Raw genomic sequence first — 144,179 nt, 5'->3', positions numbered from 1 at the left:
ACTATGCGTTTTTCAAAAATCGCACTCCTTCACCGTCAAAAAACGCCCTACTTTCAAAACTTTGTAAATTTCTCTCAAATTTTTAACGGTTTTCACTATTTTTTCATACCTAAATACTGTAATTATTTTCCCCAAATCCAACGGAAGTCACAAAGAATATTTTTAGTTTAATGTAAAAAAAACTTGAAGTGTTTTCCTTTAAAACAACACCAAAACCAGCTATGTACCTTGTTTAATAAGATTTATATGAATTTTCAAAGTTGTAAAGTCCTTTTTGAATCACCCTGTATATATGTGCCCGTTAGCACGATAACTCGAGCAAATATGGTCAGATTTTGATGAAATTTGATACAAACGTGTAAACCTACGTTTATTCGAACGAGTTCGCGATCCAGCATAATCGGACCATGGGAACCGGGGTTTATGTGGGGTTTTATGGGGTAAAAATGGAGTTTTCCCATTTTCACACTAAAAACAAAAAAATTAGCAATTTCTTTTCAAACAGTTTTGTAGAGCTTAAAAAAAGGAATAATTTAGTATATTGAAGCGCTGTTGTATGCCTAACGGTCACGGAGAAAATTGAAAAATAGTGTAATTTAAAATTCCCATGTTATTCTTATGGAGAAAATGAAAATTGTTATAGTTTACTTGTTTATGGATATATATTGATAAAATTTGGCAAATTTATTTATTTCATCCTATACTATTGGCGTATGGCCAAAAAAACTTTTTACCTTCCCCGTAGCAGCAAACCTAAGCACTTGTTAAATCTAATGAGATATTTAAATAGGGAATAAATATGTCTTACTTATGGAAATATTTTAGCAAAAAAGTAATCAGACAAGTTGAAGTTCGCTTAGTCTGCAGGTTTGCTGCGGCGGGGGTATTTTTATCTCAGCTACACAAATGAAACAGTACCTGAATAGTTCCTTTTGTTAGTGGCTGAATACAACGAATTGTTAATACTGACTGCATCCAATTAAATCAATGGTTAAAGAATCCAAACTATGATAGATGTTACCAATATTTTTAAGAACTACTATTGAAGTTATTTTTTCCATTTTATCTCTCTTAATATTGTAAAATGAATGGTGTATGGATTTATGAAAATTCAACCTAGTATACCTTTAATCCTAAACGCATTTGCTGGTGTGGATAATGTCAAGTATTAAAGACATTTTATTTGCTTAAATAGCTTTGAAGCCAGTGAGATAGCAATAAATTATAACTTAAAAACGAACTTATAATTTATATCAATTTACAGCAAAGTTGTCTTTGTATGATCTAAAAGGACGATAAATTGTAAGATAGTATTTTTAATCCACACTATAATCCATGAGTATAATTTTAATATAAATTTCTATATGACGATAGTATATCTTGCTAGATAAATAACACATGTGTATATCAAGTTTCATGAATATATCATAAAACCTATGAAGATTTTCCGTCTATTTTCAATTAAGAACACAGGCAAATGAAATGCAGCATTTTCCTCTGCTAAGAGAGTACCTCTGCCTTCTGAAGCTGAAAATATTCTGGAACTGATTTTTGATTTACAACTCGAGACAGGCAGTGATATACAGCTTACATGGCAATCAAGACGAACACATCTATTGTCGAGGATACAAGAAAGGCAACAATGGTTAGAGGTGGAATAGGTAGAAATATAATGGAATTGGCTGGAATTGGTACTTCTCTGATATAACATGGAAATTGGTAGAAAGAGTGATTTAGTAACCAATCAATATTGTCTGATAGCTTGGGTAGCAAAGTGGGTTTATGGGTATGATGCTATGTACCAAAAGAAAAACGTTAAATAGTAGTAAGAACAGGATTTTAAACGTTCCCATGTCAGAAAAATAAACAAAACAATAGGGGTTAAGATACTCAAAAATTTAAATTAAACAGTAAATAACCCACAAAAATTTCCCTAAAAGTGTTTATACATGAAATCTATTGACTTTCGATACCACCACAGAATGGTAAATAATCGACAGCTATTCCTACCGTAAATTCTTATGTCAGTTTGATGTTTTGGTTAAGTTTGGGTGTACCAATGCAGAATAGACGTATTTCTTTTATTTCAGAAGCAAAGCAATGTTTTGTTTTAATCTTTAGCCATTACACTAAATGACAAACACCAGTTTGTAAATGGATAGTTAATTTGTTTACAGTTAGTGAAATAATAAGAGATACATTGTAAACATCAAAACACATTTCCCATTCACAGGTCAAAAACATACTATTGTCATCTTCTGATCCATAAGGATGAGAAATCTATTAGGAGGTTTGATGATCGAAGTTTACTCACCCAAATGAAAATAAAATACTGACTACGATCATACTAACACTAAGTAGACTAAAGTACTTTATACTTCTTGAGAACAACGTGAAGTAAAGTACGAAGCAATGACCGTTATAAGGGTTACAACGTACTTGGCTTCAGATCAAGGGAACGACCAGGTAGAGGATAAGTGGGCAATTAATTTGGGATAACCATCTATTACGGGGGAAGGTGGGAACTAGGGGTAGAAACTCCGAAGGGACGTGACAAAATTAAATCTCCCTCTATTACAACAATTTTTTAAATAAAATAAAATGGTTTCTATGTCAAATTATCCTATTAAATGGACTGCGCAAGATGACTGTGTTGTATAATTGGCAACAATACTGACCAATGTTACGAAAAATCAATAATAAAACCTTTTAATCAAGTCTAAAACATTATTTGCGAGGATTTAATGTAAAAAGAAATGACTGACTTATCAGATTATGGAACAAAGTGTCTGACGAGATAACCATCCATTGTTTCTACAAACAATGCGCCTTTTTGGCTGAAAAATAACACCGCCTAAACAACAAAGCGCCCGAATGATACAGTCAATCAAAGCCCGGCCGATTGTCTGTCTGTCTGTCTGTTTGTCTGTTTGGACGTTTTGATCGCAAACGAGAACCGAGGGAGGAAAACAACTGTATCAATCTCATTTTATTTGGTTGCTCACTTCTTTCTTTGGACAAAGTTGCTACTGCGAGTAATTTCAATATCTTGACCTAGTAGTTGTTCATGTTGTATTTAGAAACAAGTTGATATTACTTTTACAATTTGCTGTGTTTGATTACTCAAGTTTTCCCATCATCGAAAGCTAGTCTTTCCTCCTAAATTGGTAGCATTTTTAATTGAGTTACAACCCAAGTAGCAAGTTTATATTTCACTAGTGTACATGTTGCTCGAAATCGAGCAATCGGAAAGAAGTAAAGGAGTATTTTAAAAACAAATAAGTTATTTAAGAACAAATATAAGTAAATAATTCCGATGAGTTTAAATAAAAGAGTCAATTCAAAGATTACGTAACTAATGATAATACTCACAATATACTTAACAGTTCAATATAATCAAAATTTCTTGTAAATATTTTAACATTTTTTCAAAAGCTGATCTGGTTTTTAGTGTATTGTAGGCCTACAGATGTTTCCCACTTATAGCCGCATTAGGTTGTCCATGTTGGTCTTTGTCAATGATAATGTAGTCTGCATGGTATCACCCATTGTCGCCAGTACGTTTACACATTTCAGTCTTTATTTTAATAGCACCAAATAACCATTAACTACCTAAATTTTCTGCATAACCTCTCTGTCACAATTTTACAATTAACATATGTTTTTCTTCTCACTTTTAATTTCTGACAACAGCTGGAGTTTCATAACAATTTTTGTTTCCCATGTTAATCTTATGGAGAAATACGAAACTTATAAGGGTCCCAGGGCCTCACTCTCTAATTATTTCCCTAAAAAGAAAGTTTCCTGCACAACTTCACGTTACGCTTTTTCCAATGACACCAAAAACATGTCAATCGTTTCAGTAGTTTCAGAGGAGTAATTGTCACAAAAAACCTGCTAGCGTATTAAATAAGTACGAGAGTACGCCCCGTGGTCGAAAAATCGACCAAAAGTATGTTTTGTGCAAACTTCTCTATTTTCACCCCACACTGTAAATAAAACATGTGATTGAAATGTCTTCCATTTGTTTTGATTTTCTGTTTATATTTTGTTGTTGTTTTGTCATCACCATAGCAACCCATATGACCCATGTTAATTTTTTTAAATTTCAAATTCATTTTTTGTGCTTATTTTTGAGCCTATTTTAATTTATAAAGGGATTCTGCACACCTACAGGAAAATAGCTTTCTAACGGTATGCGTAGATTTTCCCTACGATACACACGAGCTGAGAAAAAAGGTTTTAAAGAAACATGCTTGCCTATTAATATATAGATAGATAGATAAAGGTTCTATGAATTAAAACTAGGTAAAATTACAGGTTGACATTATTATGTCCATGTCCATTCTTTGTTGTAGCAAATACACGGATAAGATCGTTTATTTCAAAATCGAATTGAATCTAGTGGATGTATTTTAGGATTAAACAAACAGGGTGAATTTGAATAACCGTAGTTTACCATGAATTTTTCTTAAATCTATATAATCTATATATTTTTCTATTATCTAAATAAATATCCGCGTATCAACTTCTGGCTGGTTTAAATCCGTCAGTTTCATTAACAAACTGTTTATAAACAAAGTTTAATTATTCGTTTCATGTTTCATAGAACTTTTCAATTGCAATAGATTGTTTGAAGTATGCAGTATTGTATTGCATAAATTGTGTATTAATTTAATATCATGAAACGACATTTAAATACATAAATACATGAACATAAAATAAATGAATACAAAGAAATAAATCAATTTAGTTATAACGTATAATTTTTCAAAATTATACCAAATATATGATCATCCAATCATCTAAATTTATATTTAGTGTTTAAAGAACTGAATTACAACTTTTTGAAGTTCTAGTATTGATACTGAACATTCAAATCACACACTGCACATTTCCCTGAGGCATCTTTCTTATCAATTCACTCCACATATTCTTTGTCCATCAAAGGAAGAGGATGGTAAGTCTGATCACGTTCATCTTATCAGCTATCTTATCACATACTCTACCAGCTTCAAACAGTGAATTTGTCCTTGGTGTGACTCTTATCAATCATCATATACATTGCTAGGAAAGTAAAGCATTTTTGTAAGTTTATTCATGGTTTCCTTATCAGTTGTGCTATTACATGATCTACAAAATCAAACTCAATATATCCATGATATATCATTCTTATCTGGTCGCTCCACTTATTCTTTGTGGAATCATTTACCTTTACATATTCTTTGTCAGTCTGTGGAAGCAGTTGGATCTGATCACCCTTATCAGTTGTCTTATCAAACACGCTTCAGCTGCGCAATATGCCAGTGGAACGTGACATACGCATTTACACGCATGTATTAACGACAGAATAAACTCGTGCAACACGTCAACTGATAAGAAAGATAAGACGACCTACTGATGGAGAGAGTGGAACCGATTGATAAGACACGCGTGTACCAAAAACAAAATAAACAATCAGGTCTGTTGTGGCGCTCATTTGCATTACTAATAGATGAAGTTCAGACCGACACGTGGTCAAAAGGTTAAAGAGGTTACTACGTCAGTAGGCCCGAATGTTGAAATGTGTATAATTTGTTAGTAGTCTATTGTGGGTTTTATTCCTGTGGTATAGTTTGGTAAAGAAAACTCTAATATATTAATCCTCACCTGAGTTACCTATTCCATTTTTTTCAAAAATGGGTCCCGAACCACCAGGTAAAGTTATTATTAGGAGTCTAAAGGTTGTTGGTTGGCAATGAACATGGGTTTTAAATACTTTAACCTACGGCCGTTTTTCAAAGTAGCCGTTTCAGTTCAGTTCTTAGATATAAAAATGATTCCCATAACATCATTGGTTCCAACTAGGCCCTGAGAGAAATGCTTCAAATGAACTACTCAAAAAGCTACTACTCTATTAGAGACGATAAATAAAATCATGTAAGTAAAAATACAGTGTATCAGTCTCTATGTGATTCTACCAATGTGAAGCAAAGCTCTGAAGCGCATTTCGTATTCAGACTGCACAAAGGGTTGAACCGAGAGTGATTCTTTTTTCTTCTGCTCCCATAAGATAAGTAGATAACATATTTCACACATCAAGATTCAGCAGGCGCCCGACCCATGAATGTTTCAAAACGAGTCTCTGACGAATGAGAACAGTTTTTCAAATTTACCCCAAAACTAGGAAGTTTTGCAGTCAGTGTGTCGTGATAACAGAAAGATTTATTATTTTTCATCTATTGAATAATGTGGTTTATTAAAGGACCAAAATATAAATTGTTAGGGCGAGCATAGATTGATATTTGTACTTAATTAATAGAGATGGATTAGCTAAGATAAATTAAATGTATATTTTTTCTATTTTGGCCGATAGAGAGCGTTTTGTTGTTTTCTATTGTTTTCTTGTTATTATTTATGTACATATTATGTAAAACCCTTTAAAAATTTGTCTACCGGTTTGTAGGTAGTTTTTTTTTTGTTTCTCGAAGACAAAAAAAAATGCAGAAACAACTGGGTTTGTCCTTTGAACCTAGACTACATATCATAAAACAATTTAAAAACTACAGTGGAAATTTCTAATCTCATAGTATACTATTTATTTAAATTATAATCCCTTTAGTGTTTGAAAAACTATTGTTGGATGATAACTTTGACTATTGGATATGATAATTAACTCTTCAACAGCTGTTTTAAAATATCCAAGATGGCCGTTAGCCTCCAAGGACTCTTAAAATATACGAAAAGATTACACAATTTGTTTTTACTTTTTGTTTTTAATTGATTAAGCTCACATCTTCAACCAAACACTTAATATTGTTTATTACACTTAAACTGTTTTTAAAATTGAACTGTAAGGGCAATTCATGATAGATAACAAAGATATACTTGTTTACGGCTTACTTTATATATCTTATCAAGCTCTCAATGGAAATCTTGAGTTATTTTTGGAGCTTTAAGTGTATCTTGTTAAGTGGATTGCATGATTAAATCATATTATTTTACCGCACTCCTATTTGGTAGCAAACACATTTTTTATATTACATATGCAATAGTTTAGTAGTAGTTGTCCCTTCAGATTTGTGTGTGTTTCTTTTGAGTATACAGAACTTATTTTTTCTATGTTAATGGATTAATCCTTTTTTTTGTTACAATCTTAGGTTGTCCTTTGTTAGAATCATTTATCTAAAGCCAAAAGACAAAAATGACAAATGGGTGCAGAATATACTTCAGAACAGATTCGTTAACAAGTACGCTCCGATAATATTTTTACCGATTTATTAAGTTTTTGAAAAATCCGACGTGTACCACCGGTGGTACAAGTAGTGGCCCCCAAAACTCCGAAGTGTACCACCGGTGGTACAAGTAGTGGCCCCCAAAACTCCGAAGTGTACCACCGGTGGTACAAGTAGTGGCCCCCAAAACTCCGAAGTGTACCACCGGTGGTACAAGTAGTGGCCCCCAAAACTCCTAAGTGTACCACCGGTGGTACAAGTAGTGGCCCCCAAAACTCCGAAGTGTACCACCGGTGGTACAAGTAGTGGCCCACAAAACTCTGACGTGTACCACCGGTGGTACAAGTAGTGGCCCCCAAAACTCCGACGTGTACCACCGGTGGTACCAGTAGTGGCCCCCAAAACTCCGACGTGTCCCACCGATGGTACAAGTAGTGACCCCCAAAACTCTGACGTGTACCACCGGTGGTACAAGAAGTGGCCCCAAAACTCTGACGTGTACTACCGGTGGTACAAGTAGTGGCCCCCAAAACTCCGACGTGTACCACCGGTGGTACAAGAAGTGGCCCCAAAACTCCGACGTGTACCACCGGTGGTACAAGTAGTGACCCCAAAACTCTGACGTGTACCACCGGTGGTACAAGTAGTGACCCCCAAAACTCCGACGTGTACCACCGGTGGTACAAGAAGTGGCCCCAAAACTCCGACGTGTACCACCGGTGGTACAAGTAGTGGCCCCCAAAACTCCGACGTGTACCACCGGTGGTACAAGAAGTGGCCCCAAAACTCTGACGTGTACCACCGGTGGTACAAGTAGTGGCCCCCAAAACTCCGACGTGTACCACCGGTGGTACAAGAAGTGGCCCCAAAACTCCGACGTGTACCACCGGTGGTACAAGTAGTGACCCCCAAAACTCCGACGTGTACCACCGGTGGTACAAGTAGTGACCCCCAAACCTCCGACGTGTACCACCGGTGGTACAAGAAGTGGCCCCAAAACTCCGACGTGTACCACCGGTGGTACAAGTAGTGGCCCCCAAAACTCCGACGTGTACCACCGGTGGTACAAGAAGTGGCCCCAAAACTCCGACGTGTACCACCGGTGGTACAAGAAGTGGCCCCAAAACTCCGACGTGTACCACCGGTGGTACAAGAAGTGGCCCCAAAACTCCGACGTGTACCACCGGTGGTACAAGAAGTGGCCCCAAAACTCCGACGTGTACCACCGGTGGTACAAGAAGTGGCCCCAAAACTCCGACGTGTACCACCGGTGGTACAAGTAGTGACCCCCAAAACTCCGACGTGCGCTCCGGTGGACACCGTTACTATGGTGATTGTGCGCATCAAAGTGACATTTCGGAGTCTTTGTGAGTGTTCCAAAGTGTACTAAACGTATTCGTGTTTGTAGAAGCCACATGAAACGTGTCCTAGGGTGGTACACTAACCAAAATCAGGTTACATTAAAAATAAAACATCAAGTTAAAAAACAGTTTTTTTATTTTAACAAAGACATTTTTTTTACTATAAAAATTGAATTAAAAGGTAATTTTTTACTGCTCAAAGTCTGTTTTTAAGTTGATGAAATGTACTTGTTTCAACATTATGATAGGTCGTCGTGTACCACGGTTGATACATGGCTTAAGCAAAATTAATATCTTATTTTGTTATTGAAACTGTACAAGCCGTAAATAATTATATCTAATTATTCTTATAACCACACTTTTGTTTTTTAAGTAGCCTATGGTAATTTGTACACAAATTTAATTTTGACTGAAATTGTATTCGTGCGCCATCGGTGGCCACGTCGGAGCGAACGTGGAATTCGGTTGGTTTATTCTGTATACGACAGAAATCAGTAATATATAGTAATACACTTTGTCGGGATACAATAATTTTTCATTCTAGGGGATGGAATGTCGTATACCCTCCGATATCAACAGTTTACATACAAACTTTTGGTTTTACTTGGAGAGCAAAACTTTATTTGTTATGTTTGGGATACTCGTGCTTAGGAGAGTGGGGGAGGTAGAGAAGAGAGAAAGAGTAATGTTGGAGAAGAATTATAGGAGGGCAGCGATTACCTATCAATAATTATGACAAGATCAAGGTTGATCATGTCTCGCTCTCTCTCTATCTCTCTCCCACACTCATGCAAATGTGCGATTATGTCATTTCTAATTTTAGACATTACGCTATTTCGTCCATATGGTGAACCAATTGTTTAATTGATCGTTGGATTGGAATTTTTATATAATTAAGGCCAGGAATTCGATGAGTTTGCAAATCGTATTTGCCAAATAATAATTTTGTTATAGTGTAATAATATAATGTAGTAGTTTGTTGGTGTAATCGATAAAGACTATTTTATATAATTATATTATCTAAACTGTTATATGTGCAATAAACAGTTCTAGTAAACAGTTTGTGGGCTTATTTGCTTAACAAAATGTTTGCAATAACGTGGATCGCTGAAGAAAGGAATGCAACTTAATTAAAAATATAAAGAAAAATTAAAATAATCCTATAATTTATTTATTTAAATCAAAATTAAAAAATCAAATTTATCGATAAAATAAATTTTTATAAAGGTAGTACATGATAATTTATTGAATTTGCCCATTTTTGTAGTTTTAATTTAAAAAAATAAATTTTCTCCATTATTTGTGTTATCGCCCTACATAAATTGTATATTTATGTAAAGTGAATTAAATTTTCATCCTTTTTGTAATTTGTAACTTTTTACAAATCCCATGGTTTTTGAGTTGTTAAGATTTGAAAAATAAAAATGACCGCCATTTTGAAATTATATAAAGAAGAAACCTGACGCTTTGCAAAAGAATAGTTCCTATTACTGTAGTCATCCCATGTACCCAGTTTGTAGTTGGTACCTTTTCCAAAGTTATGGAAAGCTGTGTAAAAAATACATACATACTAACAGACGGAAAACGAAACTAGATAGGACATGTGTTTATATGATATTTTTTGTTTGTTTTGACCTAAAGAACATGCCTACGGAGTTTTGGGAGAGAGTTTCGAAACACCCTGTATAAATGGCTTGGAAGAAGGTTTATCCAAACTAGTTATGGAGCAAAACTACTGTTAAATGGCGTTTACTGTTAAGTAATGATGGTACTGTATACTCGTTCGTTTACCAAGTTAAGTACAACCGTAAATACCAATCAAAACTCACACACACGCAAATTGTATCTATATACATAAAATGCAAAGCCCTCACAGACTGACTCACTCACTCATCACAAATTCTCTTACTTCCCATTTACATAGGAGGCTGAAATTTGCTTCACTGATTTTTAGGCATCAAATAGGAAAACTAAGCTGTTTTTATTATGATCGGACTCTCGGGCTCCGCCCCAGTGGCTCTGGAGTTTCCCATGTTATCCTTGAGTACTCATATTTAAATGGAATTAATAAATCTTAACAGCAGTTTTTAAACAAATTGGTTCTGTTCTATGATGTTCAATAGCATTAAAGTTACAAGGATTACCAACAGGGTGCAGCACTATTATTTCTTTTACATTTATGACAACAGCTAATTTGCAACCAAAAAGTGAATGAGCGAAGCGAACGAACTTCCACCTGGAGGTGAGTTAGCGTAGCGAACGAGCTCCAACCTAAAAGTGAGTGAGCGTAGTGAACGAACTTCAACCTGGACGTGATTGAGCCATGCGAACGAGCTCACTTATAAAGTTAAACGGGACAAAGCCCGCGGGTACAGCTAGTAGATATATAAAACTTGCTTCTTTTTTCAAAGTGTCGTCCAAGATAATTCAAGGAACCCATAAATTGTGTGAAAATGCAGCTTTGTGAAGTTGATACTGTACAAATAAGCCTCTCAAAATAAATCATTTGCCTCCTTATTGCCAAGACATACCATTGATGTATATGAAAAAATCAAGACGAAATAGTCTATCAATCAATAGTAAACCAATCTAAACTTGGGTGGTCCCCATCCATCTCTTGAACTCACCTCCCCTGCACTTCAGATTGTGATTGTGTAATGCAATCTGTGATAACTGTAATCCTTTGAGCAATCACAAGTGATAACACTTAGATTTTAACAGTGACTAAATCGACCAGCTTAAATAACTGAGTCAAAATAAATATTGTCTAAATAGCCAATGTTTGAATTCTGACAAAATCTAATATCTTCCGGAAGTTGGTTGAAATATTTGGGACAATGACACTGATTTCTGTAGAATGACCTGTATACTAATTTACTCTAGGTATAGTGTGCGCTCTAAGTAACTGGAAAACTCCTTGATTGTTTCGTCTAATATTGTACAAAACAATGATATTATACAAAATATAAAACAATCATATTATACAAATCGATGATATTATACAACAATCATATAGAAATCTGAAGTAAGCCAACCAAATCTTTTGTTTACTCAAATGTCTATACCTCTTTTATCTTTGCTCGTTTAGAAAATTATGTTTCTAAAGATCTGGCAAATATTCCTATTTCTACTGTATTTTGAACCAGCATCCGCCTTCAGAATTAAATTGAATTGATGTGTCTTTTATTACAGACCCGGAAATTTAGTTTTCTAGATATTTTGACAATATAAATGAATAAAAAGCATCATTTTGAACACTTCAAAGTGCCATCTAAATCATTCTTTATCTCCCGTATCAAGTAACATCCGGCGGCAAGTAGATTTGTCATTGTCGATTGTAACATCAGCTGATTTAGATAGAAATATGATTGTTTACAAAAAAACAATGAAAATGTCTTATTATTAATTTTAAGTAAAAAGATAATAAACAATTAATACTATTGTACTTGAAAATAAGGACAAGAATGAATATAATTCATGACAACCGTTTTATGATTACTGTAACTGGTATTATAAACAAAAATATCAATAATTTTATGAGAATTTAAAATTATTACAACGAAATTCAGTTTGATTTTAATTTTGAGAAATTAAAATAACATTGGTAAAATGACATTATTTTTTTATTTATTGCACAGTATGATGTTAAGTTCCTGACTATTTTACCGAAATTATGTACCAATTACCATTGATATGAATAGCTAACCTGTTTATAAACATTTATACAAAGAACCTTTCGTCCGTACCAAATCCATTAATTAAATTGTCAAGAACCAGATGGAAGAATAATTTTACAGGAAGGGAACCAGTTGTACCGGCATTGAAACTTCCTCTTAACAGCAATAACGTCGCGAATAACATTGCAAAAAGAGGAATTTTGTGTCAAGGAGAATAACAAGATAGTTTGCGAAGTTCCTAAACTTTATGAGTTTGTTTACAGAACTAAACAAATGAAAATCGGATCCGAGGTTTACGCGGCCAAGGCAATCGAGGAGTTGTCACCAAGGCTGATGTCGGTAGTCAACTATGTTTGTTGGATTGTCGGACTATTTGATGATTTACAAAATTGTCTTTTGATCAAATTTGTCAACATCCTCCTGGTAGGCTGCAGTATATTAAACTGTTTGTCTAATTGTCTAATAGATTGTTTGCCTGAAGTGTATTCTGAGAAGGTCATAAATAAATGTATTTTACCACAGGTCAAGTCAGTTTGATATGGACTATTACCAACTTATATCTACTGACAACCTGTTCTAATTACATGACAAATCTAAATAAATTACCAACTGTCAATCGTACATCTCCGTATGAGTTTACGAAAAAATGTGTAAATGACACAGCTAAGATTGTGGGACTGCTGGTTTTTCGTAGCTGTTGCAGTCTAAAGATCCATCGCATTTTAGTGACAAGTAAATGTAAGACATGTATTATGTGACATGTAAGACTAGCTGTTACCCACGGGCTTCACCCCGTTTGACTTCATAAGTAATTAAACTATTGATTGGTTAAGTTAAGCTGGAATAAACAAAACAGGGTACATTAATACAAACAAATAATCACACCTGATTTTATAATAAGGTACTGTAATACATTGAAAGAATAACAAGTACAGCTGAGGTATTTTTAACATTAGGTATATGGAAATTTTACTATAGAAAGGAATTATGACCTTCAAGAGCAATTTATGAAATAATGGATAGTTTTGTGCAAGGTTTCTCGCCATGACGAACATTTTAAGTATATGGTTTATGGGTGTGTGACTTGTAGTTTTATCAAAAGTTCGTGGGTACTTTGGGATTCGTAAATGGAAATTTGGACTACTGACTTATCAATCTATTGGTCCAAAGGATATATTTCGTACTGAAGAATAAAGAGTCAATATTTCGTAGCATATTCTATTTAAACCGACCGTTTACATATTACAGTTCTTTAGGATTGCCAGACTACGTGTTTGTCGATCTGGTCCCAAGATTGCCGTTGGTTGGATGACATTTCAATTCGAAGTAGCTGTTTGTTATAAGGAAAACTGTTTGTATCTACACTACAAGTTTTATTGCACTGATCAATGTATTATAGAAATATGATAATTCAATATTCTTTACTAATCAATTAACCTATTGGACCTGTATTAGAGATATTGACCTTATCATTAAATGAATTTTCTGCGACTAAGAATTTAATTTTCTTTTGATTTTTTTTCAATTCTTTAACTCACTTTTGGTGTTTGTGTTTTAGTCAACTTTAAGTACTAATTTTAGTTTGATCTTCAATCTGTCAATCTATCCTATGAGGTTGTCCGTGCGAAGGCCTGTGATTCGTCCATTCCCCCTTCAGTAGTTAACTCAGAATGGAGTTTAAACAAACATTGATTAACCAGCTGGGAACGTTAGGGTGCACAAAGTGGTTTATTTCGGTAGCTGGTGCTATAGATTGTTTAATCTTCCTGAGATTTATGGATCATCTGAACAACATTTTGGTTGTTTTTTTCAATTTGTAATCAATAGATTTTGTTGATTATTATTTTGTTACTATTAAAAACAATTTTAATTCTTTAATATTGCAGTCCTCTGTCAACTGTTATTGTCCTCTGGTATTATTTATAATGATTGAAGCACACAAATTTATTGTAAACACAGAAAACCAGCGTATTCTTCATCCAAGACCATTGTAAGTCCAATCACTGAACCGTCTCGTGTCCAGTAGAAGATGGAAAAGGGCGTTTTCTTTATTTACTTCTCAGAAATACAACAAACTGCCAGAAAAAGTAAAATAATAGTCATAGAGCTGACTGAATAAAAACAATTGTTTGAAAATGTAAGTTAAAGTGTAGTTAGTTAATAAGTCAATTACTTATTGTAGTACAGCATTTTTTTTTATATTGACTTGAGTAGTTTTGAAAAACAGTAATGTTACTGAAACCCGCTTTAGATAAAAGACGTTTTTATTACTAATATCAAAGACAGCTAGGTTTAGTTTCCAACTATCAAATAACTACTGACTAAATTTGCAACTCAGCAAAACATGCTTGTTTATTCAAAAACAATTCATTAACAACCAAATGTTTTTCAACAAGGTCAACATACCCAATTCACATTTGCAACATCGAAAGTATTGTAAAACAATATTTACTTGGTCTGTTTTTGTAAAGAGCTCAGATAAACAAGGGAACAGTTGCCTGCACGGGATTGGTCGAGAATATCACGCCATTTGCCACATACATGTATGACTCATCAGCGGTGTTGTGTTGGCACAACTGATAGCGGCAAGTACTTAACACAATAACATAAGCTTGTTGAGTAAAACTATGATGGAAACTTGAAACTCATTGTAAACTCGCAAATATTCACAAGGGAAGCTTGTGTAAAACTGTGCAACTGTGGAAATCATCGTAAATTCATAAATTCTTGAATACAAAAGTTTTTTGTGTAAAGTAGATGTTTTAGTGGATAAGAAATGTGGGTTGTCTATTATAAATTTAAACCCTAAGCAAATTGATTGACTTAAAAAAAATTAGCCCGACAGAGAAATATGGTAGTTATAGACAGAAAAAAGTGTATTTTAGCGAATTTCCCATATAGGGAATAAGCTATTACCGTAGTACTCATGGTAAGACCTGGACGCGGGACCGATTTTTTTTCGTTTTGAGGTCCCTAGAGGCCAAAAACACCATCCGTTCAAATTCATATATATATATATATATATATTTATATATTTTCTCTCTCTCTATATATATATATGTGTGTGTGTGTGTGTGTGTCCGTTAGCACGATAACTCGAGCAAAAATGATCCGATTTTGATGAAATTTGGTACAAACGTGTAAACCTACGTTTATTCGAACGAGTTCGCGATCCAGCATCATCGGACCATGGGAACGGTGGTTTACGGGGGGTTTTATGGGGTAAAAATAGGTTTTTCCCATTTTGACCAAAAAAAACATAAAATTTAGCAACTTCTTTCCAAACCATGTTGTAGAGCTTAAAAAAACAAATAATTTAGTATATTGAAGCGTTGTTATGCGCCTAATGGTTACGGAGAAAATTCCAAAAAATTGTAAATTTAAAATTCCCATGTTATTCTTATGGAGAATAAGTAAACTGTTGTAGTTTGCTTGTTTATAAACATATTTTGATCAAATTTGGAAAATGTTTTTATTTTTTACTAACTATTAGCATTTTACAAAAAAAGTTTTACCCTCCCTGATGCAGCAAACCTAAGTACTTGTTAAACTAATTCTATTTAAACCGAGGATAAATGTTATATTTTAAGTAGACATTTCATGTAAATCCATTCAGTCAAATGGAAATTCGCTTAGTCTGCAGGTTTGCTGTGGCGGGGGTATTTTTTGTTATTATTGTGTAATGTTTGTCATAAGTAGCTTCATGGTAACTGCACACAAGAATTGCTTTGCAAGGGCCTAATTTTGGAGTTGTGTTCCATATACAATTGTATTTAGCTTTATTCATAAATATGATTACATACTTTGTAGCCCATTGCAAATTTACAAACGTTTCATAATCATACAATGCAGTAAAGCTTACTGTGCAGCCATGCAAAAGGCAGATCACAAAATTCTACACTCTTTATTCGAATCTAGTTTAAAATTCACTCCGTTGCGTCCCTAAATTAACCGGTAAATACAATATTTTATTGCTTGCAGACTTGAAACTTCTGCACCCATCGTGAATTGTTCCTTATAAACGAGCCATGGTTATTATTAAATTCACTTTTTGGGAACATAGGCATTCGACGTAGTGCAGAGTAAGTCAATGAGATCACACCAATTAATAAATACAAATGTAATACTATTTACCCTATACATTGAAATAGCCTATCCTAACAAACAAAGCTCATCTAAAATGCAGTTTTAACTCAATGGAGTCATTTATTTCTCCTTCAAGTGACGTTATTGTCCTCCTTGAAATTCCTTTAGTCGCTTGAAGAATACTCGTTCCAGAATGTTTTTCAATTATCGCTTGAACCTATTGGGCGATGGTTAGCTTCAGTTCAAGCAAATCTTTTGAGCAAATTTAAAAACCATAAATTCTAAGTAACTGATAGGGAGAAACTTAAAGGAAATAAAAGATCCTATGGATAGCTTCCAAACCAACAACGAAATGCTTCCTGACAGTCCTCTTTGGGCTTATCCAACTTCTACCCACACTCTTTCCCAATTTGCCGATGTACGAAATGCTTTGCGGCTTGTACTGTACTTTTAAATATTGGAGCTGTTATTATAAATCATTTTCCCCAGTTCCCAATAGGATTCCGATCTTCAACAGTGCTATGACTAATGTGGTCCAAATTATCTCTAAGTGTTTGCAGAAGAATCACTATTCATTAATCAAGAATCACTATTCATTGGAGCGCTCTTATGCCTCACCCTGTATAAACATTACAAAAGAGGGGCACGTGCTTTATTTACGTATTACTACATGAGTGCAACCTCAACCCCAACAAAGAAGCAGGGCTCCTGCCAAGCCTAGGCAGATGTTTGGATTTTGACGCCGTTGGGGCTTTTGGGAATTCTCAACCGAACCTGAGGGGCGGAAATTGCCGAAGCAGCTGTTTGCAAATATCGTGACGTTATTTTGAAAACACTCCGACCTTCTAAGAAATGCTGAGTCATGTTTTGGTTTCATTCCTTAAGATTCGAACTCTATAGATAGGAATAGCGATGACCTCGAACAAGTTGTAACATGCAAACTAGCTTGTTGGAACGTGATTTTGAGTGCTCTATTTTCATTACTTGGAGGTTATAGCATAATTGTTGGAATCAATATGTTATTAGATAAATGTAATATAAGCAGCATTTCCTTAAAGAATTTAGATACCACTGTGGTCTCTTTTTATATACACGAATTAGTGTCACCGCTATCAGTTAAGTTGGTCAGTTGGTCCATGAAGGACTTTGAGTTGGAGTTTTTTGGGTGGAAAGTGTTAAGCATTTTCATACAATTTTTATTAAGAAACCATAACTCTATTCAACTCTAACTTACATTCTAACCTTTATGTTTTGGAAGATTATACCATATGTGCTATTTACCGTTTGTAATAATTTACCAGACAATAATAATTAGAGATGTATTTATTTTTGTATTACTGTATTTGAATTCAAATCAAACCACGAGTAGCTAGACTAATAATTTAATTTGTACTATAATGTTTTTGGTACAAAATACGTCTTCAAACACTTTCCTACAGTTTAAGACTCATACCATAAACATTTACATGATAGTATATATGCAAGTAATAATATGTTACAATGGCAATCGAGTTTGACTGTCACACCGGCCAACAGTTCTATCTACTAATGAGGCTTATGTTACATTTTGTAATTATTTACCAAATTTTAAATGTATCTAAATATATAAGCCCTCACTGACTGACTGACTCACTCACTCACTCACTCACTCATCACTAATTCTCCCACTTCCCATTTACCTAGGAGGCTGAAATTTGGTACACTGATTCTTTAGGCATTGAATAGGAAAACTAAGTTGTTTTTATTCTGATCGGACTCTCGGGCTCCGCCCCAGTGGCTCTGGAGTTTCCCATGTTAACCTTATGAGTACTCATATTTAAATAGAATTAATGAATCTTAACAGCTGTTTCAATTAAACAAGTTGGTTCTGTTCTATGATGTTCAATAGCATTACAGTTACAAGGATTACCATTAGGGTGCAGCACTATTATTTGTTTTACATTTATGACAACAGCTAATTTGCAACCAAAAGGTGAGTGAGCGTAGCGAACAAACTTCAACCTGGAGCCAAGTTAGCGTAGTGAACAAGCTAACCTGAAGGCAAGTGAGCGCAGCGAACGAGCTAACCTGAAGACAAGTGAGCGCAGCGAACGAGCTCCAACGTAAAGGTGAGTGAGCGTAGCGAACGAACTTCAACCAGGACGTGATTGAGCCATGCGAACAAGCTCACTTATGAAGTTAAACGGAGCGAAGCCCGCGGGTACAGCTAGTACAATATAAGTGAAAATGTATCGGAAGTGTTAAAAGACATATTGTCTGCTGATTATAGCATCGAAGCCTAAATTCTAATTTAAGAAGTGCTACGCAAAATTGCACATTTTATTTAATTATCATAAAATGCAATGACATAGCCATTCCAACCTAAACCGACCAGAAAAATAGTCAAAGCCAGAACTAAATTATTTGGAGTTACTGTAAATAGATTTTTTACTGAAGCTTTGATCATACAAGAATACCACGACTTCCTGTTAACCCACGACCTGGACCGTGGGACTGAGAGTCAGTGACTCCAGAGGTGGCGTGTTCTCGGACCGTGATGACACCCGATACTCCGCAGCGCAGACCCAGGGGCACTAGGAGTGTCGGGTGTTGCTCACTGGGCATTCAACACGACTGTATCCGGGCAACGGGCAATGCTCGTGTCACTGGCTGCATTGGATGTACAATGTAGTCAAACCACGATAAAATATTAAAAAGACCCTCAAAAACAAGTGTAATAGGTTGAATTTTCCAATAATCACACGTTATATCAAACCTTCACAAGAAGTCTTATAATACCCAATTTGGGTCTTGCTATCGAGGTTCTTCACTGTAGGAGATAAAGTTATCACGTCAGCGAAGAATTATTAGCCAAAATGTGCTTATAAGAATGGCATGCGAATGTCCAGTTGTATCTTAGGCGTTTGCAAATATGTACTGAAGTTTCCATAGCTTTGCAGCGATCCAACTTTCGGAGAACGCTACAAGCAAGGACTTGGTGCTTGACTTTCTTGTGCGACTAAATAGAATGTTTTAACGCATCCGAAGCGTCTGCTGGTAATTCATCCAGTTCCACCACAGAATAAATAGCCTTAACTTTTGATTCTTCTGTTAGCTGTTTTCTGCAATTAAGCATAAGATTTTTCACTGATCCAGTTTACGTTCATAGCTGTACACAAAATCCTTGGCTTTCCAAATGTTAATCCAACATGCTTTTGTTCTTCCCCAAGTAGATATACTTTCGAATGAGATCCCCTTCTAATGAAATGACCGCCTCAATCAATTGGCAAAGACTGTAAATTAGCAAAGTTTGTCAAGTTCTCTGTTGCTTGCTCCAAAGACTACCAACACGTGGGGAAATTAAACCTTTTTTATACTAAACCTGGATAAAATTCGCTACAACTGACTAAAAATCCCACATCTGGCTTGGATTGCTACTACAAAGGTATTTTTCAATTGCTGTGCAGATAAATAATATAAACAAAAGACCTATAAAATGTATCTTTCTGATCATATTTGTTACATAATAACATTTTTCTTTTGTATTTTTGTCTAACATAGCTGTTATACTCAATGACTTATCGATAATCTTCGGTGATATAACCTGTACATGATGAACAGGTCTTTGTTAGACCTGAGAACGACTTTGGTGAGGTTGAATGGTTCAATATCTACGACAATGGTCCATCATTAGACCAGCAGGATTTGTTTGGGGGAGGGGAAAGAGGGGATATGTTGAATTGTGCGAAATATCAGCTGTTGTTGCAGGGCTGTAGCGCTGTAGTGTCAAGATGATATTGAGTTAACGGTTGATCTTCAGATGCATTTCATACAACACGTGTATTGTAAATACACGGAGTAATATTATACAATAGATAATTATATTATTTGGTTGTCTATGATTAATTGCAATAGCTATTATTTGAATTGCGGCTAGTGTCTTATTTAAAAAGAGTATTCAATTCTTTGCGATTGCAAGAATACAAACAAAAATTTCACAGTACTAATAACATTCTATGTCAAGCACAAAATAGAATCTCCTTAAAAATAAATATGAATGCTACGGTTGGTAAAGGCTTCCATCATAAAGACACTATTAGATAATAACGTGATGTACTCGTAGTCGTAATATTCCAAAAAAGAAGGCTATAAGGAACATACTTGAAAAATAATATATAATGAACAATATAATGTTTCTTATTATATTAAAAAAAATCCCATAACGTATCTCTTTGAAAAAGAGAAGTAAATAATAATCAAGAATAACAATGATATGTTACTATTCAACAAAGATCGTTAAAAAAATTAATAATCGTAATTAATAATGCGAAACATCTGATAATATTCAACCTGTATGGAAATTGGGGGAGCAAGCTGGTCTAGTGGTAGAGCTCGGGACTTTGGTCAGTGAGGTCCTGGGTTCAAATCCCGCCAACGGATTTGAATAAGTTGAGTAATTCAAATTACCAATGGATTTTAGATATTGCCGCAACCCCTAGGTCTAGCATTAAGTAATGTGAAAACAATCCAGGGCTCGTGCCTAGCGTCATAGGACAAACAAACGTTTATGAAAATCCTCTAAAATAAAAGGGATAAGGGACACATTCAGATAAAGTGAAGACAAAAGAAGAAATGAGATAATTTATAAACCTAGCCGAAGGCCGAGCAGGAGTGAAAGTCGCTTGGCTCAGTGGTGTATTTTACATTTTATACTGTTGAGTCTAGCAATAAAAAAACTACAACATTACCTAAAGCTGGCTTTCTAGCGTCAACTTCAGAGTTTATTATGTTTATCAAGTTAAAAAAGTCCAATAGTCTCTTTTATTAGTCTTGCACAATCTGTGTTTCATGTTCTTGTATATTTGTGGTCCATAATGTTTGCAACTGATATTGATCTTTATTAGAGATTGGAAAAACAAGTAGATATTGTATGTCTGTGATTTTAATATCTAATAATTTAATTATTTAAACTACGTCATGTTAAACTTTACGAGTATATACCTTGAATACAAATTTTACAATTGAATTATCAGTGCTTATCAATTCATGGGAAAACGAACTTTCGGTAATAATCAGCGCCGAGTTGCAGAATCGAACAAGTGTGACATTTAATAATGGACATAAAAAAATTTACTCACTAAGATCGATGTTACCATAGAAAAGGAACAATACTAGTAAAACTTTGTCGTCTCATAAAAATAAAAAAAAATTTATTCGGAGTTAAGTTGGGAAGTTACAGTAAAAATATGGTTAAATTATATAATTTTTATGAAATTATTGTGTCTTATTTCAAATTTGAAGAAGAAAATGCCGCTAGCGAAAACGTTGTATTTGCTTGATAGATGGGTGACATAATTTCAAATTTGATCAGAATTCACACACAATTACTAGAAACTATTAACACCCTAAAATAATTGCTAGTATTAGGGTGCTTTAGCTTAGTTTGGCATAGTTTTTTAAGTTATAGGGATATTTTTTGAAATAGAAATAAGTGCTCATCCCATTCTACTGTATCTTCCCAGGTACTTGGGTTTTAGCGTTAATTTCCATTCAAATTGCATTTGAATATGTTTATTTTTTTATACTTGATAAATTGTGTACGAAACAACCTTTACACTGGTTACTATTCTTAAGTTATTCAATTAACACAACCTCTTAAAAATTATCTTTCAACTCTCCTTTACACGAACCAATCTTTGAATCCTTATTGTTTTTCCACGTCTACAATCTTTGACGATAAAACACATCTAACGCATTTACGTCAGCAAAATCATAAACGAGATAAAACACGACTGAATTAATCACAAACGCGAGCGTGAGGCATAAAATGACGTAATAAGATAACCTAGCAATCACCAAGGTGATACGAAACTGTAATTATCTAGCGTTAATTACTGTGTGTGTCAGTAGATACGATCTGAAGAAGAGGGGGGAGGGGGAGAGAGAGAGGACGATAGAGAAAGGGAGAAGAGATGAGGTAACCGACAAGAATATCAATAGGCTTTGTCCAATAGAACCTGTCCTCTGACCTTGAAACAGCTGATTGTTTATAACGCTGTCGTGCGATTGTTGTGGTGGTAACACTGATATGCCGCCTTGATTAATACGGCGCCCTGAACATGGGTTACGGCTGTTACGGCTTACTTGATCGTTGTACAGGCACGTTCTCTGCTAATCAAGATGGCAGTGGACGTCATTTAGGATACAAAATATACTTGACCTTGAAACGGTTTTTACGTGTCGAACATAACACCTGCGATGGTAACGCTAGAAACGTTAATTTAAAAGGTATCTTGAGCGTAAGCTGCATAGGCTCCGACAATTAATTGAAATTGATTGATAAACAATAAACTAACACTAACAGTTCCTCATGATTTATATGATTTCTAAAGAAAGAAAATATTTGTAAGAATTTTTATTTAGTAATCTATCTTTATACTTAATACAGTAAAGCCTTTTCTCTGTTACATCGCTGTTTCAACAGTCCTCCTTGAAAGTTTTTTTACGAAAGGTGTCATTTTAGAGTTTATGAATGATCCAGCGCGCCTGCGTATCTCAACGAAAAAGGCAATGCCACAGAAAACATACTACTATAACCATAGTAGTAGTAGGTTATAGTAGTATGTTTTCTGTGGCAATGCCCTCTTGCGTTTCAATTACTGTATTTCTAGGGTTTACTTTCAAAAAATCGTTTAAAAATTAACTGTAATCAAACAGCTGATGCTTCAGTTGAATGTTAAACCACAGTCAGATTGTAAACAAAAGATGGACACAGTTTATTTCCATTATATTTATTTTCAGTTATATATAAAATATATATAAATAGGCTACTTTTTTGATAATAGCAACCTGATAAAGTGTGCAAATCACTCTTAGGCTTAATGGTGTAGGTCTTTGAAAAGCAAAAGAGAATTGTTTTATCTTTGCCTTGAAATCTAGCATTGAACCCTATTAAAATGTGCAAATTTGCGCATTCCCCTAGTAGTTTCTGGTTTATTGCGTTTCACATTATCACATGTGTAATTAAACAAACTTAATTCTTTCTGAAGTGTCATACAGCATTGTAAATAAGGCCTAATCACCACGTAAACAAATTATTTGTAAATGTAACCATCAATATATACTGTACTCCCCGAAATAACTAGTGTCTGTTCTAGCATTCAGAAAATGTAGGTTTTTTTCTAACTGAACCTGTGTGATGTTGAATGGATATAAAATACTGTAAGCGTATCATGCTTGTTAATAGACCCTGTTACATTGAATTATCAGTTCTCATCAAATAATTTATACTCCTACTGGACCATCAAAGTTACAGTAATAAGGTGCCTGTATATCTTTTCATCGGGTGCAAAATCTACAACACAAATTTATTCTATACACTATTAAAAAAAGACAGCCAGTGTACCGAAAATATTATAAAGGCATAATGCCGTTTTAGTACAGTATTTCGATTTTGAGCTGTGCCCCCCAAAATCCAAAATGGGACTATGATGCGTGAACTGATTGGTCACCATGGCAACGATCAATATTATTTACTTTTACATCTATTTACATCAGCTCTGTCCACGCTGTCCATGCATTTTACGTATTTGTGTTATTCGCAAAGAACTGTTCTAAACAAAAGAGGATGTGATACAACGTAGTGATGCGGTTGAATTTTCATAATCAATTTTGGGATTGGGTCACTGTTTTTTTAAGTTGAATAACAAACATTTTTCTCATTCGTGTTTTCACCTCGTTAAGAAGTTAAGGTAAATCTTGAAGCCTACTAATAGTCTATCAATTACAGTCAAATTACAGAATATACGTAGTTGATTAGCTGAGTGACTATCACAGCTTCGCCAGTTATCATTGAGTTCAATCCTTAAAAAAGTTAGTAGTTTTTAATGGTTTGAAACTGGACCCAGCTGTTCTTGATTAGGTTTTTAATAAAGAGCGACTAATCAGCTATTATTATTCAGTAATCAAGCTGTACGAGGCATTTGCCATCCGATCTTAGATTAAGCTTGGTCCCTTATATTATGGTACATGTAGATTGTTTTGTTGTTTGCCATTTATGACTTCTATTCAACCGACTATTAAAATAAAATACGATTTCTTTTTAAGCTAATGCTTGTCTTCTAGTAACATACAGAAAGGGTAAGCAAAATCTATAATATCTAGAATACAATCTGAAATAGCACTCAATTATTTTTACCATATACTATTCCAATCCACTGAAAATCTCAACCTCCGACATAGAAAGGCTTTGGACTTTTCATGGTTACATGTAGAAACATGGCACTACAGGCTCACGACTATTCAAATTGCTAGGGCTAGAACGATGTCAGCACTAATAGGCTACATGGACATTGCCAAGAGGTCAAAGAGTGAAGACCAGATCTCCTTGGGCTAGGGGCTAGTGGACAGGGGACAGAGGAACAGCCAAGGAGACGGGGAAACACTGGAAATGCAACTAATGATAGTAATCTGTAAGGCTATTCATGATCCTTTTCAACACGCCTTGTTAGAATGTAAGGTTGGACTTGTTTAAGTTGGAGGCATTGTCGTATTGTAAAATCTAAAGCGAATTTTGGGTATGTCCCAACTCTCGATACTGCGTCCAATATTTCCAAATATTTTGTTCGTACTACGATTACTAGAAAAATACCGGTATGGATCATAAACATAAACAAATGACGTTTTTGGCCCGAAAATAAACATAATTTAACATTGCTTAAATGGAACTGCCAAAACATACGTTCAATGCTATTAGTATAGGATTCGGGCCAACAACGTCATTTGTTAATGTTTATGATCCATACCGGTATTTTTCTAGTATTCGTGGTTCTTACTATTACAACACTCTGTACCCTATAACGTGTTTAATCAGTACTATACCAAATTTAGATAGGCCACTGGGCATCCTGTAAACACCATGTTTATATTTTAATTAGTTATGTGAACATTTACATTTTATTAGATGTTTTGTCAATTTTTAGAACTTTTGTTTATTTATTATACATAAAGTTAAATAAAATATAAATATGTCTCAAAGTCACAAAATGTTAATGTTGGGTGTGACTGGTAAAGCAGAACTTTTGGCATGGAAGCCCGTGATTGGAAATCCTCAAACCATCAATAGGTTGTCCCAATTTTATGTCGTAAGCATTGATATAACATAGAACCAGCATCAGCAACTAGCCCGGGTTAGAATACAGCCAATTACCAATACGATAATGTCTTGGCCAGCCGTAGGGCCTCTTTTTCAAAACATACGAAAAAATAAAAGTTGCACGCCATTTTATGACTTTCAGACCTAGACAGCCAGACAAAATCCCATGTATTTTACTTAAGGTAGATTCACACATATCAGCTCAGTCACAGTTCCGTTACAGTCCAGTCTCAGTTACATCCGCAATTTCTCAGTCAATTGTCCGTCAGTTGGTTTCAGTCAGTCTTCCGTCTCTAAACTTTACAGTAATTTACAGTGAAAATGTTTAAGTTATAAACCTATATTCTATCAAATTATCATTGTCCATCTTGTTAATTGTTACAAACAGTGCTCAAAATGTAAACTCAACCATTTAAATAACAATAACACTATTTTCTAACCTCTAACAGTTCCGTCAGGCGTCCGAACAATCAAAAAGTACTGTTGGAAAGAAATCTGAAATTGACTGAAGGATGCCAGCAGAGTGACTGACGGGACTGCAACGGATGAGTATAGATAGCGCTATAGAAAATCCATTAAAGCATATTTTTGTTAACTGTGACGTGCCTGAAGGGACTGGACTGCAACGTGCCGTAACTGATGTGTGTGAATCGACCTTTATGTGATAACGCCATGAGCCTGTTGTTCGAAACGTACCTAGAAACACTCCCCCCACTGAAAGCCAGACAATAATTTTACCACGCTATTTTGCCACAATTCAGCATCGTTTATACGTTGTACTCCTATTTACGACTAAGCTTGAATAGCCATTTCGCTGTTGCTAGGCGCGATTATCAAAGGTGCGCCCGCCGAATGCATAATGCCTGTGGCCATTGACCTGGCATCCAGAGACGGTAAATTCAACCCGCGCTGATCTAGGTTGGTAAATAGACGCTGCTTGTAGCCTAACGAGGCCTTATTTTATCAACTTGCTCGTTACCATAGTAACCTATGTTCGCTTGTGTGTTTGTGTGCGCAAATCCCGTCAATGCAAACCCTAATGAGCGTGATTTCTTCTGATTGTGAGTCACAGGTAATTGTGATGGCTTGTGTTGACGTTGAGGTTCTATTTGTGGATTTTTTATTGTATGTGAGGACGAATTGGGTCATTTTGCAGGATGAAGTTAGTTTCTGAAATTGTTAATGAATGAAATAAATGCAATGGAGATGGTCGGTAACTTTATCGTGAGAACAAAATGCTTCTTTGATTATTGGCGTTTAAGAAAAGCTCTTGCTAAAAAAATATTATCGATCACAGCCAGTTACAAAGATATACTGGTTAAATCACTCCAATCACATTGCATTCATAATCAGGTTAAAATACTCACATCTTGAAATATGTGGAGTTTGCCTCCCAGATCATCATGGTTACCGTATTAAGCTTAGAAAGTAACCAGTTAAGAATCAATAAATGAAAGAAGGATAAGAGATATTCGCACTAAACTTTGGGAAGGCCTTGAATATAATGTTTTATATCCTGTAATTGTTGAAATACAGTACTATCAAATTTAAATAGAGGTAGGCCTATGCCTGTACCTACAATACAATTAGGATGGTTGGTTTTCTGTTTTTCTTCAGGAAAAAAAAAACTGTTGGCCGTAGAGAATCAAATGATTTAGATTTTTAGATAGTCTACAATACTTTACCTTACCCTCTGGCGCTACAGCCCACGATGAGCCGGCCTCCTTCACAATTTGTCTAAATCTTCTCTGTTTCTTTCTCTCTGTCTCCAATAATTCCCAATTCTCAGAATTGTTAAATCCTCTTCAACATCCAGCAACCATCTTCTCTTTGGACCACCTCTCTTTCTTGTTCCGTACCTTTGACCATCTAGTAGTTTTAGAGGCATTATTTCAATCCCCATTCTCACTACGTGACCGATCCATAACCTCATTGATATTTTGCAATGATTGCTGTAAATAATGCTAAACATGGGTTGAATATAAAGCTAGTGGGATGCTCCCTGGAAACGCCAGATTATAATGATAATAATGATAATCTTATATATATTTAAAAATGGATTTTATTTTCCGAGTTCGTTTGGATCTTCTACCCGACGAATTTCCATGATTGAGGTCTCAAATTAAAGGTATCACGCTAAGACTTCACATCAAATATCGGCATATTTATCTGCTCTATTACTCAACCACAAAACATATATTTGATTTATTTTCAAATTCTTACTTTAATTTATGATGTATTTAACAGGTTATACATAATCCTATATATTTTGGTCTATGAACCTTCATAATACCTGCTTTCATTTAAGCCATTGGTAATTCAAATCGGACTACTTACAAGCAAACACAAGTTGAACAACCAACATACAAATGATATTTATGAGTTTTTTTCTATGATTAAAAATCAATAGTTCCAATATGTTTTTTTATACGTGTTAGACTTAAATAATCAGTAGCCTAAATTATAGGCTTTAATTTGAGCTATTGATCGTTTGCATAAGCTAAGTTCAAGATATACTATATTTCCCAATCAAAAATCATAAGTTTGATTATTTTTGGGATAATATTTATTTAAACGCTGCAGAGCATCATGGGTCCTCTAGTGGATATTATTTTCAAATTTGTATAATTTAGAGGCTATTTGGCAATGGTGACGAAGTCCTATATTAGTAATTATAAGTTTCTGTGTCCACAGCTGTAACTGCTGATAACCTGCAGTACACTTCTACGTGTTGGTTACATGTAAATAATTATTGGTTGCAAGGTGTATTATCACGCCTTCTGCTAACTTTCTACTGGATAAACCTGTTGGAACCCTGTATTTGCAATCTTAACAAGTGTGTAATGAGTTATTTAGATAACTATAATGGAACTGAAGAAACTTTCTACTAAGTATATTATACATATTCTATTAATAACGGGATATTATGCCAATTTATTGAGTATTGCTCTAGTATGCAACCATTATCGTTAAAGCTATCATAATTGCAACGTTACAACTTGACTATTTTTTATTTAATACAATAAAAAAGTGGTTGATTTTAAACACACCTGAATTATTGGAAAGAAGTTTTACTGACATCTTGATGAGAAATCTTAACCGCATGATGTTAAAACATCCAACTTGTACCTGCAATTTAAAGAATGTTTTTTTTATCGTTTTAACATTTTTATGATGGCATGCTTCTTTAGATATGTCTACTACACCGTTATTTTTAATAATTCAACTCACTAAGTAGAAAGCAAGGTGTCAAACAAAATAGAAAAATGGCATCGACAACATGCTCAAATTACAAATCCTCTCTTCTGTCTGTCTATATACTCAATACAATACGGCTTTACTCTGTAACATACCTTTTTCAGCGGTCCTACTTAAACAATTTTCACGAATGAGGTTTCATTTGAAAGTTTATGATAAAGCGCACCTGCGAATGGCAACGAAAAACGTAATTTCCCAAGTGCTCCACATCAGTTGAGTTTAAACTATTTCCAGACTTCACTTTCAAATATTAAGTGCTGCTGGCCAACTTTCTTTGTAACGGTTTAAATATGAATTGTAATCTAACAGCTGACCCTTCAGTAGAATGTATAATTACAGTAAGAAGGTAAACAAGAGACAGACTAAAAAGTTTATGAAAAAATCATTTTAAATTAGCTACTTTTTTGATAATTGAAACCTAATTGAGGTAGGTAAACTCCTCTTAATCCTTTATGGTGTAGATCTAGATCGTTGAAAACTAAAAGGACACTGAATTATTATGTTAACTTTTGAATTAAGTTAGAACCCTATTAAAATGCGCATTGTGCACATACCCCCCTTATTTATTAAATAATGGTAAAATTTTACGAGTATTCTGTTCCAACAAAACCTATTATTTTAATAAAAAGTACAACAAAAATCTTATGGCTGTCAAAAGGAGAACAAAGTCCGCTACTGAGGTGTAAGTATCCAAGTCGGATTACCATTTAATGGATCCTATTGGGTTCTCCCATGTCAAATAAGGTAGAGAAATGAATCCCTTTCGACACCTAGCAGCATCGGTCCTCCCGTGAACAGTGTTCGGCTGCCCCGTATATATGCTGACGCGACTCTACAACTTTCCTGCGAGAACCAACTCCTGTTGACTACCGTTTTCAACAATTCTGTCCATAAATAATATAAGACTGTAGAGTAAATGTTTAAGAAAAGTAATTCGTACCAATGTTTTACTACATTTAATAATACAACTTAAAAAAAATTAAAAATACAAAATGAAATCAAATTACCCAAGGGTAAAATTGTAAAAACCAAAAATTAAAGGAAAATCATGATAATGTAATCAATTAAAATTAATGTTAACCAACAAACATTAGTTTTAAACCATTTTTGTAGAATCTTGCGATAGTTAGTGTTGAATTTATGAGCAGTAAAACAGTCTAACAGTCTGTTTACAATACAAGTTCAGACGACTGATAAGACTCATCATCATTTGAATCATTCATCAGTGAGTCACTTGCATACGAGCTCATTGACGATACAGTCTTATCAATGCAAGGTCAAGGTAGACATTCTTAGGCTAATGAACAGACTGTCGAATAGTGATTGCCAACACCAGTAAGTAGATTTGGACTGTTTATAGGTATATTCATTGTTGTACGTAAACAAGACGCACCATGAACGCTGTGGGGAAACTATAACTGACATAATTATTTTTGGTTCTAAAAATTATACATTTTCTTATTATTTCAAGTTATAAGTAAGGTAATGACCATACCAGAACAAAATTGGAGAATTTATTAATTTATGTTTACTAAATAAAAAACAAGAAACAAAAAGAAATAAGAATAAAGATTATTTATTTGTATGAAAAATCGAATATACAAATAACAAGTTACAAATACCAACTATAATACAATCATAAAACACTTTTGTTTGTATATTTTTTAAATGAACTTGATGCTTATAAAGTAGAGAGTGTATTTTATAATTTGAGAAATTTGTCACTTAAAAGTTTTGTTTTCTTTATTGAGTGTTGGTAAAAGTCAGATTACAAACACAGTACTACATACAGCATAAGTTTGTACAGTATATCCTTTATGCGATAACACACCGAAAAGCCCAAGACCAAAATTGCTGAATTTTAAACAAAAATAATATTGAAAATATGCCTTAATAAGTATCAGTTGCAAGTTCATTTACCTGGTTTTAATGTCCAGGTTTTGAGGTGGGACTTTTAAGGTGGGAAGAAGAAAACTGAGTCTTTTTTATCTTACTTGGTTTACATTTATCAAATTATTTTTATTGTACAGCGGATACAAAAATTAACATTCAGTATACAGTGAAACTATTGAAAAATACTGTCATTTAATACAAGTTTAGTGGATTTATTTGTAAAATTCTACTGTATATAAACGAAACCTAAAATTTAATGAACATCACTCATTTATGATATTTAAATTATTCAATATTTAAGTGGAGTAAAAACAAAAACAGCCCAAACCTGGCACATCGCCATTAGTTATCTGGCAGATCTAATTAGCATAGTTTTTCAACTCTGAAACCAGTTTCAAACCTGTTTTGCCCAATCTCAGATCCATAAACATCCATAGTCCATGTCTTGCGCTAGTTTTAGAAACCCAACATTTGAAGCGGATTTCACCATGATATAACATTGGGTTTATTATTGGTGAACTATAAACATGACATCAAACTTATTCGTATAATTACTATCATGGAATATTTATTTACTAGTAGAATGAGCTGACAGAGATTCCGATAGATAATAAATTAAATTACGTACTTTAAAACGTAAATACTCACTTGTTTTAGGTGTATCGTTTTAGAAATTGCATCATCGTTTACCGTAGCCTTAATTGTAAGTTTGTTTTTTTATAGTAGTTTACGCAATCAAGGCAGTCAAGGTACCTAAAATTTTCTACTCGTGTTGTTAACAATTTTACGCGAGTTGCGTACACTACTTTACCTATGACAGTGTTTTAATTACAAAAAATCGCTAGGCCTACTCATAGCTTATAAGAGAGGTTATGTTTTCGTTTATAACCTATCATTGCCACTGACAGTGATGCAACGAAACATTGTACAAAAAACTAATTGCACCACTCAACAATTAAATTGGCCTGAACAGCTGATTAGTTGAAGTTCGAATCATTACATTTTTACTTCTTCTCTCTAAATCTTTGAACCTCATTGGCCTGTTACCCATGTTGTTATGAGTAGGCCCTACGGTATTGATTATTTACAATAAAATTCCTTCAACTAGATCAGGATTCTATTCAGGAACAGTTTTATCAGGAACTATTCAGGCACGTCAGGTTTCTATTCAGGAACAGTTCTATCAGGAACTATTCAGGTACAGGTTTCTATTCAGGAACAGTTCTATCAGGAACTATTCAGGTACGTCAGGTTTCTATTCAGGAACAGTTCTATCAGGAACTATTCAGGTACGTCAGGTTTCTATTCAGGAACAGTTTTATCGGGAACTATTCAGGTACGTCAGGTTTCTATTCAGGAACAGTTCTATCAGGAACTATTCAGGTACAGGTTTCTATTCAGGAACAGTTCTATCAGGAACTATTCAGGTACACCAGGTTAGACCTGCGAGCGCCGCGAAGCCGTAACACCATAAGATGTAGAAGAAATAGCAAAAGTGACTAACTTCTCCGTGTTGGCTTGTGCCAAGATCCTGTAATCGTCTCTAGTTGACCAATAATGATTGCAGATTTATGAGGAAGAATGAGAATACAAGACGAAACTTAACCATGCTAATATTTAAGAAATACAATTGACCACTTCTGAAATACAATTGACTATTCTGAAATACAATTGATCGATTCTGAAATACAAATGACTATTCTGAAATAAAAGTGATACTTTCTGAAATACAATTGGAAAAGGTGTAGAGAAACCAAAATATAAAAATGAAAACAAACAAAACAATCAGCTGTGACGAATGTAAATGCAATTACTCGGCGGTGTTCACAGCCAATGACTGCGACCTCTACTGTCAGCCAATGAGTAATGGTGCGACAATATGCTAATGGCATTGTACACACACACACACACACACACATTAACATGGTCACGTGACCGGCCTGTTACGTAACCGAATACTAATTGGACTGCTTGTATCAAAACAAGGCAAAAATGAGCCAACAGCGAGTGTTGGTCAATGATATGTTAGGTTTTATATGCTTGTCTGTGGTTTTGCATACTTAAGCTTTGGGCAAACGTAATTCAAGTTACAATAAACTACAGATTTTTGTAGGGTTTGTAATACTTAAATACTTCATAAATGACTGAAAATATTACATTTCGAGTGTTTGATTTTTAAAGTAGTTTTATTGTACTTATTCTTGATTTTATTTTGATTCTTTTAATTTGTATTCTGTTTTAAATGGAATAAAACAGATTTTATAATTTTAAAAAGTTTGGGATAACCTCAATTTCATGTTTACACTCGTCTAAAGACCTTTTGATGATATATTTTAATAATTGAAAAAAGTCATACTGTTGGGCTTATATTAATTATATCACGTAGTTCGTCCGGTATTCTTGAATATTAGATACAAAAGTAAAAGAAACGTCTCATACATAAGTATTACGATACAATAACTGAGTTTTCCGATATAAAGCTGGACTCTGCTCTTAGATATAATTATTGTATTAATTTATTGGTTCATTGCTTTAAAAATCATACACTTGGATTTTTACTGATTATATGAAGTAGTTTGTTGGTTATTCTTGAATATTAGCTCGAAAGGCACCATGACTATCACGGTACATATACTATCATGACTGGGACGGGTGGCGTCGTCCTGTAATCCAGCTACTAGGAGGTCACTAATTGTGGATATTTATAGGGATGCACTGTGGATGCGATGCTCCCTGGTGTGGAATAACGTCCGCACTAGTCTACGACTATCCGCAGTACTATCCCGATACTGTTAGACCAATTCGTAAATTACAAGGAAAAAATGTGGTTCGGATTCCACTATAAACTGTAGGTCCCTTAGTTGCCATTAGCTGTATGGGCTATTAATTAACATCTGTGTCTAAGGAACATGTCGGCCTTAGTCACTAACAAGACTACAAGATCGCGCCACTCATCCTACACTCATCCTTCACTCATATTTGGGTTAAAATACGCACATAGTGGCGTCCCCATCTTAAATAATTGAATTGAATATCTCTGATATAAAGCTAGACTGCTCGTTCATAGTCCATGGCTTACAGAATCCAACACGATTTAAATATGCTGTAAAATATATGTTATTCTTGTATCCCTGTAAAAGTTGTTAAACACTGTGAAATAGTGCATATCCATTTCGGAAATAAAATTGTTGGTAAGTTATCGCAATAATAATAGTCAACAAAAACTATGAGGTTGTGATGTTTTCAAAATCTTGCTCCAAATGGGACCTCGATATTTTCCAGACAAAACCATTAAGTGCTCTTCAATTTTCGACAAAACAAATTTTTTCTTCGTTTCCGTTTATGAAAAGTACTATACTGGATGCGTTTTGGCTTGTTTTCTGTTGAGTTTTGTGATGTTTTCAACTCTTCACGCCCACCAAGCGTGACCCCGGACCCGGACCGGTTTGTTGAGACGATCACAACTCACTCGACCGGGTTTTGGGCCAAAACAAGAAACGGAACGATAAAAAAGCTTGTCGGAAGCCAAAAATAAAACAAAAACCAGTTGTACCTCTGTAAAGAACCCCAAGAGAAATATGCGACGTAGAGTTAAAAAAAAGAAAGGAAGATTTTTTGAATTAATTAAATTTAAAAAGCTAGCTTTCTCTTTACAAAATTCATTATATTTACACACAAGTAGGCCTACTCACAATTACCCTAAACAACCAAAATAAAGGTAAAAAAGTAAGAGTTTTTTTTTCTTTTGAACATGTATGAATAATTATTCTCCCAAATCTATAAGTATAAAAGAGGATGTTTGTATATATGTTACACTCAACCTCCGAATTCGGACAATGTCCGAAATTTCTACCCACTTCGCGATGTGGACGGCGTGTAATACCCACGTCGCGGAGTGAGCATTTTATTCGGACATTGGCCGAAGTGAAATGCCCAGACCGCGTTGTGGGTAAATTGATTTACTCAAATGCCGAAGTCATAACGTTCTTCGGCGATTGAGCAAATCCAAAATACCCACAACGTGATGTGAGCAAGAGGGATTGCCCACGTCGGGTTGTGGGTATTTCTAGTTTGTGCAAACGCCGAATTAAGTTTAGACATGTCACCCCCACCATTTCCACTATCTGCGATTAGGATGGACGGACCTGTACCTGTATTGTATTTTCTTTACTGTTGCTATCCTGTAGTGATACGCACGTGATCAAGTGAATATAATATGTTCAGTGATTACCTCTTGTGAGATATTGTTTTGGTCTGTCGAACGAGTTAATTAAGACGTAAGGGATAGTCTTGTTGCTTGGATGGCTGACAACTCCTCTGGCTGGGCAAATGGCCTCCAGATCATACAAAATACTCAGAACAACAGTTAACACAGTGTTGTTAAGAGAAACCCGTTCAGCGCACCTCAGAGAAATGGACTAATAGATTCTCCTTTGTCATCAGAAGTCGTGAATATAATAACATCCGAGGAAGAACTTGAATATGAGCTCTCTAAGCTAGAATACACTTTGACTGAAGTAGAGAACGAAAAGGGAACTCCTATGGATGACTACACCAGAAGTCTGACCAACGATTGTAAACAAAAACAAACATGGAGAACAAGAATCTACGTCAATCGAAATAATTTCGCAATGTGACAATGATTGCGACAAAGGAAGCAACTTTTTTGAATGTGGCCTGAACATCCATAATGAAGACGTATATAGAGAGCAATGAGACTTGTATTTTTTCCTAATCGGTAATTTGCTGTGTTCTTGTATTTTCTAAAATTATATTTATACATTAAATAATTATAACCACAAACATAAATTTTATTGATTTTACCTAGTGATTGTGGATTTTATGTAGGTTTTGGGTATACGGTAGTTTATAAACTACTAGTCGGCGTTTGTGCAAACTAGAAATACCCACAATCCGACGTGGGCAATCACTTTTGCTCACATCGCGTTGTGGGTATTTTGAATTTGCTCAATCGCCGAAGAAGGTTTTGACTTCGGCGTTTGAGTAAATCAGTTTACCCACAACGCGGTCTGGGCATTTCGTTTCGGCCAATGTCCGAAATAAAATGCTCACTCCGCGACGTGGTTATTTTGCATTATCCACATCGCGGAGTGGGTAGAAATTTCGGACATTGTCCGAATTCGGAGATTGAGTGTAACATATATATATATTTAGCAGTGATAAACTCAGACACCGCTGAACCGATTGCCACGAAACTTGGTACATACGTGTAGAATGTCATGGAATAGGTTTATACACCATCAATTTCGTGATCCGTCCAATCGGCTCCGCCCCAGTGGCTCTGGAGTTTCCCATGTTAAACTTATGAGAAATGGAATTAATGAATCTTAACAGCTGTTTCAATTAAACAAGTTGGTTCTGTTCTATGATGTTCAATAGCATTTAAGTTACAAGGATTACCAACAGGGTGCAGCACTATTATTTCTTTTACATTTATGACAACAGCTAATTTGCAACCAAAAGGTGAGTGAGCGTAGCGAACGAACTTCAACCTGGAGGCGAGTTAGCGTAGCGAACGAGCTAATTACTTATATAAACTGAGCTGAGACATTTTGGCTAAGTTAATTTGTAGAAAAAAGCATAACCTTGTCTTTAGACATATAAAAGCATCAAGGCTTCTTTAGATACAGTAATAAACTACGAAATGAAATGTCCTAAGACTTGGTTAGCGTTTTGTGAATACTCCGAAGGTTGGCTCAAAAAGTTTATTTTATTGGTACGTATAAAATATGGCGAGGACGAAATTTTGACCCCTTTCTTTTACCTCTTAAGCACTTTAAGGTTTTGAAACAAAATTGGCCTTAAAGAAAATACGTACTGGCGAAAGACAATACGTTGTCCTCATGGTAATTTAACATGCTATAAGCATGTTCCCATTTATTTTATTTGCAAGGTTTTTTCCTTATTCTCATTTAGGTTGGTAGAATCCTGCATAAGTGCATGCAAATTGCTGATGTGTACTAACATGATTCCCACATTTACACTTTTGTCCTTTTCCCATTTTTTTCTCCCTCCTTTTATGCCAGGGATTTTTGTTAACTTTGTCAACATCCGGCATGCGTGTTTTAACTTAACAAGAAAACCTTTTTACATGAAAACATTAAAAATTAAAAGATTAATATCACTTGTCACTTTTTTGTTTTCATGATGATGAAATACATAATCCTGTACATCAATTTATTTACTAAACACCACCAACAAAAACATATATAGATAAACTAGTTTTAATAAAAGACCAAACTATTAGTATTGACTATTGGATACAGAATTATTAATAGTAAAAGCTATTAGGTTCTGGAAGACGTGAGAACAAACAAAGAAAATTATTACAACTATATAATACATCTGATCTCGTAAAGATTCCATATACTGTACAACTAAATTAATAGGTAACAAAAATATCTATTTCAATATAGGGAAATTCACTAAAACTTACCGTAATTAATCTGTCTAGGAGGCCGATTGGTTATTGTGCTCGCCTTCAGATTAGAAGCTCGCTAGTTCAATCCCTAGCGATCTATTCTGGAACAAGATGACATTCACATATAAATTAAAAAGTGCTATCCAACAAAAGGTCGATGTTAGAATAACAAGCTCAGGGTTTTTGACAATTTCCTTACGAAAACTGAATAAAATGCCAATTGAGCAAATTAAATGCAAACATTCATTGTTTTTCCCACGTGTAGTTTGGTGTTATGTCGAGTTAATGGCAGAACAGTGCCAGACTCGTGTCAGCTGCCAGCGTTCTGTTTCTTCTCTCTGCCAATATAACACACGTGTAGTGACAACAACATTTGACGTAAATAACAAACATATGTTTTATTGATGATGGTAATCGTGAAAATGTCCAACTAAAGCGACCACGAATACCCAAAAGGCTAAGATTGTACATCACAGAATGGATATAGTATATTGTATATTTAATATTGCATTTGAATTATACCACTCTATATTTCAGTTACCTTTTTACAACACAAGTAAAGCTAAGAACAACATTTTCGTATAACTAGGTATGTGCTGCCATCGACTTTGATTGCTACTAGCAAACTTGTCTTTTCATTGTAACATCGGAAGCCGGTCAAATTGTGCCTTTCACGTCCGTTGAAGATTGAGTGCGCTGAAGTCAACTAAATGTTTTATTTTTATCTTTGTACTCTTTAATCTACGGTTGAAATATCAGAGGACGCCCAATAATTCAATTTTACTATATTTAGTTTTAGAAAGTATCTATCACATCGAACTCTGTGATGAACAAAAACATATCTTAGTTTTTCTTCACCTAATATGTATTAAACGCAAATCTATAAGGAAGAGTGTTTAATCATAGATAAAACATACTCATCTATGAACACATTATTAAAAATAGATACCAACCAATTCAAAATTCGATAATAGTGTTCAGATGTAAGTAATGGAACCCTAACTCACTGAGAACCCAAATTACAACAAGCTCTTACACACAACAGATGAAGCGGGAACAATGCTGAAGCTTAAGAGCTCCTTTCAGGCGAAAACTTTTAAATGAAATACGTCACTCTAACATCAGTCCTGGCTGGTGCTGGTGTGTAATTTGTATTTAAACATTGTATAGAAGCTTCAGGCTTCAGAGTTCTGTCTTTGCTGCTTAACTCAGCTCTTGTTTGTTGTTTTGGAAGTAATGATTGTATATGGAAATAAAATACTACACTAATGATAAATAGACATACATATGAATAAATACTAGGTATAATTGAATACATCACATAAAATCAAAATGTTTTACATTTGAGTGAATTTCCCATATAGGGAATAAGCTATCACCGTAGGTCTAATGGTAAGACCTAGACCCGGGACCGATTTATTTTTTCGTTTTAATGTTCCCAGAGGCCAAAAACACAATCCGTTCAAAATTATATATATATAATTTTCCAGTTATACTCTTAATCGGCCTAGAATAATAGAAGCTATGATTGGCGGATTGATAATTAATTATTCATGTCGTTGAGCCGATGTCTGTATCTATAAAATGTACAGCTAGGTACATAGCTACCTAACAATTTATACATTTGTTGAAAGTTAACTGCATTTTTAGTTTTGATATCTCTGTTTTATGTGCGATTAGAACTAATTCAGGCTGATTTGGAATCTGAACACTTTTAGTAATTTATTCACATAACGTACATTGTACTGCAACTTTTTTACAGCTTTAATCCACTTTTCTGAACCAGTGCACACGCTTAACAAATTTTAAGCACATTTAAGCCCTTGGACGCGCAACGATTTATATTCGTGATGAACATATTTTTATTTTTGTTTTCAATAAGTGTAAGTCAAGCATACGCTATAACACACACTTTAAAAATTAAGAGTCAATATATTCAAAAGTACAATGATTCACATACTAAAACTCTCATAGTGTAGCAGATACAAGGTATGTAATCCAGGATCCTGAAAGCAGCTGAATAATTACCCTTAGCAAATCAGCTGATTCATAAATGATCCTGGGGTCAATCACCTCACCAGCTGATACCTTACAGTTATGTAAACTGCACACGGACTGAGATTATGTAAAATCCATCAGACTTAATTTAACTAGTTTCTGTTATGCAAGGTTCTTGTCCTAGCGTGGCGAATCGTTTGTCGTGGTTTCATGATATAATGGTAGAGAACAGCTTCATTGTCGTCGTTGGTCGTTTGTGTTAAGAATAGTTGGTAATATTGACGTTTCTATCGGTTTGGAAACTTTGATCGATTGTGTTGCTAGTTGTAAAGGATATTCCATGCGTTTAACAATCAAGGACAAAGGTCAGTGTGGGGTCTGATCAACTAGCTTTGCCTACTTGAATCAATTTTTTACTAACATAATATATTTGGATAGTATGAATTGTATTTAAACTATCGTACGAGTGTAAATGGAGAGAAGGCTCCAATTCATGGAAAATTCACCTCATGAGAGTTGGAGATAGTGGAAATCTTACTCACCATGTTATGGTGTTATCACATGGACTTTCGGGAATCGAACCAAAGCCTCCATGTCGGAAGTTCATAAACTTAATTTAGAGGTAGCAAACGGCTTAGAACGGATAGAAATATACAGCCATAAGAATCTTTAGACTCAAAGGTTTATTTGTAGACAACTTAATTAAATGTTTCTTTCTTCATACCCTTCAGCTGTAGACACACTTGCCAATCTTATCAATCTACCAATACCTATTCCATCATGATGCAGTTCTTCACCTCTGAACCTCGTTGTGATTCCCCATGCTTCAGGCGGAGCGTGCAACACTTGCCCAGAAGACATGTCAGGACATGCTAAGGTGAAGGCGTATGAGACAGCAATTTGTTCTTGGAGAAATCTGGCAGATCTTCCAGATAGAGACAGAAAGACAGACTCGCGTGGTAGATAGTATCTGGTCGTGACTGGGTGTCAGAGTCTGAGTGTCTGAGGCAGACACAAGTACAGGAACTGCGGGAGACGAAGGTGATGAAGGAAGTAGTGAGGGAATGGAGGAAGAGGGTGAATTGGAAGGTCAGCAATGTTGAAGAATACTCACAGATTTATAAAACATATGGCGATTCATGTTTACCTTATAAAAACCATTGATAGAACGATTACGAAAGGGACTACTGACAAATTTGGATTTTATGTTCTCCCTTGGTTCAATATGTTGGGCCAAATAGAATGATTTAGTTGAGGCACAAGATTTTTTTTTAAGAACACAATTTCTGAAGGCACCGATTGAACTTTAACCGTTTATTGTAATTGATTAAATGCGATTATGTAATTATAAATTACATCACAAATAGGCAAACAGTTGTTAAATCTAAATAAGTCAAGCTTCGCTGAATCTATAAAGACTTTTAAACCCACCAGTGAAATAGTACTAAAGTGCAATAATCTACTTTGAACAAAAAGTGACCAGAACAACATATAAAGTTGGATATATTTTTAACATGTTTTTCCTGAGACGCCTGAAAGTCAAACTAGCCGAGACTACTTAATATTTCCCAATTTCCATTCTCAGAGAAAACCAATACAAAAATTAATTTACACTAATAATTTACAGAAATGGATTTGAATGGGACAATCTCATATAGTGTAATACTTCAGAAGTTCCCTTTTCTCTTTTATTTTCTCAATCTAAACTGGTCGATGGACCCAAAACAATATGTCAGTTAAATGTTGTCCTTTTCAGTTGAGGATGTTAACATTTTGAGCATAAAACAAAGTTGTTATATGTGTCGGCGGCTCAACTATCCAACATCGTCTACGTGTTTAAGTAATAAAACCATAGATCTTGGCGTTGAAATACACCAAAGAAGTTTTAAGTTATTGTTTACTATATTAATCTGGCAATAAACCATTTTAACTTTGCAATGAAATAGCTACACTAAGCGTATTTGTAGCAAAAAATTAAATATATCGGCCATAGCTAAATTTAGAATCACACTAATATATTTTTTCCTACAGTTACCTAACAATGTACATGTTCTCTCACTGATTTGAGAGAGTAAAGTGGCCAATTCGCTCATCAGTGAGACAATGTTAACATTGTCTCACTCTAATTACAGTACTTTGTCTCACTCCAGATTTGCAACGTGAAGGCACGAAATAGTGAGCGCGTAACATGCAGGCAACGTCGTATGCGCGCGAAATACGTTGGCAGCACTGGCTGTAAATCAGCTGGTCAGCTGTTGTACTGTTGTATTTGTCACTTCACATTAAATGTTATATTAAAAGTTCGCTTCTGTGTAAAAATAGGTTATGTTTCTTCACAAATTTATTTGTTTTATGGTAACTGTAGGAAAAGTATAATGTGCAACTCGAGTTCAAAGTACAATTGCCTCACTCGAGAAACCATTCCTCACTCGCCTACGGCTCGTGAGTAAGGATTTCTCTCGAGTGAGTCAATTGCTCACTTTTCTCACTAGTTGCACAAATAACTATTGTATTGCTCTTTTCCAAAACTACCCATAAGAAAGTATTTGTAAAATAAATGGTTGGTTAAAAACGTTTACTTTCTTAGATATTTCTTGGTTGTTTACTAATTAGCTAAGTAACTCAAGATCATATTATCCCGAGCACTTTGAACATCTCACATATGTATGAGCTTGACAGGTGTCAGAGCTTGAGTTTCCTGAAATGTTCTTGGAAGGTTTAACGTTCCTTAATTAATCTCGTTCAAACAACACTCCAAAAAGGAGGTTTATTATAACTCCATTCATTTAAATAAGGTGGTCGAAGAATACGGTGGTATAAATTTGACATTCCAATTATACCGTGACTTAAGTACTTAAATATTATCGAACTACTTTTATTGGTGACGGTTGTCCATTGACAGAGTATATATTCCTACACTTAAAAAACCTCTAAGCAACTAGCTGTTGTGCCCATGCTTTGCAACGGGAAGAGGACACAAAATAGAAACATTTTAATCTTTACATCTGTTGCATATAATAGTTACACATACGCCAACGCTTTTAGAAACAAAATTCTACTTTTATAGCCTTAATAGAAACGTTTAAGTTATATGACTTTTAAATCTGGTAAGTAGTGGATACCACCATTTTGGTTTTGATTAATTTTAAATCTTGTGTAGGCTGATATGAGAAAAACTTACCAAATCTTCGAATAAAACATTGACATACATGATTTACCTTCATCTTACATATCTTTTAATTTATTATTGACATTTTAATGTATATCAGCTGATCGGCAACGAAGTAAAAGAAAATAGGGATGCCAAAACACGCTGGTTTGTCGTCAAAAGTAGTTGTAATTATTGGGGTTGCGTTAAAAACACCATGTATAACGAATTAATTAATGTAAAGAACAACCTTTTGTACATTAATACTGAGAGATTTTAAATACTATATGACTTTAACATAATACGATTAATTACTGAAGGTTTAAGTACTGTATTATCTTCTATACTGTATTTTAATAGGCAAGCCTGTTTCTTTAAAGATGTTTTCCTGTAGATGTGCAGAATCTCTTTAAAAATTAAAATAGGCTCAAATATAAGCACAAAAAATGAATTTGAAAATGTGGAAAGATTAACATGGACCTTATCGGTTGCCATGCTGGTGACGAAAAAACAACAAAATATAAACAGAAAATCTGAACAAATGGAAGAAATTAACCTATGTTTTATTTACAGTGTGGGGTGAAAATAGAGAAGCACATTACATATTTTTGGTCGAGTTTTCGACCACACTAAATGACCACTAGTATAAAGTACTGTGAGGGTTAAAATACTGTGAGGGTTGAAGTCCTATGAGGGCTTATACACCTACAACAAATAATTTATCTGTTACCGTGTCTACTTCATTTCCAGCACTAAAAACTGCGGGTAAACTAGTAGCTTCATGTGGCAACCATTCACGTTCTAGTATGGTCTGGCACTAACCAGTAATAGTGGCTTTACCGTTACCACTACCGCTGGCCAGTCACCACTAGTGGTAACTCAACTCCTCCACTCAGCTGGTGAAACTCATTTATTACCGGTAATTTACGATGATTACCGTAGTAAAACTCGTTTTTATACCATTGCAAATCGTATTGCACACGTAACCTGTGTTTGCTTTAGTACTTTTTATGGGGAAAGTCAGAGTGTTATATGAGTAATTAAATGGGTTTTGCGATTTTAATCTGGAAATGGTTTTGCTCTAAAGAAGTAATATGCATATTTTTCTTCGAAAAGTGTTTACTGATAATGGAGGTGTGTTCCTAAAAGAAATGTCTTTATCTTAATTTGTTTGAATTTCGTAAATACTTATCGCAGTAAATTTTCAATATAAGGACGATTCCAAACGATATCAACGAAATATTCTGTTAAACAATTTGTGACTAAAATGTTGACACCGGACCCACAATTAGGGGAGGTAAAAAATTATGGATAATCTCATAAAACCTGGAGGATTCATGAAGAAAGGAACGAAAAAATCTATAAAATGGACTCTATTTCATTTCCCTAATTCAAAAGACACTAACCTCGTAGCGTAAACATACGAGGGAGAGGGACCGGGTTCAAATCCCATCTATCTGTAGATACAGTTTGAGGAAACGAAAAGTAGAGGCCCTTGAAGCGTTGTGAACCTTTTATGTATTGGTAAACTCCCTATTGCACGCTAAATATTCTATATATTAATTTGAAACTGTTTTTCTTTGTGACAGCTAATTTGAGAGAACGACTGGGCGTAGAAACTCGGTAGGGGTGTCTAAAGAAAGTTCTTGGTTTGTAGATGAGCCATCAAAAGAGAAACATGGTGAATTCCCTTGGGGCTATGCACCAGTGGCCTTTAAATTCCCATCCCATGTTATTCTTATGGGGGAAAACGGGGTTTTTGTCATAGCTAATTTGAGAGAACGGCTGGGCGTAGAAACTTGGTTGGGGTCTCCAAAGAAAGGTCTTGGTCTGTAGATGAGCCATCAAAAGATAAACGAGGTAAATTCCCTTAGGGCTCTGCCCCAGATGCCTTTAAAGTTCCCTCAGCAGATTTGTTTACTATGACCATATGTATAATTTTTCACTACTTTAATGAACCAGCTGTTATGAGCATTTACTGAATCTGTCAAAATGAAATGTTTACATTATTATTTATTTATTATTATTTATTAAATACATTGGTCGATGTGGCAAGAGAAGGAATCAAAATTGTTTGGACCCCCATCGAACTAAGAATGTTACAGCTTTCTGGACAACAGATATTTTTATCAAATAAAAAAAAACACAGATTTAATATGCACCCCGTTGATAAAATTCTGTATTTTTATGACCAAAGATGGTGATTCACTTATACCATGCAAATACAATCTGAATGATTTTCTTAAAGCAGATGGAACCAGTTATTTTAGTAATATTCACTCTTTCCGTCAGATGACAGACCAATTATATGAACTCCTTTCCCCATATAGTGAAAGAGGTTTTAACATGAACAAAAGTCATGAACAAGAAACAATTGTAAGACTCCTGAAAAGCCTTTTGGGTAACCTAAAGCCGTTGAAAGGACGGAAAATATTGATTTCAACGAATTCATTAACCACGTTTTTAAGGTACGCAATCCTCTCACTCAATAATTATGTTCATCCTCCCTTCATTTTACTAAGATTTTAATAACTTCACTCTATCCATCGCAGTTAGCTGAATTTACCTAAAAACTCAAGAGTAGCCGTCGATTTCGACGGGATTGACCTAGTACCTATTATTTTCAAACATGAACAGAAGGCTAACAGAATGTATTCAAAAGACATATAAATAAAACAGTTTCTAAATTTACCCTAACCATAAATTAGTTAACGTTTTCAGAGCTAAATAGGTTGTCCACGTACACAGATACTGTATTTGAACTGTGTCGGAAATAGTGACAAATCGGGAATTAAGAGGGCAAGCAAACCGTGAAATACTCCACAAAAAGTCATTTGGTAAGTTTTAATAGCACAACCAGCTCAGAAAAAATATTGTCTGCTAATATTTGGCCTTAAAACACAGTACACAATGAACCTTAACACTAGCAGCACTTGAATCGAGCAATAAACAACAGTAAATGAGGGGTTTTCTCATTGTTCAGACCCAGACGCAAGAAATCTGAGTTGGGACGGTGAAGCGATGGCAGTCAACATTATGCATTATACGAGCACTGCCCAGGTGTTGGTCGTACGGCGGTGTACAGTGTACAGTAGCCAATAAAAAGCGACGAGCTGGCTGCTGTAGTTAACGCCCGCACTCGCGCACACAAACGCACTCGCACGCGAGAAAACACACAGACACAAGAACCAAATGTTCTAAAATGCTTTACAATAGGTACATACACGAATGTTAATGTAAGTACAAACATTGCAATCACAGTTAAAAAATGTAAACTCAATGGATATTGATTAACATTTAAGTAATCGTTTTAACATTAATTATTTTACCATAATTATTCATTAGTCTACTTTTAAGGCTACACCTAGGTGCATATTTGTTGCTGAATGTAATTGAGACACTCTTCCTTGGTGAGGTATATTGTTACCTTCGAGATAATGTTAGTGCGTTTATGAAACGCATGTATTTTATCATCAATTTAAAGATTTACTTCATCTATGATGACACATAATTTAGCTAGAACAAGATCTTTGTAAAGCTAGAAGTTGAGGGTTTGACAAAGTTACAATTGCTTTCTGTGAAGAAGAGGCCCAAAGTGGCTAACACTTGTCTTAATTCCAACATAGAATAAAGATTTTTTTCTGATTCTGTAGTTTTCTAAACGTTTTTATCTTTCATTATAACGGTTTTGGGGAAAGTGTGTAAGGTTGTAGAATTGTTTGATTGCATAGTAACAACAATATGAATCGTTGATACCAAAATTAAAACTTGTTTAGGAGTAAAAGAAAATTCAAGCAAAATATTACAAAATATGGTTTGGTAACAAAACATTGCGTTGGAAAACAACTAGATAATGTTTCTGGTAATAAAGTAACTTCGTTGAAACAGCTAGTCTTCAAAGATACACATGGTACACGACATTATACACTCATTCTCTACTTTGGGTTAAAATACTTGTCCCCATCTTATAAATACATAAAATTATCACATAGCATTTATTTCGGCCGATAGAAATTATTTTACTTCACACCTTTGCGCAAGAAGAGGGCCTATAACCAATGGCCGAGCATACTAGATACAGACAGACAGACAGACAGACAGAAAATCTTTAATCGAAATCTTAGAGATTTGAAAGGCGTCAATACAATATTACACAAAAATTTGATAAATTGTCAAATACAATCAAAGTTCTGCCAGTCCATAAATTCTCTTATGCTGTAGAATGGCATCTTGCAGAACCAACGGGTGAGTTGAGCTTTTAAGGTTTTAGGATTGTCATCTTTCAGCTCTCCAGGCAGCATGTTGAAGAATTTTGAAAATTACAATTTGAATACAATAATAATAATACAATAATTTGAATACAAAAATACAATTTGAGGGATAGTTATTGCTGGAAGTTTCTACCATGATTAGTAAAAACAAGATTTCAACAAACTTCGAAAAAAGGGCAGAGTTGTGGGGTCAATGTCGAATTTAATACTAGGCATGTTCCTTATTATATATTCTTTCAGATAAATTCACCCAGTAACTTCTTATCTCAAATCTTAATAAACTAAACACTGTTTGACCACTGATCCATCTTGAGAACTAATTAATTCTTTTGTTCTCCAGGCACATCGCACCGGTTGTCCAAGGACTTGGCCTAATGCACGTCCCCTGTAGGCAGGATGAGCCCGCAGTCGCAGGAAATGTCCTGATACAAGGACACGCCCCTGTCATAGCCAGGATAATTAGAGACACTTCACCGTCCTACAATCAAGTCCTTTGTTTGAAAACTTCAAGTTTTAATTACCACTTTGGCACGGTCAGTTGTTTTGTAACATTATTTATGACGTAATGGATTAGAATTTAGGTGACAGATAGTGTACAGTGATTGAATTTGTAAAGTGTATAACACATTTAGTCTAGAAACAGCTGTAGCGACATGACACCAACATTTAAATTCAAAGGGAACATAGTAATATTACCAATAATAACAAGTAATAATATTTCACACTAATGCAATATACAGCAATATACACACTACAAATATTTGTAATCTTAGGTATTTCACAAACAATAAAAGCAATAATCATTCATACAATACAATTTCTAGCAATTTGTCCTGATTCTAGCAAATTTCCCAAATAGGCAATAAGTTGATCATATCTGACGATACAAGTGAAGCGAATTTCTAAGATTATTTCAAATCGAATTCTCACAAACAAGGTTGTGATCTTTTGATCTTGACAGTTAGTGTTAATCAGTTTCTGATAACGGGACAAGTCTCACTAAGATCAGCGGCAGAGCGAACCTTTGGCCGTTATCACGCTGTTATCAGCAACCTGACCTTGATATCGTTATCAGGCTCGTGCTGTCAACGATGGGTTGTCACTTCTGAGAGTGAGGTCAATTTATGTCCGAAAAGTTGGATTGGGTTGAATGGATGCAATTCATAACACACTTGAAGTTCGAAATAAAATGTTAATAGATAAATCTAATTTCCTATGAATAATGAATCTTGCCAATGGAATACGAAAGCGAAACAGATTGATCATTATGTTTACTATCCCTCAATCACTATTCATCATTAAACTGTATTCATATTCATATATTCATTGGTATCTTAAATCTAGAATGAAAATTGAAACTACTCGTAGGATGGATCTTGATCAAATCTTACTTATACCATTATGACTATAAAACTATAAAAAGTCAATGATTATACTGATAATGATCATCCTACTTTACATTGCAATCTATCAAAAAGTAATTCAAATTTAGTAATCTAAATGCTATTTTGAATCCGTAAATGAGTTTGAAAACACTAAAATTAAGAAGATAACGAACCTGATATAAGGTAGTGTAAGTCGGTGTTTTTATTTTATTTCTTATAGGCTTAGCGTCAATTTATATTTACTAAGGGGGCAATTTCGTTTGTTGGAAAAGTGAGTCATTATACTTTGTTTAACATATCTACAAATACTCACAAATGTTTTCAACAAGTCAGAAAAGTTGGTACCTTAAAAAATCTGATAAACATTACGTACACATTTTTCCTTATACCGTCCCAAAGATTATACAGTTCTGAGAACACAATTGAAGTGAAGTGTATTGAACTTTGAAAATAATTTAGTCTAGAAAAGATTTGCAATATTCATTTAATCTATTTCTATGGTAAACAAGTTCATTGCTTTCAGATGAGGCAGTTTTCATATTTTGTCATAGTTTATGAAACCGGCATTTGCAAGTTTTTCTTATTGAAATAAAATAAAGGTGTATGACACTATCATGGAGTGTGCAACTACAGTAATGTAGTTTTATACAGCAGTTTTTATTCCATTTAGTTGATTAGGACACAAGGTACGTATACAGTTTACAGTTATTCAAATAAAACAGAATTTAAGATAAGAGAAAATAGTAGTCTATTTTCCAATAATCATTTTCCATTCTTTTAACCTATTTTTTCTAAATTCGGGTTACCACTTTGACATGATAACTAACTACTTGATGGTCTATAATTAAACCTTGATAAAACAAACCTCTTTATAAAGAATACCTAGATAGTACGAATATTCCCCTACTCCTTGAAATTCATATTATAAAGACACTTTTTGTAAATTGTACTATAATTGAATCCTAGACATTATGAAGGTTTAACTACTACTGATCATTCTTTACAAACGGGTTTCAATGAATTCTTTCTTCCATTCATTTTCTCCATCTACTTTAATTGAATTGCGTAACTTATATATTTTAAACCTTCGCCATTATGTTTTACACACCTCACGTTTACAAAATACAGTATACACACTAATGGACATGTGTTTACAAAACTAACAAATCATTAGTGACGATACGGATTTCCCACTTTATTACACCCTGTGTTTTGGCCACGTGTTCGAGAGGCTTCAAAACAATTCCAATCAACGAGTCGAACGCAGCCAGCGTGGATGTTATTGCATCCTCTACTCAAATAAAAAAGTTAATTTCGCTAAAAGTTTGATTTAGGTTTGTTGTGTGCGTGTGTGCCATTGTTTGATTTGACCAACCAGACTGCGCGTTTCGCTCAAAGGCCCCAACGTGTGTTACCTTTATTAACAAATTTCCCTTTGTTGGCTCCAGTTGATTTGGAAAATGCAAATTGCTGTCGAATTTTGCGCTCGTTTGATGAAAATTGACAAAAGGCAAAACTGTTTAGTTTATTAACATGTATAAATGGAAACAATTCAATGGTTTAAGAATTAAAGTACTATAGTACATTCGTTAAATTGAAGAGGTTAGGTCGAGTTAACCACCTTTAGATGAGTGGTGAATAAGGTTAATTGGGTTGGGTTTTTTGTCCTGGAAAGCTAGGCTAGGGGTTGCGGAATCATCACTTAGATCAAAATATCAAATCCATTGATGAGTATAGCGGGATTTGAGCACTCAGGGAGTCAGGGACCGAAGTCCCGCGCTCTACCACTAGCCCAGCTCGCTCCTCAGGTTCGGTTGGACTAGAAGAAGGTTTAGAGGTTAGGTGTCGCTACACCATAATACTATTTCGTGGATATAATCTTTTGCTGAACAAAATTTCTTCGAAGAGATTATTCAGCCTTATCCATCAAGTTGCATTATTTTGATCAAATTTTAAAATTCTGTTCACCATGTAGCCTACCTATAATAGTCAATATTTGCAAATTGATCTTTACTAGTCCGTTTATTGCCTGCAGTACAGGCTACAGTTGGTCTATGTTTATAAAAAAGAGGTGATTATAGATGTATTGAAAATTAAAGGGGTTAAAATATATGTAAAGTAAACGGATGATGTGTTTTTTCTTATAAAGGTTTTCGATAAAGGATTAGACCAGTTTATGAATTAAAATTTTAACCGAACTGTTAAACGAACATGGCTGACTGGTTATCATAGTGTTCACCTAATGAAGAACACGAAAAACGATAAACTAACAGTCGAGATAATCCCGTTATCCAAGCCTATAATCAATTTTGTATCTAGGGATATTTCCTGCGGTGATGTTGGCAACCCTACATTACCACGACACGGCATCAGCTGATCTCGTGTTGCTACGATTACACTTAACAGCTGATGGGAATGACCTATAATCGTATACAGTGAGTTTCAGTAACTCATACCAGCGCCTAAAGAAGTTCAGTACTGTATATTATATCAGTAGCTATTTTGAACTAATTTATGTGTAATCTGGAGCAATATAATAAATTGTTTGTCTTTGGCTGAGATATTTGTACTTCTATAAGCACAAAGACCTGTAAATTGTTGGATAATGATGTGGAAATAAACCATACATAACCGATTTAAACTTATCAAAAGTAAAACTGTTGATCAATTGATAAATTTAGCTTTAAAGCAGTTTTAGTGGCTCCTACCCGTATGTGTTTTAATTTTTATTTAAAACTCGTTTTAGTTTGTTCGGGCATTCTTGTAAAAAATTATAATTGTTTGGCCTATTGCTGAATATTCTCCCATTTCTAAAAATGCCTGTACACTTGGAGACACCCTTTACAATATTGTACAACGATGTTAGTTAAAGAAAATAAACCATACGTAGCCTATTTTCCCTATGTTAAAGGTTTCGTGGAATATTGTCAACGAATTCAAATATTCAATATGAATACATATTTGACTACTCGCACACTCACAAGTCCATCTAGGGTACGTCAAAATGTACCGAATGCAACGAAATGTAAGAAATTGTAACGATGTTTACACAGAAGAGAAACATAAAATGAGGTGAAACATAACGCTAGTTCTGGTGTTTTTTGTGCAAACATACAGTGCAGGAAGACGATAAAATGGAGGTGTTCTTATAATGAGGGTTCGGGTCGGGTTTATACGAAAGCTTCATAAAATCCCCTGCTTTATAAAAGAGCTCGTAAAATATCTTTCCGCTGCAAGAAACTGACATTTCAGTGTTAATACTTTCACTTTCTCGCTCTTTCCTGCAGCATTAGTGTTTGGAAGTCTGTAAAAAGCACAGTAATGACTTGCACTTGTGAGATAGCAGTTAATTAAACAAAGTAGTGTTGGACCCTACGTTTTGAGTAGGGGGAGTTTGAATTCATCAACTCGATTTTTAATGACTTTTAAGCTTGTATGATAGTTACTTTTTTCAATTTACAATATTAATAGCCCAAATATTTTTCTTGCCACTTCTTGGTTTCTCGATTTTTATCATGCAATTTTTCTAAAATGACGTAAATCCAATAAAAATGTTGTTAGTGATTTTTAAACTACCTTATAAATATAAGTACAGCGAACAATTTACGAAAATAAGCAATTCGTATTCAAAAACTTTTCAGAATACCCACTCGTATTCCGTGAATATTGACGATGTAGAAAATTTAAAATACATTGCTATACAACGTCATACATTGAAATTGTTGACATTATAGATAATCTATAATTTCAATAGTAAATAAGTGTTGACGTTGCATATAGAAGTAACCCTGAAAATGAGACCATTCCATGCAAGTAAAACGTAAAAAACTATGAATTAATTAAAGTGTAAAGTAGCAAATAATAAATGTGATGGAACCTATTTAAAAGATTAATCGAAGAACTTAGATATAAACGTTGCAGGACTTATATTGAATAACTAAAAATATAATGACAGTTTAAAATTATCCTATGGAATGAAGAATGAAGAAAACCATAGAGAACTGCACAATGACAGCGTGATATTTAAATGTAGGGACAAAAACTATTAGGCGCACTCTGTATGATACTACGTGACCCAGATATGAACGTTTTGTGCGGCTCAAGCGACAAGAAGGCTTCAGCAAACGTGACTTGTTTAGCAATGTCGGGACTTGCATAACTTCGTCCTGATATGAACTTTGTCGCCGTACGTGACGGAGCGAGTATAATTCCAAAATTTATTTTAAGATCCAGAACAAATCCTTTCTCTTTGAATAGCTCTGTTATTTTTGCATGGAGAAAACATACTGCACCTGCAACTTGTTTTGATCTACTTTGAGTTATAGCTGTTGAAAAATTATGGATGAATAGTTTGTGTGTTAAACACGTATGAGTAATGTTGGGACAACAATGGTCTAAGGAAGGTGGAACTAGTGGAGACTAAACCTTCGTATTTTCAATATATCTTATCTACAGGTTGTCCCACCGGTTACCTCCCGCTATCTCCGCGTCCCGCCACCTCCGTGTACCGCTACCTCCGAATTTCAGAGTGACACCTATAATCCTCGGTTACTTCCTGCGTTAAGACTTTCCGTCCAAACCTAACCTAACCTAACTTAACCTAACCTAACCTAACCTGACCTAACCTAACCTAACTTAACCTAACCTAACTTAACCTAACCTAACTTAACCTAACCTGACCTAACCTGACCTTACCTAACCTAACCCACGCGTTAAATTTTCATTAAATCTTCCATCCACGGGGCTTTGCAGCCGTGGATGCAATGACAGCTAACAACGCAGGCAGGGACGGGATTATAAGGGTCACTCAAGATTTCGGAAGTAACGGGACAGATTTGGGTTCGGAGATGGCGGAACGCGGAGATAGCGGGAGCACACGGTCCCACCGGAAGGTGTCTCAAATTGATTAAGGAAAAACGGCTTAACGTACAAGGATGAAATAAATTTTTTCCTGCTAAATCGACCCCAAGGAATAACATAAAAAAATATTTTAACTTTTTTCCGATACAGGGTGTGCCAAAAACTGAGGGTCACTAGTTTGAATCTCTGAATTTTCAAATGTAAACATCATTTTAAAGGTATTTAATAGACAAACGTTTTGGCGAAAACAGAAATGAATTATCTTTTTCTGTTTCAAAATGGCGGCAGTTTTATTTTATTTTTTTGTTTGTATCAATATGTTTTTAAGGCTCTGTGTTTCCTATGCCAATGCACTTTGGTAATAGTAGTATGTTTTCTGTGGTTATGTGTTCAAAAGGCCCTACCTTTCTTGACTTTCAACACAAATCTGACGTTATACCTTAATTAAAACCAAAGGAATCTTGTAAAAAAAATTAAATCCCATGAATTCAAAGGGCGGAATGAACCAAGTTAAAAGATTTACCTTAATTTAAAAACGTAATCTCGTGCTGTGAATCATCTTTAACTCGGGAAGAATTAATTCCAGAGATTACTCACCCCACGCAAATTGCACAAAAGAGAAACGACCCTTATAAAACCGGGCTGAGAAAAGTGGGTTGGCCAAATTAAATCTAAAATTCAATTCTTTGATAAAGTGAGGCTATATCTCAGCTCACATGGCGCATGCAGATGAACGCCGCATGTATAATACATCCAATGTGCCACACATCATGGTAAACTCACTATAGACTATAGAGGTTTTATTGTAACTTTGGGCAACACTTGTAGGCACTTGTATTTCATCAGCTCAAATATCATTAAATAAAAAAATCTACTGATTCAGCATACAACTTCAGGCATAGTACACAATATGTATCTTATCAAACAATATACTATTACTACTACTATAAAAAATCTCACTAGATAAACACAGTTTTATTTGAAATAATGAGTTTCCATTGTATTTGCTCTGTATTTTCCGCACATATTATATTTTTCACAATATTCTTTTCCATTTTTTAGCGAATTTCCCTATAGGGAAGTAGCTATTACCGTAGGTGGCACGGTAAGACCTAGACCCAGGACCGATTTACTTTTTCATTTTGATGTCCCCAGAGGCCAAAAACACTATTCGTTCAAATTTTTATATATGTTTATATATATATATATAGACTTATATATATATATATATATATATATATATATATATACGTCCGTGAACGCGATAACTTGAGTAATTTTTGTCCGATTTTGATGAAATTTGGTTTAAAGGTGTAAAGCGTGATAAACTTGAATGAGTTCGCGAACCAGCACGATCGGACCATGGGAACGGGGCTTTACGGGGGGTTTTATGGGGTAAAAATTGGGTTTTCTCACTTTTGACCCTCAAAAGACAAAATTTCCCAATTTTTCTTTAGACCTTTTTAAAGAGCTTAAAAAAACCAAATAATTTAGTATATAAAAGTATTTTTGTTCAATTATTAGTAACGGAGAAAATTAAAAAAATTTTAAATTTAAAATTCCCATGTTATTCTTATGGAGAATATTGTCAAATGTTGTAGTTTGCTTGTTTATGAATATATTTTGATCAAACTTGGCAAATTTATTTATTTTGTACTAAGCTATCAATATTTTACTCAAAAACACACTTTATTAGTTTCCTTGTAGCAGCAAACCTAGGTACTCGTTAAACCTAATGTTATTAAAATATATTTAACTGAAAATCAATTAATTCAGACAAATGGAAATTCGCTTAGTCGGCAGGTTTGCTGCGGCGGGGGTATATTTTAACTTACATAGATCTAAGTGAAGAAAGTCAACAAAAATATTTAGTATAATTAAAGTTCAACTAGTAGAAATTACCCAAGTAATTGATTAAACTCAATAAAATAATGTCATTGGCGACAGAAAATAGTTACATAATGAAATGATTTAATACAGGTGCCATCTATTTTTGTTGGAGTTTTTTACTACTATTCTTTAAGACCGCCCTTGCAAAGTACGGTTAAAAATACTAGGAATCTAATAAAGCTCGAATATTCAAAGTACTATTTTTGTTACTAAACAGTTAGAGGCAGAATACAGCAATAACATTGATAACCACGGGGGTTGAAACAGTAGGGGGGGGGGGGGGGGGGGGTAAACAGTAGGGCGGATATCGGTATTGGCGTCCCTTACTGAGACATTCTTTATAGATATTGCTTGTAAACAGACCGTTTGAGTACACTTCGCGATGAAATGTACTGTGATTCTGCGTATCTACATGTTTTTCAAGTCTCCGACTGAATTTGTATTTTTATTGGTGCTTGTGGAGTAGGGTAGGGAGTAATCTATATGACAACTTATTCAAGTGAAAATACAAGAAAAAATTATCTTGGTTTTATTTTTTTGTACTTGTGAATTTTTAAAATTACTCAGTCTGCAACCACAGTTCAAGTCTATGAAGCATTTTTAATACAAGCCTGAGATTTCACAATTGTATATTGTATATTGTATATGTGACTTATTGTATATTAAACTGTACCGGTAACTTATGTTTACTTGCAGCTAGAGATGTGGTGTAGTAATTAGAGAGTGGGAGGCTTGGAGTCATGAGATCAAATCTTGGCAATCACCAATGGAATTTAGCTACAATAATTCCGGACCTGATGTTTTTTTGATCTCAATGTAAGATCTATGTCCCCCATCTAAAAAAAAACAGTTCTCTTTGTCGAGGAGTTCATAATCTTTTTGGAGAATTACAAACACAAAAAGCCATACAATAAAGTATTTTTCTTATGGCTTTTATCTCATTTAAAATTTTGTCAAACATAAGGTTATAATAAAAGGATAATGCAAGAAAACATAAAAAATTAAGAAATAATTAGTTTTGTATATTTTAGACCAAAGATAAACATATTATGATTGGTATATCTCTTTATTTTGTGATTTAGATGTATAGATTTATTTGTAGCTACTGATATTCATTTATAGTTTATCTGTGGGTTTAGTCAGTATGAAAATACTATCTTAAGTTACAATAATAAGTGTTGTAAGGTTGTAGGTATTGTAAGATTGGTGCGGTATGTTTTCTTCTTAAAAACTCAAAATTTAATTTAAATATTACTTAAAACACGTTCTGAGTACTAAGATAACATTGTAATCAAGTACACGCCTTATGTTTTACAATGCATCGTATTTAAACTACATAATTATATTTGTTTACTACCTAACAATTTTCCTGCATTATCTTGCGAGGTAAATTTCTCGTGGTTCGGTTGGCAGCACCGCATTATAAAACATATGATTCACCTGCATCAGCTGATCTCGGATTAGCATGATTGCCAGCTGATGGAATCGAACGCGAGATTGTAGCCTAGAGCAAAAAGTAATGGCCCTTCTGCAAGTGGCTATTTTACCGTGATACCGTCCGAGTTACATTCAATATCCGGTTATCATGCTATTAGAGATGGTTAGGAGAAATGAAAAGGCAATAAACATTATAATTAAGTTGCTTCTGAGCTAACGACACCATTGATACATCACTGAATTGCTAAGTTAATGAATGAAGACATCACGGAAACATTGGAGTGATGTCTGAGATTTTCGTGAAAAGCCTGCGTTGGGTAAAATAAAAACACTGTATGGATGCATTTTTTTAAATGGTGGCACTTTTTCTATTTGTCATTGGCTATGAAATCTATATTTTTTATTTATAGGTCAACATTTAGCTCTAAACCATTGGTATAAGCACATATGTGGTCATTGACTATTATCGGGATTTAACCATAGGCACCATAACAGAAGTCCTACGTTCTCATTATCAATAGACCAATCGCGCTCTAATACTTTAGAAAATACTATGCATTAGTACATTCTAAGCCTCTTACTAGGAATATTTATGTATTCCTAAATAATGAAAATCCTATTATTTGTTTTCATTTTTAAACATAAATAAAATTTGCCTAAACACGGGAAAAACTTTAAAACGTTTTTGCATTGTTATATGAGCTAATTATTTTTGTTGATTAGTAATGTATTAATCTTTTATTTCCTTTTAGTTATTCAAATTCAAATTCTTTATTAAGCATGTAGACATAGTTACAATGTATATGCCAAGTCAAAATTACAAAATGGCAACTAAATAAAACAATCCCTCTAAAAACTAATTATACATTTTCAAACTTATCAGTTAAAAAGGCATTTACTGAATTCCTAACCTTTTGTAAGATATTAAATAATAATAGACAAACACTTTATGGTGAATGGGCCAAATCAAAAATAAACGTCATTTAATACAAATACAGTATCAACGTTACCACTATAAGTTTACAATATCAAAATTCTATCACTCACACAAATGTACACTGTGAAATAAATACTATCGAGACATACGTCAGAATTTTACAAAAGAAAGTTAACAAAAGAAACATCCACGTTTAACAATTGTATAAACCCATTGTTTCCCCCGGGCGTATTCAGTCCAAGCCGTGACATGTTATTAAAATATTCTCTTTCCAATGTTATTAAAATATTCTCTCTTCCAATATTGTTTCACCGTTTCACCGGATGGGGGAGGAAGGGGAGGAACCCCGTAAATAAATAATTCCCTCGCAAACCCTCCCCCTGTCAAAAACAGAGTGTAAACACACGTATCTCTTTCACATTTGTTTATTTGATAGGAGTATTGTTAATGATATAAAGGTTTTTACGGGTGTTTCATGTATGCCAGTTTACAATACTCCGATTTGTTTTTAATTTAGAAATTCACGATCTTTTGCAAAAGAGTATTGTAATATTTAAATTCCTAAGTAAACATTGTAAAATGATGTAGGATAAACCTATACAAATTTGTAATTGATACTTAAGCTCTTTTTGTTTTACTTATTGACACTGCTGTACATTAGTAATCTACCAACTACTTTACAATTGATTTTAAAGGTTACCTTCTAGTAGACAATTTAGTTTCGAAAATCTGTATCTCAGCATTGCATTATACTGTTTAATGCAAAAAATTATTTTAAGTGGAGGGTTTCAAACAGATTTTTCAAAGCTAGCTGATAACTTCTTGATTAGAATCGTTCATGTTGATGGTTTGATAGGGAGTTAATCAAATACTGTTTCTAACACTATCCACATATCCGATTAAGGCTAATGACCAGTCTTGCAAAGGTTTACAATAAATGGTCAAATAGATAAAGTAGTGTCGGAAGATATTTTATATCCCGTTAACTGTATTGGAAATATCTGCGGATATTAGTACTGATATCGGTGGAAATACAAATAATATTCGAGAGATATATTTTACGAGACAAAACAATCAGAAACGCAATTTTGTACCTTGGAACAAATACATCTCTTTGTTCCATAGAAAATCCCAACAAATGTTTCTATGTACGCCATATTTGATCTGCAATACCCCGTCTGAAATTGTACACAATATACACAATGTACACAATAGTTCGACGAATTAAAATTACCAAATTTAGTTTAAATTGTAACTACTCAAAGTTGTGTTAAACATAACGATCGTTGGCATTAGACGTTAACGATAACGTTAAGGTTAGACGTTAACGAGAATTAAACCGTATCTGCTGGCCATTAAGATGTCAGATAGTATTGAGGCATGGGACTGCCACACAATGAGCATTGTTTCTGCTGGAGATTAATCTACACTTCTCAGTTTCTGGAGATGTATCTATGATTTACTATCAATGTATTTGCAAGAGATTGGTTTGGCAGAAAATATTGCCGTCGATGTTATCTTGATAGTTAATCAATTAAGATGTAATGGCTTTATTGTATAAAACAAATTACAACATATACATAGAAACTACGAAGTTCGCCACAACGATGTAAAGAACTTCAATAATTATTTAGCCTTTCTTTATTCTTTATGAGTTGTTTACATCGTTGGTTCACCACAACACCCAGGAAATATGGAAAGATTACAAAGACATATTATAACAGATATGAGTTTTATTGTATACTCTTTCCAAGAGTTAAAACACATTATGAAAAAATACTGTTCCTTCAAAATAAAGATTTTTGCAATTGCATGTTAGTTTTGCAATGTCGTTTTTACATTAGTCAATTTGGCAACCAAAGCCGTAAAGGATGCTATGTCAATTATAGAATTGTATCCTACTTAGTTCGATAAATAGTAAATAAATAATTTGTTTTCCATTTTATTTCCTGTTTAAGTTTTGCCTAATTCACAGCATTTTGAAGTTCATTACAACCCAACCTTCGTAATATAACTTGAGTAAACTATTAACATTTTTAAAACTTATCATTTTAATTTACACGTGAGACCTATTCAGAGGTTTTTAAAGCTATCGATAAACAAATTTATAAGAAGTAAAAAAACAAATTCTGTATATATTTTTAACAGCGTAACTTTTCATTTTGAAATCAACACGTCTCCAACAAACTTAGCATTTGACCTACTTTGACCTACTTGCCTTAATGACCTACTTTGTATAATATTAGAGAATTAATAGACAATACATAACAAATCCAAATAATTACTTTTTGTAATACTACTACACAATCTTTTTTGCCATATTGTATCAAAAGTGTTTAGATTTTAAGTATATGGTGCCTGTCAGAAGCTTGGCAGTTCATCAAACTTCTTGCACCCGTGACACTTAACAGTGTTACTGATCCTCTATGTAGTCCAAGTCCAAGTCCATTCTTTCTCCACAACCACATCTTGCGGGTGTTTCTCACTCCCGGCAATCCATGCTGGGAACGAACTGGTTCTCCCCCGTTCCCCTCGTTCCCCGAGGCCTCTCCGGGATAATTTACGTCCCGAGACCAGAGTTGAGCCAAGGGGGCGAAGCCCGGGAAGGTTTGATTACAGACGCTCGCGGGCGAACGTTGAGGCAGGCAACCGTCAGGGAGATGATATCAGCTAATTAAAAAACAATAGCTACTTAATAATGGCCTGTGTGGGCATCTGTAATTTGATGTTTATGAGAACTACTCTCAGGGGGGACTGGCTTGAAACGGTTATTAAATTACGAGTTAGTTTTGATTATACTACAACTAAATGTAAAGTCTACTTGAGGGTGTCCAGGAGACACTAATTAATTAGAGAAAGGGAAAAATTTCTTGTATATCCGTAAGCGAGATTGAGATGGACAAGTTGTCGAGCTATAAGCAAGGTAGGATATGCATATCTCAATATTAAACAAAATATTATAATTAGATAAATTAGATAATTAGAGTGAACAATTAGTACAGTAGTGTATTTGGGTCAAGAATTTTATACTGTACTAGCTAGCCCGACAGACGTCGTCATGTCCTAATGTGGTTTTATGTAAAATGCTCGTTCATTTTTAAGATGAGCTCGTTCGCATGGCTCAATCACGTCCTGGTTGAATTTCGTTCGCTACGCTCACTCACCTTTAGGTTGGAGCTCGTTCGCTGCGCTCACTTGCCTTCTGGTTAGCTCGTTCGCTACGCTAACTCGCCTCCAGGTTGAAGTTCGTTCGCTACGCTCACTCACCTTTTTGGTTGCAAATTAGCTGTTGTCATAAATAAAAAATAAAAAATAGTGCTGCACCCTGTTGTTAAACCTATTAACTTTTTAATACTATTGAACATCACAGATTGAAATTGATTAGTTGAACCAGCTGTTAAGATTCAATTCCATTTATATATGAGTACTCATAAGGTTAATATGGGAAACTCCAGAGTCACTGGGGCAGAGCCCTTTTGACGGATGTGCACCAAACTTCACACAAACCATCCTTGAATAATGCTTAATAATGCCTGAAAGTTTCATTACAATCTGTTGAGCGGTTTCGGATTCCATAAAGGACAAACAAACAAACAAACATACATACATTGGATTTTATATATATTGATTTATAATGTACTAGTCTCAGAAACAAAATTTAGTAGTCATAATATGCAGGAAAACTTTCAAACCCGTTGAAACTTTAAACTTTAATTCTGCAACTACATGCAATGTTCAAAGGACGGAGGGTGATATTTTCAAAGATTTCCACGTATTTTTTTAAATTAAACATATTATTTGAAACCTTTAAAAACTGTACAGTAATTAGAAAAAGGCATCCAAAATTAATAACTTGGATGCAGCAACATTCAATTACTGATCGTGTAAATATTTTATGATGCACACGAGAGCAATAATCCAGGATCACACAATGCACCGGACGTACCGAAAGTAATTATTAACCAGGAAACTGTACTTTATCCTACATTACTAGTAATGCAGATACTACAACAATACCGGTAATTACTTGCAGCTTAACTGCAGGAAAACATTAACTTGTTCTCAAATATAGTATTTCTAAAAAAACATTAATAAAATGAGCTCGCATACGCTCAGATGACAATTTATCTACATTGATTTCGAGTGTTTTACATTTGCAATTTATAAGAGCTTACTAAGGGAAATGGGTTTTTACTAAGTTCAAAAGTATAGTAAAACCTTAGCAGAAGAAATGTATCTTTATCAATTATAATTTTGTATGTACTGGTGTACCGTAGTTACTTTCACTAGCCTTAAAGACCATTTTCGATGTGCTTTGAGATCGTTCGTAGAGCGTTATCTGTCAAAATAATTTATTTTATACCAACGAAATTCTGCTAACCCAACTTTAACTTGACAAATTACTATCTGAAATAAAAATAAATTGTAATATAGCATCCAATGTAAACAATCTAATAATAACCAAACGATCAAATGTATAAAAACACAAAATTGTAAACGATCAAAAGAGTATCCATAGTGTAAAGAGGGAAATTTTGATCACATATTGTACTAAGAAACGGACAAAGAGGACAATTAAATAACATCTGATAGGATAATCTGATAACAGTCTTAATAATTACACGATCAAATAGGACAACGATCCAATGTAACAATTTTTTGAGTAAACGAGTCATTATACTGTGCAAACTATAATTCAAGACGAAACTCAACTCATGATCATGCACATTCATTTACATGTTATTATAAAATAACCAATAAAACTTAAAACTGATTTCTATCAATTATTTCGTAGTCTTACATGAATAAACGTCCAAACAAAATAGCCAAACTAATTACCACATTCTTTTGTATCACATACTTAGGGGACCCCATAATTGGAAATCAATATACTCCACGTATAAACGGCAATTCACTCCCAGGTTTCACCTAACATGTAAATTCGTAATCGCGTTAAACATCAAAGAGCAGGCGGCCAGTCACGCAACATTATCAGATCGTAGTTCCATCAGAATTCAACATTCAACGTACGGTGTTCGTTCAGGGCGCTGCGTTCCAAAATGGGGCGAACATTTACATTTACACGCGCACCACAACACCGGCATACATTTCACGCTCAAATATATCTAAACAAGGAGATCTGTATCGCTGGAAACAGGACGTGAGATAAAATGTAAATTCAGCGCAACAATACAGGTAAATATTGAAACAGCTGGTACTCGTGATTGGTGTTTCGTCCTGTGATTGGTCGTTAATGATGTCATTCATCCGGTTGATTAAAGAAATGATTGGTTAAGTTTCCTGCGATCACAGCTGTAATTAGGGACGTGTCATGTGATACATCACAGTAATGAAGTAGTTTGGTGTTTGAGGAAGGATACATCTTGTTGGATGATGATTGTGAAAGTCTTGTTAAGTACACAAGGAAAATATCTTCATTTTTCTTTATTACAGTAGTTGTTTGAGACAATTTGATTTATGTTGTACGAAGACTTTGAGAATCATTGGCTATCCTTTGGTGTAAAAAACCCTCAAATAAACGGAGAACATATACAGTATGTTATGCTACTGGATATAAACTAACTAAACCATATTTATTCTATAATGCCATCCATGATGGTAATAAAAAAACCAAACTAAACAAAGTAATATAATTATCTGCTTACATGAGTAGCTCATTAAAACACAGATAATGAATTGAATACAATATTCACAATACTATAAACTTATTAAAATTAAGAACATTTGAATCATTACTATTGGGCAAACAGGACTGGTGCTCTACTTATTTTCCTCGAGCAAAGCTCGGCCTCCAGGTACTTTCATCAAAAAGGAGAACAAAGTCCGCTGCTGAAGTGTAAGTATCCATAGAGGTAACCATTTGATGGGCCTGTATGGGCTTTACCGACTTTTCAGAGTAGAGAAATGAATCTCTTTCGACACCTAGCAGCATCGGTCCTCCTGCTAGCAATCTCCGCGGCGCTGTATATATGGCGACGCGCTTCCACCACATTCCTGCGAGAACCAAATTGATATTATGCGTTTTTGCTGTTATGCATTAAATTTACACTGTTATTTTTTTGTCTTCTTCGTATCTATTTTGCAAGACAATTTAGAACTGAAAATGCATTGTAACTGAAATCACTGTTTTGGAAACTAATTACAAATACTGTATACAATTTATTAATTTAAATATGATGACTAAACTATAGCACTCAATCATCTCAATTAGGCCTACCAAGCAATGATTAAATTTACATTTATAAAATAAGTTAAAGGTGGCCGTGTCTTAACTCTGTGCCGCTCTGTTTTAATCCCAACGATTGAGTGCTAAGTTAAGTTATAGCTAATGTTAAATCAAGTTGAAACAATAATTACGCACAATCAAACTAAAATACACTGATATATTTTATGTGATAAATTTATGTCAATTCGAATCATTCAAAAAACAGAAAACAAAACAATGGGAAAGTTAAATAAAACTTATTGAACTTTAATCTCAACTTATTTAACTTTAAGTTTGTTAAAACTTGTTGATATTTGGTTTGATTTTCTTAATTTAGATTTATTATACCATCTTCTATACAGCTGCTTCAATACATTATTCTGTAATAACTTTTTAATTTATATTCTAGTTTGGCATTGATTATATAAACGATTATGTTCTGCAACGAAACTATATCATTTGTTGTGCAAAAGCCCTTTTGTAAAATACTTTCAAACCTAGTAGTGGATATTCAAAAACGAATATCCTGTTAAGAGATAACCCAGAATACAAAACAGCCTTGAATTAGGAGCCTGTATTGTTGGGGCACTGCCGCACCTGAAAGTCAACACCTATTATGCAGAACAACACAGCTGTATTATGCAGGTGCTGATAATACTTCAACAGCTGACTACAAGAGGTTGTTAACAAACAACGCTGACACCTAGTGTGCTGATGTGGTACAGACAGCAGCTTTATGGATACTTGGCTTAAAGTGCTGACGCTTTAGTTATGGTGTACGGTCTAGTGGAGACTGTACATTCATGTATGGTTTTTAAATTTTACGATTTTTAAGTAATATTTTCTTTATACAGTATTTGTCATAAAATAGTGTTTACTGTGTCTTTGAAAAGATTAAAATTATTATGTTTGATATTGAGTGAAATGTTTTATTTAAATTATTCGTCCTGTATCTTCACTTGTTATTTGTTATGTAGCTTACGTGTATTTTTTTACTAAATGAACGATAGTAGTCTATTTTTGAAAGACATGTTTTTAGGAGAGGTTTATTATACTGTATTGATCAGCTTGTGGGCTTCACTCATCTTAATTTGTTAATCCAGGACTCGTCAAATGTAACACAACGAAGACACACAGCACACACATACACGCACATAAAAGTATAGTAGTCTAGTGGTTGTATAGTCTTCTCCAAAAACACTTCGTAAATATAGTAACACTGTGATTGACTTGGAATCTACATCTTAATACTCTACACTACATGCTATGTGTATAAACACTGGCCTTGAATTTGGATAGTTTGCATCTTTGTACGTCCACGGAATAGCCCAGGGAATTTTAAGGACATGCTAAATAGGCCGTGTTGGCTTCGTTCGTGATCCGTCGATTAGTATATACGACTATATTTTAACCCTGTCAGCTCATTAGTTTAACGCTAACCCAGAATGAACACAATGGCAGGACCCAGTTTTTCTGGAATGACTAAAATCTCACTGTTCTTGTACGTACAAAACTTCCGTAACATCCTATTTTACTTAACAACAAGGAACAGTTACATCCACTCCCCCACTTCACCCCACGTCAAAGAACCCCATCTTCCGCCTTGGCTGCCAAGAATAGCCGCCCCTCATCCCCTTATACACCTGTAGTGCGAGGGTGACTCCCTTCAAGCCCCTTGGACAGGTGTCCCCACCTGCAGGATTACAACCAGAAGGAATTACCATCAGAAAGGATCGAACCCGCGAGGGTATCGCTAGAGCCACTTTTTGTCCGTGGCCGCCCGGCCGTGAAGGGCGATCCGCAAGAAAAGGATCTAAACTGACTCCATTATCACAATGTTGCCGTTCTGATTATAATTGCAAATTATATTCTTTCCCTGCGGCAAGGTGGCATTCGTGATAACATCAATGATGTATTGTGTTAATTTGTTAAATGTGTTTTATCGTTTGAATGATTGATTGTTTATTATGTTGTTAATTAGAGGTAGAACGAGGAAATTTATGCTAATGAAAATTCTGATTTTGGCCATACAAATGGGTTGAGTCAAACATTAGCTCTTAATTTAACATACCAACGTTACATTATATTTTTTCAAAGTATTCTTTTAGTATTTGTTCAAAATTTGTTTAATTTGTATGGGCTATTTTTGTTGGACCTATGTCAGTTATCGAAATGCGTAGTTTTGGTGTACTTAATTGTAGACCAGAATGTGTAGGATTATGAGTCTTTTTTCAGAAATGACGCCTAAAATTTGAAAAATTTCATAGTTTGTTTATATTATGTTGTCACTAATATTTAAAATGTGCTTAACCAATAGAAAATCATTACCAAGAAGTACATTGGATTGATAAAAGAACAAAATATGATCCCGAGATAATACTATACTTTGGCAAAACATTACAGTAATCTCTATATCAGGCTCTATATCTGGGCATTTGAAGGCAACATGCTTTGGTTATGAGAATAGACAGCTTATACTGATTATAATGCATCAATTAAAAATACTCCTATTTAATATCGGCCACCACAGGTTTCCTCTAATGGTGTTCAAAGATTTTTAAATTCTACTGAATAAAGGTGACAAAACAAAGCAAGGCTACTAAAATATGTAACACTATGAATCATATGTAGCCTAATTGCCTTAATATCTGCAAACAGCAGACGTAAATATAACGCCTCCGTAAAAGTGTCTCATCAAGGCCTCCCAGTGGAATGAAACTCAAAGAGAAAGTTTCAAAGAGTTTTTAAACAGCGAAAGTTGACGGTGGCGATGATCTTCAAACTCTAAATTCGGCTTTGGGCACAAACAACCACGAGTAAAAACCAATTTCCATACTGATGAAATAATAAACGTTAACATTGGGTAATCTGCAAGTCAAATCTAGGCTCGGCCCAAGTTGGGGAATGATCAAACTTTTAGTTTGTTAATATCGGGCCACCAACTCCAAGATAATTGTTATTGTTTCAGAGTTAATCAAGTTCCATTGTTATGACATCGTTAAATAGACTTCACAGGGAAACTTTCATCATTCAGGCATACTAATGGAGAAGTAGGCTAATTATGTTGATTTTATGCAATTTTATGCTAAGTTTCCTCCTAAGAGATGTTCTTGGGAGTTAAATGTGTGAGTAAAGTTTCAACTATAAGTTCTGTATTGTATAGAACGCTTCACCATATTGTTAACACACAATTTGCTTCCTTACAAAGTCTCTTTATATATCCATCTTCAAATAATAACCGAATAATAAACTTACGACATAAAGGTTCCACACTATTCAATACGTAAAATAAAATACTCATCCAAACAAAATCCCAAACACTACACCAACAACAAATTAGTTGCACACTTATAAAATGCTAGCCTATACAAAATACTCGTATTGTATAAATCCCTAAATATTATTATTTAAATAATAATATTTAATATTTATAATAATATTTAATATTTGGAAATTTTCTAATGTTCGGATATTATAGATTAGGCAGTTCTTTGCCTAATCAAACACTTCACCCAAGACACAAAAGATAATCTCATATACATTATCTACATATAAATCACCCACTATTTAAAATATCCTCAACTCTAACTTCACGCCGAACACCCCATTAAAGCCACTAACAGCTTAAACCATTAGTGATTCATTTCGAGGGTTGTTTGAGGAGGAGGTTTGAGGATTGGACAGGATAATTGGCGAGGTCTCTGGTGAGTGTTTTACATAAGAATGAAACCCGAGTCCGGCCCGAGGCAGGGCTCTTAGCATTGCAAATGCATCTCGACACACCTGGGCGTAGTTGGGCTGTCTGTCTAGGGACATGCAGGGAGGTACGTGGATGTCTAGGAGAATGGATGATGAGGCGGTGAGGTAGATGAGGAGAGTGTGTGAAAAACTGACCAAGAGTACATGTCTTACACTATAAATACTAACAAGAAATGTGTGGAACAGTGTGAGAAAAGATAATTTATAGAGATGATGAAAATGGTTGACGGTGAAAATGGACGGAAACCCTAGAAGAATATAGATGGATGAGGGGGTAAGGGGGATTCTCATGGAATAAATTGGATGACGATAAGAGGGAAAGAGGACCTGGAAGAAGGTAGAAAGATGGTCAAGAATTAATAGACTATGGACTCAGGAATAATATGGTGATGAAGTTAAGTTAGACCTAAGAAGAAGTTAAATATATGAGACTAGGAAATGGAGTTGATGGTGATAATCGCCAGGGCTTGGACCCTACCCTATCAAAACGTTAAGAAATGCAATTGGCGTAGATGTACACAACATAAAAAATAATTTAAATTAAAGGCTGAAAGAAAGTGGATGGATGATGTACAATTAATTATAATTAATTATTAATTATCATTAATTATTAATTATCATTAATTATTAATTATTATTAATTAATTTAATTATTATTATTAATTATTAATATAATTTGATACATCTTAACTGGTTAATGATTAATACTAATTGAACCCACTTATGAAGATGGGGAGGGGTAAAATTAATAATTTAGTGTATTATAATTATTTACTAGTGGAAAACAAATTCTAGTTTTTTCCAATGTCTAGACAAAACTGCGTTTTATATTTTAATTGTATTGGTTTAAATGAATTTTATTTTAACAAATTATCAAACAATGCACGTTGCAATATTCTATTGTTGAATTATCTAGCAACGATCAGATGGAATGTTATCTACGTTTTTGGTGTAAAATGTTATATTTAATTTCTTTGGATCAGCTGACTGAAATAAGTTGTGTAATAAACAATTTGGCAGTTCTACTTGTTTACATTGAAATGTGTGTTGTGTTACTTTTTGCGCAAAGGTAAACATTGGGAATTTTCTCATGCTTCCATGGAGACCAATAATAATATACTTTTGAAAACCTCACTCCAAAAACTTTAGACATCCAAGGGGCGTATCCCGAGAGGAACTCAGGGAAGTGAATAGGGCTATGACATTCCTACATATGTGGACCAACTTTGTGCTTAACTTTTGCTTTGTCAGTTTAGTATTTTAGTCGTCATAGCTGCCCAGACAGACCAACAGACAGACACCAGCTCAATTTTATAATAAAAGACCATTTGGATTATTACTATTGAGCAAGCAGGACTGGCGCTTATAATAGACGATTGCTATTTATTTTCCTCGAACAAAGCTCGGCCTCCAGTTACTTTCATCAAAAAGGAGAACAAAGTCCGCTGCTGAGGTGTAAGTATCCATAGAGGTAACCATTTGATGGGCCTGTATGGGATTTACCTTCTTATCAGAGTAGAGAAGTGAATCTCTTTCGACACCTAGTAGCATCGGTCCTCCTGCTAGGAATCTCCGCGGCGCTGTATATATGTCGACGCGCTTCCACCACATTCCTGCGAGAACCAAATAGAGAGTATGCGTTTTTGCTGTTATGCATTAAATTTACACTGTTGCATTTTTGGAATTCTATTTTCTACTCCACTTTTCTACCATCATGATGATAAGACCATTGCATCTGATGGAATACATCATAGTGACGTCTGTTGTATGTCTTGTCACGTCAGTCATCAAACACACGTATTCACCATTCCACAATTCTCAACATTTCACGTCTGTTGCGACGGTTGCAACAAAACACGTTGAAGTTTTGAGTTGTAAATGCTGTTCACCACACGCAGCACGTAGCGGCGTCGATTTGCACGTCGCACGTCGTTGTCGTTAGTTTTGTCCCATCCAGTCCCTCCTTCGCCATTGTCTCAGAATGTCCCATTGTGCCCGGCGACTGCGACAATGGTCATAATAATCACAAGATGATGTTGACGGCGATGATGATGGCAGTGGTTGTCCAAGAGGTGTCATTACAGGCTGCATAGAAATCACCCTCTCTGTGAGACAATATGGTGACAGTTAGCAAACCAAATGGTTACATTAGGTGACTTTATGTCACTCAAGCCTGGAAACTAAGTGAATATTTTTTGCTGAATGTAAGAAAACATGTGTGATATATACAATTCTTATTCATGTTACTAGAGCCCCTAGATATTATAAGGGCCCAGATATTAATGCTTTGGTCATTTTTAGCTTTGACTTGATTTTATATTTAACTTTTTTTTCTATGAGTAGCGTTTTACTTTTTCCGTAATTTCTTTTAAGTTTTTCTTTCTTCTTCAGTGAGGTTAAGGTTTACTTACTTCGTTTTTAAAAGTAAATGCTGCGTCAATATACTTTCTACTTGAGATTTTATAGTTTTTTAACATAGAATAGTTTCTTGCGTCATTCCTTACTTACAATTCTCATACTGTAAGTTTGATATAAAATGACAACAATTTTGTTAGAATAGTTATTTGTGTAACTAGTGGGCGAAGTGCTACTTTGCTGCACACTAGAGAAATGTCTACGGACGAGCCATAGGCGAGTGTGGAAAGTTTCTCGAGTGCATCAAAGGCGGTTTGCACTCGTGTTACACATTATATTTTTCCTACAGTTACTATAAAGCATAGAAATAATTAGTCTTTCAAACACTATACAATATGTTTTTTTCAATTATGTGGTCGCTGGTTTTAAGGTTAGATTAAATCCAAACATTGAACGCAATGGGAAACGCTGCACCAGTTGATCGTGGTCGTAATATCGTGTTGCCAACTTATTTTCAAGCGTACATGGATTACGTGCATAATAAAAGCATTATCTTTTGTGTTGTTTGGTTGGAATACTGTTGTGCGCCAAAGTAAGGATTTATATACTATTATCTGTGCAAGGAAGCCCATTTTGTCGGGTGACTATAGGAAAAATATTTTTTTTCATAAATGACACATATAGCCGTATGGTTTCAACTAGTTTTAACGTTTATATTGACCTCACAACTGTTTTCAAGGTTTGGGTTCTACTGAGTATTATCTAAATAATCAGATGAAACAGTGCACAATCATGTCTTGAATTCTAAGCAATCCTGAATAATAAATTTCATGAATTATAAAAAAGCTTCATTAGTAATCAATAATCAATAACTTGCGAATTGCAGCTTTCTGTGAAAAACAGACTTGTTCGATCGCTCCTTACAACCAAATTTAATAACGTTTACAAAGACAAATCATTAATACGTCAAGAGGAGGACACAGAGGAAATATTTGAAGATTTAACGAGCCGCCGAAATCGCCGCTTATCAGTCCGATAAGACGGCAGACGCGGCGGCACGGCGTGAACGACTTATCTCTTATCATCTCGAGGCGATACACAATTACATCATAATAAATGCTCAACTTTAGTCTTATCTTTATCGTTTTATTTCGTCAAAGTCAATATTTGGCTGATAAGATATGCACTCATGTGTACACTCAATCTACCCTCCCTGTTGGCTTACAAGCGGGAATAAGTTGAGTAAAGTAGTTTTATTAAGATTATTTCTAATTTTTATTAAAATTTACCTACATTGATAAAATAGGCTTCGAACTAAAAGCTGTGTCTCCAGGACAGAAGTTCTGATCTCTTTATAGCCTACTGTACTCTAACCGTGTATAGCAACCAGCTGAAATTAACAGATTTAGTAGATTAGAAATTACATCGTTGAATAACTGCTAGAACTAGATTACTATTTACCACGGTTTTCTCATGCATTCAGCTAAAATGCGGTTCTTTAGTATATAATGAGTTGTTATACACTATCGTATAGCACGTCCTGCATATGAGTTCAAAATATTTTTTGAAGTTGTTGGTCATTAAATAAATTTAAGAAAAAAGTGTCTATTTTTACTACAACCCATCTCTTCTTTAGCTTAGCATCGTGATTCTGAAGTAAATATACATATGCCAAAGCTAAGATATGCACCAAGAAAACACTTACACAATTATTCTGTTATCAATACACAATTGATAACAAACAAACCTAAAGTAACAGCTTTCATTTGAAGAAACACAGCAAGCAATGCTTAATTTAAGTCTAAACGTTTTCAAGGAGTTTACGAAAAAGCAATTTCCGACAAGGGAAGGAGCCCGCCCCCCTCCCGGAAGTTTTTCTGCCCCAGAAGATCCAAAGTGTCAATTCTACAGATTTCCAAGTCTGTCTTACGTCCCACAGCAATATCCAAGTCCCAGGCAGCTTAGGCTGAATATGAGTTTGCCTAACTCCAGTTTCGAGGGTAGGCACAGTTGCGAAATCACTTTCGACCGTTCGTCAAAAAGTCAATGATTGCACTTTCATGGCTCTTCCATGTATATATAGATTATTCAGTTTTTTTAAGTTTTTAGTTTTTTTTAGTTATGAGGAAAATCGTAAACTTCTTCTTCTTAATGACACATGATTGGCTTTATGAAGAAGAAATACTTTTTCATTTCTTTAAAGATTAACTAATTTAAGTACATGCACTCAAGGATTACGACTAGAATTATCTCTAGCCACTAGCTGAAGTAGCCATTCAATATATCCTGAGTACTTTCGAGGTAAGTGCTGCTATTTTAGGCTACTTAACCTTAGATTTGTAAGTGTAGGGAACGTTTGGCTCTTTACTTTCCATTACAATGTACAAACAGTGTGAAGAGGCTAAGCAAATACAGGCAGCACTCCCCTCTATAATGGAACATTAGGTGTATCTACCTTAGTGCTTAAACTGTCCCGATAGCTTAACTTGAGCCTAAATATCTTAGGGTTATAATGATATTATTTGTATTTGCAATGAACTCAGGTTCGTCTTATGTGTAGAACAACTTCGGAATCGAGTATGTTTTTTGTAAGGGAATTGTTACTAACTAACGTTCACCATTTGTTATTTAGCGTAATTTATTTGTACTGACAAATGGCATATGGGTCTAATTGAACTGTATAAGGGCTAGAGATAATTGTAAAAGCTAATTGTCAACAGGGAGTACAGTACTTAGTTTTACACCCAAGTCCTTATTAGTCAGACTCTTTAGAGTTCCATAAGGAAAAACTATGAGATAAAACATAGGGCTGTTAAAGCAACTAAAGTGTTGAGAAAAGAACATAAAATATATTTGCAACGTATCTCAATGTTATTTATAATGTATCACTGAACACCTTTTATAAGTATTTGCAATATATCTATATATCTATATCTATAAAAGAGGAACTATGTATGTATGTATGTATGTGTGTGTGTATATACGTTATGGACTCCGAAACCGCTCGACAGATTGTAATGAAACTTTCAGGCATTATTAAGCATCTTTCAAGGATGGTTCGAGTAAAGTTTGGTGCAGATCCGTCAAAAGGGCTCTACCCCAGAGGGTTTTAAGTGGACCAATGTCAGACTTTTTTATCTACAATGTTTACAAATAAATATAATTCAAAAGCAGATGTTTACTTTCACCATCTGTTTTGTAGGTTAGGTTTGAATAATCACAACATTCTGTATTAGCAATAGTCATCATTTGAAATAGTGCCACAGTGTTTCTACAGAGTGCAGCACAGAAGCTATTTTACTTTTGAATAAGTCCAAATGTATTAAACCCCAATCGCAGCACACCTTTGCACTTAAAAACGTTTAAATTCTCCAATTTTAAATATTAAAACATAAAAACCTTTATCAAAGTATTATAAAAAATAAAAGGGATGACTTCTTTAAATTTATGACAACAGCTAATTTGCAACCTAAAGGTGAGTGAGCGTAGCGAACGAACATCAACCTAGAGGCGAGTAAGCGTAGCGAACGTGCTAACCTGAAAACAAGTGAGCGCAGCGAACGATTTCCAACCTGAAGGTGAGTGAGCGTAGCGAACGAACTTCAACCAGGACGTGATTGGGCCATGCGAATACTTATGAAGTTAAGCAGGGCAAAGCCCGCGGGTACAGCTAGGCTTCAAAAAGACTTCAAAGGCAGACAGATCATCTTCCATGTGTCTACCATGTTGCCGTATACAGACAACGACCCCCAGCAGTTGCAAAGGAAAAGGCATATTGGTAAGTAATTTCGGTATAGACTCTACATCCATCTGGTCGTGACGCTTCACCCCTAAAGTTACCATTTTTACCCTAGTATAGGATATTTGTGAAATGTAATAACAATATGTAACGTGTGCAATTTGTGTATTGTCTCTCTCGCTTACGAACACCCATCGTGATGATAAAATTCATCAATTGCCACATACATGCTACCACAATATTCAATAATGTGTACTTATCTAATATTTTGACAGACACAAAGTAAACAATGTAAAAGGTCTCCGACTTTTACAATATGAGTAAGAAGGGTAAAAAAGTATCAGTACACCTAATGTGTATCTGGGATGTCTAAATTTGCAAAAGTCAGTATTGTTACTATAATTTATTCTTATTTATCTAATATTCGTCTGCAAGGTATCTGCTATTTATTTGTACCGTTTGTGTATTGTTATTTTTCTTTTACATGCATCCATCGTGCAAAGAAATATAGGTCATTTCCGCGAGGTAAAAAAATCTCCGAACATAGGAAATGCGGGTGCTAGAATTGTTGAGAAACTGCACACTGGCCCTACTGCATAGGGGTGATTACCATATGGGGGAATGGTGCAGGTCTGGAATTAATGCAACATCATGAAAATTCACCTTGAATGTTAACAAGCAACAATAAATCCCTCGGAGAGGTTTGCAGAATTACTATGCAGGAGCACCTGACAAAAATACGCCGTTTCAGTGTTTCAAAGTACAAGACGAAATACTGCTTTGGAAGTGTTAATCAATTTAAATAAATGAATACCATACAAAAATGTTCATTAGTTTTCAGATTAAATATTTCTGGTTTCTCTTTTAGTGTTGCTCCAAAATTTAATGTATCTTGGAAATACAGTATCTGCATGTCTGAGCTAACTTTCATACCAATTATCTTTATGATAACGAAACACAGCGTAGTTGGAATTATGATAACGTGGAAAATAAGATAGGATTTAATAGAGGCACTACTTCGTGAAATCCTATGTATAACGCATTACATTAACACTTTTTTAGTTTGATTTATAAAGTAAATACATATAATATATGTTAAAAATAAAATTCAGAATGGGAAACCCCAACGATTGTATATGCTGAATTTCACTCTTGATAACCGAGCTGACAAATAAACTAAATGTATTTATGTTTACGTATTTTATACGGTAATTCATTGAAAAAATTAGTACTTACGAATTCGTGAAATAACTGAAGATAGGGAGCACATGCATTTATGACATTTTTCCTCCTGGCTGTAAACAGAGTTTAAAACTATTCAAAAATGTAATTTCAACGACGTTTTATTTTTGCACAATCGTGCACCTTTGTAAGTGAGTCAAAAAGTATATTCTAAGCATACAACAGTCTACATAAGCTTTGCTGTTTCTAAATAGGCGTTATGAAATATTGAACAAACAAACCTCAATTATTCTAATAAATAACGGGAATCGAACTCATCAACCTGCGTCATGAGGCAGGAAAAACCACGAAAGTCAGATCGCCGTGACGTGAACCGTCATACATCGTTGTGATATATCGCTGGGTATTGTACAAGTAAATCTTGTTGTTACAACTCATATTGGACTTGTCAGTTTGAAATATGTCCCATTCTCATAACTCTTTTCATCATGAACGCGTTGAGCGCTGGCAGACAATAAAATGTGAGGGCTTCCCGAGTAGCTTCTCTTAGTTTATCTTAAAATAAAATTCTGTTTTAAAATAAGGCCACAAACATAGTACTTGTGTTTATAATGTTATGATGCATCTTACTTGTTAATTTTAATCTAATAGATGGCGTAATTTAACTAAAAATTGTATTTTCTACACCGTGCCCCCCCCCCAAAAAAAAAAAACTGAACCACTTATAAAACGTTTATTAACAACTACTGTAGCTGTAACCCGCGGGCTTTGCCCCGTTTAACTTCTTAATTTTCAAGATGATCTCGTTCGCATGGCTCAATCACGTCCTGGTTGAAGTTAGTTCGCTACGCTCACTCACCTTCAGGTTAGCTCGTTCGCTACGCTAACTCGCCTCCAGGTTGAAGTTCGTTCGCTATGCTCACTCACCTTTTAGTTGCAAATTAGCTGTTGTCATAAATGTAAAAGAAATAATAGTGCTGCGCCCTGTTGGTAATCCTTGTAACTTTAATGCTATTGAACATCATAGAACAGAACCAACTTGTTTAATTGAAACAGCTGTTAAGATTCATTAATTCCATTTCTCATAAGGTTAACATGGGAAACTCTAGAGCCACTGGGGCGGAGCCGATTGGACGGATCACGAAATTGATGGTGTATAAACCTATTCCATGAAATTCTACACGTATGTACCAAGTTTCGTGGCAATCGGTTTAGTGGTGTCTGAGTTTATCACTGCCAAACAGATACACAAACATCCTCTTTTATACTTATAGATCACAAGATGAACTAATTATATTTTAACTGACACAAATATTCTTAAGTTTTGTTTGATATCATATGTGTTAGTGATTTTCAACATTGCCATTGTTGGCAAAAAGATAGTCAATACGGCCAATTCAGCCTACACTCTATGGCGCATTTCGTCAGTAATGTTAGTAAAGGCTGCATTTATTCTTTGCCTCAATTCTCGGACATCGAAGACTTCTGTCTTATAAACTTGGTCCTTGATGAAGAAACCTTGGAACTACCATTACCATCGATGTATAATAACCATTACCTTTTAAATGTTGTAAGCTTCCAGTTAACATACATTTGTCATACCAAGCTCGAATGCTGTTCCGTGATGGAGGACGTGTTAACATAAATGTTAAAGTACAAAATGACGAACAATAGTGAACATTGAATCGTTTTTCTCTAATAAAAAACTAGCAAAATGTAGTCTTCAGCTATAAAACTTACAAAAAAAAACCTACATAAAACTACAATTCCCCCTCTGCCATACGAAAAGCACTACCTCCAAAAAAGATACAATATTTATTTTTTTACACAATTAGGCCACCAATATACAGTAGTCGTTTTTTATGTATTTATGTTTCACTAATCGGGTTTTTCCCATCTGATTAGATGATAACGGGAGTTGTTCGTCACCTCTATGTTTACTATGCTCCACTACACATACACTTACACTCTTTTCAATATTTTTTTTTCACAACCACCAACAGAGTCCATTCATGTGTCAGATATCAATGGCACTCACGCCATGTTCCAGATGATTTCCTGGTCTCTAAACTCTAGAGATTAGACACTAGAGTAGTGGCGAACTACCGGTTTAAAGGCACTTGGGGCACGTTTTCCCATAAGAAATAACATGGGATCATTTTTTGGCCACCAAATCCAAAAATCCTGATCTTTGCCTAAATATCCCTATATAATTGTTAAACCTTATTTCTTACTTATTCCCCATAAATATATTCGATATTAAGCTAAAAAGCTATTTCTTATATTTATTGACCCTTACAAGTGTAAATGTAGAGTAGAGGCAATAGGGCAAAGAGACGCCACTTTAGGCACGTTTTCCCCATAAGAATAACATGGTGAGCTTTTTTTGACCACTTTTTTAAAAATCCAGCTCTCGGCCAATACAAGCCTATATAAATGTTCAATACCATTGTATAACTCCATTACTATTTCAAATCCACATACATTCACATGTATATTCTCAAAATCATCAACTTGACAGTGCGAGGTTTGTACGCGAACTCGGCTCATGGCGTGTGCGCGCTCCCGACACATGGTCCTGCTCCTGACCCATGGTCGGTCTTCTTGTCTCTAGTGGTCTAGTCCTAGTTGGGAGACCTCCTGTTGAAGTAATTTTTAGTTAAATTGTTTGAATTTTTTTAATTTCTAGTAAAAAATTTAGAAAATTTCACAATTTCTGGTAAAAAATTTTGCAAATTTCAAAAAGTCTATAAATAGAGGTGGCATCGGCCCAAGACCTCATTCTCGTGCATGATGCCGACCTGTCAACACTGCTCCGTGTCACTCTCCACCAAAAGTAACCTGATTCGCCACTACAAGGTAATTCATAAAATGAAGGTGAAACTGTGCAAAGTTTGCAATTTAATCTGTGATAATAATGTGGCTCTAAAATCACATATATTACAAAGTCACAAGACTTGTAATTTATGTAAAATGAATGTTGTTGGACATTTTAGAAGACATGTCAATTCCTGTAACAAATGTCCATACACAATGATTAAATTTGTTGGTGAATCGATTAGAGCTGAACTTGAAAATACTCTTAAGTCTTGTCCTATGCCAATAAAATGGACTTTAGTTAGGAGAATTAAATTTATAAAATATTCAATGGATAAAAATGGAAAATTAGTTAATGAAAAAGAATGTATAGCGGATTTTAGAAGTCTTACTACCTTAACTATTGAGAAGCAGGATTTAAAGCCTCAAATTAAAAATGCACTTTTAAAGATTGATGCATCCATTCACAAATATCAAGCCCAAGGCAGTGGTTGGATATATGACCATACTAAGTATTGGCAGCTGCATGTTTACAAGTATAAGCCCCTAACTCCAAAGTCATATATACCCACACCAAAAAGTATTCAATCAAAACATGCAGTTTTAAATATAAAAAATTCAGATAATAAATGCTTCCTTTGGTCAATTTTAGCAGCTTTATATCCAAGGAATTGTATCAATGAAAGTGCTAATAGAGTCTCTAATTATGTACCCTATGAAAGTCAGTTGAATATGACAAACATAAAATATCCTGTGAAAATATCTGATATAGATAAATTTAAAATACAAAATAACATAAGTGTTAATGTATTTGGGGTTGAATATGATAAATGTATATATCCATTAAGAACAACCAAACTAAATAGTAGTACTCATATAGATCTATTGTTATTACAACAAGGTCGTAAATCACATTACTGTTTAATTCGTGATTTTGATAAGTTAATGTTCCACTCTACAAAAGATGACCATAAGAAGCATTTTTGCAAGTTGTGTTTGCAACATTTTTATACTAATGATATATTAGAACGTCACACAACATATTGTAAAAACTTTGACGCCCAACGAGTGGAAATGTCTAAACAAGATACATTACAATTTAAAAATTATAAATATCAACTTAAAGCTCCATATGTGATTTATGCAGATTTTGAATGCTTTATAAACTCTAATATACATACTCCATCGGGATTTGCATTTGTCGTAGTAAAAGATTCAAAAATTATTTCTGAAGAGTTGTACAGTGGTACAAATGTTATGGATGTGTTTTTTGAAAAATTATTTCAGACTTATGATTATATTAAAAATCAAATGGCAATATATATTCCCCTAGTAATGACTCCTGAGCAAGAGGTATCTTTCCAAAACTCAACACACTGTTATATTTGTGAAAAGCCCTTATATTTTGATAGGGTGAGAGTTCATTGTCATTCAAATGGCCAATACCGTGGAGCTGCCCACAATGATTGTAATTTAAACTATAAAGCAACAAAGAAAATCCCAGTATTCTTCCATAACTTGAAAAATTAAGATGGACATTTAATAATGCAACATTTGGGAAAGTTTAATAAATGTAAATTAAATTGTATAGCTAAAGATATGGAAAAATATATATCATTCTCTGTAGACAATTTAGTATTTTTAGATTCATACAACTTTCTGTCCCTTCCATTGTATAAATTGGCTTCCAATTTAAACACATTTAGATTCATACAAAATCCACTACTACAACGTAAAGGTGTATTTCCCTATGAATATATGACGGGACCAGATAAGTTTGCAGAGTCTCTACCCCCAATTGAGGCATTTTATAGTACTCTAACTAAAGAACATATCTCTCCCAATGAATATGAACATGCTAAAAATGTATGGTCCCATTTTAATATAAATAATTTACAAGAATATCATGATTTATATCTTAAAACAGATGTATTGCTACTGGCTGATGTCTTTGAGACTTTTAGAGACCTGTGCTTAAAAGATTACAAACTTGACCCCGTACATATGTATTCACTTCCTGGACTTACATGGGAGGCCTGTCTTAGAATGACTGGTATAAAATTACAATTATTTCAAGATATTGACATGCATTTGTTCATAGAAAGTGCGATTAGAGGAGGAGTCAGTATGATTTCTACACGTTACGCTAAAGCAAATAATAGATATATGGGTGAACACTATGATCCCAATCAAGAGAGTGTCTATTTAATATATTTAGACTGTAACTCACTATACTCTACAGCTATGTGCGAGCCACTGCCTGTGGATGGATTCCGTTGGACTAATGAGATAGACTACAAATACAATCAAAATGATGAGTTTGGATACATTTTAGAAGTTGATTTAAAATATGATAAAAGCTTACATGATTTACATAATGACTATCCATTAGCACCTGAGAAAATGAATGGCAAATTAATACCAAATTTAAATGACAAAACTAAATATATTTTACATTATAAAGCATTACAAAAATATGAGGAATTGGGTTTGATTGTTACAAAATACCATAGAATTTTAAAATTTAGACAGTCTAAATGGCTTGCGCCCTATATTAATTTTAATATTGAAAAACGCAAATGTGCTAAAACTGATTTCGAAAAAGACTTTTACAAATTGTTAAATAATAGTCTCTTTGGTCGAACAATTATGAATCAACGAAAGTTTCGTGACATATATCTCAAGGATGAGTCACTATTAACAAAATATGTCACTAATCCAAGGTTTGATTGTAGCAAAAAGTTTGATAACAATTTACATGCTATACATTTAAATAAATTAGTTGTAAAGTTTAATAAGCCGATATATTTGGGAATGACCATTTTGGATATTAGTAAAGTAATAATGTATGATTTCCACTATAATTATATGTCAAAATTTAAGAACAAAAGATTTCTTATGACTGATACAGATTCTTTAATGTATTCTATAGTTACAGAGGACTTTTACAAGGAAATAGAATGTGACTTGCACTATTTTGATACCTCTGGATATAGTAAAGACCATTTCTTATACTCTGATAAAAATAAAAAAGTCACAGGCAAGTTTAAAGACGAATTAGATGGTCATATTATGTATGAATATTGTGGTTTAAGACCAAAGTTATATTCTTATATTCCTCTAAAATGGTTATATGAAGAAGACAAGCAAGCTTTAGAGGTGAAGAAAGCTAAAGGAGCTGATGGTGCTACAGTTAAACATCTCCTTAGACATCAACATTATTTGAACTGTCTTGCAACTGGGCAAGATTACTATGAGAATGTGACAAGAATTAAATCTACAAATCATCATCTTCAAACCTTGACCATGAACAAGAAAGTACTATCCTTTGACGATGACAAGAGGTTTATTCTTGAAGATGGCATCAATACTCTTGCGCTTGGTCATTATAAAATTGATCAAACATGAATTGTATGTGTAGATATATTTAATGTTGCAAAATAAAATGCAAATGTTAAAAAACTTCAGTCTTTCATTTATTTGCCCTTACCATCCTCTTGATAGAATTGGTCAAACATAAATCTATATTTGCCATTATTCTTTGGCCTTTCTTTGTCTATTACGAGAAAGCCGTATTTAGTTTTATCCCAACATTGATGACAGAGATTTTTAAATTGGTCAAATGAAAAGTCATTACCAACATGATTGTGATATACATGTTTTAAATTTAAATCATCTTGTTTAAATAATATTAGGAAATTTACATTATCACGTAAATGTTTGTGTACTTTGCTGTAAGATTGACACAAGTAAAAACAGTTAATATTTTTATGTCGACCCATTGAGAAAAATTGTGTAATATTTGGACTATTTATGTCATCAAATACAACAACTGACTGTGATTTTACATCATTTGGTGTGATTTCACAGTCAGTAAATGTGTGTAATTTCACTTCATCACACAAACTAAATATTTCAATTATTTGTTTATATTTTTCTTGTTCCAAAGATTTAGATATTAAATATAAGTTTGTAAATTTTAATCCTTCCTTTCTTACAATTAAGTTATAAATTACAACCGTCTTCCCACTTCCACTTGGACCACAAATAACACATCGAATATTGGTAGGAAATAGACCCAACTTCTTTGGTATATACTCCTTAGTATGTGATATTTTAAATTTATGTTTTTGTTGAATAAAAGACATTTTTTATATAATAAAAATGGTAAAAAATGATAATAAGAAAACATGTAAAAAGGGCAAAGGTTTATTCCTAAAGCCTTACAGGGGTCGAGGGTTATTGAATACTCTTATAAATAACCTTCCATTCCCACTTCACATACCATCATATCGGTACTGTGGACCTGGAACGAATATACGTGAGAATCTAGCTAAAAATGTACCTCCAAAAAATAAACTAGACTCTTATTGTAAAGAGCATGACATATTCTACATGAATAATCCCGATACCGCTGCTCGGAACAAAGCAGACATGAGATTAGCAGACTTAGCTTGGACTAGAGTAACGGCCAAGGACGCAAGTCTTGCTGAAAGAGCAGCTGCTTATGCTGTGACAAATTTGATGAAGGCAAAAGCAAAAATGGGAATGGGATTAAAATTTAATAAAAAAGATGGACAACTACCAGCTGTTAGAGGCTGCAAAAGACGTGCCTCACTTCAGGGGAGTGTACCTAAAAAGCGAGCTAAAAAATCTAACACCAAGAGTAAAAGAGTGCGGAATAGTTAATTTAGATAGCTCATCTGGCACACATTGGACAGCATATCGTAAAAATAAAGATATTGTAATTTATTTTGACCCATTTGGAATCCAACCTCCAAAAGAAGTAATTAAATATTTTGAGGGATATAAAATCTACTATACAACTGATCAAATACAAGATTTAAATAGTTCTATTTGTGGAATTTTATGTTTATCATTCATAAAAAATATTTCTTTATAAAAATGCATTCATTTACTATAACATTTTCGGGTACAGAGTCAGAGCTAAAGTCAGTGTTCTTTCCTCCCATAGAATTAAATGATGATTATGTAATTGGATTAGTAGATTTTCAAAGTTATAATTCTATATTTAATGTTAAAAAACCCCTAAATACTTTAACATATTACAAAGTAGAGAAAATGACATTACCAAAGGGAGAGATCTCAGTTGATGATTTAAACCAGTTATTAAATGGTAAACTTAAAGTTATAATAGATAAAAATGGAGAAGCATTAATTAATACTAAATCCAAACTTTTATTTAAAGGGCTTATTCCAAAATTAAATCAACTTAAAGGCAACAAATTAACCATTGGAGAAGGTGATGATGTTTTCTATTATGACCATAATGCTCCAGTTACAATAGAAATTTCTAAAGGAACATATGAGGTGGTTGAGCTTGCAAAGGAAATTCAAAAGCAAATCCCAGACTTTTTCCTTACAGCTAATAATAAAACTATGAAAGCGACACTACTTTCTAGCCACGTGTTTGATTTTACAAAACCATGTTTAGGGTCTGTTTTATTGGGATTTAAAGGTGTTTCTACTCCTGGTGTTCAGTTTGAATCTACAAATAAAATAAATATTAATAATGTAAATGTGATTAGAGTAAAATGTAATATTGCAAACGGGTCCTATTTAAATGGCAACAAATCACACACCATACATAGCTTTTATCCAGAAGCTCCTCCTGGCTACAAAATTATTGAAGTTCCAAGAAATATTATATATTTTCCTGTAAATAAGAAAAGTTTAGATGTTGTCAGTATTACATTTGCCGATCAGCATGACAAGGCAATTGACTTTATCGGAGAAGAAACTACAATTACTTGTCATATAAAAAAGATATGAGAATTTATAAGAATTTATCTATAAGTGTACAAAATGCTAGGTTCCTAAAATCAATAGGACTAAAGTTAAAATTTTCTATTAATAAAAATGGAAGATTTTCTAGACGTTACAGGGAAATCCCAATTCGACGATAGTGTGGTTAAAATTACAAATCACTCCTATGTTCCACATAACACTTTGGCAATAAATAATTCTGATGAAATTCGAATATGTATTAATAATCAAGATTTGCTAACTCTGCCATGTAGGAGTTATCTCTATATTAAGGGAGAAATTGAAAATCATGATAAAGGTCATTTTATAAATAATGCATTTGCGTTCTTATTTGATGAAATTAGATATGAAGTCGCAGGTAAAGAAATAGACATTGTAAGAAACCCAGGAATATCTAGTCTTATGAAAATATTGAGCTCTTACAATAAAACAACTAAATTGTCAAATGTAGCATTTGATTCTGACACGAATTTAAAAGAGTTCCATAAAGGTGGCAAGTTTAGTACTTGTTTGCCATTAGAGCTGTTAATGGGCGTATTTGAGGATTTTAATAAGGTATTAGTAAATGTCAAACAAGAATTGGTGTTGAAAAGATCCAAAAATGATTTGAATTGTATATTAACAACCACTAGTGCTCCAGCCAGTGGCACTGCTGATACGATTCCCAAAATTACACTTAACTCAATTCAATGGGTAATGCCACACGTGATACCATCAGATGGAGAGAAGTTACAATTACAAAAGATGTTATTGCAAAATAAAAATTTGCAAATTGCATTTAGAAGTTTAGAGTTACATGAACTTCCATCATATCCCAATACCACAAGACATACATGGTCAGTAAAGACGTCTTCAAGTTTAGAGAAGCCTAGGTATATTATATTCGGTTTCCAAACAGCTAGGGATAATAGTGCACGAAAAAGAACTGATGAATTTGATCACTGTAAATTAAAAAATCTCAAAGTATTTTTAAACTCTGAATATTATCCTTATAGTGATTTAAATCTCGACTTTGAAAATGGAGATGTCTCTAAAGCTTATGAGATGTTTATGAGGTTTAGAGAGACTTACTATAATACTATCCCAGATCCTATGATTAGTAGGGCTGAGTTTATGAAGAAATATCCACTAATTGTAATAGACTGTTCTAGACAGAACGAAACTGTGAAGGAAGGAATTGTTGATATTAAATTAGAGATTGAAACTGCAGAAAATGTACCAGCAAATACATCTGCATATTGTTTGATAATACATGATAAAGTGTTTGAGTACAATCCTTTGTCAAATGAGATAAATAAAATGTAAATAAAAGATGAAAAACATTCAACAAGAATTAGTTGACTCTGCAAATCAAATACGAGAGAAATATAGAGCTTTAAAACGTGGCAAGTTTCTAGAGGCTGAAGAGAGGTTCCAAACATTCCAACCTTTAATAGAGCCATTACAAGAATTAAAGAAAATCACATCTATTGGCAAAACAGAGAGTCCTCGAATGGAGATACTCCCAATGACTCCATCTAGAATATCAATGATACCAAGATTACAACCATTACAACCATTACAACAATCCACTCCACAGAAATTAGATTTTGGTCTTTTAGCATCAGACTATTTAGGAAATTACCTCAGTAAAAGTAGTATGACAGACACTACATATGGTATTAGACGAGAAGCAAATAAATTTTTTATTGGAAATAAGGAAGTTGATATTGCCAATGATGATGTTACAGTTGCAAATAAAACCTACAAGGGGACAAAAGGTTTGTGGCAGTTGTTAACTTTAAAAGAACCTGAGGATTATACTCAGGCTGATTTGCAAAATTATAAAGAGATTTTGGAAGCTACAAATGGACATTTAAAGAGTTACAAAGATGGTGCACCAATTTCAAGTAATAGACATACTAAATATCTTAATATAATTAAACCTCTTTTTAAATCTGTTGGTGAAGGTTTGAGACAAGTGACTGGTAATAAAATAGACTATATTTATTGGGATGATCCTAATGAGCTTGTAGATAGGTTAAGACTTCTTTGGCTAAGTCGCCAAGCCGGTAACTCAGGAGTGGATAATGAAATAGATTCCATTATTGAGGAATTGAGAGAAAGTGGAATTATTTATTAAATAAAAATATGTTTATAGATAAATTTTATCGTTTATATAATCCATATAATAAGCCTGCAGAACCCAGGGCTAGTAATGAACCTACTTTAAATTTACAAGACGATAGTTGGAATTGTTTAAACCGTAAAATTGGTAATGTTAAAGATGGGGAGTTTGTAGATGATGTATCAACTTTGGGTCAGACATTAACTAGAAAAGGTGATGTATTTTTACAAGGTAAAACTAAATATGAGTTTTTAGAATCTAAAAATAAAAATTGGAATGCTAAAAAACAGAAAATTACTAATGTGGAAAAGGGTGAAAGTTTAGATGATGTGCCCACTTTACAACAGACTTTAATACGTAAAGATGGCAAATTTGTACAAGACAATAATAATTTTGAATTTTTAGAATCAGAAAATGGTGTTTGGAATGCTAAGAAACGGAAAATTACTAATGTGGAAAAGGGTGAAAGTTTAGATGATGTGCCCACTTTACAACAGACTTTAATACGAAAAGAAAATGGTAAATTTGTACAAGACGATAATAATTATGAATTTTTAGAATCAGAGAATGGTGTTTGGAATGCTAAGAAACAGAAACTTAGCAATTTGATAGAAGGTACAGATAGTAAGGATGCTGTGAATGTTTCACAAGTTCCAAAAATGGAAGCAGGCTATTGGGATTTTAATAATAAAAGGTTAGTACGTGTTAAACCTGCCGTTGATGACACTGATTGTGTTACAAAAGAACAGACTATAACTTTTGATAAAAAAGAAAAATGTTGGGATGCCAAAAAACAATATATAAGAAATCTGCCAATGGGGGAATATTTAGATGATATTTGTTTAATGTCACAAGCTATGTATTATGATGGATCAAAATTTGTATATGGAGGAAGAAAATTTAATTTGATGGAATACAATCCTGATTTATTAGTTGCCGACCCCACATCTTTGAGTGGATTTAAGTATATAGATAATAGACCATATATACCAGAAAACTATGTATTTAAAAGAATGGAAGATAATCTATTGATTGGGGCTAATGGTAATATATTTACAGTACAAGGAAAGAGTGATGTTATAAAAAATGAATGAAATTGCATACGAACTTCATAAGCCTGCAAGAAAGAATTTCATTAGAAGGTCTTTTAAAGTATTAGGTATAAACGAAACTGTACAAATAGATTTAATTGATATGCAAAACTATGCTAGAGAGAATTCTGGCAATAAATATATTTTAACTTTAATAGATACATTTTCTAAAAAAGCTTATGCTGCTCCACTAAAGAATAAGACAGGGCTGGTGGTTACAGAAGCCATTAAAACCATTCTACCAAAGGGGGTTAAAAACATTCAATCTGACAATGGAAAAGGATTTTTTAATCAATATTTTAGCAAACTAATGAAACAATTAAATATTAATCACTATCACACATTTTCTACAACTAAGGCTGCAATTGTGGAGAGGTTTCAGAGAACTTTAAAGAATTGGTTATATAGGGAATTTAGTGCTCAGGGGAGTTATAAATGGTTGGATTTACTTCCAAAGTTAATTCGAAAATATAATAATAAGGTGCATAGATCTATAGGAATGAAGCCTAACCAAGTGAATATTAAGAACAGTAAATATGTGCATGAGAGGTTGACTTCTAAAGTAGTGCAAGTTAAAAAGCCAAGATATAAGGTAGGTGATAGTGTGAGAATTTCCAAGTATAAACATGTTTTTAGTAAAGGATATACCCCGAATTGGACAGGGGAGCTATTTACAATAGCAGAAGTAAAGAATACAAAGCCTGTGACTTATATCTTGAAAGATGAAAATGGTAATATAATCAGGGGAGGCTTCTATACAGAGGAATTGTTAAAGACCAAATATAAAGACATGTATTTGATAGAAAAGGTTATTAGGAGAAAAGGTGATTTATTATATGTCAAATGGCTTGGGTTCCCAAGTAGCCAGAATTCATGGATTTCCACTAAGGATGTCCAAGGGAGCACGCCATGAGCTGGGAGCACGCACGAGTTCGCGTACAAACCTCGCACTGTCAAGTTGATGATTTTGAGAATATACATGTGAATGTATGTGGATTTGAAATAGTAATGGAGTTATACAATGGTATTGAACATTTATATAGGCTTGTATTGGCCGAGAGCTGGATTTTTAAAAAAGTGGTCAAAAAAAGCTCACCATGTTATTCTTATGGGGAAAACGTGCCTAAAGTGGCGTCTCTTTGCCCTATTGCCTCTACTCTACATTTACACTTGTAAGGGTCAATAAATATAAGAAATAGCTTTTTAGCTTAATATCGAATATATTTATGGGGAATAAGTAAGAAATAAGGTTTAACAATTATATAGGGATATTTAGGCAAAGATCAGGATTTTTGGATTTGGTGGCCAAAAAATGATCCCATGTTATTTCTTATGGGAAAACGTGCCCCAAGTGCCTTTAAACCGGTAGTTCGCCACTACTCACTAGAGACTAATCTCTTCTCATTTAGAGACAGGAGCGACACACAGCCATGTCGACTAGCAATTTCTCACTTCCCGCTTTTATATGTAACACTTCGGTGCGTAGTTTTAACAACCCTGAGTCAGCCAAATTTGTTCATCATTTTCGGGGAAGTTTCCAACTTAAAGTGACGAACGTTGTTTGCACCTGTGGATGACGTTGTCAAATCGTCCAAGGGACTTGCCATGGCTTATAAATTATGTACAAGTTTTATGGTCAACTTTGTGGAAGGATTGGATTGAATAAAAAAAAAATAAAAAATAAGTGTGTGTGTTTAAAATAAGTGTAAAATATTCACTTCAAATCCATGGTAAATTTGATGGTACACACTAAGAAAACGTATATTATTAATTTTTTATTGCTAGTTAGTGTATTTAATTTGTTCCTATTGACACAGAGAAATGGATCCCTCTTACTCCAATGGCCTCAACTTCCTACGGCATCCACTTTACCCTAATCTCTAAAGCATCAGATTTTGCAGGGATGTTTTATGAGACAAAACTAAGGCGATTGAGTTGGACGAAGCATGTGACATGGTAGGTAAATAAGGGCATGATAAAACTAATGGAAAGAAACTCCGGGATAAATAAGTCCTGCTAGATGCCAAAAGAAGGATATGAAAATATTTCAGTAGCTTGATTCATAACGCTGTTAAATAAAACTAATATTAAATTGCTCCATACTACGCATGTACAACAAATTTTAGGCTATTTTTTTTAGCTTAATGAAAATGATTTTCTTCTATACCTTGTCAAGGGGTATAGAATATGTTTCCAGTACTCTTGTACTGGGGGGTGTTTCATTACCCCGAAGAAGTAGGCGGGGACATTTGGCGTTTTGGCGTTTTAAAAGTAGTTCGGCAACTTTTTAAAGCCTTTTTTCAATGTCTATAACTGCATTCAAAAACCTTCGTTACGTTTTTAGAACGAAATTTATGTTAACATTTATTTTTCCACGGCCCAAGGAAAGTTTTAGTCACTTCAGTTCCTTGGAACCACCATAGGCGTGGAGGAAAATAAAACTGTTTAAATGGCCTACTATTTAACTACAGTACTCTGGGCCTACTATTTGGTCAACAGTAATCTTGTTGTCTTAAATCGTAATCAATTTTGACTGGTCAGTGTAAAATTTACTTTTGATATTTACATTGGTACTAATTGCATACCGCGTTCAAATACAATCTTTAATCCCTGATTTAATTGTATATGGAAATTCAATATTTACGCCATAATACCAACCCAAAACCAAAACCATCTCTCCCCGTTTAACCAGAACAAAAAATAGCTCCAATATAAAAACTAGATAATAAATTGACCCAAAGAACAGCGTTCGAAATGTAAAAGGTTGTAGTGAGATTGTATCAGAAGTTGTGGAGCGTTAGTTACGACTTTCGACGGTAATAAATCCAGCCAATAAATCTATAGAAAGCCGGACACAATGATGTATACGGCCCGATACGAGCTTGGAAACGTGGCAACACTGCTTCACTGTGGTAGAACTGGCAACACTGCAACGCCGTGAGTCTTGATTATAGCTGGTCCCGGCTGTCTATTGGTGATAAAGGAATAAATGATGTCTATAGTTATCCAGCAAACTAGGATATACTGCATTGCTCTGGAAAGGTTTTTGATGAAAAGACGCAACAGTAGGTAGGCTATAATGGAAAAGTTGACTTTTTCGAGATTGTTACTAGAAAAAAAGGACTTCTTTTGTTTATAAATTTTTCGATAAGCATTGCTCTTGCATACATATACGAGTATATTTTCATTCAAGAAATATGGGAGCATCTTTGCATACGCTGCCTAATTAGAGGTACCACAACCTAACCTATGTGGCACATTGTAAGTAGTTTATGCAATACTGTAACCTATACCGCTATATATGATAGAAATGATTTCAGAAACCGCCTTCAGCCTTGCTTTACAAACTACATGTACCGGTAGTTTTTATTTCAAAATTAATTAAACATTTTAACCAATTTTTTTGTTAATATTTTTGAAGATTATGCATCTAATTTTCTATTATTTTTGGAAAAGAATGAAATAATAGTTAATATTTTGTGGAATAGGACCTATCCTTATGATAAAAAGTGTTAATTTTATCATTATTATAGTATAATAATAATAGTAGTAAACTAACGTCAACGTTATAATAGTGATAACGTTATAGTATTACAATTCAGTGTATTCATCATATCTGCGATCGCTGTCATAGAAGAAGGTTAGAGGTTAGGAATAGAATCTTTTCATCCTATTAAGTGAAGGAAGAAATATACATGTTTGTAGGTTGGATTCGATATTGCGAATTAATTAGTTTCCCATTACATTTCACTTGGTATAGACTGAATTACAATGTATGAATAACATTACACATAGGTCCAAATTTAGTAATTTTCACTTTCGTACCTTTTTAGTACAAGGAGTGGTACTAAAACCAAACTCCTAACGTGTTCAACAAAGTAATATAGATTTACCCTGATTTCCCTTTGGCCTTTTGAATAAAGGATTTGCTGCTAACAGGGCTGTCGGATTATTTAGACAGCTTGGTAAACAGCTTTTGTTGACAATTCCCTACCTTGCTGGTTCCCAGTTGTGCCAAGTTGATTAGCCTAAAAGCCTGCGTGTGTTATGTAGGCCTATGTGTTGGCATAATCAACTATTACTCCACTAATTAGAAGCCAGTGCCTGTCTGTCTGTTGACAACTTTGTATCAAAGTTTTCAATGTCACCTTGACAAAGTCAGTGTAATCATATGACAGCAAAGATAACTGTAATTGGATTTGTTTTGTGAAAATTGCAAAAGAATTACCATCGGCGATAGTGTCCCTACTGTGCAGTAGAGAAGTACTGCAAGGATTTACAGTCAGCGGTACTGCTTAGTAAATGAAAATGACATTTTTAACGGGTAAGTTGTATGGCGTCCTATTTAGGGGTGTCTGAAAACTAGGAATAGAAAACTTACTTGTTACTGATCATCAAACATTTCATTTAGTGTTCATAGGTTATACTTTTGGAATAATCTTTCTGTTGTTGTGCATGGAAATGTACATGATGAAGTCAAAAAATTTGGTTTAGCTTTTGAATGTTAACTCTAAATTCTTAAATGTAGTCACATGGATTTTGTTTTAACAAACTTTTAAGAGAAGCAAAAAAGTTCCTTAAGAACACATCTGTATTGGAGATCTCCGATGTTAAAAATCAATACGATACGTCATTATCTAAATTCTAAGAACAATGCATAGATTATTAATATAAAGTAGTATAAATAATTTAAATCAATATAAATGAGAAATCACAAAGTTCAGCCTGTGTAACCAACCCAATCTGAGTTGTGGTTTCAAACTTTGGAGCCGTGTTTATTCTCAGTCCAAAGTCGGGATGGAATATTTTATGCAGATTCGCTCTTAGCAAACAGAGGTCCTTCTTTTGAGTGTTTAATGTTCCCTAGACCAACATTATGCCTAGCTTGCGTCACCTACATCAACAAATAGACACGTTACGAGTTCTTATGACTTATTTGAAAGGCATTATGGCAAATCATTTGAGTATGTCATGCTAAAGAACGGAGAAAGTACGTCGTTTACCCTCCGAAAAATAAGTTTCTTTCTCGCCAAATTACAACTTTATTAATAGTTTTAAAATAAGTGCAGATTCATTATCTAAAGACTCGACAGATTTTTTTTGATCGGTTTTTACGGGACAGTGAGTAACGTTTGTGGGTTTACTATCAACTAAAAGCTGGGTAGACTAGTGCTTGCCTGATACCATTGACTATATATACCTACAGCTGATACTCAGAATAGTCAGAATGTAACCGGGTTGATCCTTAAAAAAGTCACAAATTCTTTTATTGTTCTAAAAAACAGGACCCAGCTGTACCAGATCATTGGGCTTTTGATTGATGTTCCTGGCTAACGGGACAGCTGATCCTATTCGGGAACAAAACTTATAGATCGTCATTTCGGTCGTTTGAGGGCAATTTCCCTTCCACTCTTTCTTGCTTGATGTTTGTCGCAGCTGATTGACGTTTTGGCAAACCTCAACTTTTGTTTGAAGGGGATAGATTTATTTCCCTAAAACCGCCTACATTTTGTGAATGGATTCCCTAAATGCTATATGTTCCAAAAATAATCATTTCAAAATATTCCTCACATATTTTTGTTGTCCAACTCTAGTGTCAAACTCCAGTAAAGTCCTAGACCCAGTACACCCACGGTCTAGCTCTACGGGTAGGAGGCCCACGCAGCGACTGACTTGACTAGGGACATCAGCTGATTGCCACAACAATAGCCACCTGACCGAGCTGCCTCGGGTGTCCTCGGCATCCTTCGGCAATCTCCGTAAATTCGAGGTCACAGCTGCCTAGCAACAGCCGAACAGCGTCCTCAAAAACGCATCAGTCCTTTACTCTTCTGGTCTTCAGCTGGTCGTCAAGAGAAGAAGCAGTGTTGGGGATGTAATAAAAAACAAAATGGTAGATTTAGAAAGACATTTAGAACACCATCAATCGGAAAAAAATCGAAAGAGAGATTTACCTTGGGTTATTTTTATTCGGCGTACTAGTAAAATTTTAGTTGTTGTAACAGCTGTGTTTGTATATGAATATTATTGTGTTTCTCAAAATAAGTTATGGTTTGTATTTATTATATCTAGGAATAAAACAAAGCTCATATATCTTATAAATTTCAAATATGAAATATAAAAACCTACCCATATATATAGTTTGCTTACTATAGGCCTATATACACTGATTAATTTTAGTAACTTCAGATCTTAATAACAATCCACTTAGATATTGAGAAGTATAAATGTAGAAAAGATACATAAACTGTGTGTTGATTACTTGCTATTCACTGGGTCCGTAATTACTAATTACTATTATTACGGTCTCAGTGTAAATTCACAAACAATAATACACATAACAGATTTGGGTTCCATTCCATATACAGTACTGTGCGGAGAATCCAGGAATAATAAGCACTCTAGCATAGGAATAATTAAGAATGGCGTAATTGTGTTGTCGGTTGTGAGAAACTTACGGCCAAAAACACATGGGGAGGATACGACAAAGAAAAAAATTCGTTAGGCTAAGAAAAAGTTGACAAAACAAAGGTTTGTTTGCATTTCAGCCGTTGACGTCATTTGTTATTGTTTATGTTTACAAATTTACAATAGATAGGTGTGGCTGTAGGTTGAGTAAGTGGCGCATGTACTAATAGTATTTTGCACAGTATATCGTAGAGAAAAAGGGTTTGCCAAGAAAATATTACAACTTAATCCTTGAGAGAAAACTTATAATTGGTCCCAAAAGTAATTTAGAGGAGTTATTTTGTGATAAACTTCCCTGGAAATTCTATTGAACATCGAATTACTGTAATTAGAAGTGAGAGCTTCTGATAACTTTTTGTGAAGAATAACTTTAGTTGGAAATTAGTTTAATTTATTACTTTCAATGAAGATATATTGTGTTGGATATACTGTTTAGCACAATGATTAAACGCAGTGTTTTTATTTATAAGACTTTTAATATCAAGAACTAGTGTAATTTTTGTAATAAGTTTCTTAAACAATAGTTTTTAATTATTTTTTTTAGTTGGCTCAACCTTAGCTTATTTTAAGGTTTTTACCCTACATTTAAGTAGAGACAAATATAAATTAGTAAAAGTGTATTGAACTTAAAACTTCTTTTGAATCCAGGTTTGCACGTGAACTATAGTAATTCATATTCATCATAATCAGCCTGTACCACCGCATAAATAATAGTGATCTTTGTTTTATTGGACAGTTTCTGCTGCCAATCTTTCAGGTTTAATACTTTTGTCGTTGAAATATACTATATACTGTAGCTGCTGTTAATTGTACAAAATCCATTTCCTAATAATTTCTGACAACTGAAGCTACAAAACATTTTTTTATAACCCCGACAGACTTGTACAATTGCTTCAATCCAAACCGGTTCGGAGAGGTCAAATCAGCTGATCGCCACAACAATAGCTTCGGGCGTGCTCGGCCGACTTCGTGACCGCTCGGTGAGGTCAGCTGATCCTTCGGGCGTGTTCGGCTCTCCTCGGCCGTGCTCGGTGATGCCCCACTTGCGAGACTGCTGTTCTGGAAGCCTGTAAGGTGTAATTATGTCGCCAAGACAACCTCTCATTATTACCTAGTGGAAATTTCCAGCCACCAACCAATGGCAGAGCTGTTTGTGGAGGTGTGTCTCTAGTTGCTCATTCACCGTCGTCATTATCATCTTGTTTACAATCATTTCCAGTTCCGGGCAGTAAACTGTAGGCGGTAATATGTTGGTAACAATCACTGACACCTGTCATTCTGTCAATAGATATGATTTTTTTGCGTGCTTCATCTTTGACCAATTTGCTTACTTTACGATTGTAATGAGTTGTAGTTGAATCATTTGCCTTTGATTTGCAACCATTATAGGTACTTATATTCCGTAAATTCACCACCGGTTCGGTCCCATCATTAGGTAAGATAAAAAGATATATAATCTAAAATGTATTGATGGACACGTTTTGAAAACAAAGATTGCTGTGGAAACACCTACGATTTATAACTTTCATACAAAATACTCACTCCTGTGGTTATTTGAGCAAAGCGATAAGTAGGCAGTAACGATCTAGGTACAAGAAATCGTATGTGTGAGAAAAATGTGTGCATTAATCTTACTCATAAAGTCTCCATCACCTCCGAAGGATTGGTAACTTCCGTCGATTTTGTATCTCTTCTACCTTACCTAATAACGTTACCTACACAATAAGTTCCAGTTTAAAGATACATTGGACAGCTAATCATGGCCATTCTCTGTATCAGTGCGAGGCTGCAAGTCCATCTCCATCAGATCTATTCTGCAACGCCGATGGATGAGATAAAAATGTCTCCCAGCTGTCTTGGCTTTCTCCTCTGCACGCACGCCGTGCAAATCTTCGTCGAATCGGAGAACCTGTAGGAAACATGGATCTAGCATTTTCTCAGTGGAAAAACGTGTACAGTAGTTGGGTTTTGTGCAGTAGATTGCATGTTTAAAGCGATACTTACAGTGTGAGTTCGAACTACCGAGTTGTGCTATCACAAAATAAAAATTGATTGGTCGGATTTGAGCCCAGATCTTCAGAATTAACGTTTCAAGCTCTATCCACTAAATTCCGCACCATTATGCTTTCCACATAAGTCAACACATTACTTCAACATTTAAAGTTTATGTCCAAGATTTGATAAGTGTTCTCTTTGAGTACAAATTTGTGAAAAAACCATTTGATTTTAAAAACTTGGTAGAGGTACCTGCTCTAGGCCTTTATAATGTGAAACTACCAAAGTCACTGATTTTACTTGTATTTTACTTATATCTCTTATATGGATTATAGTACTGCAGAACACTTCTGAGCTAATTGTTATGAAAGACACTTAAGTCCACCAAATCCACTATAACTCACGTACATACTCAGAAATTCAAATCTCCTTAGCCGAACCATCATCCCGAGTCTGGGGGCTTAGCCCCTACTCGGCTGTTCAATGCCTTAACTCTTATTTATTGGCAGTTTCTCAAAGACGGATTCAGATATTCGGGTGTGGGGGAACTAGTGTCGCAGAGGACACCATATTGGCCAGTAACGATCCAGTGTCCTACATTGAAGTTTATTATCAAAATAAAATAATCTATTATCCTAACTGTGTCAAGGTTAGAATACAAAAGGACATCGAGGTCTATAGTCGAATGGACATTGAAGATGCATGAAAAAAGTTATAAAGTATTTGCGTACTATAGTTCGGCCGCTTAGAAAACGACCTGCGCGCTAATGCTAAACCAATGCTGGAGGAGGTCGTTTTCTAAGCGGCCGACCTATAGTCTTTTTGTGGATGACTGCGACTCTATTGTAATGAAAACAACGTGATGAGTTTACGTTTTTGGAATATTTCAAATATAAATTAAAGGGTAACGGGGATGGGTGGAAAAATGGGACAGATTTATTTTTAATCAGAAATTAAGTTGAATGAAAATGACCTTATTTGATAGACTAGCAAGTCCTGCCTACCACTTTAGTTAGTGATCTACCAGTTAGTTACTTACCCACTTAACTGTAGTTTTTGTTAAAAATATTTACAAGTACATATTACATAGTTGAGAACTAAATTTTGGATTTTTATTTTTACCACCTATTTAAATAAATTCATTATCCGCATTATGGCAAGGTTCAGTTACAAAAGAACAGTTAGTTTTATATTAAATTAGAGGACATTGCAAAGACATGATAAAAACTCACTGAGTGTATTTTTTAGACTCTTTTTGAATAACTTCGATGGGTAACAAATATATATTATAGTATTTTGTGGTTGAAATAGTTTTCTTTTGCGTTTATTTGTAAGGTAAAAAGGACATGTAAGCTATGGTTTTGTCAAACAGGTTGTATGTATAAAATATTGTGGCATGTTATAAATTATTGCAGTTTTGGGAATTACACTTTCGCGAATAACATTGATGTTAGTATTGAACAAATCGTTATTCTTATTTTGTCAAGGTTCAACCACCATTAGTTATTAAATTCGTCTTAAACGTTTATATAGTAAAATCAACAGTTAATCGCTAATCAGGAGTATTATATCCCTGGGTGTAGTAATATAGGTACTAAAATATTCAGCTGAATGAAGACTATTGTATGAAATAGTATATTTCCTACTTAGGGCCGAAAATTAGGATTTGCTGGCTCGAGATAGTTCCAAAACCATTTCGGTCTGTGGTACGAACGCTATTTTAACCACACTAAACCCTATTACCACTATCCACCACAATAATAATGCACACTAACAGTCAACACAACTACAACTTTAAGGTTATGTGAAGAAATAATTTGAGGAATCGGCAAAAATAAAAATAAATCGATTGCAATGCTATGGATTCTGATAGTGTTTTTAATATACATAAATAAGTAATCGAACAGCTGATTTTCGGCCCTAGGGATGTAAAAACCCGCTCGGTCACCAAATGACGATGACAGCTGGCATAGACACGTAGCTTATGGATAAAAACATCATAGTGTCAATTAATTTCAAAGCATTTCCTAATTTACTACTATTGGGAAAAAGAAAAAAAATCTTATTATTAATTAAGCAACTGGCTATCCTTTTGGTGTGAGCATTTATTAATTAAATATCGTTAAATAGAAAAACATATAGTTATTATTAATTACAGAACCGTTTATATTTTGTATACACTTGCCATACTGTTTAGTAAAATTTTGTATTAATGTGTAACAACAGCGTAAAGTAAAAATCCATTTAAATTTAAGAAATGTTAATACATTGAATTCCACCAATTTAACTTAAATAACTGTTTAAATGAAAACCAATCAATCAAATAATATAACAAGTTTAACATGCTCTGGAGTCTGGCAGTGTTTACGTCGATATAAAAACGGGAATCAAACCACAGTAGTTTTTCACAGAAATATGTATACCATTTTCCCATGTTCACGACGATCGGATCTGGAGGTACGTTAATGCCTACGACATGCGAGTATTTCATAAATCAAAAATAAATCAAATTAGTTCTATCAGTATGTACCTTATATGTACCAGACATAATCAAATTAAAAATTAACCAACACTGCTGGTTTACTTATACAGGGTGTTTTATTTAAACTTGCATCTTTATTTATGTAAAAACCTCAATAGATAGAAATATGCAGTTTGCGGGAATCATCTATTGATGTAGGGGGCCCAATTGCTTTGAATTAAACGTTACCGGTACATTTACATTCCCCCCTCTCCCCCTGCCACCAACTTAATTTTTTTTAAATAGCAAGGTACCCCTTGTGACATATTTTAAATGAAAGAGCATGAAAAAAGAAAATGTTTGGTGAAATTCATTTTTCATTTGATATGTCACAAGGGGTACCTTGCTATTATAAAAAAACGTTATCGGAGTGGGAAAGGGGGGGGATTATCTCACAAATTCATGAGCCGATTTTCAATTTTTTTCACCAAACATTTTCTTTTTTCATGCTCTTTCATTTTATATGTCACAAGGGGTACCTTGCTATTAAAAAAAATAAGTTACGGGGAGGGGGGGGCATATCTCACAAATTTATGAGCCAATTTAAAAATGTTTTTCACTATACATTTTATTTTTTCATGCTCTTTAATTTGATATATCACAAGGGGTACCTTACTATTTAAAAAAAAATAAGTTGGTGGCAGGGGGGGAAAGGGGGGGGAATGTGAATGTAACGTTGAATTCAAAACAATTGGGCCCCCTACGTCAATAGATGATTCCCGCAGACTGCATATTTCTATCTATTGCGATTTTCACATAAATAAAGATGCAAGTTTTTAAAAAACACCCTGTATAGTATAACATTTCAAAGATTTACATCTTCCTGGTTTCTCGTGTTGAGCTTATTTCGCGTATCAAATCACATAACCAACAATTTCGTTCAATCACTAATTTCCGATGACTCGCTTTCACATGACGTGCTGATTTACTAACCAGTTCACACACACGCAGACACACATACGGCGCAGAGAGGGACAGGGGAGCGCGCGCACACATACAGCAGTATACATACACAACTCACACATACGTGCAACCCCCCACCACAGCCAATGGGTATAAATACAGGTTCGCTTGGCCAGCGCTCCAGCAGTCACTCTGCTGCTACTCTTGCTCGCTTTAGTCACACTCAAAACACTGCTAACTTCTACTACTTGCAATTTGCAATGGCTTCTGCTCCATACAAGCCATCTGCTACAACTGGAAAAGTGTTGGAAACTTCATACGCTTTGGACTCCAACATATCCAGCACTCCTGGTTGTAACAAAACTTCACCACAACGTCCACAACTAACACCATTTGGCATCACTCCACTTCTGGCTTCAACTTCAACTTCTCGAACTTTCGCTCCGAGTGCTTCGTCCTCTACTGCTCGGCCTCGTCCATTCTATTGTAACTCTCCTTCAAAGAAGTGCAAAGAGCTGATTCGAGTAAGAAAACTGTGTTTTGCTCTCCCTTTGTGTCGCCAATGTTCTAACGAGGGAGCAAACGATGGAGAACGAAGTGACGAGACTTGTGATTTAAACGAGGAGGTGTTGGTGTACTCTCCTGTTGTAAGTCCCGAGCCCAGCACATCGTCCTCCATCGAAGTTAAAGTAGAAGATCCTAAACCAATCCGGATAAGAAAAATGAAAAGGTGTACGAAGTACTTCTTTGTCGAGTGGTTGGGGTTCAATAGGATAATCATAAGACGAGATGATACAAAATACCTCTTGCGTTTGCCTAGGGATAAGGCGAACCCCGAACACTATACAAAGGGACACTATCTTATCCGGGATGCTAAGGGATCTTTATCTTGGAAATATTTAAAAAAGACACGGTAAATTCACTTTTCAAAATTTTGGTAAAAAAGGGTGTGGGCAATCTGTTTAATCTGGTATGACATGTCAACACGTGTTGCAGAATTAAACGGGTTGTCCACACCTTTTTTTACGAAGCTATACTAACCTTGACCTAGTTCTCGGACTTGAACAATTTTCGTTTTGACAGGTACGCAGAGTTAAAGAAGTAACTAAAAGGCCTTTTCACACCGGCGTACTGGACGTACTGTACGTTTGGTACGTTTTTTTTTCAACAAATCGCTGTCCATGTTATCATATGGGCTCGTTCACACCGCGCGTACAGAACGTACTGTACGTACAGTACGTACGCGATGGTTTTGTGAGAATCGCTCGGAGAGCGATTTTTCTAAATCGTACGAGGCGTACGCGAGCTCGCGCATGCGCAGTGGTCACACCAAAACCACGTGCTCAGCCAGTGTTACTTGTCTGACTGCAAACGAACAAGTGTACGTTTTGGAAGTTTCTGTGCGGTGTGAAAGGACCGCGTACTGTACGAACTGGCCGTACCAAACGTACAGTACGTCCAGTACGCCGGTGTGAAAAGGCCTTAAGGTGATACTGCCGTGAAATGCCGGTGGCAAGCAAACTGAAAATGTTATAGGGCTTTGGTCCTCTAACAAACACATTTGTTAATAGAATATTGCAACATTTTAGCTCGTATTAGCGTTGAGCATATAAAACATGTTACTGGTTTCATGGGAAGTTTAATTTTAAATCAATTATAGTAAATTTCGAGAATTTTGCACTAACTCACAAAGAGTATGTACTAGCCAAATTGAAAAAAAAAACAGCAACAACGAATAAACGGAAACTTCTTTGGTTGCTGCTTATAATATACATTTAGTTTTATAGTTTACATTTTGAAAAAAAAACCACATAGCACGACACAGCAAGAAACAGGCTTACCTTCTTAATATTAAGTATCCAATAGTTTAAATGGCAAATGATTCCATTTCAGATTACAAAAATGACGAACAATGAGGAAAATTCTTATCCATTACAGTTTTATTATTTGAAAATGTAAAATAAAATTATAACCTAAAAAAAAATTGGATACTTAAAAGTTTTGGAATCTCAGCTCAGTCCTCAATTAATTCTCTTGCTGACCGCCGTTTTTTCTTAAGCTTCTTATAAAGTAATGACGATGATAAATTATATGTTTTATGTTTATTTGCTAAAATGTGCACTGTAATTATACTCAATAATGTTGGTTATCTGTGAATGTTGACTAAAAACTAATTAAATTTCAAGGATGGAAACCAACATAAATCCATATAAAAAATTTATACAATATATGTTTAGCATGAGTAAAGCAAGCGTGAATGAAGCAGTCTTTCACTACAAAACTACTTCATAATTATAAAGACACCACTTCTAGCTTCCTGTGTGGACAATTTGTCGTAAAATGTGCGTCAATCGGGACCCAAAATACCCGGAGAGGAGTTGTAGGTGCCAAGTTTTATCAAAACTGTCGTCTCTGGACGTCAAAGACAGCTGTTACTTGTAAACCTCCCCCCCCCCACATTTACCAAACCCCCGTCACATTGGATAACATCTTGTACGTCTTTGAAGTTTGCCAACAGCAATTGATGAAACGGAGAGAGTCATAGCTTTCAATTATGTAGGGTTGATGTTAAATTATTTTAAAATAAATATTTAGTACAGTATATATTTTCTATTTTATGTCTATTTGCAGTCAGTAAAAGTCTGGACTAGCCTGGAATACCTTTCGGAACCACCGTAAAAAGGATGTATGTGGTGTTTACTATTAGTTTGGACCTTACTTTACTTCGTATTTTTGTGATATTTATCAATATACAGTTTATGATTTTAGTTTTAATTTACTGGCAGCATTAATACTGTTTTTGCTTCCCTGTTAGTTACCTTTAATGATGTTTATACTTCTGTATTGGTAGAGTTATATTTTAATAAAATGATTCAACATATTATTATAACAAAAATATTGAAGGTTACACTTTATACTAGTACTATTTTGTCTGTGCTAGTACAAGTTAAACACAGAATCCGTGGTAGGGTAGACAAATATTTCAAAGTATTTGTTAAATTTCTATCTCGCCTTCCAAGTTACAATACAAATTAAACCTATACTGGAGACAGATTTAAAATATAGTCGTTATCATTGGAAGTTTGGTAGACTCAACATTACATTTATACAAGGGTGGTGTAAGCATAAGCCAACACAAATACAACTAGGAAAATAATTAAAATTATAACTAATCAGTTTATTGATTACGTAGGATCAGCTCAGGATCTAAAAAATTGTGATTTTAACAAAATAATGAATTGACATCCTAAGGAATAAATTATTTTTATCACCATTTCTCAACTCCCATAAGAAAGTAACTTGCATATTTACAGGGTCTCATTTTTTTTAAAGTCAAATGATAAAAAATACTTTTGAAAAAAGTACGAGAAAAATAAAAAACAGAAATCGGCATTCTCGGCCTAACACTCTCTCGTATTTGCTCCATCTTTTGCTCTTGTCAACCTACATTACTTCCTATGTCGACCTCCATATACACCCTTCCCGTCCCTTCTCGTTCCGCCCCCATCCACCCATCCGGCGATTCCGGCTTCCGAAAAACATTTACGTCACAAATACAACGAATAGTCTTCCTCGTAGAGGAATAAACCTTTCCTAAAAACTCACAGAGGAGATTTCCAGCACTTTGTGTTCAGTTTGTTGAGTAGAAAAATGTTTCAAAAGTAGTAATTGGAAAATTTCCCCACTCCTTGCAATAACGACATTGTCTTATTGTTGTCTAATATTAAATTGTGGAGAAATCTACATACTGAAAGGAATAGTTGCATGTTTAAAATTAAAATTTGTTCAAGGCTTTGTTAATCTATATATATAAAATCCAATGTATGTTTGTATGTTTGTATATTTGTATGTTTGACCTTTATGGACTCCAAAACCGCTCGACAGATTGTAATGAAACTTTCAGGCATTATTAAGCATTATTCAAGGATGGTTTGTGTGAAGTTTGGCGCAGATCCGTCAATAAGGCTCCACCCCAGTGGCTCTAGAGTTTCCCACGTTAACCTTATGAGTACTCATATTTAAATGGAATTAAAGAATCTTAACAGCTGGTGCAGCTAAACAATTTGATTCTGTGATGTTCAATAGCATTAAAAAGTTAATAGGTTTATGAACAGGGTGCAGCACTATATATTTTTTTTATTTATGAGAACAGCTAATTTGCAACCAAAAGGTGAGTGAGCGTAGCGAAAGAACTTCAACCTGGAGGCGAGTTAGCGTAGCGAACGAGCTAACCTGAAGGCAAGTGAGCGCAGCGAACGAGCTCCAACCTAAAGGTGAGTGAGCGTAGCGAACGAACTTCAACCAGGACGTGATTGAGCCATGCGAACGAGCTCATCTTGAAAATGAACGAGCATGTGACATAAAACCACAATAGGACAGGACGACGTCTGTCGGGCCAGCTAGTGACCAATAAAACAAAGATCTGTGTTACTATCCTAACAGTTGACGTCACAACATTTGGTGCAAGGTAGACGAGTTCTATAAAAACCTGAGGTCAAAATGAACCATCACGAAAAAATGATTGAGCGTCTCTTGTATATTTGATAACAAATGTATAATGTAAAAAATTGAACTCGTTAAAAATACAAACAAACGTAAACATACAAAATTCCCGCAAACATGTCCAACTGAACATATCTAGGACAGGTATTTCCCAGGCCAAATATAAATGGAAATAGAACACGTTTATTTGCAACCTGTGCACCAGTGCAGTGTGCATATGTCGCTAGCGCTGTATGATTGCAGCGGCGGCTTGACGAACTACGGCTATTCCCGCACATTACGTCGCCACGCTGACAATGTCAAGATCCCGGGACTTCTAGGAAGCTTTGGCTTCCCTCCAAAACCGCGGAGACAGGGTGACTCCCGGTCAATATTTTGGCACCTAACCTCAAATTCGACCAGGCGTAAACCACCGCCCGCTTTAGCGTTCCGAGAAACTCTAGTTTCAATTAGTTTTTACATCCACCTGAGATCTTTTGGCCCACGAGATTTCTTTTGGTGCCAAACAGATTCCCGGAAGATGAGAGATGGTAGATGTTGTTGACCTGGTAAATATCACTTTGCGAGAGCCTACAGGGTTTGGTCCCAGTAAAAGTGTTCTTTGTTTTATTTCTTGGATTATTTAGTAGATTTGTATTCTGCTAGGTTGCTGCCAAAAGAAAAACACGTCAGCATGTAGCGTATGTATTAAAGTTTCAAAGAATGGAGTCGTCTTTTATAGTACATTTGGTTTAATCTTGATTTTAATCACATAAATATGTAACGGTAGTTAAACAAAATGTTCGCTGCATTCACTGCTACAACTGCTAATAAGGAAAATACAATATCAATATTTTCAATTCTCTTCTCTAGGAGAAAACTATTCATAAATTAACAATGATAAAAAAAAATAATCATAACACTTAAACTCAGCTAATGTTACTACATTGTTATTATTATTATTATTATATATTATATATATATTAAATATGTATTATATATATATATATATTATATTATTATTATATACATAAGGCTAAACATCATACCGCAAACAATATGTGAAACATAGTTAGTCTGGAACCAAAAAAATTATTTTTAATCGAGATACGACCTATTTATTGAGGTGTAAACTAATCTTCCAACACTTCACCCATACTTACTAGGTTACAACGTAGCTCCTTAAAACCTTGGGCATTTCAAATAATCTTACTGTAGGTTCCTTATTGAAGGATTGATTATGACACCCTTATTTCCCAAGGAATGGTTAATACAAGACGAATGGTATTTAGGGGTCCTAGAATTCAAGAGTTATTAGTTAATGTCTATCTTTAATTTGAATTGCAATATTCCGATATTTAACGTGTCAAATGTCTATTGTAAGAAAATGAATTGTTTTATTATTTTACTTCAATCTGATTTATGAGAACAGTTTAGGTTAATTGATTAATTAATTAATCATTAGTTAATTGTTGTACAAGTGCTAACCAGGTACACTAGCCGCAACATACGGGCTTTTTGTCCATTGTTGTACTTAGTGCTAAGAAGTTATTGTTGTACACTTATTTGTAAATAAAAGCACTTTTTCATCCATTCATTCATTCATTTATTTAACGTGACAAATTACAAAACTTACTAAACTATTATTTTCAATTGTGAATTCTGATTCCATACATTTACTAATTGCGGCACCTACAGTGCTTAGACAGAAGACAATTCAACTACAAAGAACTATTCTTTTTCATCTCTGGTACTATAACTAAACCAACCTTAAGCCTAGTTTTAAAATTGGATTTCTCACTCAAGTTTATAACCCCGCGCAGTTTTTTTGGACTCAAAAAGGTATAAATTAACATCATTTCTTCCACCATCGATCATTTTCTTGCCCCGGACCCTCTAAATAACCCTAACCCTCCATCCCGACTCCGTGTCTGCAAAGGTGTAATTTTTATTTACGACCTTTTAAAATTACACCTGAGCCCGACCAGGGACGGTTTTGGGTTGTTTATGTGTTTGTTTTGGTCCTGAACCTCCCAAAATACGGGTCTATTACCTCAGCTGGGTCAGAGGTGGACAGAATATTAAATAGCGCTTCGGGAGAAGAACGACTGTTGAGAGTCGTGCATAAAGACTGCGATAGTGGTTGTAGCATGTTGTAGCAGTTGTAGCAATGTTTGGAACTGTTATTTCTTTTGCCACTACAACCGTGTATGGACATATTCATACTCGTAGAATCACAGAATATATGAGGAATTGTGATTCGATTCTGCACAATGTTGTTGGAATTTGATTTTCATCAAGTCGCCTTTGGGAACTTACAGATAGCTTGGTGTAGCAGCGGCCCACTTGCTCCGGGAAACTAAATGAGAATGTTGAAGTGCAGCAAAATTAGACACCCGCTCGAGCTATGTTTTTTCGTTACAGTAGAACACAACACTTGCATTTGCATGAGTGCAGAGCACAGAGGTGGTGCAGAGAACTAAGACATATACTTTCCCTCTATCGCTAGGCTTCTGTATCTCCAAGGATGGTATTTAAATAATACCATGAATTAATCATTGGTTGACTTTAAGTTGAGGAAATTCTCTAGAGGAGAGTGTCTTTCTCACGTTATAGACCTATCTAATTTATTATCTAGATAGGTAGACCCATAGGTGGATTCCGAACCACTGAGTCGTAGGGTTATCACATGGTTGTTACTTCTCGTCCCCCTCTTGATATATCTGTTATCTTTCAACGTCATGTCATGTCTTTGTTAGGATTTGAACCGACTTCTCTCACATAAGTCCCGCTCACCAACATGACATAGGTACAGTATAGACCAGCCGCATTCAAATCCAGATTTAAGTTTTAATTTTTTGATACAGTAAAATAAATCGAAATGGGCCTGATACAAAAATGTGGTGGAGAATATACAGTATTTCACAAGCCCAACCGGTAAGGGCCACCATAACGATTGGTTGAACAATGCTCTTGAATTTTGTGACTAGAATAACCCAGAATTATTTTAATGAACTAACCTCACTGTGTACAACTTATTAACGTGTTAACTATATAGAAGGAACATTGGACTTCTGATCTGGAGTACCAAGTTCAAGCTCCACCATTCAGCGTTGTATTTTATGCATGAGATCCTTGTAGTTCTACCTACATTGTTAAGAAAACAAACTTGAATAGATCTGCCAACTAAGGAGACTAATGCCACACTTCAGTTTTATGTTACAACCAGGGATATATAGATAAATAAATTATCCATGTCATACTTCAACACAAATCCCATATCTTTATTTTCTCCCAGTCAGTCTTAACAAAATCCATCGACCAAATATAATTTCGAAGACGATCCATTTAGAAATTTCTAATTTTCCACTCCAGTAAATCTTCCCTATCGAGTTACAAACTAACCTAGAATCTACTTTATAAACCTTTCACTTCCTTAATCAACTTCCATTTCAGTGAAACACGAATGGAATTGGGATGCAAACAAGGTATTATCCACTTTGTAAAATTGTCCCTAATAATATAAAGTGCTCCCCCCTCCACCCCCCGCGCTCACGGTGTTTGAGACTGTTACGTCAAAGAGCTGTAACGCTGTAACGAAGGTTATTTGGAACCTAGCTTTGAGTTGGATTGAGAAATGCTTCAGGCTAGATATTTCCAAAAGTACAGCATATTGTTCGTGTAGTACCAGCACCATGTGGGATTTAAAATATACTTTGCCAAGTAGACTAAGTTAATTCTTTAGTCTTAAGACACTAGGTTCTAGCTCAAGTTTTTCACATTACTCCAGGCTAGACCTAGGGGTTGCGACATTACCACTAAGATACAATTTATTGGGTATTCGGTGGGATTTTAACCCGGGACCTCAAGGACTGAACTCCCGCGCTTTGTAAAAGTCCAGCTCGCTCCCCAAATATGCCTTTAAAGCTCGTGAATACGTCCACAAGATCTTAAAACAAGAAACAAGACCCTGAAGTGAAACTCTACATCCAGTTAATATACAATTCTGGAACGAACAATTACAAACATTAGCCTAACAATACAATCAAGATCCGTAATGTTCAACTTAGCAGGGATTCAAGGCAGAACAATTGCGTTATAAATGCGTTAACGCCTCCAGAACGCATTATTCTGCCGCCAGATGGCTCTAGTGTTTGCTTTTTGTGAAACTCAGGCTTTACTTGTACAGGCCATCGACCTCGAATATAGCTTCCACACTTCCACATGCAGCAATCCGTGTATCCATGTACCGATGCACGAACAGTACATTTACTTTTGAAATTATTGTAAAATTAAAGTGTTAATGCAATAGATTATTTCAGTCACATGTTTGTAAGATTGGCCCAAACGTCAGGGGAAGGTGGCACTACACTTTGTCCTTTGATTCAAGGTCATAATATAGCAATGATTGTAATAAAAATCTAAAACTTTGTGACTTCTATAACCATTAGTGCGTCGTATCTCAAACCAAAACAGAGTCCAAGGGCAGGCGGTATAAACAGGTGATAAATTATTGCAACAATTACAACTACACGTACAAACCGGCTCACCCTGGCTACAACCGGTTATGGTGCCAATCACTATAGTGTTGTGAATGAGACTACTCGCCTACTAAACCTTTGCAACCAGTTTAGAAACATTTATCATAACAAAATATTGTAGCATAGTAAATTGTTGTGTAGTTTCAAAATGGAGAAACGTATTTTCGATATCAGCACACTAATTGTATGTAGCGATGTCACTTAATTACTGATTTTAAATACAACGGGGTGAGATGATCACTTCCACAGACAATGATTTTGTTTACCAATGTAAACGCGACAGCAAAAATGCTCAAAAATACCAGTTTTGTCAATACAGCAATATCTGTTGGATTTTTTAATTTTTAAACGTTATCCTGGTAATTATGATCTCAAAATATTTTACCTTGAAAAATATTTATTTGAAATTTTTCGAAAAATTTAAATTATTTGACAACAATTTTAGTTCTCGCTAGAATGTAAGCACAGTGCCGTCACTAAACGTAGAGCAGATCACTACTTCTCAACCTCCAATCGCATCAATAAAACCATTAGCTTCTTTAAAGAAAAGAGGGGTTAAGTCAGCACATTCACCTCGGTATCGGACTTTGTTCTCCCTTTTTGAATCAATTTTAATAACTTAAAGTAGACTCCGGACCACCAATTTACTAAAACGCATTTTTTATTTGACGGGATTTTGACCAAAAGACAGGTTTCGTACCACGGCAGCATTTCTTGTGTCAAAATATACCACAGACAAATATAGAAACTACAAATACAACAACTATAAATACGTAGGGGTTTTTACCAGTTTTATACTATAGGCTATTGTACTGAAAAACGCCCTTCTTCCGTTATTACGCCCACATTTTGTCTAGACAATAAACTACATACTAAGTTATTATTAAATACAAAACTGAATTATCTTGAGGAATTTAGCAAAATAAATATGAATTGAAACCCGTTTTCTCCATTTTATCCATTATGTAGTAATGCAGAAAGAAAACTTTCATAATTATGTTTGATATAACTGAGTTTTTTAATGAAAAGCTTCCTAGGCAGGTGTATGTGTTGTTATCAGATAGAATGCATCATATGACGCAATGAGAGTGAGGATGTTTTAGGCTCAAAAGCCCAAATCCTTTGTCAAAGTTTGAAATCATTTAATTTTTGGTCATTGAAAACACCGACAAATAACCTAAATTCCTACCAAAACAACATAGCAACAGAGTATCACACATTCGCTATAGAGGGGGCTAGTGGAATCACAAGAAACCAGTTATCAAGAGCGCGCGCCTCAGTCGAAATGTCACGGGTTCGCCTTGGTGTTTTGGCGCGGTTTTCCACATTGAGTATTTTGCTTTACGGTTATGTTAAGTTGTTCCTGTTGATAAAGATGTCGGGAACTGCAACGTCGGTTTCCTGACTTTTTACGACACTCTCAAGTGCAAACATGTTTTCGGTTTGTTGATTGAATTTTAGGTAGTTATTTAGGTTGCTGTCAAGTATACAGGAATATCAAAAGATAGGAGTTTTACGGCGGATCCCAGCAATTCCTGCATATGTGATCTTAGCAATGCTGAATTTTAAACGTAATATAGTAAATGTTAATTCGACTATGTTTGGTTGTAAATTAACTCGTTCACAAGTGTTTACGTTTGTAATATACTATTAGACAATTATTTTATTCAATAGATTTACTTTTACTTAAAGAAAGATTTAGTTTAGTACCAAGAAATAAATCACAACCCCTGTATTAATGCTACTGTAGCTGAAGGCTACTGTATTAACCTGTTAATACATTTACCTGTTATTAGTTGTATATTAATTCCTACAGTGGGGAAAAAACTAAAAAAGAAATGTTTTGTTATTTACAGCATCACAAATTTGAGCGATTAAAATAAACTAATGTACTGGATTGTCAGGTTAAATTTCCATCATAATAATTAATAATATTTCACTAAACTAAAAAAAATAGTCAAAATTAGTTGTAAATAAAATTTAAGTGCCCTTTGTATTGCGTTTACACTATATTTTAAACTATACCGAGCCATGTATCGGTCCCCAGGTACTTTTTACCTAACCAGTACAATTGTTAGTTTACCAGCTGCTTTTGCGATACAGTTTTTAAAGAGATAACCCCCCTCTCAATTAACGCAATAATGTGTGTATTATTAACTATTTTAACATTTACAATTAATCCTAAACAAATGTCTTACGACAATCCTAAACAAACGAGTCTTAAGTTCAATGCTCTAATACCAATTCAATATTCACTACATTATTTTTATCATATTTCCTGTGGGGAGCGAGCTGGACTAGAGGTTAGAGCGCGGGATTTCAGTCCCTGAGGTTCCGGGTTCAAATCCCGCCAAGTCACCAATGGATTTTATCAATGCCGCAACCCAACCCCTAGGTCTAGCCTGAAGTAATGTGAAAAATAATTTCGGGCTCGTGCCTCGTCTTATTTCGTGTAGAAACGTTTAGGCACTTTAACTATTTTTAATACAAATGGAGGTCAATTTTAAGGGCATTATCGCAATGCCCATATTCGACTTGTCCTACGATCATTTTTATAGATGAAAACTCTCGCCTGAATTGGTACAGGATTACTAAAATATTGTAAATGTTTGGTTATTGTAACTATTCATAAATTAAATTAAACCTGAAGTGATGTGCGCTTGTTTAAAGGAGTCGGCCTAATTTTGAGTTAATATTTATTAATAACTTTCTCTTTTCCCTCGAGTAAAATCGTACCTAGATACATTTTTTATTCTTTTTGGTATATATTGTAAGAGTCAACAATAATAATCAAAATACATTTAACTAATGGAAAATCTGTTAAAGATTCGAGTATATCAGCACTTACACATACACAAATTAATATAATTCAGACTTGAACAAACCGTACACTTCACCAAACCTCACGTACAAACATTATACAACCCATTACAATGTAAATCACCATTGGCCGCAGGAAAGGTACAAAGTGGTAAAGGTCAACATGGCGACTGAGTCGTGACTGGGGATTAAATGATAACAATTTTGGCGGTTTAAGGAGGAGACCAAAGCCTGGGGAAAGTGTTGTGCGAGTTGCTTTCACTCGCGAACCTTGTAGAGTTCGTCGACCGTCGTACCCTGGCGCAATCCACCCTTGGCTCTCTTGCGGGTACGTTGCCCCGCGGGTGACGCAACGGGGCGTAGACCCAAGCGAAAGATGTCGAGGGTAATGGAACAACGGTCTGGAGTGGAAGTGGCGAGTGTGTGCCTACCGTGCCTACATAATACAGTAGACTCCCTCTTATCCACACCTTTTAACTGGACATCGGTTAAATCGGACTAGATCGGCAGGAAGTGCTCGATACTGAAACGACTATTCTCGTGGGAAAGATATGAGACCAGTGATTACCTGTCTAAATACAATGCCCTCCTAAATTTAAGTAAAATACTGCATACAGCATGCATTTAAACCAAACGGTCCGTTTTAACATGTTTTTGGGGACGTCGGTTAACAGGAAAACCCGATATCTGGACTCAAGATGCGTGGAGTAAAAATGCGTGGTTGTTGTTTTTTTTTGTCAACTAACCCAAATAAGTTTATCATTAAAAAGGAAAATAAATAAATAAAACATGAAAAAGGATGGCGTTTCATTTATAACTAACACCAAAAAGCAGTTGAAGTAACTTTTAAACAGGCAACTTTTTTACCTAGTGCTAAAAGATATTTTTTATTAACTGACCTGAAAAAGGGGAGTGTTATATCTTAATCTAAAATAATTCTTAAGTGTAATATTATTCCAACTGAATCGGTAGACGCCCGCATTTCATCACTTTCTATGCAACATTCAGGCCTAATTGGTTATTTACTATTGTCAAACTGTTCACAATTCATGTTTAGTTCAAAATCATAAAAATCATTATTTAGTACACAAAGATATTTGTGTCATAACGGCGGTAAATACCTCCTCCAAATCAGCGTAAATCGTGTCTAAAAAAGTAAGGTTTGTGCGTTTAGCATGTATCTAGCGGCGAAGAAGCCGCGGCCGGGACTGCAGTGACGTCATCGCGCGCAGTCCGCTCTGTCTGGCCCACCTCCTTTACTCCATACATCTTGATCTGGACTGGCCTCGGCCCCGAGGAGTCCGGATAAGAGGGAGTCTACTGTAAGAATTTTTGTGTTGTATTAGAGTACAGTACTGTATTTTGATTTAAAAATTAATTTCCAGGAGTCTTAGACGAGCTGAATGACTATGTATCACTCCGTATAATATAATTCTTCAAATATGAATGTTGATCTGAAAACATAGATTTTTACTCATATGTAATTTTTTCATCTATATATATACTTATTTAATACGCAAGCACGATTTTTGTGACAATTACTCCTCCGAAACTACTGAACCGATTGACACGTTTTTGGTGTCATTGGAAAGAGCGTAACGTGAAGTTGTGCAGGAAACTTTCTTTTTAGGTAAATAATTAGAGAGTGAGGCCCTAGGGCCCTTTAAAGTTTCGTATTCCTCCATAAGATTAACATGGGAAACATTGTTTTGAAACTCCAGCTGTTGTCAGAAATTAAATATTAAATAATTCGTTTCCATGGAAGCATGAGAAAATTCACAATGTTTACATTTGCTTTGACATTTTATTGTTAACAACCAGAACTGTCAAATTTCTATTTCACAAATTCCGACAGCTGATCCAAAAAATGTATTTTCCTTTGACCATGTAAAACAACTATGTGGTAGGTTTATTTAATCTTAAACTTTATGATAGATTATTTATTATAAATCTATTTCAATGATTATTAAACAGATTTTTCCCGTTGCGTAGCAAAAATTAATAGTGAGAAGAAGAACATATGTAAAACAGTCAATGTGTAAATTATCTATGTTGTAGTAAAAATGTGTTTAGTTTTGGATGTTGGTTTGTGTTGAATGATATCGGTTATTAGTTATTGCATTTTTATTCTAAGGATTTGGCATATGAGTAAGCCTATGATAAATAACACCATTTCAGAATTCTGCCAGTTTTTGCCTAACTCTATCCTGTAGAGTTTAAAGTAGCCTACACCTTATTGTCTACATATTGGCTAAACAACTTAGGTACGGTACTTTATAAAAGCTGACAGCCTTTTTACGTTGTCTTAATGTAAGCTTACCTATTCCCGTACATGGGCAGATTGATTGTTAAAAATTAACCCTTAAAACTCGAATAGGACTGCCATGTAAATAGTGAGTATTTCCTTTAGTTAATAATCTTATAGTTGACTCTTTTAAAATCATCAGAAATTATGACTGTTATTAGTTTTTAAACAAGTTATTTGTTTATAAATAACTCCTGCACTTCTTTGCAATTGCTCGATTTCGAGCAACATGTACACTAGTTTAATTTATTAATGGGAACATCAAACTAAAGGGAAATATCATCAGCTTACAAGAATGTAGTTTTGAACATTCAAAAACGTAATATATATGAGACAATGAGGATTGCAAAAGAAACTTCACCAATAAAAGAATAAAAGAAGAAATGGTGCATTTCTTCTTTTATTCTTTTATTGGTGAAGTAGCCTTTTCATAATTCAATATATTTAAATTTATCCCAGCTTATGTTAAACAATTAGGGATAATTTTAAAAGTTCCCCAAAAATATAGTTTTGAACCTAGATGCAATTTTCCATAGGACGGTTAATTCTTGACTACTTATTTTACCAACTTTAAATCTCTTTTGACAAAAAATGCCATTTATAGATTAACATTATTTCTTTTCGCCTGGTACGTCACAATAAAAATGGATCTTTTCCTAATAAAGTGTTAAACGCCATTGTGTAAAATGTATTTCTGAAACTTTAGAGAACCATTTACTAGAGTTGACAATGTAGCCAGACTTGGAGCACAAAAAACATAACCTCTATACAAAGTTTATATGGCATTGCATATTTTCGTGATTTCCAACAATAGTACAGTAATTAAATACAAAAATGATCAAATACTTCTTCAAACACCACGGTACTATATGTGTTTACACGTTAAATTAATCTAAGACGGTAAAAACAGGATAAATGTCAAACTGGCGATCGAAGATTGCCTGACACACCGGTAACTATCAGGCCCTGTCTTTAAATTGCAATTGTCTTGGTGAATGGTTGTATTGATCGCCTTCATCTAAAACTTCCTGGTTATGTCCCGAGCAGGATAAGTAGAGGACCTGCAGCCATTTATTGAAATATCAATTGACGATTCTCTTTATAAAAACGTTCAAGGAAGATAATACTCTTCAAAAAAAGTAAAACACAAAATCGCAATAAGTCAAGTGTGGTTAAAACGGAAAAGAACGGATTTGTTTAATCTATTTATTACCATCAGAAACAGTCTAAACCCTGGTCTTGTTACTTTGCCGGCCGGCTTGCCTGGTATAATGGCAGTAGAGGCGGCGAAAGGTTACCTTGTAAGTTGTATCACTTGTGCAACTGTTACATCAGAGTTCAGTGACCGCTCTGTAACTGTGACGTCAGTCTGTTACCTCGCTGATTGTGCATTGGCAAACATCTAATACTACCTTCCGCTCTTTGTAAGGGAAATGTACAAGAATAATTGTACTGAAAAGTGAGAGAAATTTGAGTTACGGTTGCTTTATTTTTCCTGGTGAAACCGGGACACACTCCCCGTTTAGGAAGGGGGGGGGGGTTACCTGGGAATAATTTTACGGGAATCTAATTTTAAATTTAAATCATTGACTTCATAAAATCTTTTTTTCTACACATCGTGTTGTCATAAGTGGCTGTAGTTCTCAAATTCGCAGTTCAAATGGTAACAATGAGGTATAATTTACGAACGTTTTAAAAACTTTAAAAAAATCTGAAGAAACGTTTGGTATAATTCAAACGCCACAAACACGTCTGACAGTGTGTGCTCTGGTAGGTAAGACTTTATGAAGACTTCAGGAACAACAATTCCCCTATTAAGAAGTACACAAAAACTAGAATCGTTCTAAAATCTTTGCAGAAATTTGGAATTGAGATGAGTGAATGGGCAGTTAGGTCTCCATAATGGATGTATTAGCAACCTTTTTTCTCGTTTTAGTTCGAAAAAAATATTTTTATTGCTCTGTTCTCCATTATTATGAAAACAATATATGTACAGGTTATTTTCAAAAGGCGCAAAAACTAGGTAGACGGGTTGGAACTGCAATTGAAACGAAACCCATTAAAAACAAAATTTAAAGAGTCATAAATTTGTTTACAAACTTGTCTGTTTAGCACGAAGGTTGTTTCCTTCGTCACAAAATTTAAATTCACAGTTTGATAAGAGATGCAATGTTTTTACACTTTAATAATCTAGAACAGTAAAACTTTCCAAAGGAAAACTCCAAGCAAATCAAATTGATTGCTTATTTTACAAATGTGTTTATATTCCAAGACACGAAGCTTGGAGTAGCTCACAGCTGTTTACGTCTTTGTAAGTTGAATTTGGTTAAAAATAATGCATGGAGTCTTACCCAACAGATTACTTCCTATTGGTTATCTTTAAGCTTGAAGCAAATTTGTTGATTACAGTGTACTGCAGGCTACAATGTCTTGGGGTTGTGTTATTTATCCTTGACGATAACGTGAGGAAAATAAATGTTCAGCTTATTGCGTATAGAGTTAACAAACAGATTTGTAACTTCAAGAAAAGTATCCGAGATATCTTTTACTTAAAAAATGACATACATTACCTTCACCGATCTAAAAGGTATTGACTTATTGTTCCTAGTTTTTGCGATTATTTTTCCAAGTCTAAAATGATATGAGGTTCTTTACAAAATTTCTTCTTTCGTAAAAGTTGTCGCAGATATGTTGGTTTAACATTTAACTTATCTCTCACAGATGTATAAACACACTCGTAGATCGTGTTAAAATGTCAACGAAAGAGACCAAAATCCATAAACATTATCTGCTCGCTGATTACGTGCTGATGGTCGCAAATATTGTGAAATAGTTATTTGTGTAACTATTGGGTAAAGTGGCACTTTGCTGCACACGAGAGCAATGTTTACAATAAAGCATATAAATAATTAGTCTTTCAAACACTATACAACACGTTTTTAGGCTCAGCTGGCAACACAAATAGGTGCCCTAGAGAAAGTAGTACCCGGTCCATATCACTCCGCTATTTATCCTCAGCAAGAAATGTGCCCCGCGTTTTGAGAATATAGTTCCGTGTGTTTTTGTAATTTGAAGTGGTTTCCGCTCTGAAAAAAATGCTTTAAAGGTATTTTCTTGTTTATTAAGATCGTAGGAATGTTTTAAAAACGTTTAAAAGAAAAGTCCAGAAAGTTCAGAAATACCGAAACTATAATCACGAAATAGCAGGTTAAATCGTATTTATAATAGTCAATCAGCTGCTCATAGTATTATTATCTTTAAGTGTTGCCAACCTATTTCCAAGCGTACACGGATTACGTGCATAATAGAACCACGCTGTTTTGTGTTGTTTCGTTGGAATCCTGATGTGCGACAAAGTATAAACCGTACGACAAAGTATAAATATGCAGCAATTAGCAGCTTTCTGTACTATTAAACAGTACAAGGAAGCCAACTTTGTCGCGTGACTGTAGGAAAAGTAATAGACTTTGACATAGTCAGCTGTCTTTGTCAATGTTTATCTAACTACCTTTAAACCAGGTCAGGTGACTCTTTCTGATACTCCGCATACTGCTAAGCCAGCTGATTCATGTCCTCCATATTATAAGTCAATGTGGTTGCTGAATGGTGCGGTTGAAGGTTGTTTTCAAAACATATTGTTATTATTGCCTTGAAGTGAATTACATTGCTATACCTTGATTTGCTTGATTGATTTGCAATGGGGCGAGTTCAAAGCAGAGGATAAAGTGATTCTTTAAAGGCTACTGCAAAGACAGTAAGCCTAACTACCCTTGATAATAGGATCAATCACTTGGTTTTAAACATCTCTTTAGTTTGACTCAATCAGCTATGAGGGAATCAGTTTATTAACTTTGTAAAATGGCACCAAGTAAATGTTAATAGAACAACAGAAAACATTGCATTTTTAAGTTGCCAAGAACAGACTAAGCAAATGTGTATTTCCAAAAGCTTCCCTTCGAAACTTAGGCGTCCTAGTAGTGTAACGCCAGGGTTTTGGAAATTGGTTAAATAGTTTTGCGTCCACTAGAACAAACAAAAACACACATACAGAATCCACATTTGTTAATGATATTGTAGTGAGATTTACTATTCAACCTCCTAATTAGAACCTACTAAACCAAGTTTACAATTCAAAACCAACATCAAAACCGGACGGCGAAGCAATCTTAATCTCAAAGTGAAATTTGATTACCATTTCCTCAATAGGCCGACAAACAATTGGTCAAGGGATAATGTGATCAATAATTCAGCACGTATGGTGTACCTGTGTTGATACGGGGGGGGGGGGGGTTGTATCAAAATGCGGGGCAAGACCCGGGGGCGCTCAGCATGTCCAAGGGACGGGATTGTATTCAAAGACCTCCCGGAGAACGTGACTAGCGTGCCGAGGTCCGCGACGGAGAGGGCGGAGGGTGAAGAGACCTAGAGACTGATTGCTTCCTAGGAGATTCAATACAGTACAAGATGTTTCATTAGGGTCTGACTGAATAACCCAATGATATTGGTCTCTTAGTCACTTAGTCTTTAATTATATTAGTGACTAAATCATTATCTTTTAAAGTCTTACATTTAGCTCATATTAAATTAATATGAAGAATGATAAACACCATAAGACTCTTACCAAGCTACTCATAACGGCAATTGCTATAGATACGATTCGTCAAGGCATGAATCAGCTGAGCGAGGGGAAAACAACGCTCCATTTGTTCCCGGTTTTTACAAAGTGGGAAACAACAGTTTAAACCGTTTATAGTGTTATGACCCGAATCAAACGGATAAACTTTTTACTTTATACGCTTGTTTAGTTTGGTACGCCTGTATTCATACAACTAAAGGTGGTCAGCAAAGTAAAGATTGGGTGAGGTTCAGGACGAGAAGACAAAAAACTAGTGGAAGTTGATGAAGGAAGAAAACGTGGAAGTGAAAGAAGCACCTTTAGCATTTAGTAAAGCAGCAGAGCCAAACCTTACCAAATGACTTTGCTGAAGCACCACTGACCACTTCATAAATCACTCACAAACAGTCAAACCCACGATCGTTGTCTGTTTTTAGAGCAGTTCAATGAAGCTGTCCACACCCCATCAGTGAATGCGAAGGACTTGGGGAAGGAAAACTACGATCTCTGAACCCCCTGATGTGAATTCGTCTATTTCCATGATATTGCAATGCTTTTATTTTAACCTAATTAAAGGCCTGATTTTAAGTTAACATTACATTTTGCAAAATTAACCAACAGAATGACGCGCACGGATCCTGGACACCCTGTACAGGGTGTAGGGCATCAACTCCTATCAAACCTTATAAATAACCTCCTCGCTAACCTAACAGAGGAGATTGCATTGAATCGTCTTATATTAGTCTATCACCCTTTAAATTATTGATAGGGACTATCACCCAGCTTTTGTATCTTGGCTGAGTCAAGATGAGGCATTTTTGACAATTATTCGTCTCAATGCATTGGGCAAAGAATTAAAATATTCGATTCTATCATGAGTGGGAGACAAAGAGACAAATAAAACTGAATACACTTCAATGAAAACATTAGACATTGTACGGTAGGTTAAAAACTTAGGAGAAACTTAGTAGCTTGAGTCCTTAAATTAGTGTGGTTTAATTCATAGGATGGAGTTGAGGTTTTTTTGTCAATTATAGACTTATTATTTCGTATAGGAAAGATGCAGATTCCCCTCTTTAAAATTCTACGTTACTTCACATGGATTCCCCATGGTGGTTCAAACTTTATTATTCTAAGTTACATAGTTTTTGTACGGATATAATTATCGGTTGTATTGTATCAGCTACTTCTGCTTTCACAAATGTGTACGTTCCTTTGCAAAATAAACATAATTAGGTTTAGTTTGTCTACAAATTAGTAATTAAGGTGCAAAGACTAGTAATGAATTGCAATTTCGACGAAAGCCCAGGTAAGGTTATTTATGGCTAATTTTCATGAGCCTTCGTTGCTATTTTCTGATTGCTACATTGTAGCGTCTATCAATGTCTCAAACTAACATCACCGTTTAGAAAGCTGCCGATTCTAGAGCTCTGTGCAATATACGATGGCCCGAGGCCATAGGCCGAGCTGCCGTTAGTGGTCCTGTGACAACCAGGCCAGAACACCAGGAGGTTGGCCTTCACTATGTATAAACAAGTTGATGTAGCACTGTAGCTGTAAACCAGACAGAGGTAAAATCGTGGTATAAAACCCTTCATTTGGGTTATCCTTAACTATTAAGTTGGATTTAAGATTTGCTTGGAGAAGAGTGGGATTCTTTATGTTGAAGTATTGCACATCTTTTGTTTTACATTTTTTTTCATTTCTCTAAACAATCATTAATATACATTTATTATTAAACAAGAAAATTAATACAAACACAGTTTATGAATTTAAATAACATACCAACAGTACAAACATTGTACCAGCAGTAAAAACATAATGATTATAAATAAGTAAATCCATACAAATCAAGGAGATGAGATTACATGAAGATTTGATATTGATCAAACATTTTGGTTCTCGCAGGAAAGTGGTGGAAGCGCATTGGCATATATACAGCGCTGTAGATCCAGCACCTAGGAGGACCGATGCTACTAGATGTCGAAAGAGATTCACTTCTCTACCTTTCTATTAATTCAACTACACTAATTCAGGACCATCAAATGGTATCCTGGGTTATCACTTACATCTCAGTAGCGGACTTTGTTCTCCTTTTAATTTTAATTATCTTACCACAGTATCATATTTCTCAAACATCTATATTTATAAAAGAGGAAGTTTGTATGTTTGAACGTTATGATCTCGGACACCGTTGGGCCGATTGCCAAGAAACTTTGTACATACGTGTAGAATGTCAAGGAATAGGTTTATACACAATCAATTTCGTGATCCGTCCAATCGGCTCCGCCCCAGTTCCTCTGGAGTTTGAATTAAAAAATCTTAACAGCTGTTTCTACTAAACAACTTCATTCTGTGATGTTCAATAGCATTAAACAGTTAATAGGTTTACCAACAGGGTGCAGCACTATTATTTTTTTTAATTTATGACAACAGCTAATTTGTAATAAGCAGAAACAAAAATATGTGCTACATGCAATGGATGGATTTTTAACGGTTATGTTTATGTAGACAGTTAATGCTAATAGTAAATTAATAAAAGTCTATCTACATCAAGAAGATCTAGGGAGCAAAAGAACTATTCTATTTAGCGTTCTAAGCTGCTTGCCATTATTTTAAAGGAACCAAAAATTGTCTCTTACTCATCTTGATCCCGTTGCAAGGCACGGGTATAGGGGCTAGTAAAGTATAAAACATCACACTACTATACATTAATTTACTATGTGATTATTTCTTTTTCGAATGAGAAAGTTACTAGTAACTAGTGTTCAAGGTCTCAAATCAATAATGGAGTCATAATTTTAGATTTTATATCATTCCCAATAATTTATTTTTGATTAGTAGAATTACATACCTGACCAAAGCTAACCTTGTTAAACGTGGCAATCAGCAAGCAAAACATTTTTTTTTTATTATGTTCAATCAAGATTATAATACATAGCTTTGTGATTGAGTTGAATATCGTTCGTTGTATTCCATTTTATATAATGTTTCTATCATTACTTTTGAATGGAAACCCCCTCTCCGAAGCCTAATTTACAGACTAAGTGAATTTAAATTTGTCTTAAAGGGCTTTTACTAAAATATTTCCACAAACAAGTCATATTTAATCCCTGATTAAGTTACATGTGATTTAACGAGTACTTTAATGGCAACATGTTTAATGATCTGATCGTAGTTAACTTATTTTACCTAACCCGCCATGTTAAACTTCCCTATCCCAAGCGTGATGTATACATCTTCATTACTTCTCGAGTGATGTAAAGTTGAACAAAACTCACTCGGTGAGGTAATGAAACCCATTTAAATAACATTGAGTGCTTAACTTAAAAAATATACCTCTATGGAGCCAACGACGTTCAACGCTAGAAATCAGCTGTGCGCTTGAATTTTATTGATATGTTTTGAAGAATTTTCCTAACCTAGCTTTTGTTTGTAAATGAACGTTACTGTTAGAAGATGAGTGAAATGGAAAATGAAAAATATTGTTCGTAACCTCCTGTATATTGTCGGGTCAGGTAAAATCTTGTACGTTACACGTTACGCAAGAGCGTGTTTACATCACTTAGGTAAATTATGCAACGAGCGGAAGCGAGTGATGTAAATTCACCTGCGTGATGTAAAAACGCTCTTACTACACTTGTAAGGTGAATAGCTATTACATCATTGAGAAATATAAAATGCTTCTTATAACTTGAATGAATAACTTTGCAATAGAAGAGGAAACAGTTTGATAAAATTTGACTCCTTAAATTTACGGCAAACTATTGTATAACACATCTACCATAGCCATAATGTTCTACCACTGCACCTAAACAATAGAAAAAATAAATTATCAAACATTCGTACAATATCACAAATTAAATTAGGCTAAATTAAAAACATAAACATAACTGTAAACAATCCTTTTTAACAGTTCTCATTGTATATCATAGCTTTTTGTTGCTATTTAGTTCAAATTAGCTGTTGTCATAAATTCAAAAAATAGTAATAGTGCTGCACCCTGTTGGTAAACATTTTAATGCTATTGCATTTCATAGAACCAACTTCTTTAGTTGAAAATAAATGATTTATTTCCTTTTAAATATGAGTACCCATAAGGTTAACATGGGGAACTACAGAGCCACTGAGATGGAGCACCAAAGCAATTTTTGGATAAAAATATGCCTATATGTTAATCGGGAATAAGAACTATCATCATGCCAAATTTAAATTAAACTTCAAACAAACAAACACACAAACTTTCGGTAATATAATGGTCATTTATAATATGTATCCAAATTCATTTAAGATGGGGACACCACATAATTAATGTGGTTATAAAAACAAAATTATAAGATTATACTGCTTTTCACTGCTCTTTTTTCAATAAATAATAACACTAAAAAAAACATATCTCTATTTGGTTCTCGCAGGAAAGTGGTAGAAGCGCCTCGGCATATATACAGGGCCGCGGCTAGTACTAACAGGAGGACCGATGCTACTAGATGTCGAAAGAGATTCACTTCTCTACCTATTAAACTTTGAGGAAACCCCAGTAGACACCATAATAAAATGGTGTACTACTTGGATACTTACATCTCAGTAGCGGCCTTTGTTCTCCTTTTTACAAAAAATAAATCAGCAAACTAGAACAACTTTTTAGGAAATTATTTTACTTTCTCCCCCTATACAGGACATAGTATATGAAGAAAGTTTGTTTTCGTCCAAGTTTTCGAGTTTGAGTAAATATATATCAGTTTTGGGTCCCCCTGAACCCGACAAAGGGGTTTTCGAAGATGTCCGTCCGTGTGTGTGTGTGTGTGTCTGTCTGTATGTGTGGATGTGTACAGATATACAGACCACACCGGTTGTCCTATTTTGATTAAATTTGGTATATAGGTACCATAGTAAAATTTGGTATGCGAGCGGTTTTTTTCATTTTTTGATATTTTGATTTTTAGTGGTGATTTCCCCATAAACCCATAAAATAACGGAAAATAGAATTTTCTCTAAAACAGCAAGAACGATTTTCATAAAAATGTAGTATGTTATAACCCTATAAATTCTGAACAAAATTGTAAAACTTCCATTCCTGTAAAAATTACGGTTCAAAAGTTATTGTAGACTATGTTATTTTCCCATAAAACCCCCCAAAAATAAGAGAAAATAGGATTTTCAAAAAATGCCAGTTTTGATTAAATTTAGTATGTAATGGTCCTTATAATTCTTAACAACATGGTGCAACATTGCTGTAAAAATTATGGTTCAAAAGTTATTGTAACTAATGTTATTTTCCCATAGAAAAAATGAAAAAAAATTGATTTGAATAATCGGTTCTGTTTGAAAACTCTGAAGAATTTTAAAGAGTTTGCTTATAACTAATCAATTGAATTACAAAGTAAAAACGTGTTTCACAAGTTGTAAGCCGGCAGTTCTTTAAAGTTTAAACAAACAAACATGCAATTCAACTCTGAATATACATATTTTATGTCTAAAGTCAATTAAAATTAAATAAAGAACTTCATTGTTATATTTATAGAATCTTTATTTCAACAAGTTGCCCTATAAGGACGAATAAACTAAACATTGGCACGACCTTATTCAAAAGAGTTAAAATTATTAATTCTGAAACAAATCTTTATCCCTGTAATGAAATCTACGATTTTGTTTCGTCTACTCATGTCTCGTAACGGAACAAAATTTGCAGTCCTAAAGCCTTCAGAACACCCTGTAACAAGAAATCACTTAGCATGACTCATCATGTTGTAGGGAAATTAGAATCCATCCCCTAACAACTTCATCGGGCTCACCAGGGGGTAGATCGAAACTGGAAACAAGACGAGCAAAAACTGACAAGTACTTTGTACCGTTAATCAAACGTCAACCATCTGATTACCAGCTGTTTGGAGGGGGGAAGGAGGGGGTGACATCAATCTTAGCAGGCTGACTTGCAGTTTGGAACCATTAGACCTTCGTCATTTGTTGGCCGTCACACTTTCATGCTCCTGAAGATGGGACCGAACTGTTGCTCACAGCTGACTTGATCGCTGATTTGAATATTTTTATTTCCGTGTGTATTCCTTGACTATAGATTACTAGATATCCCATTCCAGTGTTAAGTTGTTGCCAATCTAAGTACGAGTATTAACGAAAGTTGAATTGTTGAGCTGTTGCTGTACAGTAGTAGATGGTTGATCATGAAAAATTGCGTGGAAAAACTCATTGGAAGCTATGGCATCTTGCATGACTCGTCAACTATTATAGTACGACCAACTGCTGGTTCACACACAGTAGATGAGCGTTAAATTCAATTTGTAAACCAAATTTTAGAACAAAATTTAGTATAGGTATTAAAGTTGTTCCTTAGGAAAAATCCTTATAGAACCGTCAAAAAATGCGAATGTAAATATCGGGTTTCTTTGATAACTTAACAGACCTAAGCTAATTGAAAGGACTACTTTTTGTAGACTATAGTATTTTGTTGATCACGACATATTACAGCAATCAAAATGAGGTAAGAAGAAGAAGTATAATTTTAAACCGAAGCACACTGTGTGAGTGACTAAACCATAATTTTTATAAAAATAATTTTTCAACTATGACATATAGAGGTGATTTCTATTCTGTCAAAATACAATGAAGAAATATCAGTTAACCTAGCTAATGGGCAATACTGTACACATACAAAAACAAATACAACATTAGTAAAACACAGTTTGGGCCTACACGTTTCTTGAGTACACCATTGATTAAGCATACTTTCTTAGTATGCATACTAAGGAGTATACTTAATCTATGAGTACAATAAGGTCTCCTAAAACCAAACTAGATTTAATATGCCACGGTTATTAAAATATTATGGAAATTTCTGAAAACTGATTGCGTTAAAAACAACACACCCGTCAATATTTCTTTTTAGTATAATGAATTGCTTAAAGCTCAACTTTTTATTTCAAGACATTTCCGTGCGTTATATTTTATTCCTTTGTGACACACAATTCTGAAAAGAAGAAAATGAAAGTCGCTTGAAAGGCTTCCATTCCAATTTCGTCGTCAGGAATGGTTTATGAATAGATTCAGAAGATCGACGTCGACATTGGTAATATCTGGCTTTATACCTGCGTCATTGAAGCGAATATTTACTTGAGCTTCACGACTTTATCAATGGCTGTGCTGCCAAGAATAAGAGAAGGGTTAATCGTTTCTAGCAGAAACTTATTTATCTAAAAGTGTTTTATTACATCGAAATTGGTGTCTGTGGTATAATCTATAGTCTTATAAGATTTTGGATTTATAAAAATACAAGAACTGTGAAGAATGCCATGCAATACACATAATTTCTACCCTGCCATTGCATTTGCGTACAAAATATTTACACAAATTTCTCATGCGGTTTATGATAGCCAAAAGATTTCCTAAATTATTTTTTTTTATTATAGTAGTTAGCAAGACATTTCCACATGAGATTGTTTAATGTTGAACTATAACGTTATTTGAAAGAAAGTTTTCAAGAGATTTACCCAAGATTCTACTGTAGTAACTTATTACACATACTTTTTAAATAAGAAGGATATTTGTTTATCAATATTATAAAACTGTACCAAACCCAAGATTAAATAAATTAATTTTGAAAGAATATTGAGAAATAAAGCGTTTTGGTTATAGCTTTATTATAGGCCCCCCTTTGATTATAAGAAACCCATTGCTGTAAACTTGAAACTCAGGCCATCCATATTTATTTGAAATGATGTCCAAGTCTTACACGTCTAATAACAATTTCCTCACCAGATGCTCCACCTTGTCTAATTCATTCATTCCTGTGTCTGTGTCTAGGGACAGGGATGGCGGAACGGACTGTCATTGGTCCTGTAGCGGAACGCGGAACGTTGGAACTGTGTACCGGAAACTGTGCCCTGTTCCGGTCACCGGCATCACACCTGTGACATTGATATTGTGTCTCACAGGCTGTAAAATATATGTACAAGTACTCAAACTAGCTCCAAGATAAAATAATAATTGGTCAAACAATATATTGGTAATAGTCTAGGTGTAACGTAGCACAAGATCAACTAAAACCAGTCGGAAAAACATTTTGGATAGTGTCGTGATTTACATTTTTGTTTAAAACTTCTTGATCAGCATCATACGTGTTATTAAATTACCTTAAAAAACGGTTATACGTCTAATAACACTAGTAATAATATATTTACACTTATACTGTTGATTCACAAGACATATACATATGAAAGTTAATAAGTGGTGATCGACTTCGATTGGACACTCCAATCATCATCAGACCTAATAGGCGAAGGTCAAAATAATAGGAATAGGTGTCCTGGGCCAACTCGCACGTTTATTCAAAAATAATTTTCAACATAACGGAGACAAATTGAATACATTTTTATTTAATTGTACATTTATCTACAAAATGTTTGTAAAATCAGTCAATTTTAATTACCTCTGTGTATAACATCCATGTCTACACTTTAGGGAGAATATCACATATCTCAATATGATAGCAATCTATTTGCTGAAGTGGCAACTTGAATAACTGTTGAATTCCGCTGCGCTGCACCGCATAATGTACTAAATGGTTATAAAGTCATTTCCATCCAAGTGATTTTAAATTATAAGATCAGTTCCTTGGTACATAGACATACCAAATGCAAAATTTATCTGTAACTTTTGTTAGTAATTTCTCGTTTGGAAGCTACGAGAGGTTTTTAGATTAGGAGTAAACTTCTTTATTCACTGTGAGAATCACAATTTTTTGCACCAGAAAACAGTGATGAAATGAAAATTCCAAGGGTGTATACCACTTGCAATAAATCTAATAGCTTACAATATTAACGATATAATTTTGTAAGTTTTTATTTGAGGATCAGTTACTGTATATCTAAATTGTCTTTAATCAATCTTCATTTAGGATAATAGTTTAAAAAATTAGAGACAGAGTACTACTAACACACTTACTGGTATTTAGGCCTACAAGATATTCTTAGCATTGTAAGTACTGCAATGAGTACGGCAGACAACATTCTTAAATTTATCCAATCGGATATGATTAAAAATGGCAAGATACAAGACAAAGTTATAAGGTTATAATCAAGTTACAATAACAATCGATTGTATATTAAAAACACACAAACTTACAATATAGACTAAAATTTTATTATTACACGAACACGCATAACGGCAATTAAAATATCATTTACCGCACACTTACATAAATTACATTGTAACTATACAGGGTGATTGATATAAGTGTGCCAGCCGTTTTATTCGAAAACCATAAGAGATATCAAAAAAAGTTAAATGGTGTGAGTGCCTTGGATTTTTTATTTAAAAAATGTTAGTCAATTCGAAAAAAATATTTTAGCCACCATTTTTCCAATATGGCCACCAACTTTGATTTTTCTTATGGAACACCCTGTATTTAATGATGTATTCCAGCAGAAAATGTAATTTTAAGACGATTTTATTCTTGTGATTTTTTTTTTCATAAACCTAACCGTTTCAAAGATAATAATGGTTAAAGTTTTGAAATTTTGGTATAAGAAGGGGTTTTGATAAAGGCCTAAGCAAGCATGTCAGCTGTTTTATTCAAAAACCATTCAAAATTTCACAACTTTAACCATTATTATCTTTGAAACGGTTAGGTTTATGAAAAAAAATCACAAGAATAAAATCGTCTTAAAATTACATTTTCTACCAGAATACATAATAAAATACAGGGTGTTCTATAAGAAAAATCAAAGTTGGCGGCCATTTGGAAAAATGGCGGCTAAAATAATTTTCTCGACTTGACTAAAATTTTAAAATACAAAATCCAAGGCACTCACCATTTAACTTTTTTTATATATCTTATGGTTTTCGAATAAAACAGCTGGCACACTTATTTCAATCACCCTGTATAGTGACTACATAACTAAACATTTGGCCCATAATTAATTGATGATGCTGTCTAGTATGACGTTAGAAGGTCCCACAATCTTTGAGGCGATAAAGCATTTATTGTTTTCCTTTAAATGTTTACTGTCATTATAACAAAACAATTATATTACTACTATCTATATCTATTCTATCTATCTATATATATAATAGGCTAAGCCGTTTTTTGTTAATCAAACTCCTCCGTTATTATTTGCCCAATTTTGACGTTAGAGGTCTCAAAATAAAGGTTAAAACGTCTAGTTGTGCCCAACGGTATTAGATTTTTGATAAAGTCGTTGGTAAGGGCGTCAGAGGCCCTTAAAGTCAGTTTTTTCTCCATAAGGATAACATGGGAGATATTTTTAATTTATAAAAACATATGTTTTTAGTTGAAAATAGTCAAAGTCTACTACATAAAAAATTAGTGTTTATTATGACTGTTAATGTATATTGAATGTTATCACGTTTGGTAACCAATGTATATTAAAGTATACTAATAATGGATCGTACTACTTTATTTTAAAGCTAGGAATAGTAAAATTTAGTTGAGAAAAAGTTACCATGATTTACAAAACCGTAGGCTACTGTAATACCTATTTAAAATCACAAATCTTTGACATTCATTAATTTGACACGAAACAACTGATCTACCAGACAATTTATTTATAAATCAAAACAAAACAAAACCTATACTACTAATTCATGTTTGTTGCTATACAATTTTTTTTAAATTATTTGTTGTATACCTATTCTAAAAATGGGACCCCAGAAGATTTGGCTGCACATTGTTCAGGTCTTGATACAATAGCCTATCCCTTGCTTTTCCCTTATGGAGGGATTGACTCGACAACTACACACCGGAGGCCCACAGGCTATCTGTTAGGCTTCAGTATTCTGCTGTGGTGGTAAGGTTAAACTTCAATATATAGTTGAAATTTTTACCAGAATTGAAGGTGAACGTCTCGGTTTCATTCTTAGGGAACAGTCAAAACTTCGAGCAGAGCTATATATGAAACTTCATGACGCAATACGTACACGAGCAGGAAATTAAAGAGTTCAAATAGGCTAAAGCTGATAGGAAGCTGATGGATTCCCCATTTTGCCAGCAAAAATGCTTGGAGTTGGATGCGCTGATGATTTCATCCAACCAAACGTCGTTGAAAGTATACAAAATGGTCAAAATGAAAGACAAAGCCATAGCTCCAAAAACAGTGACTGTGATTTGATCAACAACAAAGTCTTGAAAAAATTGCCAGCTGAGCCCAAGGTGTTCGAAATCATTTATAGTTTGCTTGGAGATAATTTAAACGCCCATCTAGAATGCCCAGCAGAGTTTTTAAACAATATGGAGGTCGGTGGATTGCCAAGACACAGATTGATTTAAAAAACGGGGCAATGGTTTTATTGATGAGGAATATCAATACACCAAGAAGGGCCTCATTAATGGAACAAGACTCCAAGTGGCCAAAATGGTTAACAATTTAATAGAATGTAAAAGTCCTAACTGGAACAAGTGAGAGGGGACATATTTTGATTCCGAGGATAAAAATGTGCCCGTTGGAAACAAACTTACCATTTAAAATGGAAAGCTGCAAATTTCTGTTAGCTTTATTATTTGCAATGATAATCAATAAAGCACAAGGGCAATCACTTAAAAGAGTAGCACTGCTCTTACCCAGACCAGTTTTCAGTCATGGGCTTTATGTTGCTTTAAGTAGGGCTACATATTTTGATGGTGTACCCATATTCATCGCGGAAAATTCTGACCAGGGTAATTTTCCTGAAGGTGATTGATTTCACAACTAAAACCTTAGTAAGTTATTCAAGGAAGTACTTTTGTAAATAAAATAGGATAGAAAATGGATTCTCTACTTTCCATCTAAGGCTTCATTCATTACTGTATTTTATTTTCGACTTAGAATCAATATATAACACGATGGATTTGTTTTCTAAATTGATATGTTGTTTTGCGGCGCGATGAGCAGCACGGGTTCACTAGTAATCTCTAATATTCCTAAGCTATATATTAGTAACCTAAAGTATAAGAACCCTAAAGTAAAAAGCCTACCGCTCCTTTTTTCAAATAATCCCAATTTGAAGAAGCTTTCTGTGAACTGAAGATACAAGTATCAAAGTATTTTTCCTTACACTTCAAAACGCTGGCGACAAAGAAACGATTTTCAAAGGCCCCGCTTTTAAGGGCTTTGCATCCAATTTATGAATAGCTGCGAGCGTGATCAAGTGAGAAACTTGTTAGTATTGAGGGCTTCTTATTCTTATTCCGTACCTTTGTCTGGTTCGAATGCTTCTAAAGCTTCTATTAATATATATTCATTTATTAAAAAAAAATTTCTTACTTGCATTTTCAAGCCGTGATTAGAAATATGTTTTTAACTAAGTATTTTCCGTTTATTTTTGCCAGGTGTAAAATTCTCGTTAACACTTTAGTTATATGTTAAGTTTGAAATCTTTTAGATGGAGTTCAAAGGGCATGATTGATGATTATTTGTCAAATATTATTTTTGGTTTATCTAAACCAAAAGTCTGTATTCCATTTAACGTAACGTAGGTTTAATTCCATCCGTCAAGTGATAAAATATAACAAGATCGGGAAAATAATACAATAAAACATATTTAACCTTATTATCTTTCATTCTTTCTTATTTAATAAATTATAAGCTCAGCAGCAAAACTCTTTTAGAGTTTTTTCCATAGCGTCAAAGTAATGTTACAACTCTAATAAGAATAGAATTTCCGTGGATTCTTGAGTTGAATTCCAAGAACAAAGATTTACATTTTTATTCAAGTGGCTTTCGCCTGAAGCAATATCGAGTTTATAACTGGTTTTATAATTCCAAACAAAGAACTCATCTGCCTGTCGCACGTGTCTGCCTTATGTTTTCAGTTGAATGAACATCTTTTCCTTGAGTTCTTTCTTGAACTTTGTTATTATTCTTATACTTTAAAAGTAAAAATGCATGTCCTATGTACAAACGTTCCAATATCGTTAACCTGGATCGATTTTGTATATTCAGTTGTTTACCAAGATTATTAGAAGTGAATGCCTGATTTAAACAATTAATAGTGAAAATGTTGAAACCAATTAATCAATTAAAGTCTGTAATTTATTTCCTAGTCTAATTATTATTCTGAAGACATAAACTTCTACCTTTCCTAGGTATTCGTTTGATCGAAAATCGGGATGCAAAGTAGTAAGTACAGTTACAAAAAAAATTGTTCAGTTTTATATTTATTAAATTAAAATGCTTATTAAAACGAATATTGTGGACGTTTTTAATGACGTTTGGTTCAAAAGAAAGTGTTCACGATGATTTACTAAGCTATTTACAAAGTGTGTTTCTTAACCCTAACAACTAAAAATAATCAATACATGTATTTTTTTTCGGAAGTCTCTTTGATAAACGAGAAGATGGTGAAAATTCTTCTCCATGATGTTTAGAATCTGTCCATTTGAAATCATTTAACGGCCATCGCCATGGTCTTGCTTATCTGTACGCGGATACAAAGACATTGAAGTTACGGTGTTAGCGCATAATAAAGGTGATTATGTTGTGGTTTAAGTATCAATCAGGGACAGGCTCGGTTACTGCAATGACAAGACAGAAAACCAGCAATGTCAGATGATTAAGATCAGTACTGTCCAAGACTTACGCTTCACGTTTATAGCTTATTAATACACACTATACTCAATATATACTACTATTTTGGGTCGGGGAGCTGGTTTAGGGGTAGAGCGTGACGCTTCCTATCACAAGGCTCCGGGTTCAAATCCTACCGGTCACCAATGGATGATCCATGTGATAATTAGCCTGAAGTGACGTGTAGGCACAAACTACTTTGAATTAAAACATTTCTTATTTTACAATAATAACAATCAATTCAACGGCAAGAGATATTTTGAAAATGACAAGGCAAACAAAGGACTAGCTCCTGGGCGTGTACCATGTGACACAGGGTGGATGAGCGATCTGACCATGACGTCATTAAACAATAAACCGACTGTGTAATGAAACTGCGTCATTACGCTGGTTAATGATCTCTGTCCGGCGCGGCCCGCCTTTTGGGACATCCTCACGAAATTAAACACTAAACAACGCGTCCTCTGTTGCGCAATTGACTGTCGTGTATCATGGTTTGTTGTGGATTTGCGAAAGGCTGTAATGACTGTTAGCAGACGCATTGTAAAACATGAGTTTCAAAGTCTAAACCATAGAGGAAGGAGCTCTGTAGTCCTCTGCAATTCGGTTCGTTTTAAGTCAGCATTGAAGGATTGCTGAATAAAATCCGTTGATTTTGAGCGAACAGAAAAAACTAATAAAATAGAAGGTAAACAATTGCTTTAATTTTTATTTGAATCTATAATTCATTTTGATAGCCCCGAGATTGCGTTTTATGACTAATTATGGTAAAAACCTACTTCAGACAACCCTTGACATGTATTGTAGTGTCGAAATTTACTTGCTACATGTTTCGGTGGTTCTTCAAACTCCACCATCGTCTTTTTTGAATCCCTATGCCTATTTCCTAATTAGGGCTGACCAATCACCGAACTTTCCCAAACGTGATAATGCAATTGTAGCTTGAAAAACCGTGGTTGAAAAAGGCCTAATGTAACAACAATTGGTAGGTAATCTGTATTCTGTGTGTAAATGAACTATGTTATGAATATATTCCCAGTGTCTTATTAGGGTATTTTCAGATTCTCATTCACTACCAGGCGTCATAATACCTCTTACACAGAGAGGTATGGTGGCTAATATCATTGACTATATACCATAATGGTTGTGGTATACAGTATAGTCAATGCTGGTATGCATCGTGTTAAACGGAAATAACCACTATTGGTCTATTCTCTGAGCCACTAGTTGTATGGTATAAATTGGTGTACTTGGTTTAAGTTAAATACAAAAAGGAACTATAACGGGCTGAGCTAATATTATAGTTGTTATTTTAGAGAAGAGTCTTTTTAATCCACAGATTACATACTGATATATTTTACAATCTACATTCCTTAAATAACCACTTCAAAAGTTTGGACAAAAGGACAATAAAAAAAAAACCTGCGGAAGAAATGCCTAAAACAACCAACAAAGCCTTTAAACAGAGGCAATAAGAACAAAATACTGCATGTATTTTGGAACTAGAACTGGGTTCAAATTATTGTTGTACTCGGTGCGTAGTGTAACTACGGTGTGTCGACAAGTTAACTTATGACAATAATTTCATTCTATTTTTAAGCACGATTTTTTTAAAGTTTTTGTTCTGGATATTCTTTGTAGGATTATTGGAATAACATATTTTAATCCACTCAAGGTCATAATGTCGCAATAAAATTCATGAATATGGAAGAACCAAAACATGATGTAGATAGACCTGCTGAAGTGCTTACATCTTTGTCATCTTTAGTGGTATTTACCATAGATTCATCCATATTTAACGACTCTATGGCAAACGATGTAATTAAAAAATCAAAAGCTGATAATATACCATTTTTGTTCTTAACTGAAAGAGCGTAACTCCCAAACAATTGAGTTGAGAAATTTTAAAAATATGTATACAACAGTTCTATTGTACGAAATCAGGTATTTTTTAATTCATTCAAGGCAATTTACATTCCGAATTAATCATAATAAAACCTAAAAACAAAACCATTTCAACCACGGAAATAAGAAAAGTAGTAAAAGATATGTGACAAGGTTGTAAATTTTCTTATCACTCCCGACCTTCCTCAAGTGTTCAAATGTTGTGTATTTTTTGCCGTTATCAGCATTAACATGCAGTTTGCGTTTCCTGATGTCATATCTTGACATATCTTGGGTATATTTGCAAAAGCTACGCTCCTGACGAATCGTAAATGTCAAATTGAAGTTCTGACCATAAATTCACTGGCGGTAAACACATCTTGAAAAGGTATAAAAAGGGAATGAAATAGCTACGATTGTCAGAACTTACTACCACCGAACGGTGTTCACATGCTAGACCAGATTCTTTTGGAATTAATTTGAAACATGCGTCAACAAAATTAATATATTAGTACAGAAAATGTGCAATAAATGGGACAAAAATGAATAGTGAAATTTATTGATTTTACACGTGTAAGAAAAGCTATTGTACCATTTTTAGCTTTATGCGGATTATTTTTATATTAAAATTAACAACTGTGGTGTGGTTTTCCAAACATTAACTTTATTTCCAGTAGCCTTGAACATTAAGCATTCCTGTAATCTATACAATAATAAATCTTGTTCAAATTATACACGGCTCATTCAGATTTCAGTACGAAAGATATGAATTGAAGTGTATTTTACCTACCAACAAAGAAACCAACTTAAGAAATTATACATCATAGGCATCAATAGTCTTGAAAAAGACAAACTTGTACTAACTAATCAAAAATACTTAAATTGGAAATATTTCATAATTTAAATACTTTGTAATCGTAAAAATTCAATATTTTGACTTGTAAAAAGTTATACGGCGAGATGACAAATCAAAATGAGATTTTTTTATGAGAGAGATTTGTCAAAAGTAACAATGAGATAATTTCAAGGGGTACATAAAAAATATCAATGGTAGGCTAGCTACGATAGTTTAGGTAACTTAAATTAATTAATGTTTCATTGATATTAAATACCCCCGCCGCAGCAAACCTGCCGACTAAGCGAATTTCCATTTGTCTGAATTGATTTTCAGTTAAATATATTTTAATAACATTAGGTTTAACGAGTACCTAGGTTTGCTGCTTCAAGGAAACTAATAAAGTGTGTTTTTGAGTAAAATATTGATAGCTTAGTACAAAATAAATAAATTTGCCAAGTTTGATCAAAATATATCCATAAACAAGCAAACTACAACATTTGACAATATTCTCCATAAGAATAACATGGGAATTTTAAATTTACAATTTTTTAAATTTTCTCCGTTACTAATAATCGAACAAAAATACTTTTATATACTAAATTATTTGTTTTTTTAAGCTCTTTAAAAAGGTCTAAAGAGAAATCGGGAAATTTTGTGTTTTGAGGGTCAAAAGTGAGAAAAACCAATTTTTACCCCATAAAACCCCCCGTAAAGCCCCGTTCTCATGGTCCGATCGTGCTGGTTCGCGAACTCATTCAAGTTTATCCCGCTTTACACCTTTAAACCAAATTTCATCAAAATCGGACAAAAAATACTCAAGTTATCGCGTTCACGGACGTATATATATATATATATATATATATATATACATATATAAAAATTTGAACGAATGGTGTTTTTGGCCTCTGGGGACATCAAAATGAAAAAGTAAATCGGTCCCGGGTCTAGGTCTTACCGTGCCACCTACGGTAATAGCTACTTCCCTATAGGGAAATTCGCTAAAACTTGTTATAAAATCCACGGCAACACAAAGAACCAAGAGTTTAATCACTTGGTGAATTACAATTAGCTATGCACACTCAAGTAATTTATAATAATTAAAACTTCCATTGACTAACTTCAAATTTCAAAAACTGGAATCTAATTTGGTAAACAAATTAGGTTCAACCAAATTTGATACATAATCAAACTACTTTGTTAACTTAACTGTATCAAACATAATGAACAGTCTTCTTGAAAGGAGAAGGGATGGCTCTATTCAGCCATAAATATGATTTGTAGCTCAGTCTTTCAGGAGCAAACTTTCGCGCGAAAATCCCCTCCTATTTTAAACTCAATCTCTTTTCATTTAAATATTTCCATACACCATCAAAGAACTCGGCTTCAATGAACTAACGAATGTTTACCTTGCTAAATAAATATCTCTTTTCGCTTAGAGAAACGCTTTTTCACAAGAGATTTTTAGTTAAAATAAATTAAAGTAATATAATTTTATTAAATATTTGCATTAAAAATGAGATTGCTTTATTTATCTCCTCATTTCATTACGTCTGGTGTACATTTAGTCTTCTGGTGGGAGTAGGCCCTACAGAGTTGTTGTCGAAGGTTCGAATCCCGACACAGGCTTCACTTGTGGTGAGGACCAGTGGCTCGGAATCCATCTATCTAGCAACCAAAAATAATAGCTCAAGCAAGGTTATCCTCATTATATTGGCTTAAATTATTTTTTTCAGTACATTCGACAAAGTTATTATTTACCAATTAAACACGAATACATTTTAAATACACAAAAAATATGCACATTTTTTGTTGTTATGTAAAATGTTTTCACTAGGGATCACATTACAACACAATAAAATTAAAATATAAAACATGTATTTTAAGAAGATATTTTCATGGACTGAAAATATATAGCCAAAAAACAAAGCACTGATGGGAAAACATGTTCTATTTTATACAGTAGTTACTGGTGGTTTGTGTAAAACTTACGAAGGAGTAAGTTAATGTAAAAAATAAGCAGCTCTCAGCGTATTAGGTGCTTAGCAACATACAAATAAAATATTAACTAGTAGCCCATAAAAAAATTAAAACAGCTTACAAATATGCTGAAATTCAACAGCTGATTTAACGGAGTTCTGGTTGCTTGGCAACAACATTACAAATAGTACTGGTAATCAAGAATCTCTTGAAGCAATGGCCGTGAGCCGAAAAATCTTTAACTTCAGGCATTTTGGGTGCAACCTTCAGTATCCAATAGTCAACCAATGGTGCAACGCAATGTCGTGAATGATCTGTCACTATGATCAGTTGAACATGATTATGTGTTTATAAGTAAGTGAATGGTAATAAACTCAAGTAATAAACTATAAATAATAACTATAAACTATACGTTAATCGTTTCGTACTACCATATGACTTTCGACATAACTCAATCAAATGACATCCCGTAACAATACTAATTCACGAACAACATCAAACAGGTACTTTATCAACCTCTCACTGTAAACTTATCTTGCATCTTCTCTCCTCCGAAGAAACCCCAGAGGTAATCCATCAGTCGAGGTGGTGCTGAGTGTACAACACCCTCTGCTGACGCTATCAGTTATCAGTTATCAGACGCAACAGCTGTGATGCTGACTACAGCCTTCGTCAGCAACTGACATCCGGTTCTGATACAAGGTTTTCTGGTAGACCTGTTTCATATCGAGTGTATTTCGCCAGTCAATGCAGATGTTGCTTTTCCTGAATGGTTTTTGTGATTTTAAGGTAAAAAGTGAGACAAACAAGTTATTCGTTTGAGCTGAAAATGAAAAAGATGAAATGAAATGTAACACTTTTTCTTACTTGTCTTATTCAAACAATACGCAATTTCTTAGCTTCTGAAATAAATGAAATCTATAGAACGTTCGGTACATCTTCATTTGACTGCCTTTACTACGTGATAGAGTTAGTAAGGTAATACTTTAGTAATGCAAATGTAAAAGTAGTTTACGCAACGGTCGCGTAAAGATAGTCTTTTAAAACTTCTACGAGTGTATGTCTTAAAGGCTAATTAGTAAGCGAGTTGCGTACACTACTTTACCTACGACCGTTTTTATCCCTACTCATAACGTCTAAGAGAGGTTGAGGTTATGTTTTGGTTTATAACCTCTCATTGCCACTGAGTGTGATGCAACGACTCATAGTACCAACCACTCACTCATTGTATAATCAATTGAATTGTCCTTTAACAGCTGACATACGTTTTTTTTTAACGTCAGTTGATGTTTGAAGTATTACAATTTTACTAATTTTCTCTCAATCTTTGAACCTCATTGGTCCAAACTTGTACTGTAAAGTAACAAAAAAATTCTTTTAATCATGATAGTGAATCTTTCCAATTCTAAAAACTGAATTGAAGAGGCTAGTTTAAAAATTGTCATAGGTAAAAACTATTAGCTGTAGTAATCCAATTCATTAAACCCAAATCTTCACTCGTATTAAAATACCACCCTATTGAGTGGGTGCCGTAAAGAACTTGTTTTTAAGTTTTTGGCCTTTGTGGTGATATTGTTTAGTAGATAGGTAAGAGCATTATTACCCACCGTAAAAGCGTTCGTTGACCACACTGGGTTTAATAAACAGTCCTCCGGTGAAACCACATGCAAATGGTTACCAGGTTATTGGTACCATAAACCATCGATTGTTCCAAACATTCCGTATAACCAAGGGAGATGTAGTGAGGTAATATGTGTTAATGATCAAATAAATATTTTAGATTTCCATGACTACTAGCTCAAAAATGCAAATTTCTAGAATCGTACAATCAGGTATACCAAAAAGGAAGCTAAACTTAAAATAAAAAACTGACAATAATAAATGACGACGAGACCCACAAAAAAGTCGGGTGACATACGCACATAACCCACAATTCGTGACAGTAAGCTATAACACGCTCTGCTCGCTGTAACTCAGTATGGTCGTCATATATCCAGACCCGTGTCTACATGATGAATATTACGTAATCCTACACACCACTGTATCCCGAAATAGGATTCAAGTGTATTTCGAGGTTTAAGGGTCGTAGCTTGTGGATTTAGTTCTACAAAACAAACTGAATTAGTTTTCCCCAAATCAAAGTAATCAAACAAACTCTCACCCTAGAAATTGGGAGAAAGTCAAAGTATCTTATTCGGATTTTTTTGTAGAATATAATATAGCAAAATCTAAATTTACTACTTTCAATGGAGTCAAGGAATTGATAAATCTGACGTCACATTTTAAAATACGAACATCATATAGTAAGATTATTTGCATTACTATTATGTTTAACTTAGTGGATAAAAAATCCCCAGGAAACATTTAGTAAAATCTTTTAATTTCAACTTGAAAAAAATAAAAAAAGGAAAGAGAGAATTATTGACCCTACTTAGGTTATTTTTTGTAAACTATCAAGCGAACAAGCGAATTTAGCGAAGAAATGGATAGTGCAGTAGGTATATCGATATTTTTAGGACATTTTAGAGATTCGTGTGATATATGAATTAAGCTGTATTACATTGATAATATATTGTCGATAATTAAATTAAATCGATTATTTCTTTGTGGATTGATAGATACAGTGTATTTCATAAACACTAAACTGATTGTAGCTCGGAAAATCAGCCCTTTTAACAACACAAACTATTTATTTGACTCTCCAAAAACAGACGCCCATGTGTGTTCACGCATTATGACGAAAATAAACATATCTTATAAATATTCCGAAATGCCGTGACACAGCTTAACACCCCCGCTGCCGTGACGTGCCACACGCCACACACCCTTCAAAACATCCCTTCCCAGGGGTCATGAATAGCTTTTAGTTAAACACGGCACACTGTATGTGCGTGTTGCCTAAACGCCTCGCTGAGGCGTAAATAATAACGTACATTTACGGTATCAAAACACTTTGGTAACAATTTTCACACTAGTGTTTTATGAAAAAATAAAAAATATGTAATTTTGGTTTAAACAATTTGTCCAAGGGTTTGCATAAATGAATAATTCTATTTTAATATTATTCTTTGTAATTAAAACGTAGTATATGAACAAAATGTTAGGTAAACTGACAATATAAACTAAATTAACAGATTTTTATTTATAATTTTAGATGGGATCGTCACCTAAGTGTGTATTTTACCCCTAATATGAGTGAGGGATATGTGTAGGAAGTGATATACCTTGTGTAGCTTTGTTACTGACTAAGACCAGCTAATTAGTAAGGACCATTTTTTAAATGCCCAATGATCAAGGATAGCTGGATCCGGGAATCATAAAAAAACTACCTTTTCTCAGGATCGAACCGGCGACCTTTTGATTACCAAGTGCACTATAACCACCCAGCTACACAGCCAAGATAATCGAAGATTCTTTATCAAACACATTTAGTAGTTGTAATAATTATACTGACAGCCATGTATACTAAACATATTATAGAAAACATTAATAAAAGTGAAAATTTCAAGAAGTATGCACAATTAATTCATCCTGGTTCTGACAAAATATCTCTTACAATTTGCCTATGAAACTATCCCTAATAAAGCCTGGAATATTTACAAATTTGAATAATTTTACCTGAATGTACATTATCTTTAGAAACTTCGTACGTTACGTTTAAACTGGTCTATTAAATATGGGATTAAATACTTTCGAATTTTTTGTAATTCGATCTCTCTAGAGTTTTCCTCTTTCTTATTCGTCAATTGAAATTGATTTAAAATACCACTTAAGTCGAGTTGCCTCTCACTATAGGATATTAATGCTGCAAGGAATATATTATTATAATTAACACTTTTTTAGGAGTTGTTACTTAATCATTTTTAATCTATTACAAGGCGTATTACAGAGTACCCGAAATTATCAGCGAAAATCTCCAAAACTAAACAATGAATGACAATAAAGTGGGGAAAATAACAAACAGGTTTATAAGGAAACGTAAATAAGTTTCCATTTTTCCACCGTCACACGACCCAATGTACGTGTGCGGTTGTTTCATGATTATATTTTACATAAATGACTGTCATAACTTTCTTTCAGCAATCTTCTAAAATATTGTCTATGTGCATAGTATGTTCTTCTATGTTAATGGTTAAACATTCGATGAATTTGAAGTTTTCTTTTTGAAGTCCATAGAACGTTGTTCGATTCAGGGTTCAGGAAAAATGTCGCTGTACTGAAAACATGACGATATTATCAATTTTCCTTTGCTCTAATAGCCAAATTTGACGTCAAGACCCCCTTTAAAAATCTTTTGCTGATTTTGTGCCATATAAATCATTATCTGAAAACAAGTTTGTAATTAAACACATCCCATCTTTATTAAAATATGCTGTAGCAGATATTTCCGTATATTAACATTTATATTTAGCTATTGTTTATTCCAGAGATTATAAGTGTCAGATAGTTTTAGTTCTCCTTCATGTTTACTGGTATAAATTTAATAGCTAATGAATATGTATCTCCCGTATTTGATGTGTTTAATCCAAGAATATATTATGTTGGATAAATTGAAAATAATCCTTATATTTGTTTTATGATTTTGAACTCTTGGGTTCCTCATATCAGTAAAAGCTAGTATATAATATATGGTTTATTAGACATTTCCCGATATCAAACTAATACAGATTGAAATGTTCTAATTATCTACAGATCTTGCTTAGCATTAGTTATTTTCTAATCTAGGTAATTTAGGTTAAAACTGTGACATTCATTATTATGTGACATATAATGTTACATACAAATTATATAGCGTCCGTATAACGAAAACGGTCCGATTTATCATATAAACATTGCCTTCAGGTTCTGTTGAGTGTTGGTTGCTAAAAAGTCCCAAACGTTAGCGATTCTCCCCAGCAAGTTGCGTTGCGTGTAGTCCCGGAAGCAAGCAGCGCAAGCAAGCAAGAACTGCGCGTGTGCGGGTGAAAGTGCGTGAGGGCAGTGAACTGTCAATACGCACAACCATCAACGATTGGCTACGTTGCTACAACCGCTGAAAGTAGAACGAATCACGGGATCAGCTGATTGTGACGTCACCGCGTGGATCACCTGATCCGTGACGTCATCAATGTGCAGCTACAGTTGTAGACGGTTCTTGTTGTTGGAGATTTCTGTGATTTGAAATGGGTAGAGCCACAGCCTAGCAAGAATTAGTCGTTTGGACTGCTTTCGAAAAAAACTTGTTACATTATTAACATTTTATAACAATTATAAAACAGGTCATTTTTAACACGTTCGCGGCGGCACGTCAAATGGCGGGCGTATCCCAGGTCCGGCGCAGCCCTCAGCGTCGAACAAACCCGATTGCCGCGTGTGATTGGCTTTCCAATTTCGGACTGACAAATAGCAAATAACGTTCGAGGATGTCTTGCTTTACAACGAGAGTCGACGTAGTTCGCTAAACACCAACAGAAAGCAGCACTGCTTGTAACGCCTCTTTCACACGACGCGGCGCGCGCCGTGCGGCGCCCGCCGGATCCGGCGTAGGGCTATGGGAGTATATGAGTCCCTTCACACTATGTCCGGCGCGCGCCGCGCGGCGAATTCGCCGCACGGCGCGCGAGTTACCGCCGGATGCACCTTGAGCCGGACGACAGCGCCGCGCGGCGTCCACGCCGGACCACTTGGTGAAGGTGCATTGGTTCTTATGGGAGCTTTCACACGGTGCGGCGCGCGCCGCACGGCCCAACCCCTACGTTGTCTCAATTTAGGCAAACAACCTGACCAAGAGGGTGCAACAGTTAATTAAGAAATTATATATCGTTGAATCGGAAAATAATATATTTAAAGTTATTACAAAACATATATTTTTATGTTCATCCCATGCAAATCGGTCAACTTAAAGTATTAAAACAATTTTTTTTCTTTAATAACTAGAGGAGAATATTTAGTATTAAGTTAATAATTTAGTAATTTATACGTAATGTAACATTTTTTTAACTTCTAGAATACAATATTTTCAGATATGACGAATACTTATATATAATACGTGAAGGCGATTTCTATAAAATACTACTCCTCTGTTAATAATGGACGGATTTTTACAAACGATGTGTCAAAATTAAGTATTTGTTGTGTACCCTTTCACCAATTCCTGTAGTAAAAGTCCTCGGGCTTTGCCCTCCGGCCATGAAAATCCCAATGTATATCTTATGAAGACAAGATTTTGTTTAGTTAAACCATAGATAAAACATACTCCCTTAGTAGATTTCTCATCCTTATGGAACAGCTGAAGACAATTTTATTGTTAGTTCTGTACGGTTTTCTGTAGAGGTCGTGGTTTGTTTACAATTTGTTTCCCGTTATTACAGCCATTTAAAACCTCGTTTAACCAAATAATACGATCTAATCATAAACAATAACCTGTCCCCTAGTTATATAACCAAACAGTAAAGCACAAATCAAGAAATTAACCCTAAAATAATAGAAACAAAGTTTCGTCGTTTTTAGCGCCCATGTGTCACGTACATAAACTAGACACGAAAAACGTGCTTCAAAATTTACAATGGGATGAGAAGTCTACTTGTGTTGGTTCGTCTATGGTTAAACCATAGACTAACCAACACAAGTAGACTTCTCATCCCATTGTTAATTTTGAAGCTCGTTTTTCATGTCTAGTTCATGTACGCCATACTGGGCGCTAGTGTCGACGAAATTTTGTTTCTATTATTTTAGGGGGAGTATTTTTTATCTATGGTTAAACAGACGAATAATTAGTATTAATTACAACTGTTCATAGTACACACATGATACACAGAGAGTTTTCGTTTTCAGTTTCGATAGATGGAGTGGAGTGAGCGTTCGTTTTCAGAGTGAGTTCGTTTCCAGTTTCGATAACTGGAGTGGAGTGATTGGTTACATTATCTATGAGTTGACTCTTTTAAGTCGACGGAAATTGTGACAATTATTCGTAAAAAAACTACTTTAATATTTTGCAATTGCTCGAATTCGAGCAACAGGTGCACTAGTTTTTATATTTTAAATTAGCCTACAGTATTAATTTTATTTGAACTTTTAAGTGGAGTATTCATTTAAAAGCCACAACTGAACGGAAATTAAATTAGCCTACAGTATTCATTTTATTTGAACTTTTAAGTGGAGTATTAATTTAAAAGCCACAACTGAACAGAAAATAATAAATATTTAGGAGGGCCGTACGGCGCGCGCCGCACGAAACCATACTAGTGTGAAGACACACGCTTGTCCGGCGCAGCGCCGCACGGCGGACGCCGCACGGCGCGCGCCGCTTCGTGTGAAAGAGGCGTAACGTAGCCGATCCCATTGGAATTGTATTGCCAAATGAAGGGAAAAAGACGGGACAAAAGTAGAATTTTGAGATTGTCAGACGGGGATTTACGGGAAGATTTACTACCCACCAACACCACAACAAAATACAGTATACTATTGAGCAGTGCTGTGCGAGGTTTCAAGTTTCTAGCTCTAATCCTGGCTTAAAAATAAATCATTTCGTACTGCATTGCAGCTTGGGAGCGATCGCACCCACCAGGATGGCATTAGGGTTCCGTATGGGAGCGATCGCTCCCATGCCGCCGCGAACGTGTTAATAACGAACCAAGTTTTCCTACTTTTTTTAATTTAATCAAATCATCCGTTTTAAGTTGATCAACTTAAATGTAACAAATTCAAAAGTTATTTGGGTTTGCTATTGAAAGTGGAGACTTATACATTGTTAACCCCCAAAACCGCTACCTAAGAACTTAATATTGTAAGAATGTCAGTAAGTTTACATTCCACCCAACTTTAATCAAAATGTGAAAATGTTTACAAGAGTTATCGGGCATAACTGATTCATGGCAATCCGAATAATCAGTTTACAATGCCATGGTAACAAGTACAATACATTCTTATGGGGAAATACGCTAGAAATTAGTGTGGTACATTCACCATGTAAACGTGAAAAATTTAGCCTCAACACACACATATCTTAAAAAGCGCCTTTATACAACACCTTACATTGTAATATGGAAATTAATGGCGAGTAATAATGGAAGTAAATGGTAAACATGTCTGGTAAAGTTACTTGTTTAACTTGTGAATAAATCCCCACGCGCGCATTACCGTTATACGTCGGAAGCACGCAACGTGGTTTATTTTAGGCTGTATTTTACATTAATGTCTCCCGCTTAACATGACAGTTGCCAACAATATTTTATAACAATAACGCCAGTATGATTTTATACTGTGGCAAATAATTCATCCCCGCTTTAAGCCTGTCTTTCTTGTCGACTGTTACATTTTGACGCGTTGTATTCTCCAAAGATTACCTGCTTCGCTAAAGCGTATATTTTAAATACGTTGACTATTAAATAATTATATTTTTCTTCCTATGTACAGTATAATTACCGTGGAAAAATTTGATATTTCTGAACTGTATTGAAAATATAGATTGACAGATGGTTTGGGATGGAAACATGCCTCTGAAGCATCAATCCAGTGTGAGAAACAGTTACTTACTCTATTTGATTCACACAAAAGCAGGCTTGTTCATATAAACAGTTTACCGTGTTGGTTTTATTCAGCCAAGTCTGTGAATTGTTCTCTAATACAAGTTTAAATTATAGTTCGGCCGCTTAGAAAGCGTCCTCCTCCAGCATTGGTTTAGCATTAGCGGGCAGGTCGTTTTCTAAGCGGCCGAACTATAGTTTCTGAATTTCCATTCATACCAAGTATTGTAATTTGCTTAGGTAAATAAAGCAATAACACAATTTTGATGAATTATTACGAAAGTTCTGCCATGATGGATTCTTGCACAGATCGATAGATTCTTGCACAGATCGATAGATTATAGCACAGATCGATAGATTCTAGCACAGATCGATAGATTCTAGCACAGATTGGTAGAGTATTGCACAGATTGAGAGATTCTTGCACAGATCGATAGATTCCAGCACAGATTGGTAGATTCTTGCACAGATTGAGAGATTCTTGCACAGATTGCGATTGTATTTCTTCGAGGAAAGGAACACTAGATCACAGTTTGTATACACAACAATGAATATTATTTTAAAACATTATTGATATCCATTTTTCCATTAACATATATGATATTAAGTAAATATTCGTGTTTTCACATGACAGCGTACATGTAATTAATGTATTTGCGTACAACAATCGATCAATAAACTCTTGTACTTGTCGATACA

Source organism: Macrosteles quadrilineatus, unplaced genomic scaffold (genome assembly GCF_028750875.1).
Source record: "Macrosteles quadrilineatus isolate MER2022 unplaced genomic scaffold, UCM_ALF_1.0 Scaffold_3__2_contigs__length_128488019, whole genome shotgun sequence".
NCBI lineage: Eukaryota > Metazoa > Arthropoda > Insecta > Hemiptera > Cicadellidae > Macrosteles > Macrosteles quadrilineatus.
The sequence above is the reverse complement of the archived record's forward strand: the minus strand, read 5'-3'. Positions refer to the sequence as shown.